Consider the following 126,424-nt stretch of genomic DNA (forward strand, 5'->3'; position numbering starts at 1 on the left):
TCCGTCGTACATATGCTGGCCAGAATTCCCTTCAGAGTTCAATTGTGCTTGTCGCACCCTTGCTCCTGGCTCCACCTCCGAAGTCCCCAGATATTTCTTGAACTGGACGCTATTGCATGTGGGCTTCCAGTATGGGCAGGTCCCCACGCGGGCCTTTTCCCTGTGAGCATTTATGTCCCGGGAGAGCGGGTCCCTTTGGGCTTTATCCGCTTACCGGAGCCCGGGAAGCAACGGGAAAAGAAGGAAGAGTCCAGCCGCTGCAGGCCTGGGGGGCAGGACAGGAGGCAGGGGGTAGCCCCACCCAGGAGGCCGCCCTCCCAGCAGCGAAGGGCTCCGGGGGCTCTCCGGGGCAGTCTGCAGGAAGCGCGGCGGCGCCGCTGCCCGGGGTGTGCGTGGGTGGGGTTCCCTGCCCAGCCCAGGCCGCGCCCTCCCGCTCGGGGCCCCCCTCCGGAAGGCGGAAGCCTTCAGCGCCTGCCCCAGGCTCCCGGGGGCGGGCGCAGGCTGGAGCAGGGCAGGATCTCCGCCGCTCTTCTGCCCCCGACGGCAGCGGCCTCTGACTGGGGAAGGCGGCACTGGACTCAGCGCTTTGGCGGCGCTCCGCGGGCCACTGGGAATTGCCGCAGCCCCTTGGCTGAGCCAACACTGCCCTCCAGAGGCCACAAGGAGCGCTGCGGCTCCCCCCCCCCCCCCGCTGCCCAAAAGGCCGGCCGGAGCCTCTTCTCGCTGCTCGCCACGGAGGGGGCCGCTGCAGCCAGGACGAGAGCAGGTCTTTTATTGGGGGTGGGGGAAAGGCTTCCTGGGAATCCCCCTCTCAACCTCCCCCCCCCTCCGTTTCCCTATAGATCCAAATAGCCCCACACACACACGCAGAGCTCTTGGGCGCAGATCCATTTTTAATGTTGTGTAGAAAGCATTTCCCCAAAGAGAAGCAGTTGAAATTGAAAAATAAATTAAAAGCGGTGCTGGGGGGTTTTCTTCCCTTCCCCTCTCTGCGTCTAAACCAGCCTCCCAACTTCTCACAGCCTAATTTAGGCGTCGCAGCCAAAAGCCGCTCAAAGGCCCATAGGCTGGTTGCCACCTCTGCGGGAGGAGACTCCTGGGCAGTTCGGCATGGAGGGGGGGGGAGCTCGAATGTCCTAGGGACTTCCGCCCATCCTCCACAGCAGCCACCCTTTTCTTCAGGGCAAACGGACGTGCTGCCTGGAGTACAGCTGCGATGGCAGGAAATCTCCCAGACTCGTCTGGAGCCCGGGAAAGGGTCCATCTTTACTCCTGCATCTCTTGCAGCCCCTCTAGGAAGGCACAGAGACCTCTGAACAGGCTTCAGCCACACCTTAAACCAGCACAGCACAAACAAGGAACCCAAAGCAAAAAGATCTCCCATCAAAGGAATATTTCTGGGACAACCAACAACTGTCAGCTCCGGGGCCCGGCTGGGCTTCTGATACACCCCCCAAGCCAGCCAGCCTGGAGCCCCCCAAAGAAACAGCTCCAGGCCCCCACTGCGCCCTTTCTCTTGCACCCACAACCCACCAATCAAGACTCTTCACCCATCGAACTGCAGCAGCATCTCCCCCCCCCCCCAGAATTTTGTAACACCATCAAAGGCCAAATAAAAGGGTTTTGCCCCCAACACTCAGAAGTCCAGAAGTTTTGTTGACACATGGGGGTGGCAAATGGCTGCCAGACAGGCTGTTGGCTCAACTCCAATGGTCACCACAACAGGGCACACCTCCCACTACACACCCACCCACCCGAATCAGCCCCCCGAGGTCCTGCTGCTTTCTCAGACTGGCAGCCGCTCTCCTCCTCGGGGGGTTCAGGAGGGTGGCCTCTCCAGCCCCTGCTGCCTGGGCCTTTCACTTCTGGGGCTGGACTGGGGACCTTTTGCAGGCCACGCCACTAACCCCCCCCCTCCCCTCTGTGTCTTGCAAACAAGCGGCACAGCCTGGATTTCAAATGAGGGGCTGCTAGAATCCGATGGGATCCTTCCGGCAAGCCCCCGTCCTCTTGGGAGATACAACCCAAAAAGGAGCACATCTGCAGAAATCACAAAAGTGAGCAAACAATGTCTGACTAGCACAACTACCCAGAGGTTCATCTACCTGTCCAGAATTGCCCTCCATGTTGCATGGGAAGCAGGCAGGTAAGTGACCGCAGCGTCTCTGGGCAGCCAAGTAATGCGATGCCCTCACCAGCCCCATGGAATGCAGGCAGCGTAGGTGGGGGGAAGAATGCAGGGGGAGCTGGAAAATGCATTCCATGAGTGCCAAGCAGACAACTCCTCAGGAAGTGCCAGTCCTGTTTCCACCACGGAAGCTGATCTGCAGCTCTCGTCCCGCTGCGACTGCTGCCGATTTGGCAGGAGAGCCAAATTATAGGCCGAGTGAGGCTGGATTCTGCAGCCACCCAACATTATTCAAGTCAAGCCAATTCATGCTTTCTTCTAGTTTGGGCTGTGATGAGGGGAAAGAACACTGCAGCTCCCGTCTCCCGCTTGTCTGCCGACTTCCCAGATTTCGGCAGATGCTCCCCAGCACATCTCACAGCCATAAGGTCATGAGCGTTAGCATGCTGAAGCCAGAAACCGAAACCATTTTTCCCAGGGAGGCACAACAGCACAAACATGGCTGGGCCTCTCCATTCACTCTCACACAGACACAAGCCAGAAGTTAATTAAAAGGCAGAATTCTTAAGCCCAGTTGAGGAACAAGAAATCAGCATGGCCTCTGAAAAAGGCAAACTTGCCTCAGCCTGATCTTGAGAGTGTTGAGTGGCCAAGAAGCATGTAGAGAATGATTCAGCAAACACCATGACTCCAGAGATTAAAAACGAGCTCAATGGCTGCCAGCGGAGAGTAGGAATGCCTGGGAGGCTGGCAGCAGGGCTCTCCAAGGCGCAGCAGTGGGACTGGGGCTTCATTTGTTCCAAGAGTTGAAACGGGGGAGCCACAAAGCGGCCATGTTTGCAGACGATACCAATTACTGAGGATGGTGAAAACGACGGCGCCTCTGAAGAGCTCCAGGAGGACCTCCACAAACCGGCCAAGCAAGAGTCAAGTCCAGCAACGCCTAAAAACCCCAAAAAGATTCCCCGGGTGGAAACTGCCAAGAGCCCAAGCTCTCCTCCTTGGATGCTGTCCCGAAGCTTCTCTCTACGGCTTGTCCCAGGCGGGCAGCCACAGGACAGACTCAGAGTCCAGCCAGACACCTTTAAGACCAACAGAAGTTGAACTGAGGTAGGAGCTTTCATGGGCGCACACTTTGCTGTTCACCTATGCAGTCATCTGCCTCTGTGTGTCTGAAACACCGGCTTCCAGCTCTCTGTGCCTGAAGAAGTGTGCCTCCACACAGCAGCTCATACCTTGGATAAACTTATTGGTCTTAAAGTGCCTGACTGGACTCAAACCCTTATCTGAATTGGGTGAGCAGACAACCCAGCAGGTGAAGTCCAACCTGTCAGGAGCAACACAAAACCTCAGCTGAAATCGATGCTGACGGTTTCCAATCTGGCTGAAATGGAGTTTGAAAGATCACAGCTAAAAGCTCGCTGGAAACGCTGGCCCAGAAGGGGGGGGGGGGCGTGGTGGCAGCAGCAGTGGGGAAAAGCCAACTCCACACAGAGGCTATCAGGAAAGGGAGTGAGAAGAAAAACCGGACTGGTTAGAGGGGGGCAGCCTCACGAGGTCACGGCTGAGCTACGAAAGGAAACCCTGCTGCCCCCCCCCCCCGGAGCCCTTCCCCTGCAGGGGAGAGCAGGCTAGAAATGCAAGGGAATGAAATAACCAAAAGGCTGCCTGAGGGGTTGAAAGACTGCGGAGGAGAGAGCTGACAAAACCACTAGCACCCGAGGGCCTCCGGGGGGCAGAAGGGAAAACTGCCAGAGGATGCGGTGATGGCCACAGGGCTGCGGAGGTGATGCTGGATCCGTGGCTGTTGCTGGCCCTGGGGACTGAGGGGAGGCAGCCAACCTCTGGATTCCAGAGCCAGCAAGCAACCCCTGGGAAGGAAGGAAGGCAGGCCCTGCCCTCTATGCTCTGCTCTGCTTGGCCATTGTGTGAGATGGAACTGGCCCCCTGCAAGGCTCCTCTCCTGTTCCGGGGAGGGGGGGAGGTCTTCAGCATCGCAGCCACCTGCAGTCACATTTCCGGGGCCCAGGCCGCAGGAGGGACAGCCTGAATTCAACATCCTCCCCCCGCCCCGTCCATCCTCTAAGACAACCCCCCCCCCAAAGAGGAAGGGAGCAGCACTCGGGTGCTGTTATTGGGGGAGGGGGAGCGCTGCATGTGGACAGGGTCAGCAGAGGAGAGGAGAGGAGAGGCCGGTGTCACTCTTTGCAGCGTCCAGCAGGAAGGCCGGACTCCACCCAGCAGAGAACAGCTCTCCTCCCCAGCAAAACGGAGCGCTGGAGGGGAAGTCTCAGCCACATGACCCAGGCCAGTGTTCTGCACTTCTAGAGAGAGATCGGAAGAAGGGCGCAGGGCCATCCTGGTGCCAGTCACAGGGGCTTCTGCTCAGCTCCTCTGCCACAGCCACACCCCTCCCTCCCCATCCCCGCCCTTGGCTTGCAGCGGGAGCAGTGGCTTCTTTGGAGGGCAAACAAAGGAGGATTTTGTACCAGACCCACCTGAAGTAATGTGGGAGCTGTGGATGTTCTTGACCAAAGCAAGCCCCCCCCCCAACGCACAAGCCATTCTGTGGTCCTGCCTCTCCCCCCTTGCCAAGCCGCTCGGAACCACTGATGCCCCCCCAAGCCTCAGGCATTTTGCTGAACCAGAGCAGAGCCCCCCCCTCCACTCTCCCCTCTCCAAAACCCAAACTGCAGGCGCTGGCAGGATCCAGCCCAAACTGGAGCTCAGCATGCGGCAGGGGCCTTTGGCAAGGCCAGGGGAAACCAGCCAACGAAGCCTTCCCTCCCACCATCCCGTTCTCACAAGCCTGCCCCCCCACAGCTCCAGCTCCCTGCAGCAAAGCAGGAGGGAGGGAGGGGAGGAGCTACAAGGCAAGCTCTTCTGGAGTCTTCCGGAGCACTGTGGGTTAGAGGCAGACCGGCCCACGTTTTGGAGGCCCTAGCTGGACGGAAGGCTGCCAAAGCCAGGCAAGGCTGCTCTGCAGAGGCAGGCTGTGGCCACCCCCTCCTGCCTGGAGAGCCTCCTGAGGTGGGATGCCGAGGGCCATGTGGGGCCTGAGAGCACCTGCTCCCTCGGAAGCAATCCCCCCCTCCCCCTGAGCCACAGAAGAGCGCAAAAGAGCCAAACGGATGCCCAGCAGGCAGATAGACAGACAGGCAGGCAGCGATCCCTGAGCCAGCTTGGGAGCAGCAAATCTGCAGGAGGAGGCGGCCCCAAAGCTCCTGTCAGGCTCCCTGGGCCACACGAAGGCACTTGGGTTCAGCAGGCAGCCCCTGGTGGGCCCCTTCCTGCCTCGATGGGTCAGGAGACAGCGGGTCCAAAGTCTTCCTCCTCCAGGGAGAAGAAGAGAGACGGCAGGATGATGCTGAACGGCAGCGGAGAACAGGCGGTGGGAGCCGCACCCTCTGGGAGGAGCCAAGGCCCCTTCCGCCTACGGACCACCAGTGGGGGGGCAGAGTAGCGGCAACAGATTTTCCCATCCTCCAACGACGTATCTCTGAGGCTACGAGGTCTGGCATTGAACGTTGTGACGCAGGGGGTCCTCACACTCATCCTCGTGGTAGGCCTCCCCCGTGAAGTGCCGCCCGCGCTCCAGGTGGGGAAAGTACTCCCGCAGTTCCACCTCCTCCGTGTCTTCCGTGGCCATCACCTCCTCGCGGCGTGGGAAAAAGGCCTGGAACTGGCGGAGCTGGTGGGTGGGCAGCCAGCCGGCCTCCGGGAACTTCACCTGGGCCAGAGGAAGGAGCACAAAGGGCCTTGAGGGGCCAGGGCCTCTGCCGCCTCCCTCCCTCCCGCTTCCCAGCCACCCCGCAGCAATCCCACCCCCTGGGTCAAGGAGGAAAGCAGATGGGCAGCCTGGGCTCGGCTCCTCTGCCAAACACGGCCTTTCAATACCTGGAACTGGATGATGAGCTTCCCCTTCTGGAGGGGCTCCGGTAAACCGGCATCCCTTCGTTGGGGATACACTTGACGTCCCCCGGCTTGATGATGGTCCCTGAGAGGGGCAGAGCACAGACAGGCGTGGAGGAGGAGCCCTGCGGCCTCTCGCCCCCCTCTCCCAGCACATGACCCCGAAGAGCTCCGCTCCAGCCACATGCGAGTGCAGAAGTCCCAGAGAGACCGGCAAGGCTTCCAGGCAGTCCCGACAAAGGCATCCTTGACTCTTAAAGCTCATATCCCCCCTCCCCCAACCTCTCTCCCAGGAAGAAGGCGGCGGCTGCAGATTTACACCCCGCCCTTCTCTCGGAATCAGAGACTCCGAGTGGCTTTGTTGTTGTTTCAGTCGCACAGTCGAGCCTGACCTCTTGCAACCCCATGGACAAAGTCACGCCAGGCCTCCTGCCCTCCAATCTCCTCTATCTTCTCCCCCACAACAGACACCCTGTGAGGTGGGTGGGGAAGAGGGCTCTCACAGCAGCTGCCCTTTCAAGGGACAACTCTGCCAGAGCTCTGGCTGACCCAAGGCCATTCCAGCGGGTGCAAGTGGAGGGAGGGGGGAATCAAACCCGCTTCTCCCAGCTAAGAGCCTGCGCACTTCACCACTACCCCAAAGTGGCTCTTGAATCTGGCTGCTCTGCCCACATGGCTGACATGGCAGCCCTCGGATGCTGTCTTCAAGAACTCCACTGCTGGCCGGCCAGCTCAGGGGCCTCTGCGTGGTGCGTCAAGGAAAGCCAATGTGCCGCTTCTCCAGAACACACTTGTGGAGGACATAAAGCTGCCCTCTGCCTTGTGAGACGGGTCCACCTCGCCAGCTTGGTCTGCACTGGCTGCCAGGGGCTCTCTCTGGGGGGGGGAGAGAGGGGGGGAGAGAGGAGGGAAGAGGGGGGGGAAAGAGGGGGGGAGAGAGGGGGAGGGGAGGGAGAAGGGGAGGAGAGAGAGAGGGGAGAGAGAGAGAGGGTGGGGGGAGAGGGGGAGAGAGAGGGTGGGGGAGAGAGGGGGAGAGAGGGTGGGGGAGAGAGGGGGGAGAGAGGGGGGTGAGAGAGGGGGGAGAGAGAGGGGGGAGAGAGGGGGGAGAGAGGGGGGAGAGAGGGGGGAGAGAGGGGGGAGAGAGGGGTGGGGGAGAGAGGGAGGGGGGAGAGAGGGGGTGGGGGAGAGAGAGGGGGGAGAGAGAGGGGGCGGGAGAGGGGGGGGAGGGGAGGAGAGGGAGAGAAGAAGGCCTGCCTTCCCCCCAGCATCTGCTTCCCCCGCAGAAGCTGCTACTCAGGTGCCCCTTGGACACCAGGCCCAGGCACCGGCCCCTCCCAAGCTCAGCCTGCTGCAAGGGGAGCCCCGCCCTTCCCTTCCCTCCTCACCTGGCCGGAGGTGATGAGCAGCCTCCTGTTGTCGACGGGTCTGGATGACCGTCTTGCAGCCGCAGAGGGCGTCTGCCAGGTCAATCTCCTTCTTGACAACCAGGTTGTTGCCACGGCGCTGGAAGACGGGATGCTCCTTCTGGTCCAGGACAATGACGATGTCTCCTGGCTCCAAGCCGGGCGCCTGGTCCCCCTCCTGGTGGAAGGTGATCTTCTGCCTGTCCTGTCATCCTGCGGAGGGGCCACACAACAGCTGGCTGCGGAGGGAGGCTGCCCACCCCACAGGGGCAAGCAGAGAGGAAGGCCCAAACTCTTCCCCCACCCGCCCACCCTCCAGCACCAGGATGCAACCTTCTGAGCAGGTGTGGAGAAGGACAAAGAAACGCTGCAAGAATTGGGGATGTTCAGCCTGGTGTAGAGGAGGTTGGGTGGGGGGGAAGGAGATGATGGCTCTCTTGGAGTCTCTGAAGGGGCGTGTGGAAAAGGCCTGGAACTGGCGGAGCTGGTGGGTGGAGGAGGGCAGGGTGCTGGGTGCCTGTGGCCGGGGGGGGGGGGGGAGAGGCGGACAGGACTTTCAATAGCAGCTTTGACGCACAGGTGGGGAGATATTGCGGGGGGGATAATAGGAGAACCTTTTAACAGAGAGGGCAGCTGAGTGGTGGAATCGGTCATGGGGGGTCTCCTCCTTGGAGGAGCTGAAGTGGAGACTGGACAATTATTTGTTAGGGGTGTGTGGGGCAGGGGGTTGGGCTGGATGGTCTTCAGGTCCCTTCTAACTTTCTTTTTTTTAAAAAAATCCACCACCTGGCTAACTCTGACACTGACGCTCTTTTTGTCTGGTGAAAGGGGGTCTTCAGGGGCTCTGAGTGGCCCCTTGGGGTCGTTTCTCCATTTCCTGCAGGCCTCTTGAGGTTCCCCCCACACGGAGGCTGCACTTGGTGGGCAAGCAGGCGGGAGCAGGAGAGAGGCGCAGGGCCACCACACAAGGGATTGGGGCAGTGGCTTTTGCGCAGCCGTCTCGATCCGATTTCTAAGAAAAGTGAGATGAAGCAGCTCGAGACTTAAAAGGAACCCGGGGGGGGGGGGGATAGGGTGGGATATAAATCCAAAAATTAAATCGAAAAGCTCCACCAAACCCAAGGACAACCAAGCCAGCTCTGCAGTGCCCCCTCCCCAGCCCCCAAAGGCAGCAGAAGCACAGCACCTTCTGAGCGAAAGAAAGACAGCGCCGTTCACATGAAAAGTTTACCCACAAGATGCTGGACGAGGTGAAGCACTGGCCCACTGCAGCAGGCCTCTTCTTATGTCCCAGCGGGGGCTGCCCCCCCTCCAAAACCAGCCTGCCGATGCTAGGCTGGCCACCAGGAGCACGTAGAAGCCGGAAGAGACTTCCTTGGGCTTGCCTCCCCCAGAGAGTGCCCTGCCCCCCTCCAAATGCTGGTTGTGGGGGGCAACACGAGAGGGGGGAGAACAAGCAACAAGGCTCTGCTGTGGGCATCTTGGCCGGAGGCTGGCGCAGGCGCAGAGGGGGCTTGCTCACCTTTGTCCAGGTGGACGCTGAGGACCTTCTTCTCGCGGATGACCTTCCTGCCGTTGCAGGCCAGGCAGCGGTCCAGCGGCCGCACCCCACTCCCCGTGGCCCTGGCACTGGGGGCACATCGTCTGGATGTGGTGCACCATGTTTGGGGTCAGCTGGTGAACGATGACCTCCACGCCGGAGCCGTGGCACTTGGAGCAGCGCGTGTCAAGCCCTTCCCTCCGCCGCGGCCTGAAAAAGACCCCGATGCATAGCAGAGGCCCTGAAAAGCCAAGCCCTGCCCTGGAGCATCTCTGGGGCACCTGCAACCAGCCCAGCAGCTCTGCAGCAGCAAGCCTCCTGGCCAGGCACAGGACAATGGCCGTGGGGTCTGCCTCTCTGCCAGGGCCGGGGGGAACAGAAGGCCGGCCAGAGCCGTGCGGGGGGGGGGAGGGGAGGGGTGGCCACTCCTCCTCGGGCCTCCTCGCTTACCGCCGCAGCTACGACAGATGACGTTCTTCTGCAGCGAGAGCTTCCGCGTGGCGCCATTGTACAAGTCCTCCAGGGTCAACAGGCAGCTGATGCACGTCGTCTTCCCTGAGAGGCGGCAAGAAGAAGAACTCAGCAGCGTCTTCCTGCCCTTTGCTAACGGACTCACCAGCTGCGAGAGCCCAGTTGCAGGTCCTGCTCAGGCCAGCAGCTCCCCAGCGGTCCGGCCCAGAGAAGGAATGTGCTGCTCCACTGAGCGTGACCCACTTTCCCAGTGCATTTTTATCCCGCCCTTATCCTGCTAAGCTGGCTCTCTTGACTTGCTCCCAACCACGCTCTGAAGTGGGTTCGGCTTTTGGAGTTCAGCTGCAAGGCCTGGAATCCAGCTCTGCCAGATCTCAGGCTGATAGGCTAACCACGGCCACCGGGCACCGCGTCTCCTCGCTCGCTCGCACTCCTTCTAAACAAGCAGAATCTCCGTGGCCATCAAAGTGTTTTAATTCCACAAAGCAAGAAGAGAGCAGTCCTGAAGTCATGAGCCTGAATCAGCGCCCCTCACTTCAGAGCACCCAGAGGGCCCAAAGCAGGCCAGCATTCTACACAGTGCCTAGTTGGCCCATCTGCTCAGCCGAGCCTACCTCAGAAGGCGCTGGGAGGACAAACGATACATTACAGAGGAACAGTGGGAAGGGCTGTAAAGGACACGAGTTGTAAAAAGCTGAAGGGTGGCTAGAAAAAGCACAAGACTCCTCCAAAGCTGTAAAACGAAAACCCACGGGGGGTCCCGGGAGTACTCAAGCTCAAGCAAAGGAAACCCCCAGTAAATAGTACACGACAGTCCTTCACTTTTACCACATATAAGAATATCAGACCCTCCCATGCAAATTCAAAATACACAGTGAGCAATGAACTTTCAATAGTACCATTAGAAATCACACACAACAAAATATACAACATACTCCCCAGTCCAAAATTCTGTTACAATTCTCAGGTAGCTACATGGAAAAGGTACCTGCTGTGCTACTCATGGAGACAAAAATATCCATTCAGCTGGACCGGAATCGATGCATTAAGGTCCAGTTTTGAAATTCTTGCTCCACACCTGAGCTTCTCTCCCAGAGCATCACTTCATACACAAGAGGAGAAAAAACCCTCCAAGAGTGGAGTGCTCAGGCCTCCAGCCCTTTTTGAATGCCCATCCTCCGTCTTTCGCAGCAGCTCGGAGTGCTCCATTAGTAAAGACTGTGAGGTGCTATTTACTGGGGGGGTTTCGTTTCCGCAAAGCATGGCTGAAGAGTGCGCCCACGTACCCCCTCAGTGGGAGGGAAAGATCGTCGTGGCAAGAAGGGCTCAGGGGAGAGAGCTGAAGGCAGGGGAGCCTTTGGACAAGCTCCCCCCACACACCGATCACAGGCAACCTTCCCCTCTAAGCAGGTGGAGTCTGGTGAGCAAAATTCTACTTTGGGAGCTACTGGCATAAAGTTGTGAGCTTCTGCATAAGTTTGTTTGCTCTGGGGCCATTTTTCCTGAGCTAAGACAAAAACGTGTGAGCTGGAGGCTAAAAAAACCTGTGAGCTTGCTCAGCTAACTCAGCTTAGAGGGAACACTGGTCATAGGCCACTACGTGAGACAGGAGGCTGGAACTAGATGGACCCTCCTGGTCTGACCCAGCAGGAATCTTTCTGAGGTTCTCCTCAGGGGAAGGCCTCAGCCTCTCTGCCCCGTTGTTGGCCCTCCAGAGGAACTGGTTGGCCCCTGTGTGAGACAGAAGGCTGGACTAGATGGACCCTCCCTGGTCTGACCCAGCAGGGCTCTTCTGAGGTTCTCTTCAGGGGAAGGCCTCGGGCCTCTCTGCCCTGTTGTGGCCCTCCAGAGAACTGGTTGGCCCCTGTGTGAGACAGAAGGCTGGACTAGATGACCCTCCCTGGTCTGACCAGCAGGGCTCTTCTGAAGTTCTTCTTGGGGGAAGGCCTCGGCCTCTCTGCCCTATTGCTAGCCCTCCAGAGGAACTGGCTGGCCTCTGTGTGAGACAGGAGGCTGGACTAGATGGACCCTCCCTGGTCTGACCCAGCAGGGCTCTTCTGATGTTCTTCTCAGGGGAAGGCCTCGGCCTCTCTGCCCTGTTGTTGGCCCTCCAGAGGAACTGGTTGGCCTGTGTGTGAGACAGGAGGCTGGACTAGATGGACCCTCCCTGGTCTGACCCAGCAGGGCTCTTCTGATGTTCTTCTCAGGGGAAGGCCTCGGCCTCTCTGCCCTGTTGCTGGCCCTCCAGAGGAACTGGCTGGCCACTGTGTGAGACAGGAGGCTGGACTAGATGGACCCTCCCTGGTCTGACCCAGCAGGGCTCTTCTGATGTTCTTCTCAGGGGAAGGCCTCGGCCTCTCTGCCCTGTTGTTGGCCCTCCAGAGGAACTGGCTGGCCACTGTGTGAGACAGGAGGCTGGATTGGATGGGACCCTCCCTGGTCTGACCCAGCAGGGGCTCTTCTGATGTTCTTCTCAGGGGAAGGCCTCGGCCTCTCTGCCCTGTTGCTGGCCCTCCAGAGGAACTGGCTGGCCACTGTGTGTGAGACAGGAGGCTGGACTAGATGGACCCTCCTGGTCTGACCCAGCAGGGCTCTTCTGATGTTTCTTCTCAGGGGGAAGGCCTCGGCCTCTCTGCCCTATTGTTGGCCCCTCCAGAGGAACTGGCTGGCCACTGTGTGAGACAGGAGGCTGGACTAGATGGACCCTCCCTGGTCTGACCCAGCAGGGCTCTTCTGATTGTTGTTTTCAGGGGAAGGCCTCAGGCCTCTCTGCCCTGTTGTTGGCCCTCCAGAGGAACTGGCTGGCCACTGTGTGAGACAGAAGACTGGACTAGATGGGACACTCCCTGGTCTGACCCAGCAGGGCTCTTCTGATGCTCTTCTCAGGGGAAGGCCTCGGCCTCTCTGCCCTGTGCTGGGCCCTCCAGAGGAACTGGCCTGGCCACTTGTGTGAGTCAGAAGACTGGACTAGATGGACACTCCCTGGTCTGACCCAGCAGGGCTCTTCTGATGCTCTTCTCAGGGGAAGGCCTCAGCCTCTCTGCCCTGTTGTTGGCCCTCCAGAGGAACTGGCTGGCCACTGCGTGAGACAGAAGACTGGACTAGATGGACACTCCCTGGTCTGACCCAGCAGGGCTCTTCTGATGCTCTTCTCAGGGGAAGGCCTCAGCCTCTCTGCCCTGTTGTTGGCCCTCCAGAGGAACTGGCTGGCCACTGCGTGAGACAGGAGGCTGGACTAGATGGACCCTCCCTGGTCTGACCCAGCAGGGCTCTTCCGATGTCATTTTGATACTGAAGAGCATCAGTTACGAGGAAGGATGGAAGGAAGGCAGGCCCACCCCTTCCTGCAAGCCCTACAGAAGCCACAAAGACACCTGTCCTCAGTCATCCAGGTGAGTTCCACAGGACAGAAGCAGCACGTGTGAGGCCTGGATGTGGAGTGGTGGGCGAGAAAGATCCAGGGAAACAGGAAGTAATTACGGCACTTGCAATTTGGGCAGGGCCCCCAAGGCCTCACCTTGGCTCTGAACCAAGCAGCGCAGCCTGCCCAGAGCCCCACCCGCTGGAGAACACGTTCCAGTCTCCTCCAGTACACAGAGCGGCCCTGCTTGACCTGGTTTTTGGGTTACTCTAGAATGGTGATGTCAGCACTTGTGAACACCCCTCCCTTCCCCCCCAGCCGCTGTCTGCAGCCCAGGAGGTGCCAGAGATGACTCAGCTGAAGACTGTAGTTATGAGGTGATGGAACTAGCCAGACACGCTTCCCTTCTGCCCCAGCAAGAGAGCAGGTGGAAGATCTCAAGGCAGAGGCTAGACCCTGCTCCCCCCACCCCCCCTTCAGCCCCAGCCCCCAGTACCTCTCCTCTCCACCCGGGGCCCGTGCATGCGGGGCCCCTCCGCCAAAGAACAGGTCGAAGATATCCATGGGGGGCCCAAAGCCTCCTCTTCCCCCCACGCCTCCTTCTTTCATGGCTCGCTCCCCGCCCCGGTCATACAGCGACCTCTTCTGGGGGTCCGACAGCACCTCGTAGGCCTGGGAGATCTGCTTGAACTGGGGGGGAAGGAGGCAGCCGTTAATGTGCAGCCCCAGAGGCAAGAAGGGCCCCCCGCCCCGCCCCCCCCCCGGCTGGGTACCTACTCGCTCCCCCTCGCTGGGGTTCTTGTCGGGATGGTACCTCAGTGCCAGCCGCCGGTAGGCTCGCTTGATTTCTTCTATGGTGGCACAGGGCTTGACGCCCAGCAAGTCATAGTAGCCCGTTTCCTTCACCATCTTCCCTGCTCAGCCAGTCCACTGCTGGGGGGGGGGAGGAGGAGAGAAGAGGCAGTTCACAGAGGAGTCATCTGGGGCTGGGAGCCTTGCCTCCCCCCGGCCCTCTTCCCAAAGCGCCCCCCCCCCCGAGGCTTCAACCTTCCACGCATTCGGGCTGGAGGAGTCCCCTTCCCCTGAAGGCACAACGGCCGACACTTTCAGAACAGCCACTACATTGGAGCCCACGGTCTGCTGGGGAAAAGGACCACAGCCGTGTCACTCCCACCTGAGGGGAAGCGCTCCTTCAGAGCCTCCTGCTACAAGGCAGAGGCCACAGAATCCTAGAGCTGGAAGGGACCTCCAGGGTCATCTAGTCCACCCCCTGCACAATGCAGGAAACTCACAAACACCTCCCCCTAAATTCACAGGATCTTCATTGCTGTCAGATGGCCATCTAGCCTCTGTTTAGAAATCTCCAAGGAAGGAGAGCCCACCACCTCCCAAGGAGGAAGCCTGTTAGAATCATAGAAGAGTTGGAAGGGACCTCTAGGACACTATACTTCTGTTGATACAGGCCAAAATTGCATTTGCCTTTTTAGCCACCGCATCACACTGCTGACTCACGTTCAGCGTATGATCCACTAAGACCCCTTGCAGAGAGTCCCTCTCGGAGGCCAACATCCCCCCCCCCACCTCCAGCCTTCCTCAGGTCTCGCACTGAAGGCAGCCGGGCAGAAACTGTGGAGCCCCCAAGGCCCCCGCCCGCCTAATTAGGAGCCTCGGAGTGGATTGGCGTCAGGCGCGTCTGCCAGGCCAGCAGAAGGGTGCGTCAGGCTGAGAGAGATGCTTATTACTCCAGCTGCCTCACAGGATGAGCATGTGTGCATGGCCTGGGAAGCCCTCCAGGGCACAGAGTGCGAGAGGCACAGGGTGGGGGCAACTGCCAGGGCAGAAGGCAAGCAGGCAGATCCAGGCTTCTCCTTGCCCTTTCATTGCTCTCTCCTCAAGCGCAGCAGCTTGCCCCTCTGCCCAGGGCAGCCTCCATCCTCACCCAACAGCACCACAGGCCAACAGTCCCTCCCTCCAGGGCTCTTCATTAGAGGCTCTCAGCAACTCATCTGGCCCCTCCACATCAGCCAGGGCCAGACCAGAAGCAGACTTGAGGCGCAACCTTTAGGCACCAGCAAGGCAGAATCCACACATCACCCAGCCTGGGGCAGCGAGCAAGGGAACAGAGCCCCAGGGGGAGAAGGGAGGCTGCACGTGGCCACGCAAAGCCCCCAATTTTCGGCAAGTTCTGTCCACAAGGAAGTCTGACGTCACCTCAGCCACCCCCACGTCCATCATATCCACGCTTGGGGGATGCGCAACAGATCTCAGGTGATGCATAAGTGGAGAAGCCACTGACAACAGTCATCGTGCTGCTCCATCAGCTGTTTTGCAAAGAGCAGGCCAGGGAGCCCAGAGAACTCCCCTGCAACAGCGCAACAGACAGGCTGAATGAAGGCAAAGAGCAGGCCTGGTCCTGCAAAGCACTCGACGCCCCCGGACTCCCAAGAAAGACGCTTGGCGGCTGGCAGGAAGTTTCAACTCACACGCAGCACAAAAGGATTTCAGACTCTCTCTCGGCTCCCAACTGGAAACGCTGCCACACGCTTCTCAATCCAGGCTCGCTTCTCTCAGGCAGCGACTGAAACCACCCAGCAGCAGCTGCCTTCCGATGTGAGAAAAAGCGCAAGCCGCAAACCTCCAACCCCAGCTGTGCTCTCCACACCCTGCCGGTGCCAAAGAGGAGGGACAGACTCGCAAGCAGCAGCAGCAGCTCCGAAAGCCACAGGAGGCTTGGGCTGGGCACCACAAGAAAGGCCCGCACCCCCCCCCCCCTTTGAGCCGGGTGGGGCTCCTGTCCCTGCTCAGAAACGAGGGCGAGCCCAGGCAGGCCCCAGCTCCTGCCCCGGTGGGCCTCCTTCCCCGCTGAGCAAGGGCAGGGAGCCCTTCTTCAGCACCACTCACCTGGCGGCCGCCTGAGTCACCTGCGACACACCTGGCAGGTGGTGCCAGCAGCATCCCTCCCCGCCCCTCCTCAAACCTAGGGTTGCCAGCCTCCAGGTGGGGGCTGGAGATCTCCCGGGCTCAGACGGGGGGTTGGGGTCGCTGCGGGAGGGGAGAAGAGCCCCGCCCCCGCCGCCTCTCACCGCAGCCCCGACCTGCCCGCCGCTTCCTCCGTCCGTCGCGCGACTCTCTCGCAGGCGGGGCCAATCCCCGCTCACTTCCGGGGAGCTGATGCTGCGGGGCGGGGCTCCACCAACGGCTCACTCGTCACCGGAAGCGCCTGCGGTTTGCCGCCCCCGCCCACGGGCGCTCGCCATTGGGCCTCCGCGCGCCACGGCCCTTTCTTATTGGCTGCTCCCACGTCCGGGCGCCGCGGCCGTTGGGCCAGCTCTGCGTCGGAGGGAATGGGAAGGCTGAGGCCCCGCCCCGCCCCGCCCTCCCGGATCTGCGGTTGCCAGCCTCCAGGCGGGGCCTGGAGACCTCCCGCTTTGACAACTCATCTCCAGATATCAGTTCCTGGAGAAAATGGCTGCTTCGGAGGGTGGACTCTAGGGCATTGCATCAGGGTTGTCAACCCCCAGGTTGGACCTGGAGATCTCCCTTCCAACTCTTCTAGGATTCTAACGGGCTTCCTCGGGAGGTGGTGCTCCCCTTCCTTGGAAGGTTTAAGCAGAGGCTGGATGGCCATCTGACAGCAATGCGGATCCTGTGGATTAGGGGGAGGGGTTTGTGGGTTTCCTGCATCGTGCAGGGGGTCGGACTAGATGACCCTGGAGGGCCCTTCCTCCTGGGGAGGTGGTGGGCTCTCCTTCCATGGAAGGTTTAAGCAGAGGCTAGATGGCCACCTGACAGCAATGAGCATCCTGTGAATTTAGGGGGAGGGGTTTGTGAGTTTCCTGCATTGTGCAGGGGGTTGGACTAGATGACCCTGGAGGTCCCTTCCAGTTCTATGATTCTATGACTGTTAAGAGCGGTTCCTCAGTGGAACAGGCTTCCTCCTCGGGAGGTGGTGGGCTCTCCTTGGGGGTTTTTAAACAGAGGCTGCATGGCCATCTGAGAGCAATGAAGATGCTGTGAATTTAGGGGGAGGGGTTTGTGAGTTTCCTGCCTTGTGCAGGGGGTTGGACTAGATGGCCCTCTAGGTCCCTTCCATATGATTCTGTGACAGGTTCCTCAGTGGAACAGGCTTCCTCCTCGGGAGGTGGTGGGCTCTCCTTCCTTGGAGGTTTTTCAACAGAGGCTAGATGACCATCTGACAGCAATGAGGATCCTGTGAATTGAGGGGGAGGTGCTTGTGAGTTTCCTGCATTGTGCAGGGGGTTGGACTAGATGACCCTGGAGGTCCCTTCCAACTCTAGGATTCTATGACTGTTAAGAGCGGTTCCTCAGTGGAACAGGCTTCCTCCTCGGGAGGTGGTGGGCTCTCCTTCTTTGGAGGTTTTAAACAGAGGCTAGATGGCCATCTGACAGCAATGAGGATCCTGTGAATTCAGGGGGAGGGGTTTGTGAGTTTCTTGCATTGTGCAGGGGGTGGACTAGATGACCCTGGAGGTCTCTTCCAACTCTATAATTCCTCACCCAGAGAGCAATTCCTCAGTGGAACAGGCTTCCTCAGGGGGCGGTGGGCTCTCCTTCCTTGGAGGTTTTTCAACAGAGGCTGGATGGCCATCTGACAGCAATGAAGATCCTGTGAATTTAGGGGGAGGGGTTTGTGAGTTTCCTGCATTGTGCAGGGTGTGCACTAGATGGCCCTGGAGGTCCCTTCCAACTCTAGGATTCTATGACTGTTAAGAGCGGTTCCTCAGTGGAACAGGCTTCCTCCTCGGGAGGTGGTGGGCTCTCCTTCCTTGGAGGTTTTTCAACAGCGGCTAGATGGCCATCTGACGGAAATGAGGATCGTGAGCATTTAGGGGGAGGTGTTTGTGAGTTTCCTGCCTTGTGCAGGGGGTTGGGCTAGATGATCCTGGAGGGCCCTTCCAACTCTAGGATTCTATGACTGTTAAGAGTGGTTCCTCAGTGGAACTGGCTTCCTCCTCGGGAGGTGGTGGGCTCTCCTTCCTTGGAAGGTTTAAACAGAGGCTAGATGGCCATCTGACAGCAATAAAGATCCTGTGAATTTAGGGGGAGGGGTTTGTGAGTTTCCTGCATTGTGCAGGGGGTTGGACTAGATGGCCCTGGAGGTCTCTTCCAATTCTATGATTCTATGACTGTTAAGAGCGGTTCCTCAGTGGAACAGGCTTCCTCCTCGGGAGGTGGTGGGCTCTCCTTCCTTGGAGGTTTTAAACAGAGGCTAGAGGGCCATCTGACAGCAATGAAGATCTTGTGAATTTAGTGGGAGGTGTTTGTGAGTTTCCTGCCTTGTGCAGGGGGTTGGATTAGATGATTCTAGAGGTCCCTTCCAATGAAGCTCCTGTGAATTCAGGGGGAGGGGTTTGTGAGTTTCCTGCATTGTGCAGGGGGTTGGGCTAGATGATCCTGGAGGGCCCTTCCAACTCTAGGATTCTATGACTGTTAAGAGTGGTTCCTCAGTGGAACTGGCTTCCTCCTCGGGAGGTGGTGGGCTCTCCTTCCTTGGAAGGTTTAAACAGAGGCTAGATGGCCATCTGACAGCAATAAAGATCCTGTGAATTTAGGGGGAGGTGTTTGTGAGTTTCCTGCCTTGTGCAGGGGGTTGGACTAGATGACCCTGGAGGACTCTTCCAATTTTTTGATTCTATGACTGTTAAGAGCGGTTCCTCAGTGGAGCAGGCTTCCTCGGGAGATGGTGGGCTCTCCTTCCTTGGAGGTTTTTCAGCGGAGGCTAGACGACCATCTGACAGCAGCAATGAAGATCCTGTGAATTTACTAGATGACCTGGAGGTCTCTTCCAACTGTATGATTCTATGGTGGGCTCTCCTTCCTTGGAGGTTTTTCAGCAGAGGCTGGATGGCCACCTGACAGCAATGAGGATCCTGTGAATGAGGCAGGTCATGAGCGGGAGGGCCGGAAGGGGGGCTGCATCGGGGCTGACTTCTCAGGGCCCTTTCTTCCACAGCAAGGGAAATGTTGATCCCCACATTGGGTTCAGGCAGCCATTTTTCTCCAGGCCACTTTGGCCAGGGATCCTGGAGGTTTTTTGCCGTCTTCTGGGCCTGGAGCCTGCAGGGGCCCTTGGGGGGGGGGCGGGTTGGACTGTTTATTATTTATTTATGTAATTTCTCTCCTGCCCTCCCCGCCAAGCAGGCTCAGGGCGGCTCACAACACAAGGGTCGGCAACAGCACATCCAACCATTTAACAGTAAATACAAAGAACATTAAATATAAAATTCTTAAAACATTTCAAACATCTGGTGCTAATTCGATGTATTCAGACAACAAGATATTAGTGGAGGTAATCAGACTGGTCGATTTTTAAACTCCTGGAGGTCCCAGACAACCCACTGGTGGTGTTTCTGGGCCCAATCCATAGCCGTAGATGTCATTATGAAAAAGCGTGGTGGAAGAGTGCCGTTTTGCAGGTCCTGTGGAACTGTGTGAGCTCTCGCTGGGCCCTCACCTCCTCCGGCAACTCATTCCACCAGCTAGGAGCACTCCTAAGCCTTTAACCTTGTGGCCGGCATAAACTGCGCCCCATCGAAGGTCGGTAAGCGGGCCTCCGGTCCCAGACCACGGTGACTTAGATACAAGACCTCCGTCTTTGTCAGACTTAATTTCAGTCCACTCAGCCTGAGCCACCCCGCTACAGCTTGTAATGCTGCGGACAGATATTCCATGGTGGACTCGGACTGGCCACCCATCAACAGGTAGAGCTGGGTGGCATCAGCGTACTGGTGACAACCCAGCCCATGCCTCTGCGCAACCTGGGCGAGGGGGTGCATGTAGATGTTAAATAACATTGGAGAAAGAACCGCTCCCTGCGGCACTCCACAAATAAGTGGATGTCGCTGGGATAGTTCTTCCCCTAGTGCCACCCTCTTTCCCCACCCTGGAGAAAGGAGGAAAGCCACTGCAAGGCTAACCCCTGGATTCCAGCACCAGCACCATGGAGCCCAAATATACTTTTTTGCATGGACACAAAATTCCATAAACGCACTTCTTTGTTGCACATGTGGTACTATCCCTTAGAAACACCCTACAGCCTGTACTGGGATGAACAAACTCAGAGATTTGTAGGCATAGGGCACAAGTGGAGCGAGCGCCGCATTTAAAGTGCCTGCCCGTTTTTTCCATCCCTGTTTGCAGTGCGCGAATATCAGATTTCAGTAAGTAGTCCCCAATATTTGTGGTTCTCCTAAAACCCATTCTGGGTATTTCTTGGCAGCCCGGCAGATCTTTAACTAAAAATCAAAATCTCTTAATGATATTACAAATAGGTTGAATCAATGGAGAAAACTGCATAGTGCTGGTTATTCTGTTGTTGGAGAGAGTAGTTCCTTGTGTGCCACCACTGCCATAATGTTATATAATAATGTATATCTCTTGAACCACAAAACAGATTTTAATAAAAGGGATTAATCTCAGGATTGCAAAAAAACTTTTTCTCCAGCAATAAATAGACATGCCAAGCTCGGTGAAAAGGGGCTCCCCATCGAGACCCCCTTTACTTGTTAGTAAAATTGTTCATCAAACCGGAAAAAAAACTGTGCTCAAGAATAATATCAATTAAATCCATCAAGAAATGCGTGGGCGGCTCCCAACAATCTCTGGAATCCAAAACATTTTGCAGCAGCAGTCTTGCCTCCTCATGCGGTATATTGGTGTAAAGGGACGAAATGTCCATAGACACCAAAACCGCTTCAGAGGGGACCTTTAAACCCTCAACGTGCCTAATACAATCTGAAGTGTCTTCAGTCACCTCGAGATTGGATTACTGTAACGCCCTCTACATGGGGCTGCCCTTGTGCCAAACCCGACGGCTGCAGCTGGTGCAGAACGTGGCGGCTAGGCTGTTGTTGGGACTCCCGAGATGGGAGCATATACAGCCGGGGCTGCGCGAACTGCACTGGCTGCCAGTGGTGTACCAGGTTCGTTACAAAGTGCTGGTCATTACCTTTAAAGCCCTATATGGCCGAGGACCTGCCTACCTGAGGGACCGTCTCTCCCCATATGAACCCCAGAGAGTGCTGAGGTCAGCTGGAAAGAACCAGTTGAATATCCCTGGGCCAAAGGAGGCCAGATTGAAGACTACCTGGGAACGGGCCTTCTCTGTTGCAGCTCCACTACTGTGGAACCAACTCCCGGAGGAAGTGCGGGCCCTGCGATGCTTGAACCAGTTCCGCAGGGCCTGCAAGACCATTCTATTCAAATTGGCCTTCACTTAATGCTGAGATAAGATAGATACGCTGAAGATGTTATTAGCCACTGAATGTCATAAGATCTATGTTATAGCACCTTAATGTTAATTTAATATAAGCGGTTTTAAATGATGGTTTTATCTAAATGTATTATTATGTATTATGGTTTTATTGTATACTGTATTTATGTGTTGTAAGCCACCCTGAGCCTGCTATGCGGGGAGGGCGGGATATAAATAAAAAGTTATTATATTATTATTATTTATATATGTGTCGATTTTTAATACATGAAGTTTTAAGTCATGGTCAACAAACTGGCCCAAGGGTTCCAGCAGAGACGCTGACGCTGAGACGATAGGGTGACCCGGCAGAGGAAACCTCGTCTTATGAATTTTTGGTAATATATAGATCACAGGGTCCTGGGGTGCGATTTTTGTAAGAAATTCTTAATATAGCCCAACTCACTGGCTTCTGTTACTGTAACCTCAATGATTCTTTCTCTCTTACTAGTTGGATCATTTGGGAGAATGTCAGTTGGGGCATAACTTCTGCTCCATAGTCCACCTTACCTAGGATGACAATTCCACCTCCCTTCTCCGCAGGTTTGATTATGATTTGATCCTTGTTCATTAACCTTTCTAATGCCTGCCTGTCCAATCGAGAAAAGTTGCACCAGCGAGAAGAGAAATCATGTTCCAAGCGGTCGATTTCTTTCAAGACCAGCCTTTCAAGGACAGGAATAACCCCACCAACAATGTGGGGGTATAAATGTGGATCTCATCTTAAAGGGATCATTCGGTATATTCACGTTATTGTCAGACCCCCCAAAAATCCCTAAGTTTAAGCTGTCTGGTCAGTTTGAAGAAGTCCGTTCTGGTCTGAAACGCGTCGTAACGGGGAGTTGGAACAAACCCAAGACCCAAGTTTAAGACACGACTCTCTTGTGGGGATATAGCATACGATGATAAATTAATAACTACATCCGTTTCCTGTCCCTCGATGTCGTGCATTTGGATAAAAAAGACCCCCTGGACCTTGTATTTCTCAAGAAGTATGGGCGTCCTGAAGGGCCCTCATCTCCCGATGACGTAACAGACTCTTCCCCTTCCGATGTCTCTTGTTCTGAGCAGCCGTCGGCCCAGCTGACTCCTTTTTTTAGAAGATGATATTGGATTTATATCCCGCCCTCCACTCCGAAGAGTCTCAGAGCGGCTCACAATCTCCTCTCCCTTCCTCCCCCACAACAGACACCCTGTGAGGTAGATGAAGATATTGGATTTATATCCCGCCCTCCACTCTGAAGAGTCTCAGAGCGGCTCACAATCTCCTCTCCCTTCCTCCCCCACAACAGACACCCTGTGAGGTAGATGAAGATATTGGATTTATATCCCGCCCTCCACTCCACTCAGTCTCAGAGCGGCTCACAATCTCCTTTCCCTTCCTCCCCCACAACAGACACCCTGTGAGGTAGATGAAGATATTGGATTTATATCCCGCCCTCCACTCCAAAGAGTCTCAGAGCGGCTCACAATCTCCTTTCCCTTCCCTCCCACACCAGACACCCTGTGAGGTAGATGAAGATATTGGATTTATATCCCGCCCTCCACTCCGAAGAGTCTCAGAGCGGCTCACAATCTCCTTTCCCTTCCTCCCCCACAACAGACACCCTGTGAGGTAGATGAAGATATTGGATTTATATCCCGCCCTCCACTCCGAAGAGTCTCAGAGCGGCTCACAATCTCCTTTCCCTTCCTCCCCCACAACAGACACCCTGTGAGGTGGGTGGGGCTAAAGAGGGCTCTCACAGCAGCTGCCCTTTCAAGGACAACCTCTGCCAGGGCTATGGCTGACCCAAGGCCATGCTAGCAAGTGGTGCAAGTGGAGGAGTGGGGAATCAAACCCGGTTCTCCCAGATAAGAGAGCTCTGGCTGACCCAAGGCCATGCTAGCAGGTGCAAGTGGAGGAGTGGGGAATCCAACCCAGTTCTCCCAGATAAGAGAGCTCTGGCTGACCCAAGGCCATGCTAGCAGGTGCAAGTGGAGGAGTGGGGAATCAAACCCGGTTCTCCCAGATAAGAGAGCTATGGCTGACCCAAGGCCATTCCAGCAGGTGCAAGTGGAGGAGTGGGGAATCAAACCCGGTTCTCCCAGATAAGAGTCTGCACACTTAACCACTACACTAAACTGGCTCTCCCCATTTTTAATTGACACGAAGCTGTTATTTTGTCCTTGGAGTCAGCAAAAGGGAACGAGAAAGACAAACACAGAGCTTCATGCATAAAAAATGGGCTGCATCCTTATTACAAAATAATTAAAAGGTTTACAAATTGATCATGTGGGCTGAAACAGGATCATGTGGCTGGGTGGTCACCTGGAGGGACAGTGGTACAAGGCCACATAGAAGTCAGTGGCTGAAGTCTGATTCACAACCCTTCCTACTTAGAAATAATTCTGCCTTCCTGCCACTCAGCTATTCCAGGTTGTCTTGTGCAGTCCTTTTAATAGCTTCATGTCAATTTTAATTGTTTGCCTTGACCACCAGACATAAACCTGAGGTTTCTCATAATCGCTTGTATCCCTCTTAAATTTTTTTACTTTAAACTCCTTCAGTTTGATTTCAAATTGTTTTACCTTTCCAACCAATTCTTGAAAGCTAAGGTCATATGTATTAGATGTCAAGGTCTCCTTAAGAGAAGCAATAGTCTTTTCTATTTCAATTTTAGTCTTTGCTGCCTCTGCAACTGACCACTTGATAATTAATAACATTAAATCAAGTGAGCATTTGTTCAACACTTCCGCTCATTGTGCCCTGAATTCTTCATCCTCCACAAACATAACCGGGGGCTTTTGCATGCGCAACCCTCGAGGAATCATTAGATTTACAATAGTCTCTGAGTGACACTGCATGCAAATTCATTCTGATGTCTTTTTTCATTAAATATTCCATATTAGACCATGTAATGTTGCCTACATCCTGTTGAACCTCTAAAGATGACACTACTGGAGCCAAAATCTCATTTTTGTCCAAGTCTGAGAAAGCGAAATAATCTTTCCATGAGGACATTCCCAAAGAAAATTGTGCAACCCAGAATAGAGAATCATGGCGTAATAGGCAGGGGAAACCAAGCAATTGCTGATGCGATGACCAGCCTCAAAAAGAAATATTAACCAAAGAAAACAAATGTATTAACTAACATCATGTATCCCCTGCCTTCCTCCCCCAAAAGGACACTGAAGTGGTTTGACACACTCTCCCCTTCTCTTTTATCCTCACAACGAACCTATGAGGCGGGTTAACTCAGAGTATATTACTGACCCAAGATTTCCCAGCAAGCTGCCAGGGCAGAGTGGGCATATGAATCCGGACCTCCCAGATCTGAGTTGGACACCCTAACCACCAGCTCCTACTAAACTATATTTTAATGCATTCTTTTTTCCTAACGGCAAACTAGAATGATGTTTATAATGTATGTTACACGTTCAAAAGTAAATGAGGTGGACAGGAGCACCTCTGGGAAAGGCATGTTCTCCGTTTAACCCAGATCTGCAAGCAGCAGAGCAATGAACAGCCCCCATTTATTGCCTTATGACACTCTCACCATCATTCTCCCATTCTGACATGTTACTATTTTGTTGGTTTCCTAAGCAAATGCTATCCAGACCAAATGTTCTTTCTGTTTGTTAATTTCAATATGAGGTTTTTTTTCTAAACTAAAACCTCAGTATTCAGGTTAAATTGCCGTGTTGGCACTTTGCAATAAATAAGTGGGTTTTGGGTTGCAGTTTGGGCACTCTAAAAGGTTTGCCATCACTGCTGTATACCTTGTGGCTCATAGCCACTCATGGGCCTCACTCCAGATCTCTCTCCAGTCCCCTCTTGAAGCTGCCTCTACTTGCGGCCGCCACCACCTCCTGTGGCAGTGAATTCCACGTGTTAATCACCCTTTGGGTGAAGAAGGACTTCCTTTGATGTGTTCTAAGCCTCCTGCTCATTCATTTCAGGGGGTGGATTTTACTATTCTTACACAGCAAAAATCCAGTTGCAAAGCACGTTATTTAGTGTGAATGAACACACCCATGAAGTGCCCACAAATTGTTGTATTGTGAGAAAGGGCGGCTTTTGTGTTCTTATGGCTTCATTTCCTTTCTACTTAGAAAGCTTGTCCGAGAATGGATTCATTTAAAGCAGTCTTCTTTCTCAGTCTTTTCATTTTGTTCTCATGGGTGAAGCTTGTTTTTAAACTGTGTTATGAGTTCTCAATGAGGTTGCAACAGTCTTCTGACCAGATGATTTAATCTGGAATGAACAGATGTGATTGTGTGATGGAACTCTGAGACTCAGGGAGCTACACAAGTGATTCAGAATGAATACATTTCTGCTACACCCATGAATTTGTAGGGAGTATTTATAGAATCATAGAGTTGGAAGGGGCCATGGAGGCCATCTAGTCCACCCTCTGGCACAAAGCAAGATCAGCCCAGAGCATCCCTGACAACAAGTGTTCATCCAGCCGCTGCTTAAAGGCTGTCCATGGGGGGGGGGGGTCACCACCTCCCTCAGGAGCTAATTCCACAGGAACAGCTCCCTGACCACCTGATTTAGTTATCTATTTACGTTATCTTTATATCCCGCCCATTCTGTACAGACTCAAGGCTGCTAACAGCATAAAACAGACAGTAAACAAAAACAATATGAAAACGATAAAACAATCAGATAAATGACAATGGTGCTGCTTCAGGTGGGTCATGCAATATTTTCTTTCTCACGCGCCCAGATCCTGGGCAGTTAGTAATGAAAACGCTATGGATCCAGATGGCGGCAGCCCTCTCCCATGAGATGTCCTATGCCATCCGAAACAGTTCAGTCTTGCAGGCCCTGCGGAACTGCGATAAATCCCGCAGGGCCCTGATGGCTTCTGGGGGGGTGTTCCAAAGTATTGGGGCCGCAACCGAGAAGGCTCTCGCTCTGGTGGAATTCAGCCTAGCCTCCTTTAGCTCAGGGACAGCCAGAAGATTTTGAGAGCTTGATCGCAGTGCTCTCTGGGGAACACGTGGGGCAAGGCGGTCCCGCAGACAGGTAGGTCCTAGGCCATATAGGGCTTTGAAGGTTAATACCAGGACCTTGAAACGGATTTGGTATGCAACAGGCCGCCAGTGCAGCGCTCTCAGCACAACCTGGCTCTGACAGCCTTTCAAAGACTTCAAGAGCGCCATCACGACCCCCCTCAGCCTCCTCTTCTGTAGACGGACCATTCCCGTCTCTCAGCCTTTCCTGCTGGGGCTTCTTGGTCCGCAGGCCCCTCATCATCTTTGCCATTCTGCCCACCCCCTTTTTGAAGTGAGGCCTCCAAAACTGCACACAATATGCTGGGTGTGGCCCGACCAACGCTGTGTACAGCAGGACCAGAACAGCTTGTGAGTTGGATGTGACGCCTCTGCTGCTGATACGCCCCAGATCGCACCAGCCTTTTTTGCTGCCGCCTCACAGACTGCCAGTGCTACTCAGAAGCGGTGTTTCCCGCATCCAGTATGTTGCTTCTCTGTTTGCTACTCAGATGCAGAGCTTGGCACTTATCCTTGTTGACCTGGCTGCATCTGATTCACATCTGCCCACTTTCCCAGAGTGTTTAGATTTTGTTGAATTCTCTCTCTGTCTTCCAGGGTGTTCCTCCCAATTCCCAGATTTAATGAGTAGTCAAGTCAAAAGGTTTATTGTTGTAGCCAGATAACCCCATAACACACAATGAGTGGTCCCTCAGCCCCTCCCCCAGGCCATTCATAAAATGTATGAAAATACCAAGTCTTTTGGCACCCACTGGATACCCCTCTCCAGTCAGATGAGATGCCACTGGCAACTACCCCTTGCGTGTGGTTCTCCACCTCGCTTTCCTAGAGCCCAGCCTGCAGTCCTCCGGTTTACCCATCAGAACACCATGGCGGAAGGGGGAAGCCTGTCGAAAGCTTTACTGGAATCCAGGTAAACGACATCATCAGCATTCCCTCAATGCAGTAAACTCATCATTCCATCCAAGAAGGAGAGGAGGCTGCTCTGGCAGGACCTGTTGAGGAAAACCCATGCTGCCTTCCCTTGTCCTTCAGGTGCGCACAGATGGATCCCTTTGAAATCTGCTCCAGGATCTTCCCTGAGATGGAGGCCAGACTGACCGGCCTGTCGTTTCCTGGGTCATGGAATCCTCGAGTGGGAGAGAGAGGCTTGCGTTTCTGCCCCCCAAATCCCCCCAATTTGGAAGGCTGGCGTCCACCTGTGCATCTCCCTGCTCCATGCCTCCGCCTTTCTCTGCAGTGCCAGCCCAGCCCTTCTTTGCTTGGGGGTCGCAGCTCCAGCGCCGGGGCGGGGGGGGGGGAGGCGATGCTGACCCTGGCAGAGACCACAGCACACTGCCCCCCCCCCCGCCGGCATGGAGCTCCTGGGAGGCTGCGGCCCAGCCTCGGCCCCCCCCCCCCCCCGCCAGCCGCACAGGCCAGGAAGATGCCGCTGCTGCCTCCACGGGAGAAGGGCGCTGCCCTCGGGCACTAGATGGCGCCCTCCCGCCTCCCTCGCCGCCTGGCCAGGGGCCCGCGCAGGGCTGCAGGGCACCTTCTCCTCCTCCTCGTGGGTGGCGCTGCCCAGGAGAGCCGCTCGGGGGGCGGGCGAGGCAGGGAGAGCAGCAGCCTCCGGGCCGGGCGTCGCGGGTGGTGCCAGCAGCTCCTCTCCAGCCTCAGCCTCAGCCCCGGCCCCCTCCCGCGGAGAAGAAGGCATTGCACCCGCCCTGCCGCCTGCCCTGGCCTCCCGGGCTCCACCCCCGAGGCTCCCCAGTCGGGAGGTGGCGACCTTCGCCGGAGGAAGGGAGGGGGGCCCCGATCCTCTCCTCCCGCCCGCCCCCCGCCGCCCAAGGCGGGAGCTCCGACCGGTGCAGATGCCGCCTGGCCTGGCGGGCTTCTTTCTGCGGGGCGGCGGCTCGGCTGCCCTGGAGTCTGGGGGCCCTCCCGGCCGGGAGAGGAGGCGCAGGCAGAAGGGCGCCGCCAGCCTCAGGCGCAGAAGGGGCCAGGGCTGCGGGGGGGGGGCCCTCTGGCAGCGGGGTGTGTGTGTGTGTGGGGGGCTCTTTGGTACATGCCCCTTCCAGACACGGGGGGGGGGGCAGAGGGTTCCCCTTTGGGCATGAGTCCAGCACCCACCTGGAGCCTGGCAGGAGCAACCCCCAAGAGCTGAGCCCAACTGCTCCCCCCCCCCCCGCCCCGAATCTCTCTTTCCTGACAGTCCCAGAAGTGAAACCCTGCCCGGCCAGACAGCTGGCAACTGGGGGGGTGGTGGTGTGGCGGGGGGGGGGGGGGGGGCTGGGCCAGCTGCACCACTTGCTCAGATTCCAGGCGAGCGTTTCTGCCATGAGCCCGTTCTTGCAGGGAGGCAGGTGTGCTGACTGGAAGGGCTCAGCCTCCCCCTCTCCTCCTCGGCGCGGGGGGGGGGGGGGAGCAAGGGCTGGGCCCCAGCAGGCAGGAGGCGTCAGCTGGGTCCCTCCTGGATGAAAACGTCCCCTGCCCAGAAGAAGGCTTCTGTGTGGCCTGTTGGGAAGGTGGGGGTGGGAAGGGCCTTCTCCATCTCCCAGGCAAGGAGGCCAGCCAGTGCCCTTGGGCAGCAGTCAGAGGCTGCCGGGGTCTTGAGGGTTTGGAACCCCAAATGTGCCCCTGGTCTTCGTCCCCAAGTGTGTCTGAGCTGTTGGGACCACAGCTGCACCAGCCCCTTCCCAGGAGACCTTGAGGCTGGCCCTGGCTGCCTGGCCACCACCTGTGTGGAGGAAGGAAGGGGGCAGGGGGGCTGCTTCCTCCCACACAGGATGGGGGTCACTTCCCCCCCCCCCCGCCCCAGGCTTCTCGGCAACGCATCACTTCCTTTGTGTTCAGGGGGGCCCTTGGCAGGCTGGGATCCAATCTGCTTAAACAGCTGGGTTGGGAAACAACCCCTCCCCCCCAAGAAGAATCTGGCCAGAGGCCCTGGGCCTTCCTGTCTTCAGCCACTGGAATGAAATAGACAAGTTTAAAGCACGGGGTGGCCAAGAAGAAGCCCTGTGGCTGCGACACTCGCCCTCTCATCGCCTGGATTCGAATTCTGCAGTGAGCTCTGCATGGGCCTGCCCTTGGAGACTGTCCAGGAGCTACAATTGGCCCGGAGTGCTGCAGCCAGAGAACGGGCTCCCTCCCTCCCTCCCAGGGGGCTGATCTAGGCCTCCAAAGCATACCCTAAAGAGCACGGACTCCTCTTCTCCCGTTGGAGCCCACCTGTCCGCTCTGGTTCTCTCCGGAGGCCCTGCTTCAGTTGCAGCCCAAGAAAGGACCCCCTTCCGTCTTGCCCCACCCGCACTGTGGAACTCTCCCAGCAGGGAGGCTTGTACCCAAATTGGTTTCTTCCCGCACCAGTAAAAAAACAGCAGGAGTCCAGCAGCCCCTTCAAGACAACCAGATTTGGAGCAGGCGAGAAGCTTTCCTCAGCCACTGCTCACTTCTTCAGAGAGCCAAGTTGGTGTGGTGAAACTCTTATTATCTGGGAGAAATGAGTTCGATTCCCCACTCCTCCACTTGCACCTGCTGGAATGCCCTTGGGTCAGCCATAGCTCTCACAGAGGTTGTCCTTGAAAGGGCAGCTTTTGTCAGAGCTCTCTCAGCCCCACCCACCTCAGAGGGTGTCTGTTGTGGAGGGAGAAGATATAGGAGATTGTGAGCCGCTCTGAGTCTCTGATTCAGAAAGAAGGGCTGGGTATAAATCTGCAGTCTTCTTATAAATCTGGAGAGCCAGTTTGGTGTCGTGGCTAAGTGTGTGGACTGTTATCTGGGAGAACCAGGTTTGATTCCCCACTCCTCCACTTGCACCTGCTGGGATGGCCTTGGGTCAACCTTAGCTCTTGCAGAATGTCCTTGAAAGGGCAGCTTTTGGGAGAGCTCTCTCAGCCCCCCCCCCCACCTCACAGGGTGTCTGTTGTGGGGGAGGAAGGGAAAGGAGATTGTGAGCTGCTCTGAGATTTGGAGTGGAGGGCGGGATAGAAATCCAATATCTTCTTCAAGTACAGCTAGATTGTTTCCATCCGTCCTATAAGAACATAAGAGAAGCCATGTTAGATCAGGCCAATGGCCCATCCAGTCCAACATTCTGTGTCACACAGCGGGCCAAATATATATATATATATATATATATATATATATATATATATATACATACACACACACACACACACACACACACACACACACTGTGGCTAATAGCCATTGATGGACCTGTGCTCCATATTTTTATCTAACCCCCTCTTGAAGGTGGCCATGCTTGTGGCCGCCACCACTCCTGTGGCAGTGAATTCCATATATTGGAAAGTGATTTTAAATGGCAAATGACAATAGCAAGTGTGATTGGATTAGGTGTGATATGCAGAGAGGCGTTCAGTGTAGAGAAATTGATAAGGAGACAGGAAACCGAGGGCCCCATTCAGACCATGTGGCTGCATCGTCTTGAGCTTCATTATCAGTTGTGATTCAACAGCCTCTCTTTCTGACCTCTTTCTAACCAGCTGTCTCTATTTCCAGCTGCTGGTGAAGACTTTTGGGTTTCATCTGTCATCCCCCCTCCCCCCCCAGTAATGGTTATATTGGCCCTCTTTCTCAGAGTTGTTCATGTGTTTTCAGTGGAATTATTTTAGTTGCTTCCATTTTTAATATTTCTTTTATCTTTGCCACCTGTAGGCCCCAATGGGATAATAATAATAATAATAAAAATAAAATTTTATTTATACCCCGCCCTCCCCGCCAAGGCAGGCTCAGGGCGGCTTACAGGCATGGCAAAGCCATTGAACAATAAAACAGTTATACAATTCAATAAAATTACAATTTACTATTAAATTTTTACATAATCTAAAACAATCTAAAAACAGTCTACATATCTCTATTCGGTGTTATCTCAGTTATTAATATTTGTGATGGCGTGATGATGTTTATTTCAAGCTCCATCTTGAAAGGCTAGCCGGAAGAGGGCGGTTTTACACGCCCTACGGAATTGACTAAGGTCCCGTAGGGCCCGCACCTCTTCCGGATGGAAAGGCACAGCATACAAATGCTTTCAAGCCCTATACGATCTGATCTGGGACCGAGATATCCACAGGGCTGTCTCTCCCGGGTGCCCCCCCCCCCAAAAAAGAGCACTCTGCTCAAAATCTGCAGGTGACCCTCTGGCCTGGAAAGTATCTGCTTAGCTTCCCCCAGAGGCAGGGCCTTCTCAGCGCTGGCCCCATTGTGGTGGGACTCTCCAAGGGAGATCCGGGCCCAGCTGCAGGACCTAGTGCAGTTCCGCAGAGCCTGCAAAATGGAGATGTTGCACCAGGTCTGGGGCGAGGCTGGATCCCCCCCCCCCGGGTCCTTCCTGTCTTTCTGTCCTGCCCACTCCGCTTCAGGTTCAGTATGGCTGATCCAGGCCGCACATGACCGGAACAGGGCTGGCCAAACTGTGGCTCTTTCTCACATATTGTGCGGCTCTTCAAGTTGCTTTCTTTTCACCTCTCCCCCCATCTGTTTCCCCTCCTTACTTCCAGCCCTCAAACATCTGACGTTTCTTCTGTGTGGCTCGTCTGCTAAGCAGCTTTGGCCACCTCTGACCTGGACCAAGTCAAAGTCTTGGCTGCCATAACTGATGGGATAAAGGGTTTTAATGGATTAATTCATATTTATTGTTTTAATGTTGTTGCCAAATCCTGACACTGTCCACCCTGCTGTGCATAGGCGGGGGGGGGGGGGCGGAAGGCTATAAATCAAAATCAAATGAATAAATAAATAATTTCCAGACAGGGGAAAAGTGGACTCCGCCCCCAAACCCTTCCCAGGACTGGAGGGGGTGTCGCCTGCTTGTGGGCGTGGGCCTGTCTGCAGAGGTGGTTGGCTCTTGACCCAAAGCTCCTCTTCCTCTGGGGGGGTATCTCCCCTGCCCCCCCGCCCAGCCCGGGAGAGAGGATGCCTGGCGAGCTGCAGGCACCTGCTTCCTCCCGCTGCGGCCCAGGCCCAGCCCTCCCTGCAGTCCAGGCATTCTGGGATGCCGGCTGCCATTCCAGCCTAATCTCCCCTTCCCCAGCTGCTCACTGACCCTCCCGGTGACCCCCTCCTCCCAGCCTCCAAGAACCATCCCACAGAAATAGCAACGGGGGGGGGGGGCACTGGGGTGCCACCCCTCGCAGCAGCTGTTGGGGGTCTCCTGCTCCAGGTTGGAGGGCATGGTCCCCTGAGCCCACAGGGTGGAGGGGAGGGAGGAAGACCCCCTTGCCTGCCTCCAGGTGGACTCTCTCCCCCCACCCCAGATACCCATGGAACAATTCTCTATTATACCCTATGGGAATCCAACCCCATAGGGTATATAGAGTCCCCAGCAAGCATTCCCCTCCCCTCCCCTCCCCACTTTCTGATGACCACGGGGTGGGGGGAGGGCCTCCAAGCTGGGACTGGCAACCCTAGAAATGCCAGAGGTTTGTAGAAAAATCTGATGTCTGAAAGAAACACTGGGGAGTTAAAAGCCCACCAAGCAGACTAATAGCTGCTGGCAGCTTTGATGAAGAACTGGCAGCCAGAGACCTCCTCAGTGTTGCCCGTGGAGCCTCCTGGGGGTCAGGGCAAGGGGAGGGGAGGGGCCTCTTTGGGCCTTGCTGGGGCTGGGGGCCCAGCTGCAGCGACCGACACCCCCTCCCCGGACTTTGCACGGCTCAGCCAGGCCTGGCTCTTTGCTGCGGTTCAGTGCGAAGGCTGGTGCCGTGTGACAGAGTTTCACACAGGGGAGACCCAGGTTCAAATCCCCCCTCTGCTGTGGAAGCTCTTTGGGTGACTTTTGGCCAGACTCTCAGCCTGACCTATCTCACAGGGTTGTTGTGTGGATAAAAGGAAAGGCTGCAGTGGAGAAAAGCAGGCTATGAATGAATAAATAATAAATGTAACTGACGATGGAGGTCGACTGTTGGGTGGGTGGGAAGGAAGGAAGGAAGCAGGAAAGGTGTGGCTGTGGGGGTTGACAGGGAGAGAAGGATGACGTTGTGTGAAGAGAGGGGCAAATGAGGGGCCCCTCACAAGTTCTGGTGGTCTCCCACCTTCACAGGAGTCAGGTGTGTCAGAAGTATGGCCCATTTTGGTTCCTAAAGCTTTGGAACAACTGAAACAGCAGGAGGTGTGAGAGGAGACCCCTTCTCCAGCCCCACACCTTCCAGCCTGGCATGGGGATGAAGAACAGCGGATGCTTCGGACTGGAGCAGCTCTCCCCACCCCCAGTCCCTGTGGAAGCAGCCCTCTTGCTTGCTCCCGGCCTCCCACCCCGCATTTCTTTGCCCCCGCTGATGGATGGCTCCCCCGCCCCCCACAGCTGATGGGCTTTCATCCATCTCCAGGGAGCCCAGTCAAAGGTGAAGGGGCCTCTTGTGAGCTTTGATTCCTGGGGGTGGGAGGCTTGCTCCAAATCCCAAATCCTTCGGATGCTTTCCTTGGGCCTTGCGCTGGGAACAGCTGCAGACGCCACTGGAAGAGTGGAACGCCCCTCCCCTGCTGGGGCCAGCCGGAGGGCTTATTATAGAGCGAAGGGTGAGCAAACCCTCCTTTTGTGGTGCTGCTGCCGCCTGCTGCTCTCCATTCTGAGATGTCACTCCGGACTGGCAGCCCACAGCAGACGCCGCCACTCAGCCCCTGCCCCCCCTCCACGTGCTTGTGAGTTGCCCTGGCTGGGGCTGGGAAGGCCCTCATCTCTGCCACGCAGAGAGCTCTCGCTCCACCAGCTGCGAGATGGGGACAGTTTGGCACCAGGACTTCTGTAGAAGGCTGCTCTGCTCTCCACCAGGCCTCCTCCCCGCAGCACTAGGCTGAGCCCCGCACAGAAGGGCTGCCTGGCACTCAGGAACGGTCCGAGCACAGATGAACATACATGAAGCTGCCTTCTGCTGAATCAGACCCCACTCAGACGGGCAGCGGCTCTTTCTCCAGGGTCTCAAGTTGGACCCTTTTGAGTTGGAGATGCCAGTGGGGATTGAACCTGGGACCTTCTGCTTAGCAAGCAGAGGCTCTGCCACTGAGCACCATCCAGACAGGATATATTTGGCCGAGGAAGAGGCTCAAAGCACTAAACATCCATGAGGGCAAACTCTAGACTGAAATGTCTTGTTGAAGAGGCACTCCAGTCAGGTGTGGGAGACCAGTCCAGTCCTGAGAGGTTTCTGGAAAGTCAAACCCAGGGCAGGACAAGGGCAGAGGACAGGAGCGGAAGGGAAGGGAAGGGAAGGGAAGGGAAGGCAGCTCTTGACCAGTGTCTAGAAAGAAGTCAGACGGAAGGGAGGGAGGGAGGGAGGGAGGCTGTGTGGGTGGGGGAGGAGAAGTATCCCCGGGAGACAGAATCTCTGAGCTTCAGGGTGGGAAAATGAGCACCAGGCATCTTAATCCCTCCCCCCACCCTTAAATCTGTGGGGCTACTCTGCACTTATCAGCATTCAAGGGAAGGCTGCTGCTTTTAGGGAGAGCACCTTTGCAAAAATGTGTGGCTGTGAAGTTGCAGCCCAGTTGTGGTGTGTGGCCCTCTCACGGGGCTTTCAAGGCAAGAGATGTTTAGAGGTGGTTGGCCCTTGCCAGCTTCTGCATACCAGCCCTGGGGTCCTCGCTGGTCTCCCCTCCAAGACTCACCAGGGCCCACCTGGCTTAGTTCTTTTGGCCCCTGCATGATGATGATGATATTGGATGTATATCCCGCCCTACCACTCCGAAGAGTCTCAGAGCGGCTCACAATCTCCTTTTCCTTCTTCCCCCACAACAGACACCCTGTGAGGTAGATGAAGATATTGGATTTATATCCCGCCCTCCACTCCGAAGAGTCCCAGAGCGGCTCACAATCTCCTTTCCCTTCCTCCCCCACAACAGACACCCTGTGAGGTAGATGAAGATATTGGATTTATATCCCGCCCTCCACTCCGAAGATTCTCAGAGCGGCTCACAATCTCCTTTACCTTCCTCCCCCACAACAGACACCCTGTGAGGTGGGTGGGGCTCAAGAGGGCTCTCCCAGCAGCTGCCCTTTCAAGGACAACCTCTGCCAAAGCTATGGCTGACCCAAGGCCACTCCAGCAGGTGCAAATGGAGGAGTGGGGAATGAAACCCGGTTCTCCCAGATAAGAGTGTGCGCACTTAACCACTACACCCAGATAAGAGAGCTATGGCCATTCCAGCAGGTGTGTATGGAGGAGTGGGGAATCAAACCCGGTTCTCCCAGATAAGAGTCCACACACTTAACCACTACACCAAACTGGATACTTTAGATGAGTGTTGGACTTCAAGGGCCATTGGCCTGATCCAACAGGGCTTCTCTTCTGTTCTTATGACAGGGGTGGCCAAACTGTGGCTCAGGAGTCACATATTGTGTGCTCCTGAAACCCCCACTGCCCTGTCGGCCAGTTTGGAGAAAGCATTTCTCAGTTTAAATCAAGCCAAGCCAGTCAGTGGCTTGGAGAATGCATTTGACGTTAACGTTGCTTTCTTTCCACCTCCTCCCTCCCTCTTGCGGCTCTCAGATATCTGACATTTATTCTGTGCGGCTCTTACGTTAAGCAAGTTTGGCCCCCCTGTCTTCTGAGGTCTGATGAGCCTGGGCGAGGCTGCCCCCCCCCCCGGGACAGGGCAAGGGATGAGCAGAGGTGGGTTGACCTGGCCTGCCTCTGAGTGGCTTCCCTGGGGGTTCCCACCCCCACCCCCAGCACTTGCGGCTCCAGCCCTGCTGAGCCTCCAAGATCTGACAAGATCCCAGGTCAGGCCTTTTCCAAATACTTTTTGCATTTGAGGGAATGCATAGCACACTACTCCAATGCAGGGTTGCCAGCCTCCAGCTGGGGCCTGGAGATCTCCCACTTTTACCATTGATCTCCAGCTGGCAGAGGTGAGCTCCCCTGGAGAAAAGGCTGCTTTGGAGGGTGGACTCTGTGGCAATGTCCCAGGCTGAGGCCCCTCCCCTCCCCAAACCCCGCCCTCACCCAGCTCCACCCCCAAAGTCTCCAGGCATCCTCCACCCAGACCTGGCCGCCCTATTTGTGTCCCAGAGCGCAACTCCCCCCCCCCTTGCAGTTTTATATATAACGTTTTGAAAGTGCAGCAGAGCATGTTGTGGTCTTTTTTTATCCCAATAAGAAGAACTCTTATTTTAGAGAGGAAGGACGACTGGTGGAGGCTGTGAGGGGTCTGCGGCCATCCGGGCTCTGCAGCAGAAGTGGCCATCAAGAAATCAGCTCTAAGTCCTGCTCCCGGGAGGAGTCGGGCCACGGAGATCTTTGCCTGGAGGCCGGCCGGCCGGCTACTCTAGGAGCAGCCCTAGCCCAGCCCCAGTCCCTGCCGTCCCCCTCCGCCATGCAGGGGATTATTTGGGGAAAGGAGTGACGACATCCTTCAGCACACACTTTTGTCACCAGCGAGCACTCTGGTTTCCTCCTCCTCTCTCTCTGTCTCTGGTGTGAAGGAATGTGCCCCACACATTCCATTGTAGTCAAGGGGCCTCCCGTGTTCTCTGGCCTGGCTGATGGTGGGGGGGGGGGGGGGGGGGCTGCCCTTCTCACAGACACACACCCTTCAAGGGGCAAGAACGGCAGCCAGGGAGATGTGAGACCCAAAGAAAACTCTCCATTCTAATATAGCTGAAAAGCCTTTTTTATGTTTCGCTTCCCCCTCCCCAGGAGCTGAGCTGGGCTTGCCTTGTGTTCTGGGCCTGTGAAGATGTCGGTGGAGGGGGCCTCCGCTGAGGTCATCTTCCTCCCCAGTGGCTTTGTGTGGCCTTGCCTGAGTCAGCCTGGAAGGAAAGAAAGGCGCTCTGCCCGCCCCCCCCCACTGGTCTGGGTCTGGGCCAAGGGCTGGCACAACAGAGGCCGGCTGCCCGCAGGGAGGAGGGGGAGGCCTGTCTTTGGGTGGGAGAGCAATGGGGGGGCCTGGGGAGTCTGTCCCCCCACCTCCCTCCTGTGAATCGCTCCACTTCGGTGGGTATTTGTGGCCAAAATTGGAAAGCGGAAGAGTCCTCCGGGCACATCTTTGGATTGCAGGACTGGGAAAACCAGCCCCCCCCCAACCCATTCCAATAAACTCTTGTGCTGTGTGGTTTGCACAGACACACACACCCTCTGAACGTTTAAATGCTGCTAGACAAGGTTGCAGGGAAACACTACCACCCACGGAAACATTTTTAAATTGTTAACTAATCCAGCCAAAATACTGCAGAGTGGTCACAATTACTATGTGTCACTCAATGGATGTGTGTGTGTGTGTGGGAGGGGGGGGGAAGTATTTGAGACTTTGCTGCATTGTACAGGGGTTGAACTAGACGACCCTGGAGGTCCCTTTCAATTCTGTCATTCCATGATTCTCTAGAGTGCCTCAGCAGGCTGAATGTTCAGTACAGAACCCAAAAAAGGAGGGAAGGATTCTAAGCCTTCAGGTGACATCGTGGAAAAACATCCCCCACCCTATTCCTAGTCTGCTATCTGCATTTGTAATCCAGCAGGAGGTTGTGTAACATATATATAAAAGAAATAAATATAAGAGCATCAGAGGAGCCCTGCTGGTTCAGGCAAGTGAGGGTCCATCTAGTCCGATGTCCTGCCTCACACAGTGGCCAGCCAGACCCTCTGGAGGGCCAAGAACAGGGCAGAGAGGCCGAGGCCTTCCCCTGAGAAGAACATCACAAGAGCCCTGCTGGGTCAGACCAGGGAGGGTCCACCTAATCCAGCCTCCTGTCTCACACAGGGGCCAGCCAGTTCTTCTGCAGGGCCAACAGCAGGGCAGAGAAGCTAAGGCCTTTCAATGAGAGGAACATCAGAATAGCCCTGCTGGATCAGACTTGGGAGTGTTCATCTAGTCCAACCTCCTGTCTCACACCAGAGCCAACCAATTCCTCTGGAGGGCTAACAACAGGGCAGAGAGGCCGAGGTCCTCCCCTGAGAAGAACATCACAAGAGCCCTGCTGGGTCAGACCAGGGAGGGTCCATCTAGTCCAGCCTCCTGCCTCACACAGTGGCCAGCCAGTTCCTCTGGAGGGCCAACAACAGGGCAGAGAGGCCGAGGCCTTCCCCTGAGAAGAACATCAGAAGAGCCCTGCTGGGGCTGACCAGGGAAGGACCATCTAGCCCGGCCTATCTCACTCAGGGCCAGCCAGTTCCTCCGGAGGGCCAACAACAGGGCAGAGAGGCCGAGGCCTTCCCCTGAGAAGAGCATCAGAAGAGCCCTGCTGGATCAGACTTGGGAGTGTTCATCTAGTCCAGCCTCCTGTCTCACCCAGGGGCCTGCCAGTTCCTCTGGAGGGCCAGCAACAGGGCAGAGAGGCCGAGGCCTTCGCCTGAGAAGAACCTCAGAAGAGCCCTGCTGGGTCAGACCAGGGAGGGTCCATCTAGTCCAGCCTCCTGTCTCACACAGTGGCCAGCCAGTTCCTCTGGAGGGCCAACAACAGGGCAGAGAGGCCGAGGCCTTCCCCTGAGAAGAGCATCAGAAGAGCCCTGCTGGGTCAGACCAGGGAGGGTCCATCTAGTCCAGCCTCCTGTCTCACACAGTGGCCAGCCAGTTCCTCTGGAGGGCCAACAACAGGGCAGAGAGGCCGAGGCCTTCCCCTGAGAAGAGCATCAGAAGAGCCCTGCTGGGGCTGACCAGGGAAGGACCATCTAGCCAGGCCTATCTCACTCAGGGCCAGCCAGTTCCTCCGGAGGGCCAACAACAGGGCAGAGAGGCCGAGGCCTTCCCCTGAGAAGAGCATCAGAAGAGCCCTGCTGGATCAGACCAGTGAGAGTCCATCTAGTCCAGCCTCCTGTCTCACCCAGGGGCCTGCCAGTTCCTCTGGAGGGCCAGCAACAGGGCAGAGAGGCCGAGGCCTTCGCCTGAGAAGAACCTCAGAAGAGCCCTTCTGGGTCAGACCAGGGAGGGTCCATCTAGTCCAGCCTCCTGTCTCACCCAGGGGCCAGCCAGTTCCTCTGGAGGGCCAACAACAGGGCAGAGAGGCCGAGGCCTTCCCCTGAGAAGAACCTCAGAAGAGCCCTGCTGGGTCAGACCAGGGAGGGTCCATCTAGTCCAGCCTCCTGTCTCACACAGTGGCCAGCCAGTTCCTCTGGAGGGCCAACAACAGGGCAGAGAGGCCGAGGCCTTCCCCTGAGAAGAGCATCAGAAGAGCCCTGCTGGGTCAGACCAGGGAGGGTCCATCTAGTCCAGCCTCCTGTCTCACACAGTGGCCAGCCAGTTCCTCTGGAGGGCCAACAACAGGGCAGAGAGGCCGAGGCCTTCCCCTGAGAAGAGCATCAGAAGAGCCCTGCTGGGTCAGACCAGGGAGGGTCTGTCTAGTCCAGCCTCCTGCCTCACACAGGGGCCAACCAGTTCCTCCGGAGGGCCAGCAAGAATAGGGCGGCAGCAGCAACATGTGGCCTGCTGGCTCTGGGGTCTCGTGGCTTCTGCCTCTGAACATGGAGTCTCCCAGAAGGCCCTGCAGTCCTTGTGGCCATTGACAGGCATCTCCTCCATGAATCTACCTGACCCCCTTTCCAAGCTGCTTCTTCCTGGGAGCATCAATGCAGCATCTGTCCACATTTTAAACATTCTCTGCATAAATAAATCTTTATTTTTGCCTTTCCTGAATCTGCTGCATATCCACTTCATTGGGTGCCCTTGAATTCTAGCCTTTTAGGAGAGGGAGAGAAATCCCCCTTTGTCAGCTCTCTGCAACCCAGACATCATTTTATAAAGCTCTTTCATGTTGCCACTCAGTATCCCAAATAAAAAACTGTGCCCCTGACTGGCTGCAGGGGATGTTGCGGGTTCGAGGGCGAGGAGGGAAACCAGACTTCCGAGAGGGAGCACAGGAGGAGTGGGGGGGGGGGTCAGGAGGAGCAGTCTGCTGGATGTGTGCACAGCACTACATGAGACACACAAATCTTCCTTGTGAGGCAAAAAGCAGCAGCGGTGCCTGTGTTGTGCTGGCCATCCCATCTTGCCTGGGAACCAGGAATCTCACTCAGCAGGTTCTGATATTTGGATTGCAAAGGGCTGCCTGTGTCAGTCTAAACCAGAAGTCCGCTGGCACCAAAAGGACCAAGAGCACACTTTCCTTTCCTCTCTTTCTTTTTCAGTATGTGCTTTCATTGGTGTAGCCAGTTTGGTGCAGTTGTGAAGTGCGCAGACTCTTATCTGGGAGAACTGGGTTTGATTCCCCACTCCTCCACTTGCACCTGCTGGAATGGCCTTGGGTCAGCCAGAGCTCTCTTATCTGGGAGAATCGGGTTGGATTCCCCCCTCCTCCACTTGCAGCTGCTGGAATGGCCTTGGGTCAGCCAGAGCTCTCTTATCTGGGAGAACCGGGTTTGATTCCCCACTCCTCCCCTTGCAGCTGCTGAAATGGCCTTGGGTCAGCCAGAGCTCTCTTATCTGGGAGAACCGGGCTTGATCCCCCACTCCTCCACTTGCAGCTGCTGGAATGGCCTTGGGTCAGCCAGAGCTCTCTTATCTGGGAGAATCGGGTTGGATTCCCCCCTCCTCCACTTGCAGCTGCTGGAATGGCCTTGGGTCAGCCAGAGCTCTCTTATCTGGGAGAACCGGGCTTGATCCCCCACTCCTCCACTTGCAGCTGCTGGAATGGCCTTGGGTCAGCCAGAGCTCTCTTATCTGGGAGAACCGGGTTTGATTCCCCACTCCTCCCCTTGCAGCTGCTGAAATGGCCTTGGGTCAGCCAGAGCTCTCTTATCTGGGAGAACCGGGTTGGATTCCCCACTCCTCCACTTGCAGCTGCTGGAATGGCCTTGGGTCAGCCAGAGCTCTCTTATCTGGAGAACCGGGCTTGATTCCCCACTCCTCCACTTGCAGCTGCTGGAATGGCCTTGGGTCAGCCATAGCTCTCTTATCTGGGAGAACCAGGTTTGATTCCCCACTCCTCCACTTGCAGCTGCTGGAATGGCCTTGAGTCAGCCATAGCTCTCTTCTCTGGGAGAACCAGGTTTGATTCCCCACTCCTCCACTTGCAGCTGCTGGAATGGCCTTGGGTCAGCCATAGCTCTGGCAAAGTTGTCTTTGAAGGGCAGCTGCTGGGAGAGCCCTCTCAGCCCCACCCACCTCACAGGGTGTCTGTTGTGGGGGAGGAAGGGAAAGGAGATTGTGAGCCGCTCTGAGACTCTGTCCTTGAAAGGGCAGCTGCTGGCAGAGCTCTCTCAGCCCCACCCACCTCACAGGGTGTCTGTTGTGGGGGGAGAAGATATAGGAGATTGTAAGCCGCTCTGAGTCTCTGATTCAGAGAGAAGGGTGGGGTATAAATCTGCAGTTTTCTTCTGCAGCCTTCTACTTGGTCGTGTGACTGGAATTGCACTGGGTGCTGAGGCTGGCAGCCTCTGAGGCCACCCATAGCCCAAGGGGGAGTTCTCTCTGGCCCACACCAGACACATCAAGCCCCAGATGTTGTGGGACCATCCAGGAGGTGTTTCATCTGGGGTCTTGTCCAGATTCGGGAACCAAAGGGAGGGTGTGCATTTCCAGTCCTGCTCTTTGTCCTTCTGGGCCTAGAGAATCCCAGCACGGTTCTCTTTGGCTCCTGCCTGCCTCCTGTTCCTTGGCCTGGAGTCATGTGGAAAGAAGCAGGCCAGGCAGAGAGCCCCAGGGCCCCAGCCAGGGAGGGGCCAGAGCACTCCAGGGGGGCCCCACTTCACTTCGGGGCCAGAGAGAAAGAGCTCTGCTCTGGGCACTCCCCTCCTCCTCACTCCTGTCCCCCTCCTGCTCCCAGCCACCTGCCCCTCCCCACCTCGTCTTGGCTCTGATTCCCTGCTAGGCATCATGATTCAGCAACTGGTTGGTTCCCCAAGGCCTGGATTGGCGTCTGCCCACGCAATGCCAGGGCCAGGCACGTGCCATGAAGCTGCTGCTGCTGTGGAACCCTGGGGGTGGGGTGGGGGGAGCCTGGCACCCGCCTTCCCCAGAATAGCCACACCCGAGGAGAGGGGCAGGTTCTCGGGGTGGGGGGGTGGCCTCTGTCTGCAGCTGCCTCTCCAAGGAACATTTCATGCCCTGAGTGAAGAGTATGAAATGTTCCTTGGTGAGGAACAACCAGTCAAAGTACAACAGGTAGCATCTCTTCCATGGACACAGACTGAATCCAGCGGCTAGTGGAGAGAGAAAATTCACCCTGTGGCCATGGAGGAGCTGATGCCAGATGTCCTATGAGCTGAAGTCTCATGTGAACAAAGTCAGAGTCCAGTGCACCTTTAAGACCAACAAAGTTTTATTCAGAACGTAAGCTTTTGTGTGCTCCAAACAAACTTCATCAGACAAAGCATCAGATACAGTGGGCAGAGCTACATACAGCTGGTGGGTTATATATACTCCTGCCACCCAGATCAAAGTTTTGCTCAATTTGTTAATTTTACTATTCTGTCATTGGATCTTAAATTTGTACCATTTTGCGTTCTAAACAACTGCCTACCAGCTATATGTAGCTCTGCCCACTGTATCTGATTCTTCATCTAATGAAGTTTGTTTGGAGCACACAAAAGCTTACGTTCTGAATAAAACTTTGCTGGTCTTAAAGATGAACTTGATTCTGACTTTGTTCTACTGCTTCAGACCAACAGGGCTGCTCACTTGAAGTCTCACATGGTTTACTCTGTGTGAAATGGAGTCGTGTGACGCTGAGTGGAAGGATCCCTGATGAAGGAGAACTTTCTTCCAAAACACATCTGATATCCAGAATGAGTGTAGATATTGTGCATTTTATTACATCGTTGGAATTCATATCATTCTTGGAGGACTGTCTTTGCTCAGTTGTACTGCTAGTAGTGGTTATTCAGTAGTGCTTCATAATCATAGAATCACAGAGTTGCAAGGGACCTCCAGGGTCATCTAGTCCAACCCCCTGCACAATGCAGGAAACTCACAAACACCTCCCCCTAAATTCACAGATCCTCATTGCTGTCAGATGGCCATCTAGCCTCTGTTTAAAAACCTCCAAGGAAGGAGAGCCCACCACCTCCCAAGGAGGAAGCCTGTTCCACTGAGGAACCGCTCTAACGGTCAGGAAGTTCTTCCTAATGTTGAGCCGGAAACTCTTTTGATTTCATTTCAACCCACTGGTTCTGGTCCTACCTTCTGGGGCCACAGAAAACAATTCCACACCATCCTCTATATGACAGCCCTTCAAGTCCTTGAAGATGGTGATCATATCACCTCTCAGCCGCCTCTTCTCCAGGCTAAACATCCCCAGTTCCTTCAACCTTTCCTCATAGGACTCGGTCTCCAGACCCCTCACCATCTTCGTCACCCTCCTCTGGACCTGTTCCAGCATGTCTATATCCTTCTTAAAATGCGGTGCCCAAAACTGAACACAATACTCCAGGTGAGGTCTTACCAGAGCAGAGTAAAGCGATACCATCACATCACATGATCTGGACATTATACTTCTGTTGATTCAGCCCAAAATTGCATTTGCCTTTTTAGCCACTGCATCACACTGTTGACTCATGTTCAGCGTATGAAGAAGAAGAAGAAGAAGATATTGGATTTATATCCCGCCCTCCACTCCGAAGAGTCTCAGAGCGGCTCACAATCTCCTTTACCTTCCTCCCCCACAACAGACACCCTGTGAGGTGGGTGGGGCTGGAGAGGGCTCTCCCAGCAGCTGCCCTTTCAAGGGCAACCTCTGCCAGAGCTATGGCTGACCCAAGGCCATGCTAGCAGGTGCAAGTGGAGGAGTGGGGAATCAAACCCGGTTCTCCCAGATAAGAGTCCGCACACTTAACCACTACACCAAACTGGCTCTCCACTAAGACCCTTAGATCCTGCTAAGACAAGTCTCCCCCATCCCATAACCATGCATTGGATTTTTCCTACCTAAATGCAGAACTTTACATTTATTCCTATTAAAATTCATTTTATTGATTTTAGCCCAGTTTTCCAGCCTGTCAAGGTCATCCTTTATCCTGTTTCTGTCTTCTTCTGTGTTTGCAACCCCTCCCAATTTAGTATCATCTGCAAATCTAGTAAGTGTTCCCTCTGTAGAGCCAGTTTGGTGTAGTGGTTAAGTGTGTGGACTCTTATCTGGGAGAACCGGGTTTGATTCCCCACTCCTCCACTTGCACCTGCTAGCATGGCCTTGGGTCAGCCATAGCTCTGGCAGAGGTTGTCCTTGAAAGGGCAGCTGCTGGGAGAGCCCTCTCCAGCCCCACCCACCTCACAGGGTGTTTGTTGTGGGGGAGGAAGGTAAAGGAGATTGTGAGCCGCTCTGAGACTCTTCGGAGTGGAGGGCGGGATATAAATCCAATATCTTCTTCTTCTTCATCCAAATCATTGATAAAGATGTTGAACAAGACAGGTCCCAGGACAGATCCTTGAGGCACTCCACTTGTCACTCCTCTCCAAGAGGATGAGGAACCATTCACAAGCACTCTTTGGGTGCGATCTGTCAACCAGTTACAGATCCACCTAACGGTAACAGGATTCAAACCACATTTTACCAACTTGTTGGTAAACACAGAGTGTTACTTTGATATTACTCGTTTTTACTGTGATTTTCCTTTGTTGTATTTGCCATTGTCTTAGTAATCCCAGCCATTCTTTCGAAATGCTCAAGGACCGACTGCTTGATGATTCGTTCTAAAATGTTGTAAAAAGCTGATGGGTCTGTAGTTACCTGGATCCTCCTTTTCCCCCTTCTTGAAGATGGGGACAACATCTGCCCACCTCCAGTCTTCTGGCCCCTCTCCTGTCCTCCAAGGACCCTCAAAAATAATGGCCAGAGGCTCAGAAATTATGTCCACAAATTCTTTTCCTACCTTTGGATGTGTTTCTTTGGACCCTAGGGTTGCCAATCCCCAGGTGGGGGCAGGAGATCCCCTGGTTTGGAGGCCCTCCCCCCCTTCATGGTCATCAGAAAGCAGGGAGGGAGGGGAGGGAAATGTCTGCTGGTCAGTCCATTATTCCCTATGGAGAACAATTCCCATAGGGGATAATGGAAAAGTAACCCTTTTTTGTTGTTTTTAGAATCTTTGGCTAGCTAAGCTCATACTGAGCTTTAGCTTTGCTAACTCTCCAAGCACTGGTGATTTGTTTATATTCATCCTTGGTTAGAAGACCCCTCCTACCATTTCCTAAAAGACTCCTTTTTTTAATTACTCAAGTCGTTAGAGAGCTGTCTATGGAGCCACTATGGTTTCTTTAGGCTCCTCCCATTTCTCTTTCTCATAGGAATCATCTGTGATTGGGCCTTCAATATTTCGCTTTTAAGGAATTCCCACCCAGTTGGGAGAGCCAGTTTGGTGTAGTGGTTAAGTGTGCGGACTCTTATCTGGGAGAACCGGGTTTGATTCCCCACTGCTCCACTTGCAGTTGCTGAGATGGCCTTGGGTCAGCCATAGCTCTGGCAGAGGTTGTCCTTGAAAGGGCAGCTTGTGGGAGAGCTCTCTCAGCCGCACCAACCTCACAGGGTGTCTGTTGTGGAGGAGGAAGGGAAAGGAGATTGTGAGCCGCTCTGAGACTCTTCGGAGTGGAGGGTGGGATATAAATCCAATATCTTCATCTACCTCACAGGGTGTCTGTTGTGGGGGAGGAAGGGAAAGGAGATTGTGAGCCGCTCTGAGACTCTTCGGAGTGGAGGACGGGATATAAATCCAATATCTTCATCTACCTCACAGGGTGTCTGTTGTGGGGGAGGAAGGGAAAGGAGATTGTGAGCCGCTCTGAGACTCTTCAGAGTGGAGGGCGGGATATAAATCCAATATCTTCATCTACCTCACAGGGTGTCTGTTGTGGGGAAGGAAGGTAAAGGAGATTGTGAGCCGCTCTGAGTCTCTTCGGAGTGGAGGGCGGGATATAAATCCAATATCTTCATCTACCTCACAGGGTGTCTGTTGTGGGGGAGGAAGGGAAAGGAGATTGTGAGCCGCCCTGAGACTCTTCGGAGTGGAGGGCGGGATATAAATCCAATATCTTCATCTACCTCACCGGGTGTCTGTTGTGGGGGAGGAAGGGAAAGGAGATTGTGAGCCGCTCTGAGACTCTTCGGAGTGGAGGGCGGGATATAAATCCAATATCTTCATCTACCTCACAGGGTGTCTGTTGTGGGGGAGGAAGGGAAAGGAGATTGTGAGCCGCTCTGAGACTCTTTGGAGTGGAGGGCGGGATATAAATCTAATATCTTCTTCTTCTACCCCTCTTGAAGCCCCTTCTCTTGAAGTATTTCTGACCATGGGATTTTACCCAGCATCACTATAAGTTTGTCAAAATTCGTTTTCCTGAAGTCCATCCGATGGGTCTGACTATGTCCAGCTTTTCTCTTCCCCAAGACTGTAAATTCCCAAATCCCCTGGTCCCCACTGCCCAGGGGCCCACAACTTCCACCTCATCCATCGGTTCTTCCCGGTTGGTGAGAATCAAGTCCAAGATAAGGAAGTTGTCAGCAAGACAAGTCAGGCTGAATCCTTCCCAGTGTTCCCTCTAAGCGGAGTTAGTGGGAGTGAGTTCAGCTCAGCCTCCAGTTCACACCTTTCTGTCTTCGCTCAGGAAAGACGCCCCAGAGCACACAAATTGACGCAGGAGCTCCCAACTTTAATGCCAGGAGCTCACAAAGTGGAATTTTTGCTCACCAGACTCTGCAGCTTGGGGGGAGGGAGCGAGGGGGGGGGGTCCTGACTGCTCGTTCTTCTCCCCCACCCGCACCCTGGGAGCCCTCACACACACCTTCTTATCTCTAACTGCAAGGGTGTTGGAGGGGAGCAGGAAACCATCACCCATCACCCTGCTGGCTTTGCAAGGAGGCACAGTGTGTGTGTTTGGGGGGGGGGGGGGGAGCAGCCAGCTGCTTGACTTGCCTGGCAGGCAGGCAGGGTGAGGAGAAGGGGAAGTTCTGCAGGAGGGAGGAGGGGTCCTTGGGAGCAGGGCCAGAACTCACAGCCCATTGCCTTCCAGAACCCCTCAGTCGCCTGCTCTCCCGGAGCTGCCATTTTTCACTCTCTTCTGCTGCGCAGGGGGTCCTGAGTCTAAATCAGATCTCAGTGGGTTTTTTCCCTTAAACGCACACAGGGTTGGATCCTGCAAATCCATTCTGTTCATGGTGGCACTTTCCCCTGCTGCAGGGGGGGGGGGGCGGGGGGGGGCAGCACGGAGGCTGGCCCTGATGGAAACCTCTTTGCACCAGAGGAAAGCACTCACCCCCTCCCCCCCCAGCTGGGATCCCAGGTTTTCAGTCTACAAAGTCCTTTCGACAACACTCCCATTCCCCAGCATGTGTTGCCTGCTCAGTGTGGACCTGGCTGCCTTCCCTTCCCTCCTGCTCTGGATGCTGGCATTTGAAGCGGGGGGGGGGAAGGGGGAGGTGGCCTCAGCACAGGCTTCATTGCTCCCCCCATCCCATGTCCCTCGCTCAGCCCTCCTGCCCTTGCACAATTGGCCCATGCCAGCCCCTGCTTACTGGCAGGGCAGAGGAAGGCACCTCAAGGGGGGGGGGGCTTCATGTCCCCTGGACCACTGACTTCATGGGGGGGGGGGAGCAGGGGCCACACCCCTCTGTTCAGCTGAAGGACGACTGAGGAGTTGGAGACAGCACAGCTCAGCAGCACACCTGGATGGGAGTCCCGAAGCCCCTGGCCAGTGCTGGATTAAGCCCTGTGGAGACCCCTAGGCAATCAAAATCTTGGGGCCCCTTTGCAAATTATCTCCGTCAGAGCCCCTGCCCCACCGCCTGTGGCCCCCGCTGCAGCCTGCAGGCCCCTTTGGCAAAGCTGCGGGGGGACTTGGTGACACCAAACAAGCAGGCAAAGAGCAGCTGTGTTGCTGGCTGGGAGGGCTGCAAGCAGGGGGGGGGCTGGCCTGGGGCCCCTGAAGGTGTGGGGCCGTCCATAGGCCAGTGCCTCCTTGGCCTCCTTGTTCTTCCGGCCCTGCCCCAGCCGAGTGGCCAGCAGGATTCCCAGAGGAGCAGCTGTGGAGCTTCCTCTCCCCCAAACTCTGGAAATCTTACAGCTCTGAACATCTTGCTGGGGCTGCTGGAGCCAAGCCCGGCTGTTCTAGTGCAGCCCTGAGGGGTGGGGCGGGAATGCTTCTGCAAAGGGTCTCTGGGAGGAGGCGGGGCTGGGGAGAAGAGGGGCTGCCTGCCTGCCAGCCAGGAGGCCGAGCTGGGATCCATCTGAGCTCCCTCTCTGTGGGCTTCCATGGGGAGATGAGTGGACCCCCCCTTGCCAAGTGGTGTGCAACAGGAGGGGAGAGGGGGCAGCAGTGGGAGGAAGGGCACCGCTCCTTCCTTCAGGGGTGCCGCTGGGTGCCTCACTCCATTCAGGCCGGCTGTCCTCTGGGACCTAAAGGGACGATGCCCCTCCCCGTTCCAAGACCCCGCTGCGGGCTCTGAGGCTGGAGTTGCCAACAGGGCAGGAGAAGTGGCCAGAAGGGCCTCAGGATTACTCTCCCCCGCCCCCAAAATCCCAAACAACACACAACCCCCCCCCCCGGCAGCATTGCACAGAGGCCTAGAGGTGCTTTTAAAAATGGTATGTATTTTGTAAAATGAGTACACACACACACACTCAGAGACAAAGAAAGAAAGAAGAGGATTAAGGCATTGGAGAAGTTTTCCTGAAAGGAGTCAGTGAAAAGGGAGATGGGGGGGGGGGGTGATTCGGGCCGAGGACTCCCCTCCTCCTCTGGAATCCCCCCATTCCCTGGCCAGGCCTGCCGGAGGACTCTGCCCCTCTGCTCAGCGGCTGCTGCTGCCTGCCTAGAAAGGATGGGGGCTGGCATGCCCAACTGATGCCCCCAAGAAGCCAAGGGCCCCAGGCACCCCTCAAAGGGGGCAGAGCGACCCTCCTCTCCCTTGGGCCGCCTCCTGCCCTTCACCCCTCCCCCAGTCCCAGAAGGCCCGGTTCCCCTTCTTTTTGGGGGTGCCCTCCCCCCAGGACGTGAGTGGGTGCCTGGAGGCCTGCTTGGTGCCCCTGCTGATGGGCCAGCCCCACCCCAGCATCCCCCCAGGACCTGGCCATACCAGAAGCTCTGCTCCGCTCGACTGGCAGGGAAGCCCCTCGGAGGCCCCAAAGGAAACAGGGCCTGTAGCCCCCCGCGGCCCTTCTGGCAGCACTGCGGGGGAAAGGGCTGAGTGGGGGCAGGAAGCACGCTGGCCCAGCTCCCCGACGGACGGATCCTGCCTCCTCCTCCCCCGGGCATCGCCAGCCCCAGAAGGGAAGGAGAGGCTTCTGTCCCAAAGGATGGGTCGCCACGAGGAAAAGGCACAAGCCCCAGTCCCTTCCTCCGGTGGTTGTTTTTCTAAGGCCCTGCCTTCAACGCTCACTTCAACTTGATTGCTGGTTTTTTGGCCTTGAAAGGGTGCCTCTCCTGCCTACTCAGAGTTGCCGATTGTCACCATGACTACCTGTTGCCCAGTTTCAGATGGGTGAAGGGAAGGGGGGAGGGGAGGGGAGGGGAAGAAATCAGGCCACGATGAAGCCACGTTTCAGTTGTCCTCTGGAGACCAGAATCCTTCTTGCTCTTCAGGACACAGCTTCAGGTGTTGTCTGGACTCCAAGGGGAGAATCTCTTCTCCGAAACGTGGTGGGACAGCAATGGCCCCCATCTCGACATCCTTTCCTTTCGCATGTGCCGACTGCCCTCTGTCAGCAAAGAGGCTCTTGCCAGCATCGCCCCCCTCCTGCCCTGTGTGCTGCAGGGAGCCGGCCTCTTCACTCGCTCGCGTCTGTGGCGGGGCCTCGTTCAGGGTCTGCAGTGGGGGGAACTCCTCCACCAGTTCTTCCCCGAAAGAGCCGACCTCGTAGGCCCTGTGGCCAGAGCAAAGCCCCCCCAGGCCATTCAGTAGCTCAGGGGTGAACTCTGCCAGGCGAGGATCCCGCTGCAGCCCGTTACTGTTGCTTTCGACCCACAGATGACTCGATCCCATTGGGTCTTTGGCATTTGGGGAAGGGGCATTGGGGGCCTCTGTAGGAACCTGGGATCTCCCTACATCAGGCCACGCAAGAGAGCAGCCCTTGCTGTCGGCCCCCTCTCCGTGGGCTGCCCACTTCTCTGCCTCCGCAGTCTGCTCAGCGGCCTTGATGACCTCTTGGTTAAACTCCAGGGCTTGTTCTACAATCTCCAGGATGTCGGAATCTCTCAAACTGTCCACAGGGAGACTTGCTTCCCTCTTGCCGGAAGGATCTGCAAATTCTGTCCCACTTGAGTTCAGCTCAGGCAAGTGTGTTTGTTCTCGGGTCGGCTCTTCTTGGCCGCAGCTCTCCAGGCCAGGCCCCTCCCGTCCATCCTGCTCGCACCCCAGGCCTTCCGACTCTGTGCCCTCTGGGGTCTGCTCTTCTTCCAACACAATTTCTCCCAGGTCGGCAACGCTGGTCAGAGGAGAGACCTTATGGGAGCCTTCAGACACGATATTATTGGGATCACTGAATCCCAAAGGGCTCTCAGTCCCTCCCCGGAAACCTTCCTGGAGATCCAGCTGATCTGGCTGAAAGACACTGTCTACTTCCGTCTCCCAAACAAAGCCTGTGCTCCCCATTTCCTCTTCATGGGTCGTGTCTCCACACGCAAGTTCTTCTCGTGCACCAGTGCCATCGGCCAAGACGCCCCCCGGCTGTTCATCACGTTCTGCATCCAACGGGGGGAAACCGTCTTCTGCACTTGGCATTTCAGCTTCCCCTCCCTCTTGCTCTCTGACGAGTTCCTCAGGCTTAGCTGCTTCTGGATCTTTTGAAAGAGGGAGTTCCCTTGAGTGGACAGCATCCTGTTGGGGATCAGATTCAGGGGAGCACCCTCTTTCCTCATCTCCCTCCAAGACTCTGGCGTCATCCTTTTCTGTCTGGGGACTAGACAGACATGCCGTTTCCTCCTCCTCCGCTTCTTCCAGGGCCTCCGCAGAAGGGGCACCGGCTTTGGTCAAAAGGGGCACCTCGGCTGCCTCTTCGTCCCTCCCAATCCCAGCCAACATCTGCTCATCATAGAGATGCAAGGGTGTTCTGTCTGGCAACGTCTCCTCCAGGTTAATACGCCGGCTGCTTTCCAGCTCCCCTTCAATCCCTTCTGCTTCACGGGTGGCGTTTGGGGAAACATCGAAGGACTCAAGGGAAACCTCAGACCCTGAATGGTCACTTTGCAACTGAGGGTCATTTTCAGAAGACACCCCTGTCTCCTCAAGGCCATGGCAGGACTTTGCTTCAGGCCCACTGGCAGCATTGGCCTGCCTTGCTGAGCCCCCAGAGCTGGCTTCCTGGCACAGGCTTGGCTCAAAGTGCAGCGGATGCTGGTTTGGGGAGGCTTCTTCTCTCTCAGCAGCAACAGGCTGTTCTTCTGTCTGCGGAGTGTCAGTCTTGGAGACTAGTTTGGCTTCAAGGCGCTCCTGCTCCTCACTCATGTTGACAAGACCCGCGGGTTCTGCCTTCTCCCCAAGGCCGGTCTTTGACTCTCTCTCCTCAGCCTCCATTGCTTCTGGCCCTGTTAACAAATCTTTCGTTTCCAGCAAATCACTCTCAGGGGAAGCCACGGCAAGATCTCCCTCCTCCACCTGCTGCTCCACGGAGAGGTCTCCTTGACACACCTCTATTGTCTCCTCTCCTTTGCTGGTGATCCCTTCTTCCTCCACCTGCTGCTGCATGGGCAGGTCTCCAAGGGATGCCTCTACTGTTTCTTCTCTTTTGCTGGTGATCTCTTCCATCTGCTGCTCCACAGACAGATCTCCATGACATGCCTCTACTATTTTCTCTCTATGATCATCCTTGCTGGTGATCTTGTCTTCCTCGACTTGCTGCTCCATGGGGAGGTCTCCTAGGCGTGCCTCTACTGCTTCTTCTCCTTTAATGGTGATCTCTTCATCTTCCACCTGCTGCTCCACAGATAGGTCTCCATGACATGCCTCTACTGTTTCTTCTTTTTTGCTGGTGATCTCTTCATCTTCCACCTGCTGCTCTATGGGCAGATCTCCTTGACATGCTTCTATTGTTTTCTCTTTGTGATCTTCTTTGGTGGCGATCTCTTCTTCCACCTGCTGCTCCATGGGGAGGTCTCCATGGCATGCCTCTACTATTTGTTCTCCTTTGCCAGTGATCTCTTCATCTTCCACCTGCTGCTCTACAGATAGGTCTCCTTGACACGCTTCTACTGTTTTCTCTCTGTGAACTTCTCTGGTGGTGATCTCTTCTTCCTCTTCTACCTGCTGCTCCATGGGCAGGTCTCCTTGACACGCCTCTGTTGTTTCTTCTCTTTTACTGGTGATCTCTTCTTCTACTCCCACCTGCTGCTCCACAGATAGGTCTCCTTGACATGCTTCTACTGTTTTCTCTCTGTGATCTTCTCTGGTGGTGATCTCTTCTTCCTCCACCTGCTGTTGCATGGGCAGGTCTCCATGACACACTTCTACTGTTTTCTCTCCATGATCTTCTTTGCTGGTGATCTCATCTTCCTCTTCCACCTGCTGCTGCATGGGTAGGTCTCCTTGACATGTGTCTATTGTTTCTTCTCTTTTACTGGTGATCTCTTCTTCCTCTTCCACCTGCTGCTCCACAGATAGGTCTCCTTGACTCGCTTCTACTGTTTTCTCTCTGTGATCTTCTCTGGTGGTGATTTCTTCTTCCTCTTCTACCTGCTGCTCCATGGACAGGTCTCCTTGACATGCTTCTACTGCATTATCTCCATGATCTTCTCTGGTGGTGATCTCTTCTTCCTCTGCCACCTGCTGCTCCATGGACAGGTCTCCTTGACATGCTTCTACTGCATTATCTCCATGATCTTCTCTGGTGGTGATCTCTTCTTCCTCTGCCACCTGCTGCTCCATGGACAGGTCTCCTTGACACGCTTCTACTGCATTATCTCCATGATCTTCTCTGGTGGTGATCTCTTCTTCCTCTGCCACCTGCTGCTCCATGGACAGGTCTCCTTGACATGCTTCTACTGCATTATCTCCATGATCTTCTCTGGTGGTGATCTCTTCTTCCTCTTCCACCTGCTGCTCCATGGACAGGTCTCCTTGACACGCTTCTACTGCTTTCTCTCCATGATCTTCTCTGGTGGTGATCTCTTCTTCCTCTTCCACCTGCTGCTCCATGGACAGGTCTCCTTGACACGCTTCTACTGCTTTCTCTCCATGATCTTCTCTGGGGGTGATCTCTTCTTCCTCTTCCGCCTGCTGCTCCATGGGCAGGTCTCCTTGACATGCCTCTCCTGTTTCCTCCCCTTGATCTCTCGTGGAGGCCCCCAGCCTCAGAACACCTCCCATGTTGTCCTGCTGTAAGGCATCTTGTTGCTCCCAGGTCCAATCTTGCAAGGTGGCCATGTCTTTCCTTTCCATTGTGTCTCCCTTGCCCAAAGCCTCCCCTTCCTCAAGGAGGACTTCATGTCCCAAAATATCCTTCTGTGGTTCCCAGTGGTGGTGATCCTGAGCGCCTGCTTCCTCCTCCTCCTCCTCTGTGGCCCTGGGCTCAGTGGACAGGGAATGCTGGGCTGAGTGTTCCTCTCTCAAGGCAGCCTCTTCAGCCCAGGAGGTCTCAGCATGCAAGTCCACCTCTCTCCCCTCCTCTTTTGGCAAGGTGGAATCTCTTTTGGGAAGTGATGTTTCTTCCTCAGGGGTTTCCTGCTCAATCCCAAGAAAGTGATGCTCTTGGTGACTTTCTGCAGAATAAAACAAGTGGTTTATGGGTGACAGTGTTTCGGCTGCAAATTCTTCTGCCTGAAGGAACTCCATTTCCAGCATCTCTGCCTGGAAATCACATTCTTCACTCTCCCTGGAAGGGCTCGAAAGGGCTCTTGGTTCCTCATCCTCTGAGAGATGCAGGGCCTCTGTGCTCACCACCTCAAGGTCTTCTGCCCCTCCGTCAGCCTCCTCCAACTCTGGTCCGATGGCACCGGCAGTATGGTCCCCAGGAGGATGGCTTGTGCCAGGCTGTGGGCTGTCCTGGCTGCCCCTCAAAATGGCCATTGCCTCTGTGTCCAGTTGACTTGCTGGCTCTGTCCGCTTGAAACCTTCTTCCCACTCATCCCTCTCAAGAATGCACTGGACGTCACGGGGCTGCTCATTGCCACTCTCAGACTGCTCTGACGCGCACGTTCTGTTGCAGCAGTCAATGTTGTCAGCGACTGGAATGTCAAATACAATTCCCTCTTTGTTGGGCTGGGTGGAAGGACTTCTCTCTTCCTTCAGCAACTGTGTTCCTTGTAGAGAGGGTGGTTCTGCCTGCCAAGACACCCACATGCCGGCTTCTTCTTGCTGCTGCTCAGGACAGACTTCCGAGCCACCGTTGGCCTCCCCGGAGTCTTCAGAGCCTTCTACACCCTCCAGGAACCCTACTTCCCTCTGGCTTTTGTGTAGCTCTGGCGAGTCCTCCTCAAATGCTGCTGCGCTTGGAGAAATGGCTGCCCCATTTTCCTCTTCCATGGATGAAAAGTCCACAGACGGGATGCCGTTGAGGGCTTCAGCTGCCTCAAGCAAGCCAGCTTCAAGGCAGGCCTCCCCCACCGGCACTTCCTGCAGTGCCATTTCTAGGGCTTCCATGACCAGCTGGGAGGGAAAAGGCACCTCATGCCCAGTGGTCTTCTCTTCCGCCTCCACTTCCTCATGGAGCTCTGCTTTCTTCCCCAACTCCCCCGTGGCCAGTTGGACTGAAATGTCATCTCCATCTTCTTCTCCTGGTGGGCAACTGTGCTCGGCATTTGAGCTGGGCTCTCCCAAGCCATTTGGAACGAGAGGCCCGTTGGAGTTGAAGAGCAGGAGCGATTCATGGATGAAGGACTGGGAAACTGTCCCAGCTCTGCTGGCTGTGGCCAACTCATTTTGTTGGGAGGAGCCTAACTGCAAAGCAGTGGAGTCAACGAAAGATGGGCCGACGTCCTCCGCCTCCAAAGCTGTGGTCGACTGGGGCTGCAGGGCGGAGTTGGCTTTCTGGAACTCCCAGCCCCCTACGGGGCTTCTCTTCCTCTTGGGGAGCCCAGAGGCCGTGCTGAGTCTGAAGGGGCCACTCTGGCTCTTGGGCAACGGAGGCGTCACACCTGCCTTCAGGAAGGTCGTGGGGCTCGGCCAGGGGTCTCGGGACCCCAGAGAGGCTGCTTGGCGCTTGGTCTTACTTGCTGCTTCCCATTTGCTCTCTGTGGAAGGAACAAAGCAGAAGGGTCAGTCAGCACAGCAAGTGTTCCCACCTCAGAAATCTGGCTTCAGAGCACGCTTGGCCAACGTCACGAAGGAGCCAGGCACGCAACTGCAACCTCCGCTTTTGGGGGAGCGCTAGTCTGCACGGGTTTAGCAGTCAGGTTAGAACGGATAAAAGGAGGTACTTCTTCACCCAAAGGGTGATTAACATGTGGAATTCACTGCCACAGGAGGTGGCGCGGCTACATGCATAGACAGCTTCAAGAGGGGTTTGGATAGAGATACGGAGCAGAGGTCCATCAGTGGCTATTAGCCACAGAGTGTTGGACTGGAGGGGCCACTGGCCTGATCCAACAGGGCTTGTCTGATGTTCTTAAGAAGAGACCTTTCCTATGCAGGCCGTTTCCTTGGCCGCATATCGCCGTATGTTGTGGCCGGTTGGCAGCAGCCTGGGCAGGAGGGTGCAAGGGAGGGCAGGTGGCAGCCCCCAGGCTGTGGGTCACCTGCTTCGCACCCCCATCTCAGAAGGCAGGGGGAACCGCAACACCGCCCCCTTTTCTCAGGACTGGAACCCCAAACCTGCTGGCCCCTTAAGAACCCCCCGCCTCTGGGGAGCGAGTTCTGCTCAGGAAAGCTCACACTTCCTGGGATGACTGCAGCTACGGTAGTTGTTGGGCAGGTGTGGCTGGACTCCTGTTTCCTTCTGCTGCAACAGACGGATGTGCCCCCTCTCCCCCCAGGAAGACCCCGCTGCCCCCTCCCCTCTGCCTGGGAGCTTACCTGGGGGGCTGAGGGCCACTTGGGGGGCTGCTGGCATCTGCAGCCGTGTGCTCTCTGCTTCCAAGAGAGTCCTGAAAGGCAGAAGGGGAGGGGGGGAGAGGGGTGAGCACAGAGGAAGCCCCAGGCCCTCAAGGCCCCCCCGTCTTGTCCACTCAGGCGGGCAGCTGCTCTCTCGGGGGGGGGGGGTCTTTCCTACCCCCTCCTGCCTGGTCCTTTCCATCAGAGGAGGGAACCAGAGTGGGCCAAGCAGAGGCCCCTCCCTCCCTCCGCAGGGTGAGCAGCAGTCGTGCCTTCTTCTTTCACCCTGTCCAGGCCGACCGGGGAATTCGGAGTCCCACAGAGCCAGACTTTCCAGCAGCAGGCGAGGACTGGAGACAGGCAGCCCCCCAAGAAGGGGAGTGGGTGGGGGGGGGTAAGGACCAAGCCTCGAGGAGCGCCTGCTTGAGGTGAAAGCAGCAGGAGCAGAGAGCCCCCCCCCAGAGGGGTCTGCCCCCTCAGCCTGCAGAGGCCATGGCCCTCCTGCTGGGGAAGGGAAGGGAAGGGAAGCTGTTGGGTGGCGGCGGGGACAGGAAGGGCCGCTGCTGCTTGCTGGGACCAGCCCATGGCCTCTGCTGCTTCTGCCCCCCCCCCCCCCCGGAGAACCCTCCCTCCCCCCTGAGGAGGAGCCCAGGCCCTCTGCCCCCCTCCCCTCCCCTGGTGGAGGATGACATCATGGCCAGCCAGGCCGGCAGGGCCTCCATTGGCATGCTAATGGGGGGGGGGGCGGCGGCTTCCCCTCTGCTTTTGTCTGAGCCATCTGGAGAGGAGGGAGGGAGGAGGGGGGCGGTGGGAAAGCGGGAGGTTCCCGTGGGAGGATGCTCTGCTGGGGGGGGGAGTGGGAGAGGAGGAGAGGAAGCGGGAGAGTCCCCATCAGACTTGCCTGCCCCCCCTTTGCTCTGAAGTTGTGCAAACTGCAGCCCCTTTCAGGAAAGACAGAGCGAGACATCCCCCCCCCCTCTGGTGGGCAGAAGAGGTTTCGTGACCCTCCTGCTCTGGGGGGGCCGAAGGGCAGACAGAGCTCTGGGACCTCTTGGCTTGGGCAGGGGGTCCAGTGCTGCTGGGCTGGGGAGTGGTCCGGCCCCAAGCCTCCCCCCTCCCCCGCCTCCCTCGCTCCCTCACCTGTAGGTGGCCACCTCCAGGCTGAGCGACATCTTCAGGTGCATCAGCTGGCGCTGCTCTTCCAGCACCTGGGCGATGCGGAGGGCCAGGCCCTGCTTCTCCTCCTCCAGCCCCTCCACGGCCAGCTGCAGGGGGGCAGAGACCACCCGTCAGTGGGGGGGGGGACAGCTGAGTGTTCACCTCTCTGGCAATGGGGTGGGGGGGAAGGCTGGCTGCAGCCCATCCCTAGGCTTCTTTGGGGCCAGCTGCCTCCGTTGATGCCCATGGGGGACCAAAGACAACATTTCCACTCCACTCCCATTTCTGTTCTAGGGGACGGCTGGGCTGAGAGATCCCCCTTGCCAGTCAGAAGGGCTCCGGGGAAGCTGGGCAGGAGTCCAGCCTGGGGTGGTGGGGCTGGCAGGCTGCTAAGGAAAGCAGGCATGATTCATTCCGCAGGCTGTGGGGGCTTGGTCGCCATCCTCCCTTGAGGGCAGGCAGAGGCCAGTTCTCTTCTGTGGGGGACCCCCCCCCCCCAATTCTATTCTCTGTACTGCCTGGAGGAGAACTCCTCCCTGGTTGGGGATCAGGCTGCCCTCAAGGTGCTGGTGAGGCCCTGAACTGGTGCCTGCCAGGCTGCTCCACTCCCATGGCCAAGAGTGAGCAAGTGGATTGCGAAGCCTGACATATGAGAGAGAGAGACAGAGACAGAGAGAGACAAAGACAGACAGACAGAGAGAGGGAGGGAGAGAGAGAGACACAGACAGACATAGAAAGACAAAGAGGGACAGAGACAGAGACATAGAAAGAGAGACAGAGAGAGAGAGAGGCAGGGAGAGAGAAACAAACAGAGACAGACAAACACAGAGAGACAGAGAGAAAGACAAAGAGAGAGACAGAGACAGACAGAGAGAGACAGAGACAGACACAGAGAGAGAGACAGAAAGACAGAGACACAGACAGACACACAGAGAGAGGGAGGGAAAGAGATACAGACGGAGAGAGGGAGAGAGACACAGAGAGAGAGAGAGAGAGAAGGGGCCAGGTGGGAAGGCGGAGGTCTTGAAGGGTGTTGCCCTCCCCACTTTTGAGGGGGTCCCACTGATCATCACTGACTGGGGGTCCTTCTGGATCCAGCCTGGTTGCCAGAGAAGGAAGGTGCCAACAACCCGTCCTTCCAGCTCCTGAGGCTGAAGAGAGCCCTCTGCCTTGCCTTCCCTTGGCTCTCCTGGCCTGGCGAGTCCATCATGCGGTCATCTGCCCTATGCTGAGCAGGGGTTTGCCGTTCAAGTCCACTTGGTACAGCTGACTGATTCTCTGTAGCTGCAGAGGAGTGTGCCTATTGCCCCCCTTCTGCAGGGACTCATGAGTTGCTGGGCTTCATTCAAGGCTGTGGTTACTAAAGACCTCGGACCCTCTTCGCTGCCACTCTTGGCCACAACAGCCCTTGGAGCATGCCATCCCTCCCCCTGCAGCTGCCTGTCGGTGCATCCTCGGTGGTGGCCCCTGCCCTCTTGGACAACCTGCCTGCGGAGGTCAGGAAATCCCCCCCATTCCATTACTCAGCAGAATGTCCAAAGCAGAAATTTTAAAAGGGATCTGGGCTGTAACAGATGGGAGCAGTCCCCTGCGGGGGAAGGGCCCTCCAGGGTCATCTAGTCCAACCCCCTGCGCAATGCAGGACACTCACAAACCCCTCCTCCCCAGTGAGCCCTGCAGGCTCCAGGCTCACAAGATGGCCAAACCCTCCTGGAGCCCTGGCCAAACTGGCCTGGAAGGAAATTGCTTCTGACCCCCAAGTGGTGATCAGCTCTTCCCCAGGTGTGTCAGGAAGGGCCATGAGGACTCAGCCCTGAGGCAGCCCCCCTCCTGCCCTCCCTCTCAGGTGGCCATCCCGCCTCTGCTGCCAAACCTCCACCCCCCACCTCCCCGCTGAGGAAAGGCTGAAATGGTCAGGAAGTTATCAAAGATTTCAGGTTTTCACGGCTGGTAACATCATTAGGGTTTGTAGAATCTTTCGGGATCAAGTGCCGTGTTCTACTGGAGAAAGTTTTCCTTCCAGACGTTTCGTTCTCAGCTGCGGAGAACATCCTCAGTGGCGTTGCAGCCGGAGCTCAGCGCCTGCTCCGGCTGCAACGCCACTGAGGATGTTCTCCGCAGCTGAGAACGAAACGTCTGGAAGGAAAACTTTCTCCAGTAGAACACGGCACTTGAGCCCGAAAGATTCTACAAACCCTAATGGTCAGGAAGTTCTTCCTCATGTCGAGCGGGAAACTTTGCCCTCTGCGTGGCAGCCTGTAGGGCTTGTCTGGCCTGAGAGGGTTTTCCGCTTGTAATGCTGCCCTGTCCTGGAAGCCTCCTGCTATGGAATAGCTTCTGGAGCCATCTGCTTGAGAGTGAAGAAACCCCGCTGGATAATCCGCCGGGAGGAAGGCAGCAGGGGGGGCCTGGGGAAGAGCGGAGGCGCCAGGAGCCCACGCGGGGCTCACAGGGACATGCCTTCCTTCCCGCTGGGCCCCACTGGGACTGGCTCTTCCCGAGAACGAGCGCAGCCGCGGGACTTGAGACCTGTATCCCGGGCGGGGGGGGGGCCGCCGAGAGAGCAGGAGCACCTTCAAGACTAACCGACTTTGCAGCGGGGGAGGCGCTTTCGTGGGTCCCTTGGGAAGCCACTGCCTCGCGTGGAAGGTGCCCCGGCCTCTTCTCGAGTGCTGCAAGCAGCCTAGCAGGGCTTTTTGTCTGGAAGAAGAAGAGGCGCCAGAGCTCTCCAGAGGGAGAAACGCACAGGTGCCCTTCATGGGATTGGAAACATTTTCGGGAGAACTGGGGTTCCACAAAGAGGTTCCAGAACTCCATTCCGCCGCCTTCCCCCAGAAGGAAGGCCGCTGAAGTCAGCACCGCTTAAGTTAGAAACCTGCGGAATCCTCCCGCATCGCTGTGGGCATCTGCCCGGCACCAGAATTAATGCGGGGGGGGGGGGGGGATGCACGTGCTGGAGACTGGGCGGGGGGGGCGGTGGAGAGAGAGGTCTACATTTTGCAACACGGAGAGGCACCAGCTGGCCCCTGTGCGCACGACAAGGCCTGTCTTTGGGCACGAAGTGACTCAAAGCGTCCGTCTGGGCCCCTGCTTGATGCTCCCGAGGCCCCCCCCGCAAGGTAGGTGCGGCTGAGCGGGAGTGGCGCAGGTTTCCCAGGGAGCAGCCGGGACCCACGGCGGGGATTTGAGCCTGGCTCGCCCCCCCCCCCCCCCCCGAGCAGCCCTCTGGCCACGATGCCGCCCCGGCCAGAGCGCAGAACGAGGCGGCCCCGCGGCTACCTGCAGCTTGTGGGCTTCTCCTTGCTGGTGCTGCCACTGGTGGGCCAGGCGCTGGCGCAGCGTCTCCTTGCGGCCCTGGAGGGCGGCCAGCTCCTTTTCCAGCTGCTGCAGCTGCAGGTGGCTGTGCCGGTTGCGCTCGGCGGCCTCGCAGAGGTTCTCCTTGGCCTGGCGCAGGGAGGCCTGCAGCTGCGAGACCTCCGCCTGGTAGGTGTCCACGGCGCCCCGCCACAGCTCGGAGAGCCGCCGCGAGTAGTCCTCCAGCTCCCCCGCCGGGAAAGGCGGCCCAGGGGGGCGGCAGCTCTCCAGGCGCCAGGGCCCGCCGGCGGCGCCGTCGTGCTCCAGGCGCGCGCGCTCCTCCAGGTGCGCCTGGGCCGCGGCGTGCAGCTCCTTCTGCAGCTGGCCCGCCCGCTCCTGCAGCCACAGGTGGCCGCGCTTCTCCTCCTCCAGCTGCTGCTTGCTGGCGGCCAGCAGCCTCTTGGCCTCTTCGCGGGCCGCGCGCTCCTTCTGGCACCGGCTCTGCAGCCGCTGCAGCTCCTGCGCCACGCCGGCCCGGGCCAGCTCCGCCGCGCTCTTCTGGCGGAAGGCCTCGTCCAGCTCGGCGCGCCGGGCGCCCACCTCCTCCTCGCACCGGGCCCGCCACCAAGAGCCCGCCTGCTCGCCCGCCGGCCCCGGGCTGCCCCGCAGGCGCTGCAGCTCCCACGCCAGGCCCTCGTTCTCCTCCTCCAGCGCCTTCACCCGCGCCAGGTAGGCCTCCAGCCGCTTGTTGAGCTCCCACATCTGGAGCGAGGCCTCCCCCAAGGGCCGCCCCGCCGCCTCCAGCAAAGTGCTCTCCAGCATCCTGCTCTCTCGCGCTCGCTCTCTGGCCGCAGCCGGCGCGTCGAACCCGAATCCGGCAGAGGCTGGCCTTGCGCGGGCGAAGCAGCAGCAGCAGCCAGCCACGAGGAGGGAGCGAGGGAGGGAGCGAGTGAGGCCCCCCTCGCGGGCCAGGCCGGGTCTATTCGGGGAGGGGAGGGGAGGGGAGGGGTGGCTCTTCCCCCGGGCAGCTGCACTTAACCCTTTGCTCGACCAGAAGCGGGCAGGAGAGCGCTGCAGCCCCCCCCCCCCCCAGGCAGGGCCCTCAGCCTCCGCTGCCCCCTCCCTCCCCAGGCTGAGAGCGGCGACTTGGCAAAAGAGGCCACTTTGCGCCTGGGACACACCGCTGGAGTGCAGGTGGGAAGGTCTCGGCCCCACAGGTAGGAGCGTCTGTGTGCGCGCGCACTCCCTCGGGGAACAAAGCGGAGTCTAGCGGCGCCTTGCAGACCCACCAAGTTTTATTCCGAATCAAAGCTGGTGCGTCTTAAAGATGCTGCTGGACTCGGCTTTGCTCCGCTGCCCCCCCCCCCCCCGCCCTTCCTCTGGGGACATGCGCTGCCGGGCTTGCACCCAAACGCTCCCGCCCCCCTCTACTGCTTGGGGCCACCCCTTTGGAGGGGCATTCGAGAGGGCACAAGGGAAGCTGCCCCCCTGGAGTTCGCCAGCACCCCCCCGGCTCCTTTATGAGGGCGAAGTGACCCCGCCTGGTCTCCCCCCCCCCCGCCTTTGGGTCAGGAGCCACACTGGGAGGAACTGCAGTCACCCCCCCCCCCAACACGAAGCTCCGTCTGGCGGAGAAGAGGGAGGGGCTGCAGGAAGAGGAGGCCGCCCCCGGACCCTAGTCCTAACCCCCCGCCCGCCCCACCTCCCGGGCTGAAGGGCTCCAAGGCGAGCCAAGGGCCCCCTCTGGCGGGCAGCAGAGCGAGTGGCCGGCTGCGCAGCAAGTGGAGGGAGCGGCCGCCGCCGCCCGAGTCTGTCTCTCGCACTAGGAAAGCGCACGAGCCCCGCAGGGGACGCGGGGACTGGGGGAGGGGGGCACTGCGGGGGGGGCCCTGGTAGCCAGCGGCAGGCTCGGGCCTGAGGAGCTCCTCCCCCCCCCCCATCTGGGGAGTCCTGAAGCTTCTCCTGCACGCCGCGCAGCCACCTGCGGCTCTTGCACACATTCCGCATGGTCGCTTTGCTTCTCTTTAAACCAGCGCCCCCCAACCGTTTGGGCGTCAGGGACCGGTTTTGCGGAAGACAATTTTTCCATGCACAGGGGGCGGGGTGGGGGAATGGTTTCCAGATGGTACAGTTGTGCACTTTATTTTGTTGTGGTGGTTAATTAAGCGTGCGGACTCTTACTCCTCCATTTGCACCTGCTGGAATGGCCTTCTTGGGTCAGCCATGGCTCTGGCAGAGGTTGTCCTTGAAAGGGCAGCTTCTGGAAGAGCTCTCTCCGCCAGCCTACCTCACAGGGTGTCTGTTGTGGGAGAGGAAGGGAAAGGAGATTGTGAGCCGCTCTGAGACTCTGATTCAGAGAGAAGGGTGGGGTATAAATCTGCCGTTCTCATTATTAAAGTTATTTTCTTTCCACCTCTCCATCCGTTTGCAGCTCTCCAACCTCTGACGTTTCTCCTTTGTGGCTCTTATGTGAAGCAAGTGTGGCCTCCTTGGTGTCTTTTGTATCCTGGGTCTGAATCTCTGTGCTGAGGAAGAGTCAGCAGCAGGGCCTCTTGGCCCACCCGTGGCAGAAAGACAAAAGGCGAGCTGCTGGGGACCTTCTGCAGCAAGACCCCCACTGGGGAGCGGCTGCAGAAACAGATCACGGGGGTGGGGGGGGGGCGACCCTCCACTTCCACCACTGAGCAGTCTCCTTCCACTGCAGGAGTGCTCCTGGATTTCTGAAGAGCTGCCCCAAAAGTTCCTGCTGGAGATGCCAGGCAAACTGAGGGGTGGCGGTGCTGGGGGTTGCCATCTGGGATTCCTAAAGCCATCATCAGATGGGGTCATTGGGCACAGCTGGATCCCCTCGCAGGGCCCAGAAGCCTCAAGAGAGGGGCTAGAAGGAGGCCTTGGACACCAGGTGACCTCCCCTTCTATCCCCCTTGGAGGGGTCCCGCTGCAGCAGGCTGCGTTGGGGAGCGAGGTGGAGGGGGCTCTGGGCAGCAGGCACGGAGGAGGAGATTAGATTTATAGCCCACCCTATACTCTGAATCTCAGCTGCTCTTCCAAGGACAGAGTCTCAGAGCGGCTCACAATCTCCCTTTACCTCCTCCCGCACAACAGACACCCTGTGAGGTGGGTGGGGCTGAGAGAGCCCTGACAGTAGCTGCTCTTCCAAGGACAACTCCTAGGAGAGCTATGACCTTCCCCCACCCCCAGTCACCTGCCTCGTATCAGCCTGCTGTGTCCTTTGCTGGGACCAACTCGTCTTCTCTCGCCCCTCTTCTAGCAAAAAGCAGATCTTGGCCAGAATCTCGCCTCTTTTTTCCCACAGCAGCATTCCTAAGGAGGTGGGTGGAATTCCAGCTTGTTCACCGGCTGGACGGGAAGAGCTCAGAGGGTGGCACTGTCTGACTGGCCAGGCAGCCAGAGCCCCAGACATGGGCACTGATGCTCCCCTAGAGAGCTTGTTTGGCCCCATCACGCTCATCTTCAGCCTCCCCGCCCCCACGGGCAGGGGGCTCCTCTAGAAGCCCAGCTCTTCTGCCTCAACCACAGGCTTGGGCGGAGCTTCAGCTGCTTTCAAAGTAACTTCCTTTCCCTTGTGACAACAAAGGGGGGGGGGAACCACCTAAAAACGTCTGGGTGGAAAAGCTCGTTTCTGTGACTCCATGAAGCCTGGTTCTTTCAGGACGTCTGGGGCACATCAGGCACATAACTGGGGGCACGGGTGGGATCAGATCTGAGCCTGGAGACTCTGTGTCCAGAGACCCTTCCCCTGGCACAGCCGCACGCCTTGAGTCATGGGGCCTGGGTCTGTGGGGCAGAAGACAAAGACTGCCTGCTGGAGCCCTGCCCTGGGGGACAGCCCAGCCACAAGCCGGGCCGGGGGCTGCTTGGAGCAGTCAGCCAGCCCACCCTGCCAAGGACCTAGGTGGGAGACCTCCAAAGGAAGACCAGCAGTTGGGGGGGGCAGGCAAACACCAAACCACTCTCTGTCCGCCCTTGCGCCCCAGCACCACTAGGGGTCGCCAGAGCCAGCCATGCCTGCAGGAGGGGGAGGGGGGTCCTGGGGGGGGGCTTCTTCCGCCTGAGCCCCTTGCAGGGGGGGGAGTCTCCTCCAGCTCACCTAACCTAGGAGGGGGAAGGCTCCGTGGCAGAAGAGCCTGCATGCCCTGGAATGGGCCAAGGAACCAGACTTATTGGAGGCTTTCTCCTATTCACCTGCCCAGAGGCATCAGGCTACACCAATGAGGACACTGCCCCCCCCCCAAAGCTGGGCCAGCAGAAAGGAGGCATTGGGGGCAGGGCAGTGATGCCCTTTGGCCTGGGGGGGGGGGAAGAAGCCAAAAGTGCCTCCCCTGGGAGGGGGGAGAACTTCCCCAAGGGCTGGTCAAGCGCGCCCCCCTCCCTGCCCCCTTTGAGTAGAGTTTGGGAGGAATGGGATGCTAGAAAGTCTCCAGATGGGTGGGTGGAGCCCCTGGGAGTAGAGGGGGAGGGAGCTAGAGGAGTCTGTCCTATTTTAACATCCAAGAGGGCCTGTGTAGAGAAAGGGACAGAGGACTCGCATTTCCCCCCCCTTCCTCAGCTAAAAGTATGTTCAAGAGCATCCTTTGGAGGGTGGGAGGAGTTCTCTGTACCACACAGACCTGCTATTTTAAAAGGGGAGCTGGAGGGGAAGGCAGGCAGTGGGCAAGCGGCCAGTCCTCCAGGGGTGCAGCTGCTGCAATGACCTTCCCCCGTGGGGAGCAGGTGCTGGGCGACGGCCCCATCCCTCCCCATGGGCAACTCCTTGCCTCAAGGCCAGGGGGTGGAAGAACAGCCTCTGTGGGTGTGCAGGACCACCTAGGAGGGCAGGGTGGAGTGAGGGCCTGCAGGCCACAAGAGCTGCTGGTCTTTAAGGTGCTCCCTGGCTGTTGCTCTTCTCTGCTGCTACAGACAGCGGCTACCCATCTTGAAGCTGGCGCTTTTTGTCTCCATGTGCACCACCTTGCATTTACCGATACTGGACTCAGTTTCCCACTCACCCTCCTGGAGCTCTTCACAGCCAGCCTTGGCTTCTGACACCCTACAGAATTCTGGCCCAAATATCCCGCGGCTCTCCTCCCTCCACTGTGGGAACTGCCCTTCCCCCGCTTGCCATCCGGCAGAGGAGCTGTCCCCTATCAAGGCCTTCTCTTGCCACCTTCTCCTGACAGAACAACCCGACTGCTGCTATGGGAGAAACAAACACCCGCAATTTCGAAGGGCCTCTTTCAGCCGCCCCCAACCCAGAGGCCAGGGCCAACCTGGTGGCGTGAAGGTTTCATCTGCAGGAGACTGGAGCAGGGCCAATGCTTTGGGGAGGGGGAAGGGGGGACTTCCGGCCACCCAACGCAGACGGGCGAGGTCTGGGCACATTGCAGTCCGGGCTCTGGGTTCCAGGGGAGCAGTGCAGCCACACCTCCCCTGAAGACTCAGAGGGCCACCGAAGGGCCCTGCAGGCCTCTTTTTCACCCCCCCACCCCCTGCCCTGCAGGGGAATCCTCCCACTTGCCCCACACCTGCGTGCGGAGGGGGAGGGAGGAGAGCAGAGAGGCATCCTGGCTGCGAAGCTGGTTTGACCCCTGTCTGTCACAGAGATGGCACCTGAGCTTTTGGATGTGAAGAGCACGAAAGCCTCCAGCACGGCCATGGGTGTGAATGGGCCGCAGGGCCTTCTTCTCCCTGGCCCAGAGAAACCAGCACATCAATCCTGACTGGGCACGGGGCTGTCACCTTTGGGTGCGTGCCGAGGGTCTGCACCCTCCCCAGACTTCCAGCACAGAGCAACACAGAGGCAGGCACGCAGCAGAAGGGTTTTTCTAAAAAGGCATTCAGTCGCTTTTATTTCAAAGTGGCGAATCAGCAATCCCAACCCCCTAGAAATTTCTAACTCAAGCACAAGGGCCCCGCCAAACGGCCAGGCGAGACGCAGGTCAGCTTGGGGGGGGGGGGGCATCTATTTGTTGTCCAAAAGTGGATCTCGACTCCCTTCCCCCCACTGCAGAGACGACAAGCCGATGGGGACACAAGCGGGCTCTTAGCACCAAGGAAACCCTGCGGAGGTGGAGGTCAGGCCAGAAGAGCAGTGGGGCGGCCAGCTACGGGCTGCTGCGGGAAACAGACCAGAGGAAGAAAAGGCATTAATGTCTGCCCCCCCATCTCTTCACGCCTCTGCAGAGATCACCAGTTCATGAGGGAAAGCAGCAGCGGCCTCTCCCAGCTGAGGGGAGAAGCCGAATCCTTGTCTTTTATTGTCAGGAAAGTTCTGCTATCACACATCATCTCAGCACATCTGTGTCTGATTTTGCGGAGCCACCTTGTGCACCAACCACCTAGCTCTAGAGCCACCCCCTTTCTATGGAGGTTTTGAAGCAGAGGCTTGAGGGCCATCTGACAGCAGTGCTGATTCTGGGAATGCAGGCCCATCATGAGGGCGAAGCTGCCCTAGGAAGTCCCTGCAGGGGGTTGGACTAGATGACCGTGGAAGTCCCTTCCCACTCTGAGCCTAGGGACCTTTGCCTGTCAAAAGTGCCCCCACACCCAGGTGCCTCTGTGGGGACGGGCAAAGAACACATGTGAGATTCCACCCCCCCCCTCTCTGTGCAGCTGCTGCACTTCTTAGCTTTCCGAAGCATTCAAGGAGAGTCATCTGACTACTTTAAAGCTCCTAACTGAAAAAGGTTGATGTTCGCTGCAGGCAGGCAGCGTTTCAGGGGCTGCAGGGTTCACCAGCTTTGGTATGATCCTGTCTAATTAAGACAGCTGGGTCTCTTTCCAAGGACAATAATTAACCTGCTGAAGAAGTTTTCTGCTGGGAGGTTAAAGGCAGAGCTCCCTTCCAAGTCCTGCACGAGCACAGGTGAAGTGGGCCCTTTCCTGGCTCTTGTTGAAGTCCCTTTGGTGAGGCCGACTCTCACAGGACGAGTGGCTCAGCCCTTTGAGCAGGATGCAGGGACCCCCCCCCCCCGGCTCTCCTGAAAGCAGAACGGGCAAGTGAGCCAAGCTGGGCAGCTGGCTCGGGACAGGCCAGAGAAGTGGGCGGGGACTCCAGAGGGCCAAGATGCAGCCAATCCCCACCCCCTGCTGCCCAGCAGAGCGAGGTCCAGCCTTCCCCCCTCCCGGCCCCCCCCACCCGCTCTACCTCTCCGGGTGATCTCTGAGCTCCTCCTCCTCCTCGCCCTCTCCTTCCTCCTTGGCCCCTGGCACGCCAGAGGGGTCGCTGTTCTGATCCTGCCCCCCCCCTTCAGGGAGGCCGCTCTTCTGCTTCTCCGCTGCCTCTTTCGGGGCATCTTCGCTTTCTGCCTTCTCCTCCGCTCCATCCTCGTCCTCCACCATCTCCTTGGTGCGCTTTGAGGAGGAGCCCTGTTGGGAAGTGGGGTCAGAGGGCTCTAGGCCCACCCACAAGCACATCTCCTCCAATTGGGGAATCCGGGGCCGCGGCAGGGAAAGAGTCACAGCCAAACGCACCCCCCCCCCCACAAATGCACTCCTGGTCGTTTTCAACAGAGCAGGAAAGATGCTCAATGCCAGCAGGACAACTGCTGGATATTCCACACCTGAGCTTGGAGGCAGCCCGTTCTGAGCTGCTTTTGGCAACAGAATGAAGGAGCCTGGAGTTCAGATGCTGGGCCTTGCAGGTGCCCCCCCCACCTCTCCAGCTTCCGTAAGGACATCAGAAAAGCCCTGCGGAGTCACAGCAGTGGTCCCTCCAGCCCAGCAATAAGGCCCAGATGCCCCCCCAGCCCCTGGCTCTGGGGTTCAGTCACCAGGGCTGGCAGCCAGACAGATCTCTCCTCCATTGATCTGACTTCTCACGACACCCTCGGGCAGTGGGCTGCACCGTTCAACTGCTCACTCAGTCCAGACCCGTTTCCAGTTTGCCCCATCACTTCAGTTGGACTCAAACCACCAGGCAGCTGCCCCCCCCCCCCGTTTCTTTCCTGTCCCTGAGACGCTTGAGAAGCACCTCTGGAGGCTCTGAGCAGCCGGCTGCCCTGTTTCTCTTCTCTGGCTGGGCCCTGAGATTCCTTCTGCCCCGTGCCCTCCTCTGACTTGGGCTGTTAACGGGCACCCCTCCCCTTACGGCCTGCCTGCGCCTGGCGAGGAGAGAAAAGGACCAAGTGCTGTACAGCCCCCCCCCTCACCTCCTCCTCCTCCTCCGCTTTCCTCTTGCGGCCCCCCGCTGCTGCCGCCTTCTCGCTGTTCTTCTCCTTGGCCTGCTCGTCAATCACGAGGGCTCCCTCCTCCTCTTCCTCATCGCTGCTCCTTGCCAGGCTGCCCTTCTTCTCCCTGCGGCCTCCTGCCTCCTCCGCCTCCTCTGGGGGCCGCTTCTTCGGGGTGGGCTGCAGAGGAGACCAACGGGAGGGGTGTGTGGCAGTCTTGCCTCAGTTTCCCCACGGGAAGGCACTGCCAGGGCGCTGGACGTGGGGTGGGGGGGACTGAAGCCCTCCCCGCGTGGTAGGCTCCGCCCCCAGGGAGGATGGGGCTTGGGTAGGTGGGAGGGAGGTGGGGCACTTTTAGGAGAGAGATGCAAGGAGACTAATGGAGGGGCCTGAGCTGAGCCCCCAAAGGCAGTGTGGCCACTCACCGCCACCCCATGGTCTCCTGCAGGGAAAGGGGGCTTCTGAGGGCAGGCGTCTTGGTCAGCAGCAGAATCGCCACTGGGTCTGACTCCAGGGTCCAGCCCAGTCACCAGCCTTACAGTTGTGCCAGATCTTGGAAGTGCAGGAAGGACTTGGAGGGGAGACCTCCCTGGAATACCAGAGCCGGGAGGCAGAGGCAAGCTGGATCCAGCCACTTCTCTGAATGTTCTCCATGCCCCAGCTGGGGTCGCATGACTTCCAGCACAGGCAACAAAGGCAGCCCCTCCAGAAATGCACTGGAAACCCCTCCCTTCTTCCCTCCAGCCTCTGACACAGCCTGTCAGCCCCAAGCCCGCCTGCCTTCTCTCTGGGGCTCGTGGCCTTGGGCTGGCTCTCTGCAGAAGGAGCAGGTCCCGGGTGCAGGAAGCTCACCTGGTAGCCTGAGGCCTTGACCGTCGGGTTGTTCTCGATTTCCCAAAGGCCTTCGCTGAAGCCCTTCCGCTTGTTGGCCTTGCCGAATTTCACCTTGCACTCCTCATAGGGGAACAGGTCCTTGGGCCCCAAGAACGCCCTGCAGGAGGGAGGAGGAGAAAAGAGCCACACGTGAGAGACCCAAACAGGGCTCCCTCCCTCCACCCCCCACGAGGCTGTGGCACAGGCCTGTCCTGGAGTTAAGGGCATCACTTTTGTGATGGCTGGAGAATGGATCCTCCATGGAAGAGGCAACAGGGCGTGTGCGTGTGTGAACTAATTCCTCTGGAAGCACAGCATTTCTTGTGCTTTGGCTATGCAGCTGGGAAGAAGAGGATACTGGACTTACATCTTGCCCTATACTGTGAGTCTCACAGTGGCTCCCCATCTCCTTTATCTTCCTCCCCCACAGCAGACACCCTGTGAGCAATGTCCCCTCTAAGCTGTGGAGTCTGGTGAGCAAAGATTCTCCTTTGTGAGCTCCTGGCAATCAAGGTGTGACCTCCTGCATCAATTAGTCTGCTCTGAGGCCATCCAGCCTGAGCTAAGACAGCTGGAGGCTAAAAACCTGTGAGCTAGCTCACACTAACTCAACTTAGAGGGAACATTGACTGTGAGGTGGGTGGGGCTGGGAGAGCTCAAGGAAAACTCCTATGAGAGCTATGGCTGACCCAAGGCCATTCCCACAGCTGCAAGTGGAGGGGGGAATCAAACCCGGTTCTCCCCGATAAGAGTCCTTTTACCTTCCTCCCCCACAACAGACACCCTGTGAGGTGGGTGGGGCTGAGAGGGCTCTCCCAGCAGCTACCCTTTCAAGCACAACCTCTGCCAGAGCTATGGCTGACCCAAGGCCATTCCAGCAGCTTCAAGTGGAGGAGGGGGGAATCAAACCCGGTTCTCCCAGATAAGAGAGCTTTGGCTGACCCAAGGCCATTCCAGCAGCTGCAAGTGGAGGAGTGGGGAATCAAACCCGGTTCTCCCAGATAAGAGAGCTCTGGCTGACCCAAGGCCATTCCAGCAGGTGCAAGTGGAGGAGTGGGGGCATCAAACCCGGTTCTCCCAGATAAGAGAGCTCTGGCTGACCCAAGGCCATTTCAGCAGCTGCAAGTGGAGGAGTGGGGAATCAAGCCCGGTTCTCCCAGATAAGAGAGCTCTGGCTGACCCAAGGCCATTCCAGCAGGTGCAAGGAGAGGAGGGGGGAATCAAACCCGGTTCTCCCAGATAAGAGTCCGCACACTTCACCACTACACATGGAAGCAGAATTCGCCCTCAGACTGGCCAAGCCATTTCCCACCTGGCACAAATGAATGAGGGGCTGTGGGGAAGATCCCCTGCCCCGTTGGCACCAGCTGCCGCCCCTGGCAGAGAACGAGCTGCTGCTCTCAAAACCCCATGGCCACTGCTGCTGGCACAACCCCGCCCCCCCAGACATTCTGCACTCTAGAAAATGCAGGCTGGAATCCTGTGAAGCTCCCGCGCACCCAGGCTGAGGGGAGAACAGCTGCTTCTCTGTGCAGGGGGAGGGGGCACCTGGGCTCTCCACCCTGGGGGAAGGATGCATGGCGGCACATGGATCTTGTCAGTCCATCCTGCTGGAAGGCCAGAACACCAGGCATTAACCCCACCCCAATTTCACTTTTACAGCCAGCCAGGCTGAGGGCAAAGGATCCTGAGGAAGGTCTCTTCTCTTATCTGACCTCCCCAGGCCAGGTCCAGCATACCAGGCCCCCCTGTCCCCGATCCCCCCTCCACAGGTAGCTGGAGACGGATGGCAGCAGCCCCGCCCGCCCGTACTTACGTCTCGTGAGTCCCAAAGAAAAAGACTTGGTATTTGTTGGAGGTGGACTTCACAGCCGATTCCGGCATCTCGTCAATCTGCAGAAGAGACGAAGAACAGCAGCGTGTCCCAGTGTGGCCAGGCATGACTTCTGTGGGAGACCCGCCCGAGGGCCCTTCTCATAGCCCTCCGCACAGGTGCATCGTGGGCCATTCCAGTGGCCAAGCAGAGACACCCATGCAGCAAGAGTGGAGGCTCTGCCCGGATTCCTTTTTTTTTGGGGGGGGGGGGCTCCTGCACACATAAAGGCGGGCCCTCCTGGCCTGCAACCCCTCCCCCAAGAAGGGCCAGAGAACATAAGAACATAAGAACATAAGAGAAGCCATGTTGGATCAGGCCAACGGCCCATCAAGTCCAACACTCTGTGTCACACAGTGGCAAAAAATGTTATATACACACATACACTGTGGCTAATAGCCACTGATGGACCTGTGCTCCATACACTGTGGCTATTAGCCACTGATGGACCTGTGCTCCATACACTGTGGCTAATAGCCACTGATGGACCTGTGCTCCATATTTTTATCTAAACCCCTCTTGAAGGTGGCTATACTTGTGGCCGCCACCACCTCCTGTGGCAGTGAATTCCACATGTTAATCACCCTTTGGGTGAAGAAGTACTTCCTTTTATCCGTCTTAACCTGTCTGCTCAGCAATTTCATCGAGAGAGAACAAGGCCAGGGACCCACTCCCCCCCACAAACCAGAGTCCCAGCTAGCTATGGCGAGGGGGGCACAGCATGGCCCCCACCACACTCCAATCCACAAGCCTAAGCAGCAAATGAAACTGTCATCCCTCTGCCCCCCGCCCCCCTTGCCTACAGGAATCCTGGTTGGGTGGGGCACCTGCCAGCCTGTCCAGCTACGTCTGGCTCAAAACTTTCAGGGAGCCCAGCTGCCAGTCAACCCCCCCCACCCTCCCCCCTGGGTTTGCCCCTCCAGCCCAGACACATCACCCAAGAAGCCCCCTTCCCTTCTGCCCGCCCCCAGCACGTAACAGGAGCATCAGAGTCCCCAATGCCCATGAGAAATGAACCACCAACCCCTTTGTTTGGTCTTCTGTCCACTTCTCAAAAACCAGCCCTGGAGAAGGCTAGTGCAGCACTCTTGTGCTTCCTGATCGCCCTCTCCAGGCCATGGGGTAGAGACCGTGCTGGGGGGCTTAGGCAAGGCCCTCTGTCCTCAACGCAGACCGGGACTGTGCCCCCCCACCAAAAGCCTTCAAGCCGGTGCCCCCCTGGGGGTGGAGACGTTCAAGGGCAGAGGTCGGGACGAAGGGATGCAGTTGCAAACAGTTGAGACCAGTCCTCGTGGGCAGGAGGACTCCAGTGGGACCCCCCGCCCCAGACACACACCAGTTGTGGGGTTCCAAAGGGCTCAGTGCAGCCCACGATCTCTGCACAGCCCTCAGGGAAAAGCCATCTGTTGCCTCAGAGTTGGCCACAGTCCATCTGCAGAAGGCACCCAGCTAGATCTCCCTTGCCTTGTCATCGTGAGCTGCTGCTGGGGATGGCAGTTAAACGGCCACGCTAGAGGGAGGGAGGGAGGGAGGCCCTGCTGGTTAGAAAGTCTGGCATCCTGCCCTAGCCAAGGCTCACTCCCCGCTTTGGATGGGGTGTGGGAGGCGGCCCTGGAGAACTCTGCAGCGCTTACTCCACACACCCCCAGCGCTCTCGCCCGCCCCTTTGCCCTCAGCGCAAGATCTCCCTCTTTGCCTGGCGGAGGGAGGGAGGGGGGTTTCCTCCTGCACTGACTGCGTTGCTGTCTTGGAAGGTTTGGGGCTAGTCTTGTTTCCCACCTCTTCAGCCCTGGCCCACGGCTACGCTGTGCTCTCTGCTTGTGCTCCTTTGTCATCTTTGTGCCGCCTGCCTTGGGAGTCTCACGGAGAAGAGAAGCTACAGTTGAAATCCATAAAGAGCACAGACGAAGCTGCCTTCTACTGAATCAGCCCCCCCACCCCCCGGGCCCAACCAGGTCAGTGTTGCCTCCTCAGGCCGCCAGGCACTAGGGACCTTGGCCATGCGGAGGGAGAAAGACAGTCTTTGCCAGTGTCCATCCTTATGAGCTTCTCTGGGGACTGGAGGAGCGTGGCAACAAACAGCGGAAGCAAGATCAGCCCCCAGAGGTCTGCTGGGGGGGGGGGGGGGAGGGACACACAAGGAAATGGTTCCAGCTCTTCTAAAGGCTTGGCCAATGCGGGGCCCTCTTCTGCAGGGATGGGGCCCAGCTCAGGAGCCGCACAGCACAAGCCACCCAGTGCCCCCCCCCCACGGCTGCCGCTTCTGCTGGAGTCTCTGGGCCTTCCCTCTCCAGGGAATTCTTTCTGCCCTGCAGGTGATCCGAGGAGCGTGTCTTCTCCATCCAGCAGGGCGGTGGGTCTTGCTCAGAAGCTGCTGCCAGGCGGGGAGATGCCTGGACTCACCCGTGAGAATCGCACTTTGGATTGCCTCCTGCGGAATCTGCCCTGCTCAGAGGGGGTGGAACTGACCTCTGACCCAGGAAGAAGAAGATATTGGATTTATATCCCGCCTTCCACTCCAAAGAGTCTCAGAGCGGCTCACAATCTCCTTTCCCTTCCTCCCCCACAACAGACACCCTGTGAGGTAGAAGATATTGGATTTATATCTCACCCTCCACTCTGAAGAGTATCAGAGTGGCTCACAATCTCCTTTCCCTTCCTCCCCCACAACAGACACCCTGTGAGGTAGATGAAGATATTGGATTTATATCCCACCCTCCACTCCGAAGAGTCTCAGAGCGGCTCACCATCTCCTTTCCCTTCCTCCCCCACAACAGACACCCTGTGAGGTAGATGAAGATATTGGATTTATATCCCGCCCTCCACTCCGAAGAGTCTCAGAGCGGCTCACCATCTCCTTTCCCTTCCTCCCCCACAACAGACAGCCTGTGGGGTAGATGAAGATATTGGATTTATATCCCGCCCTCCACTCCGAAGAGTCTCAGAGCGGCTCACCATCTCCTTTCCCTTCCTCCCCCACAACAGACAGCCTGTGGGGTAGATGAAGATATTGGATTTATATCCCGCCCTCCACTCCAAAGAGTCTCAGAGCGGCTCACAATCTCCTTTCCCTTCCTCCCCCACAACAGACACCCTGTGAGATAGATGAAGATACTGGATTTATATCCCACCCTCCACTCCGAAGAGTCTCAGAGCAGCTCACAATCTCCTTTCCCTTCCTCCCCCACAACAGACACCCTGTGAGGTAGATGAAGATATTAGATTTATATCCCGCCCTCCACTCTGAAGAGTCTCAGAGTGGCCTACAATCTCCTTTACCTTCCTCCCCCACAACAGACACCCTGTGAGGCGGGTGGGGCTGAGAGAGCTCTCCCAGCAGCTGCCCTTTCAAGGACAACCTCTGCCAGGGCTATGGCTGACCCAAGGCCATGCTAGCAGGTGCAAGTGGAGGAGTGGGGAATCGAACCCAGCTCTCCCAGATAAGTCTGCACACTTCACCGCTACACCAAACTGGCTCTCCAAGAGAGACAGGGAATCCAGTCCACAGAGTGTGGCCAGACCTTTGAGACTGAGCCCCCGGCTGGTTTGCAAGAGATGTTGCTGGAAGCCGGCTGAGGTGGCCCTGGGACCAAAGGGCACCCCCCTCCCGCTCAGGGGAGAAGGGCAGGAAGGAGGCACTTCAAGCAACGATCCAGCATACAGCCCGGCCTGCGTGCAGCATTATCGCCTTCCTTTGGCTGGGGCTCTGCTTCTGACAGGTGCCCCACAGAGTTTTGCAAAGTCATTCTTGAGCCCCACGTGGGAAAACCAGGCCATTGGCTTGCAGCAGCCTCTTCCCTCCCTCCCACCAAGGGCTGCTGCCTTCCTTTAGGCTGACTTAGTGGCGGCGGTGGCAGCCGCAGCAACAGCCAGGCCTGCTGGCGATGAGTCATTGCTGATGAGGCTCAGATTTCCCTGCAGAAGCAGGCAGGCGGCTGGCCTCACACAAAGCATTAAAAGCGGAGGGAAGGCCAGGCCGGGAGGGAGAGGGGGCACCCGCCTGGCCTTTGTCCTGCTGGGGCCATCAGCTTGGGGACTGGCCTTGAGGGAGCCACTCCCTTCACCTGCTGCCAATCACCCGTGGGAGGAGGAAGAAGGCGGCCTCTTGCCCTCCCTCCTTCTTTGGGAGTGCCCAGAATGGAGCCACCTCTCCAAAGAAGCAGGCTGGGCCTCACAGAAGCTGGGCTGGGTGCAGATGCCAGTCTTCAAGGTGTCCCTTCAGGGTGGCAGAAACCCAGCCCTGCCCGCTCAATTGAGCTCCACACACACACACACACACCCGCCTTGGGGCTCAGAGCAGAGGGAAGCAGGTGGGGGGAGGCTGAAATGCAGCAATGAAAACCAGCAGCACACCCTCCCCCAGCCTGGCATCTGCCCTGTCGCCGCATTAAGCTACGCATGCCAGGGCTGTTGCGACCGCCCTCAGCAGGCCTCAGTGAAGCCCAGTCCTCTCCCTTCCTCTGGCTCCGTGGCCAGGAATCCCGGGGCCTGCCCTCTCACCCCAAGGGGACTCCCCCTCCCCACTCCTTCCCCGTGTCTTCTAACTAGCGCCCAGGACAAGCACACGGGGGAAGCTGGGCTCCCTGGGCTGGCACAGAAGAGGAATGAGGGTGACGGAAGGACCCTTTGAAGCAGCTGCCGCAGCCTCTCTGGGGGCACAAAGGCCACCGCTGTACAGAGAAGGAAGGCTTGGGGCTCTGTGAGGAGCACAGGAAGAAGCGTGGCTGGCTGGGATACATCCAGGAGGGAGGGGCAGAGGGCGGGTCAGGGGCTCAGGGCCACATTCTCCGTGGGTCTGAATCAGCCGTGGCATGCAGGCTGCCCACTTGCTGGGCCAGCAGTGCCACGAGGCCTCTTTACCCCCCTGCCAGGGAGGCGTCATCACTGTGCGTGTTCCCAGAACTTGGCTGGCAGGGCTCCTTATCCGGCTGCCACACCCTTCCTGCCACACATTCACCCTTTGGAATTGGGTTTGTCCAGTTATCTGCCATCTTGGTGAGCAAGAGCCGCAGAAAGAAGCGCCCCCTCTCCTCAGGCCTCTTCCCCCGAGTGTTGATGGAGACACGTTGAAGGGGGGAGGGGGGAAGGAGAAGGGCACTGAGCGGGAGGCAGGGCAGGTGGGGCTCCAAGCCCAAAGGAGACTGGGAAGCACCCTCCTCCACCCCCAGTCTGGATTTTGGATTGCACCTGGCGGGATGCCCCCTCGCTGAGCTCTAGGTGCTGCTGGACTTGAACCCTGCTCCTCTTCTGCAAATCAGCACAAACAGAGACACCTTCCTTGCAGCAACCCTCTTCCACTCTCTCTGCGCACCAAGGAGACTCCTGCCTGGCAGGAGCAGAGGGGGCAGCTGGGATGCCCTGAAATTGGAGACACCCCTGGGGGGGAGGGGTCCATCTGGCAGAGCCCATCCCTCCTTCCCCCCCCAGAGAACAAGCTGGCCTCCGTGTAAGCAGAACCTGGAGCCTTTGTGTGTGGGGAGGAAAGGGAGGAGGAAGCCACAAAGCTCTTTTGCTCCGCTGGGGACAGGCCTCCCCCTCCCCCTCAGGTTTAGGCCACAGCTGGAAACCCAAGGGGGGGGGCTCCGGAGAGAGCCACAGCAGGAAACCTCCCAGCCTGACCAGACAGTTTCACTGCCCCCCCTCTTTTGCACCTGACTGGTCTGAAAAGACAAAGCAACCCCACTGGGTGGCAGACAGCCCCATCCAAAAGAAAGGGTTGAGGAGCAGAGGACCCCCCCACACCCTGCTTGGCTGCAGAGCCCCCCACCTGGACCCCCCTCTGCCCTGGTGGCTCATCCCTCCCCCCACAGCAGCGAGCAGGGCCTGGCACGAATGGAGCAGCCTCCCCTCCTTTGCCTGTTGCAGGGCAGGCAGGGGCTGCTGCCCCGGAGGAGGCCTGGCTCAAACCCCGCCCCGCCCCCGGAACTGGCTGCTCTTGAGCCCCGTCACAGCGGCCTGCTTCTGGAACCTCCTGGGTGCCACCAGAGCAATCCTAGGCAGGCCCACCACAGCCTACCCCCCCCCCCTCACTGGCTGTTCACAGCAGGGCAGAGGTGGGGGGGCCAATGTCCCTTGGCTCCGGCCTCCTCCTTCAGAGCAGGGACCCTCTTCAGGGGCTTACAGTGCTGTGAGGCTCCACAGGACACATGCGAGCCAGCCTCTATCCCTTAACAGGAAACCTTCACAGTTTTGGGAGCGCATGCCATCGATGCACCCAGCTCTCTCTCGCCCTGTCCAAACCTCCCAGCAAGATGGCAGAACGAAGAAACGGAAACTGTCAAGACGGAGGCAATGCTGGCTGGGCAGGCAGAGGTCTTGCGGGAGGAGACTGCGCTCCGCCCCTTTGGTGGGGTTCAGCTGACGCTTCCTGACTTGATCAAGAGCCACAGGACTCAGCCACCTGGGCCAGTGCCACGCTAGCAGCAAAGTTAGACTACCACGGGCCGCTCTACGTGGGTCTTTCCTTGGAGTCAACCTGCAAATGCCAGTCAATCAGAACGCTGCAGCTCAGGGGTCACTAGGCTCCTGGCAGAGCACATATCCCACCTCCCCACTCTGAAGTCATCCCCCTACTGCCTGCCCAGCAGTCATGCGGCTCAATTTCAGGCACTGCCTGTGGCATACAAAGGCCTCCACGGCTTTGGCCCTCAGACTGACAGGACCGCCTCTCTCCCTATGCGTCACTGCCACCCTGCAAATGGGCAAACTCAAAACCAGCCTGTCAACCTATCAGAAAAGCCCTGTTGAATTAGGCCAATGGCCCACCCAGTCCAACATTCTGTGTCACAGAAGAACATAAGAGAAGCCATGTTGGATCAGGCCAGTGGCCCCTCCAGTCCAACACTCTGTGTCACATAAGAACATAAGAGAAGCCATGTTGGATCAGGCCAATGGCCCCTCCAGTCCAACACTCTGTGCCACACAATGGCAAAAAAAAACAGGTGACATCAGTGGGACCAGGAGACTAGAAGCCCTTCTACTGTGCCCCCCAAGCACCAAGAATACAGAGCATCACTGCCCCAGACATAAGAACGTTAAGAGAAGCCATGTTGGATCAGGCCAGTGGCCCATCCAGTCCAACACTCTGTGTCACATAAGAACATAAGAGAAGCCTTGTGGGATGAGGGCAATGGCCCATCCAGTCCAACACTCTGTGTCACAGAAGAACATAAGAGAAGCCCTGTTGGATGAGGCCAGTGGCCCATCCAGTCCAACACTCTGTGTCACATAAGAACATAAGAGAAGCCATGTTGGATCAGGCCAATGGCCCCTCCAGTCCAACACTCTGTGCCACACAATGGCAAAAAAAAACAGGTGACATCAGTGGGACCAGGAGACTAGAAGCCCTTCTACTGTGCCCCCCAAGCACCAAGAATACAGAGCATCACTGCCCCAGACATAAGAACGTTAAGAGAAGCCATGTTGGATCAGGCCAGTGGCCCATCCAGTCCAACACTCTGTGTCACATAAGAACATAAGAGAAGCCTTGTGGGATGAGGGCAATGGCCCATCCAGTCCAACACTCTGTGTCACAGAAGAACATAAGAGAAGCCCTGTTGGATGAGGCCAGTGGCCCATCCAGTCCAACACTCTGTGTCACATAAGAACAGAAGAGAAGCCCTGTTGGATCAGGCCAGTGGCCCATCCAGTCCAACACTCTGTGTCACATAAGAACAGAAGAGACGCCATGTTTGATCAGGCCAGTGGCCCCTCCAGTCCAACACTCTGTGTCACATAAGAACATAAGAGAAGCCCTGTTGGATCAGGCCAATGGCCCCTCCAGTCCAGCACTCTGTGTCACATAAGAACATAAGAGAAGCCCTGTTGGATCAGGCCAATGGCCCCTCCAGTCCAGCACTCTGTGTCACATAAGAACATAAGAGAAGCCCTGTTGGATCAGGCCAGTGGCCCCTCCAGTCCAACACTCTGTGTCACATAAGAACATAAGAGAAGCCCTGTTGGATCAGGCCAATGGCCCCTCCAGTCCAACACTCTGTGTCTCATAAGAACATAAGAGAAGCCCTGTTGGATCAGGCCAATGGCCCATCCAGTCCAACATTCTGTGTCACACAAGAACATAAGAGAAGCCTTGTGGGATGAGGCCAATGGCCCCTCCAGTCCAACACTCTTTGTCACATAAGAGAAGCCCTGTTGGATCAGGCCAAAGGCCCATCCAGTCCAACACTCTGTGTCACATAAGAACATAAGAGAAGCCATGTTGGATCAGGCCAGTGGCCCCTCCAGTCCAACACTCTGTGTCACATAAGAACATAAGAGAAGCCCTGTTGGATCAGGCCAGTGGCCCATCCAGTCCAACACTCTGTGTCACATAAGAACATAGGAGAAGCCCTGTTGGATCAGGCCAATGGCCCCTCCAGTCCAACACTCTTTGTCACATAAGAACATAAGAGAAGCCCTGTTGGATCAGGCCAAAGGCCCATCCAGTCCAACACTCTGTGTCACATAAGAACATAAGAGAAGCCCTGTTGGATCAGGCCAATGGCCCCTCCAGTCCAACACTCTTTGTCACATAAGAGAAGCCATGTTGAAGCAGGCCAATGGCCCATCCAGTCCAACACTCTGTGTCACATAAGAACATAAGAGAAGCCCTGTTGGATCAGGCCAGTGGCCCATCCAGTCCAACACTCTGTGTCACATAAGAACATCAGAGAAGCCATGTTGAAGCAGGCCAATGGCCCATCCAGTCCAACACTCTGTGTCACATAAGAACAGAAGGGAAGCCATGTTGGATCAGGCCAATGGCCCATTCAGTCCAACACTCTGTGCCGCATAAGAACATAAGAGAAGCCATGTTGGATCAGGCCAGTGGCCCCTCCAGTCCAACACTCTGTGTCTCATAAGAACATCAGAGAAGCCATGTTGGATCAGGCCAATGGCCCATCCAGTCCAACACTCTGTGTCTCATAAGTACAGAAGAGAAGCCATGTTGGATCAGGCCAATGGCCCATTCAGTCCAACACTCTGTGCCACATAAGAACATAAGAGAAGCCATGTTGGATCAGGCCAATGGCCCATCCAGTCCTGTTGGATCACGCCAATGTTGGATCAGGCCAGTGGCCCATTCAGTCCAACACTCTGTGTCACATAAGAACATTAGAGAAGCCCTGTTGGATCACGCCAATGGCCCATCCAGTCCAACACTCTGTGTCTCATAAGAACATCGGAGAAGCCATGCTGGATCAGGGAGTGAGCAGTGAAGTGGCCAAGTTTGCGGATGACACTAAATTGTTCAGGGTGGTGAGAACCAGAGAGGATTGTGAGGAACTCCAAAGGGATCTGTTGAGGCTGGGTGAGTGGGCGTCAACGTGGCAGATGCGGTTCAATGTGGCCAAGTGCAAAGTAATGCACATTGGGGCCAAGAATCCCAGCTACAAATACAAGTTGATGGGGTGTGAACTGGCAGAGACTGACCAAGAGAGAGATCTTGGGGTCGTGGTAGATAACTCACTAAAAATGTCAAGTGTGCGTTTGCAATAAAAAAGGCCAACACCATGCTGGGAATTATTAGGAAGGGAATTGAAAACAAATCAGCCAGTATCATAATGCCCCTGTATAAATCGATGGTGCGGTCTCATTTGGAGTACTGTGTGCAGTTCTGGTCGCTGCACTTCAAAAAGGATATTATAGCATTGGAGAAAGTCCAGAGAAGGGCAACAAGAATGATTAAAGGGCTGGAGCACTTTCCCTATGAAGAAAGGTTGAAACGCTTGGGACTCTTTAGCTTGGAGAAACGTCGACTGCGGGGTGACATGATAGAGGTTTACAAGATAATGCATGGGATGGAGAAAGAAAAGAAGTACTTTTCTCCCTTTCTCACAATACAAGAACTCGTGGGCATTCGATGAAATTGCTGAGCAGCCAGGTTAAAACGGATAAAAGGAAGTACTTCTTCACCCAAAGGGTGATTAACATGTGGAATTCACTGGCACAGGAGGTGGTGGCGGCCACAAGTATAGCCACCTTCAAGAGGGGTTTAGATAAAAATATGGAGCACAGGTCCATCAGTGGCTATTAGCCACAGTGTATGTGTGTATATAAAATTTTTTGCCACTGTGTGACACAGAGTGTTGGACTTGATGGGCCGTTGGCCTGATCCAACATGGCTTCTCTTATGTTCTTATGTCCAACACTCTGTGTCTCATAAGAACATCAGAGAAGCCATGTTGGATCAGGCCAATGCCCCATCCAGTCCAACACTCTGTGTCTCATAAGTACAGAAGGGAAGCCATGTTGGATCAGGCCAATGGCCCATTCAGTCCAGCACTCTGTGTCACATAAGAACATAAGAGAAGCCCTGTTGGATCACGCCAATGGCCCATCCAGTCCAACACTCTGTGTCTCATAAGAACATCAGAGAAGCCATGCTGGATCAGGCCAATGGCCCATCCAGTCCAACACTCTGTCTCATAAGAACATCAGAGAAGCCATGTTGGATCAGGCCAATGGCCCATCCAGTCCAACACTCTGTGTCACAGAAGAACATAAGACAAGCCCTGTTGGATCAGGCCAATGGCCCATCCAGTCCAACACTCTGCATCACATAAGAATATAAGATAAGCCAAAGTGCCAGCAAGAAGTCCATCAGTGGGGCCAGGACTCTAGAAGCCCTCCCACTGTGTCCCCCAAGCACCAAGAATACAGAGCATCACTGCCCCAGAAAGAGTTTCAACAATACACTGTGTCTAATCGCCACTCATGGACCTCTGCTCCGTATGTTTATCCATTCCCCTCTTGAAGCTGGCTATGCTTGTCGCTATCAGCACCTCCTGTGGCAGTGAATTCCATATGTTAATCACCCTTTGGGTGAAGAAGGACTTCCTTTTATCTGTCCTAACTCGACTGCTCAGCAATTTCATTGAATGCGCACGAGTTCTCGTATTGTGAGACAGGGAGAAAAGTACTTCTTTCTCTACTTTCTCCATCCCATGCATAATCTTGTAAACCTCTATCATGTCACCTCGCAGTCGATGTTTCTGCAAGCTAAAGAGCCCCAAGCGTTTCAACCTTTCTTCATAGGGAAAGTGTTCCAACCCTTTAATCATTCTAGTTGCCCTTTTCTGCACTTTTTCCAATGCTATAATGTCCTTTTTGAGGTGCGGTGACCAGAATTGTACACAGTACTTCAAATGAGACCGCACCATCACTTTATACAGGGGCATTATGATACTGGCTGATATGTTTTTATTTCCCTTCCTAATAATTCCCAGCATGGCGTTGGGCTTTTTTATTGCAATCGCACACGGTCTTGACATTTTCAGTGAGTTATCTACCACGACCCCAAGATCTCTCTCTTGGTCAGTCTCTGCCAGTTCACAACCCATCAACTTGTATTTTAGCCCCAATGTGCATTACTTTGTACTGGGTCATGTTGAACCTCATTTGCCACGTTGACGCCCGCTCGCCCAGCCTCAACAGATCCTCTGCTTTGCCCCCCCCCCCCCATTTCGCTGAACGGCTGGCCGGAGGCGCTCAGGATGCCTCCCACACTCCCCAATCCAATCCCCCTTGCCAGCCTTGCTAACGCAGTCGCATGTCTCCTACTTAGGTTTGCTGCTGTCCTTCTCTTATCTTGGTTCCTCATTAGACGTCTCATCCCAGTGACTGCACCAAGCTCCCCTTTTAACCCCAACCTGAATCTCAGTGAGAGAAGCAGACAATACGTAACGCAAACCAACAATAAACGTGAAAATGTCATCTGTGTATACTTGCCAAGGCTGCTGCAATGTCAGTTGGACTAAGTGTGGAATACGCAGCGTGGTAAACCCTGAGGCTTCCACATAGGCCACTTGCCATCTTCTGCTATCCCCCTTGCTGCTGCTGTTCAGCTGCACAGTTGAGTCTGACTCTCCGCAACCTGATGGAGCTCATCACGCCAGGCTCTTCTATCTTCTACTGTCCTAAGTTCACCCAAATGCCCCCACTTCCCTTAATACGATTAATATAATGTGATTTATTTAAATCCGAATTGGAAAACCTTCCCATTCAATTTTCCTCAGAAGGCCCACATCACTTATGCCTGTACAGCCAAGCAAAACTGCTGCTCTGTTTCACTCTGGCTCCCCGACACAGAGCAATTCAGCAGCGAGAAGCGACCGTCAGAGGGGTGGCCAGCAAAAAAACCTCCACTGATACACAAAGCAACCTATTCCGCTAGGAGAGCAGCAAGTTGCATTTACTCCTGGCTACTAAAGGAATCTTATCCACAAGCAAAGGGAAAGTTTGATGTAAATCTACCCCTTTTCTAGGTGATCTGAAAAAGCCCCCTCCTCCACTTTCTTGTTCAGCCAACGTGTGTGATGGGCCCCAGCACAAGGTCACAGCGGTCTCTGCCCCAGATCCACACTGCCTGGGCACCAGTACCCCCTGGCCAGAGGGCCCCAGGTGTGTGGTGCTTACTCGCAGCCCCTTCTGGAATTCCCAGGACAGGAATGGGGCAAAATGGCAGCCACGCTGGGAAGGGTCCTCTGAGCACGGAGGCAGCTGCCGGCTGAATGGGCATTCCAGGCAGCCACACAGACAATCTCTGCCCAGCCCTCCAGTGGGGGAGGGGGCACTTTTGAGATGGGCACCACAAAGGTGTGTGTATGGGGGAGGACTTGGCTGCAGCTCACCCCAAGTGCAACCAGATGTGGCAGCTGGCACCAGAGATGACCAAGAAGTGAGTGTGAGATGTGATGTCTCAAGGGATGGGCCAGGAAAGCACAAGGGTGGGGGTGTCTCCGGCATTATCCTCCAGGGCAGGTGTGTGAAGCCAACGCTCTCTGCCTGGATGGCCCAGGCACAGCACCTGTTGCCTTTTGGCCTTTCTTTCTCGGTGCTGAAGCCCAAGCAGCTTATAAACCCTTGTTTAAAAGCAGTTCGCAAACACCGCTTTTAAAATCTGCCTGGCAGCCCTGCGGTTCAGCAGAGGCCCCTGGTCATTGCGGCCTCCAGAGAGGAAAAAGCGTGGAAGAGCTCAGATGCTGGAGCCTTTGAGCAGACCTCCCCTGCAGACGAGGCGGCCTTCACGGCCATGCCGAGCCCACGACCACTTCTGCTAGCCTCGCCCGCCCGTGGAATTGGAAGCGGGGGGGGGGCTGAAGGCCAAGGAGCATGCGCCGACATCCCCGCTGTGCGCGAGAGAAGAGCCCCCCGCAGAGGCCGGGGAGAAGAGGGGGAGGCAGGGAGCGCTGCGAACTCCCGCTCTGCCTCCCAAAGGGCCGGGCCTTCCCTGCCTCTCTGGCCCGCCCACCCCCGCTGCAGGCCGGAGCCTCGCAAGGCGGGAGGGAGGCTGCGGGGCCGGGCGGAGAAGGCGCTGCGGACTCACCCGGGCGGGCCAGTGCGGGTAGCCCTTCATCTTGGCGAAGACCAGGTCGCCGCACTTGTACTCGCGCTGCCGGTTGGAGCGGGACATGGCCGGGCTCCTCGCTCGCTCTCCGCCCCGAAGGAAGGAAGGAAGGAAGAGCCCGCCGCCGCCGAGCGACGTCACAGCGCGCGCCGAGGGAGGTGGGCGGGGCTCCGGGCCTCGCGAGGACGGGGGGGCGGAAGGGCCCCTCCGCGCGGGAAAACTCGGCCTGAACTTTCGCGGCCCGCCAACATCCGGGGCTCTGGCGGCGCCGTGACGTCCTGCGAGGAGCGAGGAGGCGGGGCTGGCCTCCCCTCCGGCCACGCCCCCCTCCGGCGGCCATTTTAAGAGCTGCCCTAGGAAAGGCGCGCGCAAGGGCTGCCGGGAGCGGACTCGGATTCCCGGCGGGCGCCGCGCGGCCCAATGGCGGCATCCGGCGCGGCGCCCTCTGGGAGCGCGAGGTCCCTCCTTCCGCGGCCGCTGTGCAGGGCGGGAGGAGGACGGGGCGGCAGCCATTACTGGGAGCCCGAGCCAGGCCCGGCGGCGGAGCCCCTGCGGGCGGGCGGGCGGCGTTGCCATGGTGACCCCCGCGGCCTAGCGGCGCCATGTCCCTCGTGGCCTACGCCAGCAGCGAGGAGGAGGAGGGCGAGGAGGCGGCGCCCCCCAAGAAGCGCCCGCAGCCCGTCAGGATCGCCGCCCCGCACCTGCGCGCGCCCGGGGTGAGGCCTGCCTGCCGCCGGAGGGTGGGCTGGATGCCCCGGAGGCCCTTCCGCACTCACGCCCTTTCCTTCCTTCCTTCCTTCTCTTTCAGTCCGACTCCGAGGAGGAAGACGATGAGCCGGCCAAGAAGCAGCAGCCGCCCTTCCAGGTGCCTCCACCGGCCCTTCCCTGCCCTGCAAACAAGGGCAGCAGTTCTCATTCATTCACTCAGCCTTTCCCAGATGTCTGCCAAGGGAATCCATCCCTCAAAGGTCGCACGGCTGGTAACATCATTAGGGTTTGTGGAGTCTTTCGGGCTCAACTGGAGAAAGTTTCTCTTCCAGACGTTTCGTTCTCAGCTGCTGAGAACATCCTCAGGCGCTCTGACCTTCTTGGCTGCTGTGCATTGAGTCAGCTGCTCCGGCTGCAACGCCACTGAGGATGTTCTCCGCAGCTGAGAACGAAACGTCTGGAAGGGAAACTTTCTCCAGTTGAGCCCGAAAGATTCCACAAACCCTAAATCCATCCCTTCCTGGAAAAGCAGCCTTACTGAGTGGGAGGAGCTGCAGGATGGGGCTGCACGAAGTTGCCCAGTTCTTTGTCCAGGGCTTAGGTCCAGCTGTGGGGAGGGGGGTGGCTGAGTGGAAAGAAGAAGATGATGATACTGGATTTATACCCTGCCCTCCACTCCAAAGAGTCTCAGAGCAGCTCACAATCTCCCTTACCTTCTTCCCCCACAACAGACACCCTGTGAGGTAGATGAAGATATTGGATTTATATCCTGCCCTCCACTCCGAAGAGTCTCAGAGCGGCTCACAATCTCCTTTCCCTTCCTCCCCCACAACAGGCACCCTGTGAGGTAGATGAAGATATTGGATTTATATCCCGCCCTCCACTCCGAAGAGTCTCAGAGCGGCTCACAATCTCCTTTACCTTCTTCCCCCACAACAGACACCCTGTGAGGTAGATGAAGATATTGGATTTATATCCTGCCCTCCACTCCGAAGAGTCTCAGAGCGGCTCACAATCTCCTTTCCCTTCCTCCCCCACAACAGGCACCCTGTGAGGTAGATGAAGATATTGGATTTATATCCCGCCCTCCACTCCGAAGAGTCTCAGAGAGCCTCACAATCTCCTTTCCCTTCCTCCCCCACAACAGACACCCTGTGAGGTAGATGAAGATATTGGATTTATATCCCGCCCTCCACTCCAAAGAGTCTCAGAGCGGCTCGCAATCTCCTTTCCCTTCCTCCCCCACAACAGACACCCTGTGAGGTAGATGACGATATTGGATTTATATCCCGCCCTCCACTCCGAAGAGTCTCAGAGCGGCTCACAATCTCCCTTACCTTCTTCCCCCACAACAGACACCCTGTGAGGTAGATGAAGATATTGGATTTATATCCTGCCCTCCACTCCGAAGCGTCTCAGAGCAGCTCACAATCTCCCTTACCTTCTTCCCCCACAACAGACACCCTGTGAGCAGTGTTCCCTCTAAGCTGAGTTAGTGTGAACTAGCTCACAGATTTTTTAGCTCACACATTTTTGTCTTACCTCAGGAAGGATGACCCCAGAACACACTAATTTAATGCCAGTAGCTCACAAAGTAGGATTTTTGCTCACAAGACTCTGCAGCGTAGAGGGAACATTGCCTGTGAGATAGGTGGGACTGAGAGAGTTCTCCCAGAAGCTGCCCTTTCTGATCCAAGGCCATTTCAGCAGCTGCAAGTGGAGGAGCGGGAAATCAAACCTGGTTCTCCCAGATAAGAGTCTGCACGCTTAACCACTACACCAAACAGGGATGCCTCACCCTGTCTTTTGGTCTTCTTTTCAGGGCCACAGTGAGGGATCTGGCTTGTCCGCGTTGCTTCCTCAGCCCAAAAACATGACGGTGAAGGAGACAAACCGGGTGCTTCTACCGTACGTTTTCTCAAAGAAAGCATCCGAGAGCCCCCCACAGGAGCAGGAGCCCAAACTGGCCAAAGTCCCAGGGTCTTCTTCCAGGCCCCCAAAGGCAGCCTCTGCTGTGGCCACGACAACTCCCTCTCCGTCCGCCATCAAGGCAGCAGCCAAGAGCGCCGCCCTGCAGGTGACCAAGCAGATCACCCAGGAGGAAAACGACAGCGACGAGGAGGTGGCTCCTGAGAACTACTTCTCCTTGTCGGAGCCCCCCACCCTCAGCCCGGAGCCTTTCACTTACCCAGGGGGCATCTTGCCGGATGACCTGCCCCCTGGGACGGAGCCATGCCTGGAGCCAGAGGGCCAGGATGCTGCGGCCAATGCCCCCCTGGAATTTAAGACTGGGCCAGGAGCCAGCCTGCAAGCTGCCCATGGGTGGGCACCGAAGCCTGGAGAAGACTACAGCAGCCAGCCGTATAGCCAGTATCCCGGCATCCCCAGCGGTTACTATCAGGTGAGAGCGCCACCGGTGGGCAGCAGCGTCTGGCATCCCCAGAGCCCGTCCTGAGAGGGCCTGCAGTCATCTGGGGGGGGGGAGGGGAGGATTAGCTTTTGGGAGCCAGTCCCCCTTCCAGCAGCTACCCAAAGAGTGCAGTCAGCTGGCAATTTCATACATGTGTGCATACATGTCTACCAAAAAAGCCCAACAGGAACTCATTTGCATATTAGGCCACACCCTCTGACATCACTAATGTGTTTTCTACAAAAAGCCCAGCATGAAGTTATTTGCATATTTGGCCACACCCCCTGACACCAAGCCAGCCAAAACTGTTCCTGCTCAAAAAAAAGCCCGGGATGTGGCTACAAACAAATATTGGTGGGGGAGGGGTGTGTGAGAAAAAGAGCGACTGTGAGAAGTGGTTACAAAAAGAGACTAGAACGGGGTAGCCAAACTTAATGTAAGAGCCGCATAGAATAAATGTCAGATGTTTGAGAGCTGCAAGGCATGAATGTCAGATGCTTGAGAGACACAAGACAGGAAGGAAGGGAAACAGATGGGGGAGAGGTGGAAAGAAACCAACTTTAAATTTAATGTATTTTGCATTCCACCTCCAGGCTTGACATGGAGAAGTGAATTAAAGAGAGAAACGCCTTCTCCAAGCTGCCCTTGGGGTGGTCGAGGCTTCCAGAGCCCTCCAGTATGTGTGAAAGAGCCACACGTGGCTCCCGAGCTGCAGTTTGGCCCCTCCTGGCCTAGCAGGTCAAGCGATTCTGTGTGTTGCACCAGAAAGCCCTGGTTAGCAGCAGGGCGGGTTTTCCAAAGAGTGAACAGAACGGGTGAGGGAAATCCCTTCCAGGTGGGACTGGTTTTAAGGGAGATTCAGGTGGGCTGCCATGTTGGGCTGGAGCCGGAACAAAAAAGCGGCAGTCCCCTTCGGTCGGTCTGGAGCAGCAGGACAAAGCTGGAGTCTAATCAGGCGCCCTTAAAACATGCACATTTTTATTCAAGGTTATGCTTTTGTATGTGTAGAAAAGCTTAGACTCAAAATTAAACTTTGTCCGTCTTCAAGCTGCTGCTGGACTCAAACTCCAAGATGGCCTACACGAGTGGGGTGGTGGAAAGTAACAGTGGCGGGGAGGCACCCCTTCAGGAAGGAAAAGGGGAAGGAGGCGGAACCACTGGCTTTGGGAGAGTTGCTCAGGTTTTTAGGGGCTCCTCCTTTTTGTCTTCTGCCAACAGGATTACTACAGTAGTGGCTACTATCCGGAATCTGGTGACCCAGCTGTGGAGGCCCCCCCGGAAGTGAGCAGCGACGTCTCCTCTTTCATGGACGATGAAGCGGTGAGTGGGGCTGGGCTGGGCTGGCTGCTAGAGCGAGGCTTGTCATCTTTCGCACCAGGGCCAGCTGCAGTCATGTCGCCTGCCTGGAATCTTGACTGGCTGGCCAAGGATCGCTGTTTTTGCTCCAACTTAAATTAACTGTCTTGATGGTCCTTAATAGAGTAATGTTTAAAATGTTCCCACTACATTTGTTTTCCCTACACAGCCATTTTCTAAGCAGTGATATTGCTAACTGATGGATCACCTGGATGCGTCAGGGCCCAGGAATAAAAAGAAAACGGAGGGGGAAACTCCCCCCCTCCACCCACTTTTCCCTAAGGACTCCCCTCCCCCATTTTTGAGCAAGCCTGAAGGGGGGAAAACCCTCTGAGATCCTGAGAAGGGGGGCAGGAAGGGCTGCATCAGTGCCGAGTTCTCGTGACTCCTGAGGGAGCTAGATTGTCCTTTACGGGACATCATAAATAGATCCCTCTTGGAGGGGCGCTTTCCATCATCCCTGAAAGAGGCTTTGGTCCGACCCCTCTTGAAAAAAAGTACAGCAGACCCGGCCGAATTGGCAAACTACTGACCGGTCTCTAATTTACCGTTTTTAGGTAAAATAATAGAGAGGGCAGTGGCGTCGCAGTTGCAGAGCTTTCTGGATGACGCTTCCATCCTAGACCTTTGCCAGTCCGGCTTTCGCCCGGGCTATGGGACGGAGACAGTACTGGTCGCCCTGGTAGATGATCTCCAACGGCACCTGGATCGGGGCGGTGTGGCGGTGCTGATGTTGCTAGATCTGTCGGCCGCGTTCGACACGGTCGACCTTCAGCTACTGACTCGCCGACATAGGGGTGAGGGGGTCTGCCTTACAGTGGCTCTCCTCCTTCCTCGAGAATCGGGGACAAAGGGTGGCTATTGGGGGCGAGCGGTCCCGGAGGCGCACACTGGACTGTGGAGTGCCCCAGGGGGCAGTTCTGTCACCAATGTTATTCAATATCTATATGCGCCCTCTTGCCCAGATTGCCAGGAGATATGGACTTGGGTGCCATCAATATGCAGATGACACCCAACTCTATCTACTGATGGACGGCCGGCCTGACTGCGTCCCTGAGAATTTAGACCGGGCCTTGCAGGATATGGCAACTTGGTTGAGGGGGAGTGGGCTGAAATTGAATCCAGCGAAGACAGTAGTCCTTTGTCTGGGTCGGGGCGCTCGGGAAGGGGAAATACCTTTTCCGGTCTTCGACGGGGCGCCGCTGAAAGCGGCGCACCGGGTTAGGAGTCTGGGAGTTTTACTGGAGCCTTCATTATCAATGGAGGCCCAGATTGCAGCCACTGCCAAGTCAGCCTTTTTCCACCTAAGGCGGGCAAGGCAGTTGGCTCCCTTCCTAGAGCGCCAAGATCTGGCAACGGTACTTCACGCAACGGTCACCTCGAGACTGGATTACTGTAATGCCCTTTACATGGGGCTGCCTCTGTACCGAACCCGGAAGCTGCAGCTGGTGCAGAATGCAGCGGCTAGACTGTTGCTGGGGCTTCCTAAATGGGAGCACATACAGCCTGGACTGTGCGAGCTGCACTGGCTGCCAGTTATATATCGGGTTCGTTACAAAGTGCTGGTCATTACCTTTAAAGCCCTGTATGGTCGAGGACCTGTCTACCTTAGGGACCGTCTCTCCCCATATGAACCCCAGAGAGCACTGAGGTCAGCCGGAAAAAACTTGTTGACTACTCCGGGACCAAGAGAGGTGAAGCTGCAATGCACCCGCAACCGGGCCTTCTCCTCTGTAGCCCCGAGCCTATGGAACCAACTCCCAGAGGAAATGCGGGCCCTGCGGGATCTTGAAGAATTCCGCAGGGCCTGCAAGACCTTCCTCCTCAGACTGGCTTTCGCTGACGAGGAAAGAAATTGCTAATGATAACCGCCATCATAAAAGAACAATAGTATTAGCACTTTTATTAACTTAATTAACTAATTTTTAAACTTAATCAGAATTTTAATGTTTAAATGTAATTTTGTTTTCTTTTGCTTTCCTTGTATAATTGAAATTTGTATGATGTTGTTAGCCGCCCTGAGCCTGCTCCAGCGGGGAGGGCGGGATACAAATAAAATTATCTATCTATCTATCTATCTATCTATCTATCTATCTATCTATCTATCTATCTATCTATCTATCTATCTATCTATCTATCATCTATCTACCTACCTACCTACCTACCTACCTTCTTAATCTGGAGTAGCTGGAAGTCTCAGACCAGGAAGGGCTTTCGATTTGCAGGGTATTTGAGAGCCAGCTATTCCTCCAGGGCAGGGGGTGCTGCATGTCAAAGGAGGATTGGAGGAACCTTAGAACGAGAGAGCTATCTGCATCGCTTAGCCTTGGCATCTGCATGGAGCTTCCCTATGCAGGGAGGGGCAGCGTGCTGTCTGTCAGCTGCTGGTTTCCTGGGGCACGAGGAGGAGGAGGGCCTTCTGTGGTGTGAAGAAGCTGGCTGCTGGGGGAGACGGGCCCTCTTGGTCTCATCCAGCAGGGCTCTCCGGAGGTTTGGGCGGAGGGGTTTGTCCCACCCTCACCGGAGCAGGAGCTGGAAGCTTCAGGACTAGCTGGGCTTCTCGCTGGGGGGCTGGAGGGGAGAGCAGTTGGGCTTCGCCCCAGGGCTGTGGGTGGGTGTTGCAGTGAGGGAGGCAGAGCTTTTCTGAGGTGGTCTCTGGGGCAGCCCTCGCTTCTGGAAGGCTGGTTGCCCTGCTTCAGTTGGGCATCTTGCCCTCTAGCCTGGGCCTTTCCCCCCTGCTGTGGTTCCTCCCAGCTCTTGGGGGCAGAGAAACGGAGTTGGGAAAGCGACTGGGGCAGCTGTTTCCGGAGGGGCTGTTTTGCCCTGTGCTGCTTCTGCTGCGCCCTCTGCCAGCTGCCCCTGGCTCGGGAGGATCAGAGGTTCCAGCTGGCCCGCTGGGCTTCTTTTCTCGGGTGCCATCCCTCCAGGGGCAAAGGGGAGGGCTGTGGCCGCTTGGGCCTGCGGGGGAGGGGCGGCTCTTGACCGAGGGCAGTGCTGACTGTTCCTTTCTCCCCGGCGCAGTTCAAGCGCCTGCAGGGCAAACGGAACCGTGGGCGGGAAGAGATCAACTTTGTGGAGATCAAGGGGGACGACCAGCTGAGCGGAGCACAGCAGTGGCTGACCAAGTCCTTGACAGAGGAGCAGAACATGAAATCCTTCAGCAAGGTCAGCGGCAGCCAGCCCCGGCAAGGGTCAAACCTCCCGTGCTCCCCAGGAACGAATCTCCAAGGAGCTGGGGGTGGCTTCTGGCAGGCCTCTCTGCAGAGGAGCCCTCCCTCGCTCACCTCCCTTCCTTCCTTCTGCTCTAGAAAAAAGGTGAGCAGCCCACCGGGCAGCAGCGCAGGAAGCATCAGATCACGTACCTGATTCACCAGGTGAGGCTCTGCCACCCACTTCAGCTGCTTCCCCTGGGCCTGAGCGCAGCCTCTTGAGGGACTGGAGCCCTGCTGCTGGCGGGGGGTGGGAGGTGGAGCTGCAGAGGGAGGGGGCCATGGCTGAGCGGATGCCCAGTTCCCTCCATTGGCCAAAACGGGCGGGGCTCGCATAGGAAGGGCAGGGCGGTTACTGGCCTGTGCCCGCCTCCTGCTCGGCCTGCCCCCTTGCTTGCGGCTGGAGGGGCTGTGTGGGCTGCTAGAGAAGAAGCCCTGTGGGGTCATGTGGAGAAATGCCATTTTGGGCCTGTGTTTGTCTGGGAGTTGGCTGGAGGAGTCTGTCAAACTGGGGTCAGGCTTCGGCCTAGTCTCTCCCTCCTCCCTTCCTGTCTGGAACCAGCAATTCTGGGGGGAGCCTCCTAGAGAGACAGGAAGTCCTTGAGGCCTGCCTCCCAGAATGATGCAAGAGGCAAACCAGTTCCTGGGCGGGAACTGGATTTTATACTGGAGATTTGGGGCAGGAAAAGAGACAGTTAAAAGCTGGCCGGCAGCTCAGCCTGGGAGTTCAGTGAGTGGAGGAGCTCTGGCCAGGCTGGCAGCAGTCGAAGTGATGGTCGGACAAGCATTACTGGTTTCTTCTGCTCCTTATTTTAAAATGCCTGTACGGAGTTAAACCAAGGAGGTTTTATTCAGAACGTCAGCTTTCATGTGCTCTCTAAGCACACTTCATCAGAAGTGACTATACCCGATCCCCTCGTCTGGTGAAGTGTGCTTAGAGAGCACATGAAAGCTGACATTCGGCATAACGCTTGGTTGGTCTTAAAGGTGGACCTTGACGCCTGCTTTGTTCAACTGCTTCAGACCAACACGGCTGCTGCCCGCTTGGATCTAGTTACAGCCTGTAAATAGATATTGTGTCTGGTTAAATTGGAGACCCTCTGTGCCCCCTAGTTCCCCCGACCACTTGGAATGCTAGGAATGGGTTGGGGAGTCCCTAGGATGGAGAGAAGTGGCACGGTGGCTGCTTGCCAAGTCTCCAGGGGAGCCCCAATAAGGGGCCCGAGTGCGTCTAGAGGGAGGTGAGGAGGCCGTCCCGCCTAACCAGAGCCCAGAGAGGGACAGTGGTGGCAACGACGACCCTGAGGCAGCAAAGGGGAACTGCGCTTTCAGGTTGGTGTACCGGGAAGGGCTGGGGCCAGCTAGCAGATCAGGTCAGGCCAGCAGCCCTTCCACTCCCCCTCACGCAGTGGCCAGCAGAGTCTAAAGGTGGGGGCTGCTGCTGTGTGTACGTTGCCCCGTGGAAGTTGTGTATCCGACCCCCGTCCCTCTTTTCCTGGGCAGGCCAAAGAGCGAGAGCTGGAGCTGAAGAACACATGGGCAGAGAACAAGCTCAGCAGGCGCCAGACCCAGGCCAAGTACGGCTTCTAGGCTGCCCTGCCTGTGCCCAGCGGGGCCCGGAGCCGCTCCTGAGGCTGAGGAGGGCGCTGGCGGTCGGCAGGCTGGAGGTGGCAGATGTCCATCGCCCGGGCGGCCTGCTTTCTCCACGGCCGGGGGGCTCCGGAAGGGCGTCTCTGCAGGGACTGTGGCGCGGCACAGCCGGCCTTGGGGTTTGAACTGTGGCGCGTGCTGTGCCGGCTGCCTGGCTTCCAGCTCCAAGTGGCCATCGGAACAGAAGAGGACTGGCCAGAGTGGAGGCCCCCCTGCCCCAGGGGTCTCTGGGAGGAGCGGTGGAGATGTGAGGCACTTGGCTCCCCTCCCCGCCCCCCCCCCCAAAAAGTGTTTTTGGGTTCACGTTCCAGGCCAAGCATCCCGCTTTGAGGAACAGTCTTGTTTTTGTAGAATAGCAGACAGCAGCTTAACTCTCATTTCAGTTTTGGACACTTTTCTGACACCCTCCCGGTCCTCCATTTCGAGGTGGCAGCGTTGCTCTCGGAGGTGAATTCCCCCCAAAGCCATAGGACACAGCACTGGACAGAGGAGCAGCGGAGCCAGACTCTCCTTGCAGTGCATCCAGCGACTTGAGCACGCTCCCTCGCCTCTTCATTGGCCCTTCCTCCTCCCCCAAAGTACGCATCTGGGAGAAGGGGCCCTGGTTTCCTCACCTGCTGCTCCCCACCATGGTCAGGTGGGAGGGCCCCAGGTGCAGCCCGGGCCAGCAGCGGATAGGTGTGTGCCCACATGCTCTGCCTCCCTGTGCTGCTCTCCTGGCTGTGGTCTTCTTTGGGGGAGGGGGCATCACTCTTTGTGTCTCTCCAAGAAGGCTGCCCCCCTCCATTGTAGAGTTCCCGGGGGAGGGGGGCATGTTTTTTTTAAACAGCCAATTTCTAGTTTACTCCCGGACATTTTAGTGGGGAAAAATTTGTTTTTGAATATTCCAAAAATAAAGTGCTCATTCAATTATTTATTTGTATCCTATAGAAATGTCTGAATTTTTCTATAAAGGAGCAAAACTTCTACCTGAAGGCCACCTCCTTCTTTCACCCTCTCCAAGACCGCTGGGGGTTGTGGGGGGGGGGCAGGCTGGCTGCTGCAGAGACTGAGGAAGGGGCTTCCCTCTTCCTTGGCTTCCTCCTGTCACTTCCTGCCCCTTGCAAGGCCAGGTTTTGCCTCCCCTCCCTGCCAAAAGGGCTCTCTGCTTGGGGCTTCCTGGCTGAGCAGCATGTGGGGGTGGTGGGGTGAGGTGGAGGCCTCGCTGTGACGACTTCTCTGGCAGAAGCCCTGCAAAACCTCCCTCTTCCTTGTGGAATCAGTGCGGGGGGTGGGGGGTAGATGGAAGCAGCAGCAGCAGCAGCATCGCCTTGGAGTTCTCCTTTGGCAGCAGGGCTGGGGCTGGGCGCTCCTGCAGGGCTCCAGACAGCAACTGATACCAGCGCTTTGACTGCAGGCCTCCTGCCCCGGGGCCACCACCCAGGCCCCTTCTGGTTCCAATTATGCCAAAGTGTTGCCCATGTGGGGCCACTCCCCCCAGGTGGGGGTCAGGGGCCCATAGCGAAGGCCTAAGGGTCAAGGCCCCCGGAGGGCGATGCGTCTTGGCGGTGGGGCCCTTAGTGCCCATGTGGGGGCCACTCCCCCAGGTGGGGGTCGGGCCCATAGCAAAGGCCTACGGGTCAAGGCCCCCAGAGAGCTCTCCGTGCACTGGGAAATGCCCCTTAGGAGACAGACAACATGCCCCATGAAGCTGCTGCTTCTTTGGGCAGCCAAGGCCTGTCTGAAGGCTGGCTGGGGCTCTGGAGGGTCTCGGTCTTCCTCCTCGCCTCTTCGATGGCGCTTCTCTTATGTTCTTATTAACATGTGGAATTCACTGCCACAGGAGGTGGTGGCGGCCACAAGTATAGCCACCTTCAAGAGGGGTTTAGATAAAAATATGGAGCACAGGTCCATCAGTGGCTATTAGCCAGAGTGTATGTGTGTATATAAAATTTTTTGCCACTGTGTGACACAGAGTGTTGGACTTGATGGGCCGTTGGCCTGATCCAACATGGCTTCTCTTATGTTCTTATGTTCTTGAGCTGGAGGTGGCCGGGATTGAACCTGGGGCCTTTTGCACACTGACCAGATGCTCTGCTGCTGAGCTGCCTGTCCATCTTGATCCGCTGAGGGCAAGGAAGGCAGCATTTGGTTGAGGACAACAGCTGTGTTTCACCTGGCTGCCACTCCCACCCCCCACGAAACAGTGGCATATTCTGGCAGTTTCACTGCCATCTTATTTATTCATCCCCCCCCCCGAAACTGGAGTTATTTGGTCTTTGCAGCCACTGAAAATCCTGATGCTTTGCCTAAAGTGAAACTATTTGGTTGAAGAGGAGTGGACTACAGCATATGACCCTTGGAAAAACCAAGTTTTCGATGCAACCCACTTTCCCTGGGGCTAAATGTCTCTGCAGCGGTCTAGAAAAGACCAAAACATCCCGCTGGCTCCAAGTTTCCTGCTCAGGCTCTCTGTTAATCTCAGTTCCGCAGTCTTCTCCACCCGGCTGGCCGCCTCTCTTCAGCCCAGGTGGCAAAGTCTCTGGTGCAGACGTCCCTGGTTGTGGAACTGCTGGCACCGTGGGCGTTCTGACCCAGGCGGCTCTGCATACAGGTCTAATAGGAACTCTAAGCAGCTCAGACAAGATGGCCTGTTCCACAGGAAGACTTCTCATCGGAGCAGACAGCCGGAAGTCCTCCTGGGCAGTGGCAGTCACTCCCACAAGTTAACTACTCTTTGGGTGAAAAGTGCTTTCTCCGATTGGCAAGGGATCCCGGAGGTTTTGACATCTGAGCATGGAGCAGGGGGGTCACTGGGGATGGATGTACTTGTGAGTTTCCTGCATTGGGCAGGGGGTTGGGCTAGATGACCCTGGAGGTCCCTTCCAACTCTAGGATTGCTGACTTAGCATAGCAAATCACAGGACCTGGCACACTAATGGAATTTAGACGTATAAATGCCTTCGTTATGTATTAGGAAAGCCCTGGAGGCTGCCCGGAGGCCACATGTCTGGCTTCTTTTGCAAGCTGAAAGGGCGCGGGCGGGGATGAAAGGCATGCAGATGTCGGGCTAAGCCCAGGAATGCAGGCCCAGCCAGGCGAGGCGCGGCAGGCGGCTCTTCCGCGTTGTGAGGCCAAAAGCCCCGAGCTCTCCGAGGCGGCCTGGGCGTCAGACCGAAGACAGCTCTAGGCCTCCCCGCTGCTCTTCGGGGCGCCCGGGGAGTGGAGCCAGGGAGGTGAGGGGCTGTGGGCATCCCCCCGTCGGGGAAGAGGAGGCGGCGGCAAGGCCGAGGGGCCCCGCCTCGCTCCTGGGGGCGGGGGCGGCTCTCCGCAGATGCCCCAACCGGAGAAGGAGCCCCGCGACGGCGGCCCCGGCTCTCCCGCCCCTGCCCCCCCTCCGGGCTGCAGGCAGGCGCGCCTCCCGAGGGCTGCGACGTGCTGAAGGGCCCCGGGGTGGGCGGCTGCCAGGCAGCTCCGACGGGGGGCCTCCAACACAACGCAGCCCCCCCCCCCCCTCCTCTCCTTGCAGGTTTCCCCACGGGGGCTGGCTGGCCCTCTGGCAGCAATGGGGAGCCGCGGAACGTCGGGGGAGGGGCCTCGGGCAGGGGGTTGGACTAGATGACCCCGGAGGCTCCTTCCCACTCCGTGGCTCTAGGATTCTCCCCCCACCCTCCTGCTGCTGCTGCTGCTTTCGGTCCGAGGGGACGGGCGGGGGCGCTGCCCGGGCCCCGCATGCCTCGTGGCGCGCGCGGCCTTTGCGCGGGAGAGCCGCCCGTCGGGGCTGCGTGCAGGAAGCGGGCGGGGCTGGCCGGCCCGCGGGAGGGAAGGAAGGAAGGCAGGCCCCGCCCGGCTCCTGCAGGGGCTGCGCTTCCCTTCCCTTCCCGCTCTCCCTCCCTCCCTGCAGGCCCCGCTGCGCCTGCCCGCCCGCCCGCCCGCCCGCCCCGGGGGGAGCCATGCAGGAGGCCCGGGAAGAGGCGGACGAGGAAGAGGAGGACGAGGTCTTCGCGGCCCCCGGCGGGGAAGGCGCCGCCGCCGCTTCCCGCCCCTGCAGCGTGGAGGAGCTCTACGTGCTGCTGGACACGCTGGGCAGGTGAGGCTCGCGGCGGCGGGGGGGGGGGGGGCTGGGGGGGGAGGGGGGCTGCCGCCTGCGCCCTCCCCCACGCGGCTCTCTCTCTCTCTCTCTCTCTCCCCCGCCGGCAGCGGGCACTTCGGGGTGGTGAAGCGGTGCCAGGAGCGCAGCACGCTCGCCTTCTACGCCGCCAAGTGCGTCAAGGTGCGCAAGCGCAGGGGCAGCCGCCTGGGCGTGGACCGCGAGCAGGTGGAGCGGGAGGTCTGCATCCTGCAGCGGCTGGAGCACCCCGCCATCATGCGCCTCCACGACACCTTCGCCAGCAAGACCGAGATGGTCCTCATCCTCGAGCTGTGAGTGGGCGGGGGTCGCTCAGCCACCCTGGCGCCAGGAGGCCCTGCTGCATTGGGGGGGGGAGGCCCCCCACCCTGGGGCCACAATGCTGTTTTCATTCCCTCCATTGGCCAAAGCAGCACAGGCCTGGCTCCTGAGGAGCTGGGGGTGGCACAGGCTAAGCCATGCAGCAGCAGGCCACCCGCCCACCAGTGAGGACCCTCCCTCCTGCACAGCATCCAGGGCGGGGAGCTCTTTGACTTCATTGCGGAGAAGGAGGTCCTGACGGAGGCCGAAGCCATCGAGTTCTTGCAGCAGATCCTCCAGGGGGTGAGCTACATGCACTCCTGCCACATTGCGCACTTCGACCTGAAGGTACCTGCCCTGGCCACTGCAGGGGCGGCAGGGGGGGGGGGAGGCAAGGCCCCCACAGTGGGGGTGCTCGGGAGGCTGGCGTGAGGGCAGCGCAGGCCACCCGTTTGAGAGGCAGGGAACCAGCGTCCAGCAACCAGCACCCAGCAGGGTAGGCAGCTGGTGGGCGGCTGGAAAAACATATGGAGCAATGGTCCTAGAGGGAAGGGACGCTCTGTATCCTTGGTGCTTGCAGTGGTGGCAAGAGCGGGAGAGCTCCCGCTTTTCTGGTTCCATTGCAGGACTCTGTTTTGGCCCCTGTGTGACACCAAGGGTTGGGCTGGATGCGCCATTGACCTGACCCACCATGGCTTCCCTGATGTCTGAGGGTGGCTGGAGGGCTCTGCTGGCCCAGGAGTGGAAGCCCTGAGAAGACACCCCCTCCCCGCCTCCCAGGAGGGGGCTCCCAAGGGCACAGCTCCTCCTTTCGTCCCCCCTCCCTCGCAGCAGCAGCTGCTTCTCTCGTGCTGGGCTGTGGTGCTCTGAGTGCCCCTCTGCCCATGGATCCTGGGAAGAGCAGAGCCCGCACATGTGGCTGCCGCCTGAGAGCCCCAGGTGGAGAGGGCAGCCCCCACAGCCCTTCTTTGGCTTGTCCTGGGACGGCACTTTTTCCTGGCTGCAGGGAGGCAAGTTTGGACCCGCATCTGTTGTTTTTGGTTCCAGCCTGGCAAGGACAAGTGTGTGTGTGTGTGTGTGTGTCTGTGGGTTGCTGTGCTACAGAAGGACAAACCTGCTGGGCTAAGTGGGACAGCCGTGGGGAGGGGCAGTCTGCCTGTGCATGCCAGTAGCCTGGGCCTGCCCCCATCTCCTGCACCGCATGTTGGTGAGCTGTCCAAGGAGGGGGCATCTGGAAACGGGGGGCTGGCTGACCAGAGGGCTCTTTCAGCTGACCTGCCCGTGGGGCTGCTTTCTATCTTGGCTCAAGGAAGCAAAGCTGCCTTCCCAGTCGAGACGGTGTCCAGAACCCACTTCTTCTGGGGCTCCGAGCAGCTGTGCCTCTCCTCCCCCCAAGGTGGCCAGGTCCCCACTGGGCTCGGCTGCTCAGCGCAGGCCCTGGCAGGAGGTGCTGCTGAGGCTGAGGCCCTGCCTCTTCTGGCCTGGTCCTTGGCGGTCAAGCAAAGGGATGCCAAGCAAACTCGAGCAGAGTCTGCCCCCCGGGGGGTGGCAGGGGGCGGGAGCTCTGAATCTTTGGCCCCAAACTGATCCTCGAGGGGTGCTGCGTTCGAGTGTTCTGTGAGCAGAGGAACAAGGCTGCAGTGAAAAAGAAGATGTATTGAATAGCCCCCAGAGCTAGGCCCGGTCCCCCCAGCTCCCCTGTGGGGCAGGCATGTCAGGGGGACTTGGGGAGTGGGGGGCAGGGGCAGGGTGTATTTGCCTTCGCTGGGGACAGTTCAGGCCTTCCCGCTCTTCAAAATGCTTCTGAACTGGGCAGAAGTTTCCTTTTGGTGTCCGGTGGTTGAGGGCCTCTGTCTTTCTGGCAGCCGGAAAACGTCATGCTGCTTGAGAAGGCCATCCCCAGCCCCAGGATCAAGATCATCGACTTCGGCTTGGCCCAGCATCTGCGGGAAGGGGCCACCTTCAAGAGCCTGTGTGGGACCCCACAGTACGTGGGTAAGGGCCGAGCCAGCCACCCTCCCCTCCTGCACCCCCCCGACCCATAACTGGTGGAGGGGGTGCTGCAAGTCAGAGTGGTCCTCTGAGTTGCGGGGCGGGGGAGGGGATGGTATGCAGGAGATGAGTAAAGCAGTTGCTGCATGGTCTTTTCTGCATTTGTTCCCAAAGAAGCTTCCAGAGGAAATGAGGAGAGCTTTGGGTAGTGTCTAGTCTTGGGATGGGTTAGGTCCCAGGGATCTGTCTGCCAGTGGCAGAACTCCACCCCCCACCCCCCTTTCAGCAGAAAAAATTCCCAGGATCCAGTGGAGGTGAGCAGAGAAGACCTCGGCTCCCCAGAATTTCATTTGGTCTTTGAGCTCCTGAAGAGGCTCCACGGAAGCAGCTCTTCTCCCTCTCCTGGAAATTTGGAATCTGTAGGGCAGGAAGGGGTTCCCCTCCCCCGCATTGAGAGGGCTTTCAGATTTAAACTTGGCTTCCTAATTTAACAACACAAAATGCCTCATTTAACGTTGTACCGTTTGGCATATTGATGGACTTCGGAAGCAGAAGTGTCCTCTTTTTCTGCAAGGAAACACTGAACATTTAATAATGTATTTACATTAAATATGTGAGAGCATAATTATATTATAGGTGTTTCCAAACTTTGTTTAAACAAGAAACATTTAAATGTGCGTACATAGGAATTATCTGTGTACATAGGAATTACCAGTCTCTACTACTGTAGATGGTCTTACACAAAAGAAAAACTTTCTCCAGTAGAACACGGCACTTGAGCCCAAAAGATTCTACAAACTCTAATGATGTTACCAGCCGTGAAAACCTGAAATCTTTGACAAAAGTTCTGCACTGCACGTTTTAAGTTGCATTTTGTTTTGCATCACACGCCTTCCAAAAGGGAAAGAGTAGCATTTTTTCCCCAGTTTCCTCCCAAATTTCTCAGTTTTACTATTGGAAAAAATGCAAAAGTCTTTTTTGGTGCTATGCATTTGGGGCAAGTGGGAGGTTTTGGGGCCTTTCCAGCTCTGTTATTTTGCTTGGCTCCTGACTGACTCCCAAGCATTGGATCAGGAGCTGGGAGTGAGTGCCCCCCCACCTTGTGGGTGTCACAGTTCAGGAGTCCTGCAGAGGCCCCGCCTTCCCCTGGATAGGGCCCCTCCCCCAGTGACACCGCTTGCACATTCCTCCTCCCCCCCCCCCCCCGCGTCTTCTTGCTGCCGCCTGCTCACCAAGTGACTGAAGGGTTTTGTTTCAATCACGCTTGCAATTTTTTTCCAATCCTGTTGAGAAAGGTGGGCTGTCAATGGAACCAACAACAACAACCGCAATAATTTTTCCTCAGCTCCAGAAGTGATCAACTTTGAGGCGCTGAGCTGTGCGACAGACATGTGGTAAGAGTCACGGTCGGTCGGATGGTGTTTCTCCCGCACGTGTGTATGCATCCATGGTGCTCGAGGGTGAAAGCCTGGCTGCCCACTGCCTATTTCAGGAAATAAAGCCACACCAGCTAATCCATATGCTGTGCCTTCATTTCTTTTTATTAGGTAGAGGGTGGGGTGGATGGGCTTTCAGGGTATTTCATTTTCCCCTGTATCCCCCTGCACGCCCCTCTCCCGCTATTCCCTCTTTTCCTTCACTGGCAGTCCTCATAGCCTCTCACCTTTCCCTGCTTCTTTTTCTCCTTCCCATCATCCATTAGGCCCACCCCCTGCCTTTAGGGATTTATTTTAAAGGGGTCTGTGTCTCCTTCCTCCCACCACCCTGTCTTCAGCTTTCCCTCCCTCCCCTCCCCTCTCTGGAGAAGTTGCCCAGCGGTGCCCTGACTGAGTTGTGCCCAGGGTGAGGCTGCGGGGGGGGGGGGGGTCTGGCCTGTCCCTGGCAAGAACTCCTCCATGAGGAATGGGGGAGGGGCTTTTTCCTGCAATTGGAAAGGCAAGGCAAGATTTTTGTGGTTGGCTAGCATCCACCAGGATCTCACAACGTTATCTCATGGTGGAATCTTTTCTTAAAGCTACAGGTGTTGTTTGTGTAATTTAGGGGAGTTTTAATCAACCAATGTTTTTTTTTTTAGATATTTTTGCAAACCTGGGGCTTCCTTCAGGTTTGTAGAGAAACCTCCTGTCTGTCTTCCTCCATCTTGCCGGTTTTTGATGCACCCTCTCTGGCATGGCTTGAAATTAGATGTATTACATTTGTATGTCGTTTTTCTCTTTTGCCTTCAGATGGCACATAGCACATTGTTGTGGTTTTTTTTAGAGAGTCACCCAGGATTGTAGGCGCTCCCCTGTCTTTCCTGTCTCCCTTTGGCATGATCCCAGCTAGCTTTGAGCTTCTTCAGCAAGCGGTGTTGGGTGGGCTCTCTGTCCGCCCTGCATTCCCTGAGGGTGTCTCTCTCTCTCTCTCTCCCTTTCAGGAGCATTGGCGTGATTACGTACATCTTGTAAGTACCCCAACAGGATTCTCTTCCAACTGTGATGGGGCATGCTGGGATCTCGATAGGACTTGTGTGCTGCTGTGTTGCAGCTCTCGGGAAGAGTCACAGCAGGCGGTGTGTGAAAGGAAACTTGGTGCTGCCCCCCCCCCCCCCCGGAAGATGGCCATCTTGGTGGGGCTGCTGCTGCTGCAGGGGGCGTGTGCTGGAGCAGGGAACTCTTTCCTTCCTTCCTGTGTGCTTTGCGGCCCTTTCAGACCCTGGGGGAGGGGGAGCATGGAGGACAGTTGCTTTGGAGCACCTTGGAGCTGGTCCCATCAGCAGTGGTGCAAATAAGTTTGGGTTTGCTTCTAATAGTGAGTCTTGAGTTGTCTGAAATTGCACCCCCCTCAAATGGGGCCCCACTGATGGGTTCCTTCTCTGTGCAGGCTGAGTGGCATGTCTCCGTTCCAGGGGGAGACAGACTCCGAGACTCTCTCCAATGTCGTTTCTGGCTCCTATGAGTTTGAGGACAAGTATTTTGGCCAAACCTCGGAGCTGGCAAAGGACTTCATTCGACAGCTTCTGGTGAAGGATCCCGGGTGAGGTTTCCCTGGCCCTTCTGGGGGATGGGGGGGGGGGTGTCTTCCCCTGAGCCATCTGTTTCTTTGCTGGGTCTCCAGTGGCTTGGGAGAGAGTGGGCATGGCCCTGGCAGGATGAAAACCTGTGGGAGTGTGGTGGGGAGGGGTCTTTCTGCCCTGGAGCCTGCCTGCTGCTTGTTGAGGAGCAGGAGAGCCATGCCCAGGGGCACAACAGGAAACCTCCTTTTCTGTGTTTCAGGAGCCGAATGACAGCCGAAGAATGCCTCATCCACCCCTGGATCAAGGTGAGGGCCCAGAAGGCGATGGGGACTCTCTCTGACATCCAGCCCACCCCCTTCCCTCCTAAGATGGAAAGAGGACATTTATCTGGCAGCAGCAGCCCTGTGGGGCGAGGGGCAGGCTCCTTCCAGGCCACCACCTTAAAGGCCATTTTTATGGAAAGCAGGGAGAGCTCGAGGCCTGGGGGCAGGGAGAGAACAGTTTTCCCCAAGGATTCTCCCCCCCTCCCCCAATTTCTATAATGGGGGAAAAATTAGGAGTCTCGGGGGAAAATACCTCTTAAATTTTTTTCTCTTCTGGAATGAGTTAAATGCTTCTTACAGCAAGGTTTCCTGTGGCATGCATATATATATATTTGTTTGCAAAAGGAACAAAGTTATCCGCAGGTGCAGCAGTACTAGACGCTAGCAATTTTGCTTATAGAAAATGGGGTCATTTGTACCTCAAAAGTCCATAAAAACACTAGATAATAACTAAGTTATAGAGGATGCATTTCATGTTAGAACAGTAACGTAAGCTTAGGTTTTGAGGTGAAAGTCGTGGGCACCCTGGGTAGTAGTGACCATGTAATTTTGGAATTTTTCAATCTTGGGGAAGGGAAAATTTGTATGTAGTCAGACATATATATGTTGGGCTTCAGGAAAGCGAATTTTGACAAACGTAAAGTGATGCTGGGTAGAGTCCCCTGGGAAGGAGTTCCAGAGGAGTGGGAATTCCATAAAGGCAGAATATGACAAATGATTCCTGTGAGAAGGGAAGAAAACGGGAGGAGCCCAGAGGAGCGCCATAAACAGCTCTCTGAAGACTTGAGAAAATAAGAAAAGACTCATTTAGGAAATGGAAGGAGGGCCGTATAACCAGGGATGAAAACAAACCTATGAATATAAGCCGGTGCTTGTAGAGAGAGAGGCAGGGAAGCCAAAGCTCAGAATGAGAGGAGGAGTGAGGGGAGGGGCAGCAAGGGCTGCATCAGGCCTTAGTTCTCATGGCCCGAGAGAAATGCTGTTCTCTACTTCAGGGTCTGGCGGCAGTTTTTCTCCAGGCCAGTTTGGCCAGGGATTCTGGAAGACTTTTGCCATCTTCAGGGCTTGGAGCAAGGGTCACTGTGTGGAGGGGGGCAGGTGTTTGTGAATTTCCTGCATTGTGCAGGGGTTGGACTAGATGACCCTGGAGGTCCCTTCCGACTCTGTGATTCTATGATAGGAGAATATGTGTTGCACATATTACAATCCCCCCTCCATTCTGAAACACAGCCCTGTTTTCGTCTGTGGTGTCTGGGAATTCTGTGCCTTTGGTGGCCAGGGCCTGCCCCCTCCCTCCCTCCCTCCCTCCAGAGGACTCAGCTGAGGCTCACAAATACTGCAGGACCTTCTGGCCAGCAGTCAGTCGTGGTGGGCTCCCTGTCCTGGCCAGCAGCTCCCTTTCCTGCAGGTGGGGGGCAGGGAGAGCAGGGCTTGCCCCCTCCCTCCCTCCGGAGGACTCAGCTGAGGCTCGCAAGTGCTGCAGAATCTCCATGGCCGAGGAGGGGGACCTTCTGGCCAGCAGTCAGGTATAGTGGGCTCCCTGTCCTGGCCAGCAGCTCCCCCTTTCCTGCAAGTGGGGGGCAGGGAGAGCAGGGCTTGCCCCCTCCCTCCCTCCGGAGGACTCAGCTGAGGCTCGCAAGTGCTGCAGAATCTCCATGGCCGAGGAGGGGGACCTTCTGGCCAGCAGTCAGGTATAGTGGGCTCCCTGTCCTGGCCAGCAGCTCCCCCTTTCCTGCAAGTGGGGGGCAGGGAGAGCAGGGCTTGCCCCCTCCCTCCCTCCGGAGGACTCAGCTGAGGCTCGCAAGTGCTGCAGAATCTCCATGGCCGAGGAGGGGGACCTTCTGGCCAGCAGTCAGGTATAGTGGGCTCCCTGTCCTGGCCAGCAGCTCCCCCTTTCCTGCAAGTGGGGGGCAGGGAGAGCAGGGCTTGCCCCCTCCCTCCCTCCGGAGGACTCAGCTGAGGCTCGCAAGTGCTGCAGAATCTCTATGGCCGAGGAGGGGGACCTTCTGGCCAGCAGTCAGTCGTGGTGGGCTCCCTGTCCTGGCCAGCAGCTCCCTTTCCTGCAGGTGGGGGGCAGGGAGAGCAGGGCTTGCCCCCTCCCTCCCTCCGGAGGACTCAGCTGAGGCTCGCAAGTGCTGCAGAATCTCTATGGCCGAGGAGGGGGACCTTCTGGCCAGCAGTCAGTCGTGGTGGGCTCCCTGTCCTGGCCAGCAGCTCCCTTTCCTGCAGGTGGGGGGCAGGGAGAGCAGGGCTTGCCCCCTCCCTCCCTCCCTCCGGAGGACTCAGCTGAGGCTCGCAAGTGCTGCAGAATCTCCATGGCCGAGGAGGGGGACCTTCTGGCCAGCAGTCAGGTATAGTGGGCTCCCTGTCCTGGCCAGCAGCTTCCCCTTTCCTGTTGGGGGGTGGGGAGGGGGAGCAGTGTCTGTGGGAAGCCCTGCCTGATGCTGTGGGTGTTCCTGCAGCCCCTCAACCGGAAGCAGGCCGTCAGCCGGAGCCGCTCCTCAATTAACATGAAGAACTTCCGCCGGTTCAACGCTCGGAGGAAGTGGAAGGTAAGGCCAACTGGGTGAAGTTGATCCCTTAAACTGCCACCTGTGTAAGGGGGGCGAAGGAGGGGCTCCCCAATGCTCCGTTGAGGTCAGAGGTTGGGCTGGGGTAGAATTCAGTTGTATATAGAAATCCATGCCTGCCATTTTTAAAATGTGAAGTATCCGTCTCCTGCTGCGAAGGCAGAAGACTCCCCCTCCCCACCTGAGATGCTTCCAGGCATGCCACGAATCAAGCCCCCTCCCCCACTGTGGTTGGTCACAGTTTCAGGCAGTGCAGGAAGCCCTCCTGGGGGCAGGCCAAGCTCTCTGGCACAAGGCTGCCCGACTGGCCCCGGCCTGGCAAGGGAGGGCAGCTGCCCCCTGCCGGCCATTCAGAACAGATGAGAAGCGATGTTGGATCAGGCCAATGGCTCATCTAGCCCAACACTCTGTACACGCAGGGGCCAAAAAACCCCAGCTGCCATCAGGAGGTGCACCTGTGAGGCCGAGCACTAGAAGCCCTCCCACTGTGCCCCCCAAGCACCAAGAAGACAGAGCATCACTGCCCCAGACACAAAAACATAAGAGAAGCCATGTTGGATCAGGCCAGTGGCCCCTCCAGTCCAACACTCTGTGTCACACAGTGGCCAAAAAACTAGGTGCCTTCAGGAGGTCCACCAGTGGGGTCAGGACACTAGAAGCCCCTCCACTGTGGCCTCTCCCAAGCACCAAGAATACAGAGCATCACTTCCCCATACATAAGAACATAAGAGAAGCCATGTTGGATCAGGCCAGTGGCCCCTCCAGTCCAACACTCTGTGTCGCACAGTGGCCAAAGAAACCAGGCGCCTTCAGGAGGTCCATCAGTGGGGCCAGGACACTCGAAGCCCTCCCACTGTGCCCCCTCCCAAGCACCAAGAATACAGAGCATCCCTGCTCCAGACATAAGAACAAAAGAGAAGCCATGTTGGATCAGGCCAGTGGCCCATCCAGTCCAACACTCTCACACAGTGGCCAAAGAAACCAGGTGGTCCATCAGTGGGGCCAGGACACCAGAAGCCCTCATTCCCTGATGGGGGCGGGGCTAGGGGACCAGACCCTGCTGTCCTGGTGGAGGGTGTGATGTGGGGTACTGCTGGGGTTCTGTTGTGCGGCTTCCAACCCGGAAGGGCTTTCCTGGACAAAGGCAGAACCCAAACTCGGGTCTAGAAACAGACTGGCAGCCACAGGAGAGCAGGGTCCATCTGTTGGGACGTCTGCCTTGAAGAGAAGCCCCCCCGTGTGCATGGGCCGTGTGCGGCTCCCCCTCCTCCCGCCGCGCCAGAGTCGCCTCTCTCTTTTCTCCATTAGCTCTCCTACAACATGGTGTCCGCGTGCCACCGGCTGTGCCGCATGCAGCTCATGTGCCGCCAGAAGAAGGAGGACGAGAGCCTGGTGGGTGCTGCGGGGTGGGGGGCTTCCCCGGCACCTGCTGCCTGAGCCTGGGAACTGGAGGGGCTGCTGGGGACAGAACCCGGGGGCTGCTGCATGCCTCTCATTGCAGCTTCAATCCTGGGTGGGCCCTCGTCGGCCTCTTTCTCCTCCTGGCTCACCTGTGCCCTTTTCTGCCCCAACCAGCGAGACTGCGAGAGCGACCAAGAAGACGACAGCCGGAGTCCGGCGGCTTTGCTGCGCAGGAGGAGAAGCAGCTGCTCTTGAGCCTGGCCCTGCCCCTCTCCTGCCCGCCTGCTTTGCACCCGCTGCCACAGAAGAAGCAGAGGCCCTCTGGCCAAAGCCTTTAAGAACATAAGAGAAGCCATGTTGGATCAGGCCAGTGGCCCCTCCAGTCCAACACTCTGTGTCACACAGTGGCAAAAAATTTATATATATATAAATATATATATATACACACACACACACACAGTGGCTAATAGCCACTGATGAACCTCTGCTCCATATTTTTATCTAACCCCCTCTTGAAGCTGGTAATGCTTGTAGCTGCCACCACCTCCTGTGGCAGTGAATTCCACATGTTAATCACCCTTTGGGTGAAGAAATACCTCCTTTTATCCATTCTAACCTGATTGCTCAGCAATTTCATCGAATGCCCATGAGTTCTTGTATTGTGAGAAAGGGAGAAAAGGACTTCTTTCTCTACCTTCTCCATCCCATGCATAATCTTGTAAGCCTCTATCATATCATCCCGCAGTCCACGTTTCTCCAAGCTAAAGAGCCCCAAGTGTTTTAACCTTTCTTCATAGGGGAAGTGTTCCAAACCTGTAATCATTCTAGTTGCCCTTTTCTGCACTTTTTCCAGTGGTATGATATCCTTTTTGAGGTGCGGTGACCTGGCAAGGGGCATGGGGGTGCCAGCACTGTCCAGCATGTGGGGCTTCCGTCACAGGCAGCCTCTGGATCTGGGATCCCCTCGGCTACCGAGAAGGCCCTTGGGGGTGGGGTGGGGGGCTGAGGGCTGGAAAGGGCTTGGGTGAGGGGTCTGCACTGGCTAACTTTTATTTTCCAAAGCAACGCAATAAAGTGGGCAGAGGATTGCCCCCCCCCTCTTGCATGGCCTCTGTTTGAGTGGAGTTGGGAACTTCTGCGGGAGCCCCTGGCCCAGCCTCCCCCCATCCTGGCAGCTCCGTTCAATACTAGGAGGCCCAGGGCTGCTCTGCGGGGGCGGGGAGCCTTGAAAGCCCTTGGGGTGGGGTTTCTGTAAATCGGCTGTGGCTTGACACAGAGTCGGCTGACAGTGGGGGGGGGGGGCAGGTATGAGGCAGAGGGAGGCCTGGGCCCCCCCTTCCAGTTAGGGTTCTGCTGAATTCCCCAGGGGCAGGGGGTGCTGCAGCTGCCTCAGTCCTCCCCAAGTGGGGGGGGGGATAAGAACCCCAACCTCCGGTGGTTGCTCAAGAGCAAGTACGGAAGTCCTGCAGTCCGGGGGCGGGGTTTGCCCAGGCCCACCCCTCCCTTGAGCCCCCTGCAGCTCTGCAATATGATCCCCTCCACAAGTGGCCAGACTGGCCATCTTGGGCTCAGCAGCTCCCCCCTTTCCATGGGTCATCCTTGGGGAGCAGAAACTGCTCCTGGCCCCCAGTGGCCCCCCCTTCCAGCTCTGCCCCAAACCTAGGAGCTCAGAGTGTGCCCCCTCCTGCTTCCTGGTGGAGGGGGGTCTCTCAGCGGGCCTGGCTGACCTGCTAAGCTCTGGGGGGGGGGGGGGGGGCTCTCCGCCAACAGGTCCCCTGGGGGGAGGGGGGTTTGTCCTGGCTGCCTGTGGAGTTCTCTGGGCCCCGGGAGAGGCTGGAGCTGGAGCAGCCGGGTGGAGGTGGGGTGGGGGCGGCCTGTGTCTTCGTCCCTGCAGAGCTTGGCCCCAGCCGTCTAGCGCCCACGGGGTGGGGGAGGGCGGGTGCCACGAGAGGCTGGACTGCTGCAGTGCCTCTTCAGTGGGGCCAGCCCTGGTGGCTGCCTCCTGCGGGGAGGGGGTGGGGGCCTGGCTTTGGAACCAGGCCCAGAGAGTCACTGGCCCCAGAGGGCAGTAGCTGGCCCCCAGGCACCTTGGAAGGGAGCAGGGCTGCTGGGGGGGGGGGGCTGGGCCTCCTCAGAAGAAAGCCAGTGCCCCAGGCAGAGCTGTGGGGAGGGGGGGCTGTTGCCAGTCTGGCTGGGGCTGAGAGAGAGGGAGGAGGGTCCAGGCTGACTCACCCCCACCCCCGGCTGGCACGTGGAGGGCATGGCACCTCCGTCCTGTGGCGGAAGTCACGGGTGCTCCTGCCACAGCCCTTTTGAGGGAGAAGGGTGCTGCTGGAGAGCCAGACCCAGAGAGCCCCACGGCATGGGGCCAGAAGGCAACTCTCCCCCCACTCTGTGTCCAGCGTTGGTGGGTGGCCCAGATCCCAGACCCACAGCTGCAAGTAGCCACAGGAACTCCTCTGGGGAGGAAGGGGGAGTGGTCCAGGGACACCAGACAGCCCTAAAACAGGCACTGCCCTTTGCCCACGTGTGCTGTGACTCCTGAAGAAGCAAGGCTGCCAGGACTGTGCCTTCAGCCCTTTTGGGATATCCGCTGAGCTGGAATCGGGGGAAGGAGCAGCAGCCGCCTGCGGGAGGGGTGCTTTTGGGGTCAGGATAAGGCAGCAGGTGCTGGGCCCCCAGGTCCTCATGCCATTCCCGGTCACAGAAGCACCCCTGTGGCACTCACCAGGCAGAGGTTGGCCTCCTTCCCTACCTGGACGAGGGTTAGCTGGAGGCCCCGCTCCGTATAGCACACCCAGTGGCTGGCTGGGGCTCCCTTCCTGCCTTGCAGGCTATCTCTCCCTCCCTCCCCCCCCCCGCCCATCCAGTCGGTGAGCGGCCCTGTTCCCTCCCGTCCCCTCTCTTATTTCCCCAACAAGGAGGGAAGCCGGGCCTTGCAGCTGCCCCCGTCTTGTTTCAGTTGTCAGGCTAAATATTTTGCATGTCCCATTTGTCAACAGTGGCGGGCAGCAGGCCAGCTCCCCACAGCAGCGAGGCCCACAGCTGGCTGGCGCACCGTCTCTTCCCCGGCCCCCTCCCTGAGTGCTGCTCCGTCAATAGCAATAGCGGGGAAGACTCCCGGCTCCACCCCTGGGCTCCTGCTCCACCTGGGGCCAGAATAGGCTGAGGCCGGGGCTGCCTCCCCTCTACCTGCACAGGTGAGCTGCTGCCTGGGTGCCTGTTGCGGAGGCAGCCAGCCTAGCTGGTCTTCCCGCTGGGCAATGAGAAAGGAGCCCTTGGGGGAGCTTCTGGCTGAGCCCAGCAACCCTCAGCTCTCTCCCCCAGCCTGCTGACAGAAGACTTCCTGCCCGGGGGGCCTCTTCCCCTCCTCTGGATCCTTTGCCCTCATGGCCCCGAAGAAGGGGCAGCAGTGGGGCCCGGGGACCTGGGGATTTCTGCATCTTGGGCGACCTCTTCTGCTCCTCAGCCTCTTCTGCCTGGCCCCGGTGCCAGGGGCACCTGAAAGTAAGTGCATGGGGTGGGGAGGGAGAGCAGGCCTGCCTTGGCCCAGGGGCATCCCAAAGTCAGCCCGAGGCAACCATGACTCCAGCCCAGCCAGAAAAGGGAACTCTGGCCCCGGGCGGGAGGAGGCAGGCTCTCTGGGGGCCATATTCAGGAGAGGGGCTGTGGTGGGGCGGGCAGCAGCAAACAGACTGAAACACCCATGGCAGGAGTTTGAAGAAGCCTGTTGAGCTCCTGAAAACGCAGATCTTGCCAAAAATGGTGCCATATTCAATTCAGTGATATTACCAGTATTAGGAAACCACAGTACATCAAGACAGAACCATACAGCACTAAATGGATTAGCAGGGCAATACCTTGCTTATTTACTACCGTTATTTATGAGAAACGATTCCACAATGTGTGATGAGAAATAATAATTCTACAAAACAGTTCTGAAGTATTGAAACTGTTCTACGATGTATTGAAACTGTTTTCCGATGCTTGAATTTTGATGTCTGTTTTTACTGCTGTAAGCTGCCCTGAGCCTGCTTTTGGAATAGGGTGGGGTATTAATCAGAAAATTAGATTAAAACCAAAGTGGTGTCAATCTCAGTTCACCCTTTGGTCTTAAGGTCATTCCTTCAATGTCGTCTGCAAGTCGGATCTTACTTTCCCCTGGAAGTCTCCCCCCACCCGCCCCTCCCCACACAGAGTGCCTGTGGAAACTCAGCAGATGCACAAGGGAACCTGTTTGGATCCATTGATCTTCAGCTCCTGGTTTCACAGCTAAAAGGACAAAATGCTCATTCAGCCCTCTCAAGCTCACATCGAGTTATACTACAAGCAGATTAAATCAAGCCACTCGCCCAAAATTCAAAAGGGTGATTCCTGTTGTCTGTAGAATTGTTATTTAACTCTTGTTACACGCTCTGGAATTGTCGTGGCAATTCGGGAAGGCCTTGTCCTGCCAGTCCACTTAGTGCTGCGTGGTTCTGTCTTGCTGTGGAGCTCTGGAGCCATCCGTAGCAGCAACCGGAAGCTGGGGTGTCCACAGCACAGGGGCACTTGGATGGGGCTTCGCTGTTGTGCCCCAGGCCAGATGCCTCCCGTAGCTGCAGCGTGCGGGGGGGGGGGCAGAAATCTGGGGCAAGAGCAGCTGCTGCCCCCCCCCCCCGAACTCCAGTCTGCTGCCTCAGCCATGTGAGGAAAGGGAGAAGGGGGCACCGGCCTCCGAGAGCTGCCAGGGGGGAAGCCAAGACTGTTGCACTCCGGAGCAACCAGGGACAATGCTTGTGGGGGGGGGGGGGAAGGAACTCAGAGGGCAGCACAGCCAAAGCACCAGAAGTCAGCTTTGATGGTGGTCACAATTTGACATAGAAGACGCTGTGCAAGTACGTCTGGGGGACTCCTCTCGGCTGCTGCTGCTGCTGCTCCAGGTTGCCTTGCATGTGAGTTGGGGGTCTGTGACTTCTGGGCTGTGCAGGAGCCATGCGTGGTGGTGACTCTGTCTCCCTCTGGGGGAACCCCTTGCAGGGGAGGGCTCTGCGAGAGGCTTCCTTCCGGCAGAGTTAGGGCAGCTGCCTGCCTGCCGGGCAGGGACGTTCCCCGCACTGAGCGAGTCCTGGGGGTGGGGCTGGGGCTGGGTTTTGGGAGGGCAGGAACAGAGAGCGCTCATGGGACCCCTACCCTCCTTTGCCCACCAGCCCCCCCCCCACCTGCCTGCTTTCGGCCCCTCCTGTGGCTCCCTCCCATGGCCCCTTCCTCTGCCCTCTCCTTCCTGGCACAGGGCGATTGGTGTTGCTGGGCGTGCAGCTGCTGTGCCTGCCCAGAGCACTACTGGCACCCCCTGGGCAGCCGGGAGTGGAGGAGGTGGGGGGCTCACAAGGGAAGGGGCACAGGCAGTGGCAAAGGTGGCAGGGGGGGGTCAGTGGCAGAGGCCAGCCCTGCAGGAAGAAAAGGCAGCCACGTGAGCCAACCTGGCTCCCTTTCCCTTGCGGGGTCAGACGAGTGAGGGTCCATCTAGTCCAGCCTCCTGTCTCACACAGTGACCAGCCAGTTCCTCTGGAGAGCCAACAACAGGCAGAGAGGCCGAGGCCTTCCCCTGAGAAGAGCATCAGAAGAGCCCTGCTGGACCAGACCAGGGAGGGTCCATCTAGTCCAGCCTCCTGTCTCACGCTGTGGCCAGCCAGTTACTCTGGAGGGCCAACAACAGGGCAGAGAGGTTGAGGCCTTCCCCTGAGAAGAGCATCAGAAGAGCCCTGCTGGGTCAGACCAGGGAGGGTCCAGCTAGTCCAGCCTCCTGTCTCACGCAGTGGCCACCCAGTTCCTCTGGAGGGCCAACAGCAGGGCAGAGAGGTCGAAGCCTTCCCCTGAGAAGAACATCAGAAGAGCCCTGCTGGGTCAGACCAGGGAAGGACCATCTAGTCCAGCCTCCTGTCTCACACAGGAGCCAGCCAGTTCCTCTGGAGGGCGAACAACAGGGCAGAGAGGTCAAGGCCTTCCCCTGAGAAGAGCATCAGAAGAGCCCTGCTGGGTCAGACCAGGGAGGTTCCATCTAGTCCAGCCTCCTGTCTCACACAGTGGCCAGCCAGTTCCTCTGGATGGCCAACAACAGGGCAGAGAGGCTGAGACCTTCCCCTGAGAAGAACCTCAGAAGAGCCCTGCTGGATCAGACCAGTGAGGGTTCATCTAGTCCAGCCTCCTGTCTCACACAATGGCCAACCAGTTCCTTTGGAGGGCCAACAACAGGGCAGAGAGGCCGAGGCTTTCCCCTGAGAAGAACATCAAAAGAGCCTTGCTGGGTCAGACCAGTGTGGGTCCATCTAGTCCAGCCTCCTGCCTCACACAGTGGCTATCCAGTTCCTCTGGAGGGCCAACAACAGGGCAGAGAGGCCGAGGCCTTCCCCTGAGAAGAACATCAGAAGAGCCCTGCTGGATCAGACCAGTGAAGGTCCATCTAGTCCAACATCCTCTCTCACAGTAGCCAACCAGTTCATCTGGAAGGCCAACAACAGGGCAGAAATGCTGAGGCCTTCCTCTGAGAAGAACACCAGAAGACCCCTGCTGGGTCAGACCAGTGAGGGTCCACCTAGTCCAGCCTGCTGTCTCACACAGTGGCCAATCAGTTCCTCTAGAGGGCCAATAACAGGGCAGAGAGGCCGAGGCCTTCACAAGAACATCAGAAGAGCCCTGCTGGATTAGACCATTGAAGGTCCATCCAGTCCAGACTCCTGTCTCACACAGTGGCCAGCCAGTTCTTCTGGAGAGCCAACAACAGGGCAGAGAGGCTTTCATAACAACATCAGAAGAGCCCTGCTGGGTCAAACCAGTGAGGGTTCATCTAGTCCATCTTCCTGTAGTATGTGTGGAAAGGATCTTCGGGTCTTAGTGGATCATACGCTGAACATGAGTCAACAGTGTGATGTGATTAAAAAGGCAAATGGAATTTTGAGCTGTATCAACAGAAGTATAGTGTCCATATCACGTGATGTGATGGTGTCGCTTTACTCTGCTCTAGTAAGACCTCACCTGGACTATTGTGTTCAGCTTTGGGCACCACATTTTAAGAAGGATCTAGACAAGCTGAAATGGATCCAGAGGAGGGCGACAAAGATGGTGAAGGGTCTGGAGACAAAGTCCTATGAGGAAAGGTTGAAAGAGCTGGGGATGATTAGCCTGGAGAGGAGGCGGCTGAGAGGTGATAGGATCACCATCTTCAAGTCTTTGAAGGGCTGTCAGAGAGAGGATGGTGCAGAATTGTTTTCTGTGACCCCAGAAGGTAGGACCAGAACCAACGGGTTGAAATTAAAGTAAAAGAATTTTCGGCTCAACATTAGGAAGAACTTCCTGACCATCAGAGCGGTTCCTCAGTGGAACAGGCTTCCTCCTGGGGAGGTGGTGGGCTCTCCTTCCTTGGAGGTTTTTCAACAGAGGCTAGATGGCCATCTGACAGCAATGAAGAACCTGTGAATTTAGAGTGAGGTATTTGTGAGTTTCCTGCATTGCGCAGGGGGTTGGACTAGATGACCTTGGAGGTCTCTATGATTCCAGGGGCCAACCAGTTCCTCCGGAGGGTCAACAACAGGGCAGAGAGGCCGAGGTCTTCCCCTGAGAAGAACCTCAGAAGAGCCCTGCTGGGTCAGACTAGGGAGGGTCCATCCATTCCAGCCTCCTGTCTCACTCAGTGGCCAGCCAGTTCCTCTGGAGGGCCAATAACAGGGCAGAGAGGCCGAGGCCTTCCCCTGAGGAGAACCTCAGAAGAGCCCTGCTGGGTCAGACCATGGAGGGTCCACCTATTGCAGCAACCTGCATGACACAGTAGGCAGCCAGTTCCTCTTAACAGCCAGCAACAGGGCAGAGAGGCCTTCATGGGATTCACAGGTTTAGTGCCTCTGACTGGAGGTTCTCCTCAGCCGCCAAGGCTTGCAGCCACTGATAGACCTCTCTGTCATGGTGAGTCTTAGGAAGATGCTTCTCAGAGCAGAGGTTCAGCTGGCCTAGTTAGGGGGCCAGGAGGGCCCAGCTGTGGGGTGCCCCTGTGGCTGCCCTTTTGGGCTCTGCTCTTTTTTCTGGGGAGGGACTGTGGCTCAATGGTGGAGCATCCGTTTGTCAGGGGAAAGGTCAGGTCATGGGTGATGTGAAAGCCCTTTTTCTGCTGGGAAGCAGAGGCAACCTCTGGTGCGCTTCTCATTGAGAGAGCCAGTTTAACATAGTTATGAAGTGGGTGGACTCTTATCTGGGAGAACCGAGTTTGATCCCCCACTCCTCCACTTGCAGCTGCTGGAATGGCATTGGATCAGCCAGACCTCTCTTTTCTGGGAGAACCGGGTTGGATTCCCCACTCCTCCACTTGCACCTGCTGGAATGGCCTTGGGTCAGCCATGGCTCTGGCGAGGTTGTCCTTGAAAGGGCAGCTGCTGTGAGAGCCCTCTCAGCTCCACCCACCTCACAGGGTGTCTGTTGTGTGTGTTGTGGGGAGAGGTAAAGGAGATTGTGACCGCTCTGAAACTCTGAGATTCAGAGTATAGGGCGGGGTATAAATCCCATATCGTCTTCCTCTTGGAGAGCCAGTTTGGTGTAGTGGCTAAGGTTGCGGACTCTTATCTGGGAGAACCAGGTTTGATTCCCCACTCCTCCACTTGCAGCTGCTGGAATGGCCTTGGGTCAGCCAGAGCTCTCTTATCTGGGAGAACCGGGTTTGATCCCCCCTCCTCCACTTGCAGCTGCTGGAATGGCCTTGGGTCAGCCAGAGCTCTCTTATCTGGGAGAACCGGGTTTGATCCCCCCTCCTCCACTTGCACCTGCTGGAAGGGCCTTGGGTCAGCCAGAGCTCTCTTATCTGGGAGAACCGGGTTTGATCCCCCCCTCCTCCACTTGCACCTGCTGGAAGGCCCTTGGGTCAGCCAGAGCTCTCTTATCTGGGAGAACCGGGTTTGATCCCCCCTCCTCCACTTGCACCTGCTGGAAGGGCCTTGGGTCAGCCAGAGCTCTCTTATCTGGGAGAACCGGGTTTGATCCCCCCTCCTCCACTTGCACCTGCTGGAAGGGCCTTGGGTCAGCCAGAGCTCTCTTATCTGGGAGAACCGGGTTTGATCCCCCCTCCTCCACTTGCACCTGCTGGAAGGGCCTTGGGTCAGCCAGAGCTCTCTTATCTGGGAGAACCGGGTTTGATCCCCCCTCCTCCACTTGCACCTGCTGGAAGGCCCTTGGGTCAGCCAGAGCTCTCTTATCTGGGAGAACCGGGTTTGATCCCCCCTCCTCCACTTGCACCTGCTGGAAGGGCCTTGGGTCAGCCAGAGCTCTCTTATCTGGGAGAACCGGGTTTGATCCCCCCTCCTCCACTTGCACCTGCTGGAAGGGCCTTGGGTCAGCCAGAGCTCTCTTATCTGGGAGAACCGGGCTTGATCCCCCCTCCTCCACTTGCACCTGCTGGAAGGGCCTTGGGTCAGCCAGAGCTCTCTTATCTGGGAGAACCGGGTTTGATCCCCCCTCCTCCACTTGCACCTGCTGGAAGGGCCTTGGGTCAGCCAGAGCTCTCTTATCTGGGAGAACCGGGTTTGATCCCCCCTCCTCCACTTGCACCTGCTGGAAGGGCCTTGGGTCAGCCAGAGCCCTCTTATCTGGGAGAACCGGGTTTGATTCCCCACTCCTCCACTTGCACCTGCTGGAATGGCCTTGGGTCAGCCAGAGCTCTCTTATCTGGGAGAACCGGGTTTGATCCCCCCTCCTCCACTTGCACCTGCTGGAAGGGCCTTGGGTCAGCCAGAGCCCTCTTATCTGGGAGAACCGGGTTTGATTCCCCACTCCTCCACTTGCAGCTGCTGGAATGGCCTTGGGTCAGCCAGAGCTCTCTTATCTGGGAGAACCGGGCTTGATTCCCCACTCCTCCACTTGCAGCTGCTGGAATGGCCTTGGGTCAGCCAGAGCTCTCTTATCTGGGAGAACCGGGCTTGATTCCCCACTCCTCCACTTGCAGCTGCTGGAATGGCCTTGGGTCAGCCAGAGCTCTCTTATCTGGGAGAACCGGGCTTGATTCCCCACTCCTCCACTTGCAGCTGCTGGAATGGCCTTGGGTCAGCCAGAGCTCTCTTATCTTGGAGAACCGGGTTTGATTCCCCACTCCTCCCCTTGCAGCTGCTGGAATGGCCTTGGGTCAGCCAGAGCTCTCTTATCTGGGAGAACCGGGTTTGGTACCCCACTCCTCCACTTGCAGCTGCTGGAATGGCCTTGGGTCAGCCATAGCTCTTGAAAGGGCAGCTGCTGTGAGAGTCCTCTCGGCCCCACCCACCTCACAGAAGGTGTCTGTTGTGTGTGTGTGTGTGGGGGGGGGGTGGAAGCTAAAGGAGGTAGTGACTGCTCTGAGTCTGAGATTCAGTGTATAGGAAGGGATATAAATCCAAATTCAGTGTCTTGTGTGTCCCTTGCCTGGGCTGGTGGCTGGTGCTGCTCTCTGGAAGGGCCTGGCGGACTTTGCCTGCTGGGAGGTGGAGTGTTTGGGGTTTGCAGAGTTCAGCCCTGCCATGTTTATAGTAAATGGCACTTTGGGCCCCAGGCAGGCCAGGGAACGGCCCCCCAAGTGATACTTTGGCTTCAGGTTTCAGTCCTACCTGCACAAGAGGGGAGCCCCCCCCCCCGCTGAGGCAGTGTTGCTGGGCTGCAGTGCGGGGTGGGGTGGGCAGCCAATGCTTCCGCAGCCTCCAGGAAGAGGTGGCTGGAGTGGAGAGGCCTCCACTTCTGTGTGGGCTGCCTGGGTTTTAGGCAGGAGAGGATCTCCAAGGTGGGACCTTTGGGCTGGTTGAGGAGGAGGCTGTCTCTGAGCATGTGGAAAGTGTGTGTCCCTTCCCACTTCGAAAGCACAGCTCCCACCCCTCTTGGCATCCAGGGTTGCAGCTGCCAGACTCACACGATGCTGCTGAAGCCCTGTGCCACCTGGGGGGGGGGGAGGGAGGGAGGGGTCTTCCTGTGACTCTCCGGTTCCCTGCAGCCTCCCCCAGGTCATAGAGAGCAGGCCATGCCCTTTGGGGCTGGTTGTATCCAGCTGGGCTGGGTTGGTTGAGGGAGGCCAGGAGGCAACAAGGACCCATCTGGGAGGCAGGGTATGGCTGCGGTTGCCAAGGTGGGGCCTGGAGGTATCCTGGAATTACAGCTCATCTCCAGCCAGCAAAGATCAGTTCCCCTGGAGGAAAGAATGGCTACTGTGGAGGCTGGGCTCCAGGCAGAGGACTTCGGTGAGATGCTCTTACAGCAGACTGCAAAGTTCTCCAAGAGAAGGGACACAGTGATCATGGGAGATTTCAATTACCTGGACATCTGTTAAGAACATAAGAGAAGCCCTCTTGGATCAGGCCAATGACCCATCCAGTCCAACACTCTGTCACATAAGAACACAGGAGAAGCCCTGTTGGATCAGGCCAGTGGCTCCTCCAGTCCAGCACTCTGTGTCACATAAGAACATAAGAGAAGCCCTGTTGGATCAGGCCAATGGCCCCTCCAGTCCAACACTCTGTGTCACATAAGAACATAAGAGAAGCCCTGTTGGATCAGGCCAGTGGCCCCTCCAGTCCAGCACTCTGTGTCACATAAGAACATAAGAGAAGCCCTGTTGGATCAGGCCAATGGCCCCTCCAGTCCAACACTCTGTGTCACAGAAGAACATAAGAGGAGCCATGTTGGATCAGGCCAAAGGCCCCTCCAGTCCAACACTCTGTGTCACATAAGAACATAAGAGAAGCCCTGTTGGATCAGGCCAGTGGCCCCTCCAGTCCAACACTCTGTGTCACATAAGAACATAAGAGAAGCCCTGTTGGATCAGGCCAATGGCCCCTCCAGTCCAACACTCTGTGTCACATAAGAACATAAGAGAAGCCCTGTTGGATCAGGCCAGTGGCCCATCCAGGCCAACACTCTGTGTCACACAGTGGCCAAAAAAACCAAGTGTCATCAAGAAGTCCACCAGTGGGGCTAGAAGCCCTTCCACTTTGCCCCTCCTCCCCAAACACCAAGAATACAGAGCATCACTGCCCCAGACAGTTCCAATAATATACTGTGGCTAATACCACTAATGGACCTCTGCTCCATATTTTTATCTAATCCCCTCTTAAACCTGGCTATGCTTGTAGCCACCACCTCCTGTGGCAGTGAATTCCACATGTTAATCACCCGTTGGGTGAAGAAGGACTTCCTTTTATCCGTTTTAACCTGACCGCTCAGCAATTTCATTGAATGCCCACGAGTTCTTGTATTGTGAGTAGGGGAAAAAAGGACTTCTTTCTCTGTTTTCTCCATCCCATGCATAATCTTGTAAACCTCTATTATGTCACCCCAAGCTAAAGAGCCCCAAGCGTTTTAACCTTTCTTCATAGGGAAAGTGTTCCAAACCTTTAATCATTCTAGTTGCCCTTTTCTGGTCTTTTTCCAATGCTATAATATCCTTTTTGAGGTGTGGTGACCAGAATTGTATACAGTATTCCAACTGGAAGTCCAGCTCTGCTCAAAACGAAAGGTCAAATAGATTCCTGACTTGTCTTGCTGACAACTTCCTCTTCTGGAAAGTGGAGAAGGAAACAAGGGGATCTGCTATCTTGGATTTGATTCTCACCAACTGGGAAGAACTGGAGGATGAGGTGGAAGTTGTGGGCCTTTGGCAGTGGGGACCAGGTGATTTTGGAATTTACAGTCTTGGGGAAGGGAAAAGCTGTATGTAGACAGACCCATAGGCTGGACTTCAGTTAAGCAAACTTTGACAAACTTAGAGTGATGCTGGGTAAAATCCCATGGTCAGAAATACTTAAGGAGAAGGGAGTTCAAGAGAGGTGGGCATTCATGAAAAGTGAAATATTGAAGGCCCAATCACAGACGATTCCATGCTGTCCTTCCTTCCTGTTTGCCTTCCCTCCCTGGGGCTCCAGCAGCAGCTTCTGGGCTTTGCCAGTGGCCATTGCTAAGGTGTGGCTGCTCTGCTGCCAGGTCTACAAGGGAGTAGAGGCCAACCAGGCAGTGCTGCACTGCTCTGGAGCAGCAGGCGGGTGGCTTCTTCCCCCCTGCCTGAACGTGGGAAGTTTCCGGCGGAGTACTTTGCCTGGGAAAGGCGCCTCACATTTGAAGCGTGCCGGGTGAAGGCAGGCAGCCCAGGCGGCTCTGCCTTTTGTCTCTTTGACAAGACACAGGCCTTTTCGCTGATGCTCTGGCTGGAGCTGGGCAGGTCAGCCATCCACCAAATCTGAAAGAAGAAAAATGCAGAAGCATTGCCATGTCTTGCCTCTTGGTAGGAGGAGCCCCTTGGCTGTGTGTTCTGCTCTCCTTCAAGTCAGGTCTCTCAAATGCGGGCTGGAATCAGACACTGAATAGCATTGGCAAGCTGATGGCGCTCTGCTTTCAACGGGGCTGTTTTGGTTAAGAATACTGGGCTAGTAGCGGGGAGAGACCCAGATTCAAATCCCCCTCTGCTGTGGCAGCTTGCTGGGTGACTTTGGGCCAGCCGCAGTCTCTCGGCCTAGCCTGCCCCACAGGGTCATTGTGAGGATAAAACAAAGAAGAGGAGAATGAGGGAAGCCCAATGAGGACCCAAATAAAGTAAAGCAATTGAATAAATTGAACCTGATGGAGCTTGACGGGGCTGCATTCCAAGTGAGCAGGTGCCGGTCTGGCCGCCCTGAACATGCTGGCTAGGAAGTAACCCCCCCTTCACCACACAGACCCCGCCAAGTATGCAGACGGCTGCATCCAACCACTGCATGGTACTCCCAGTCTGCCCTCCCCTCAGCCAGATGTCAGTGCTGTGAAACTTTGCAATAAAGATGGAAATAGAATCTTTCCTTTTAAGAAGTGGTGGCTTAATAGCGGAAGCGTCCTGAAATGAATCGGTTTGGCAATATGCACAAGCTAAGGCCAGTTTCCTGGGAGTAAGCCCCATTGACTAATGTGGGGCTTGCTTCTGAGTAGACCTGCTTAGGATGGCATCCCCAGTCTGGCAGGGAGGTTGCCCGTATGGTGCAGGTTGCTCAGGAAGTTGTGGTTGGCTGAAGGGGTTTCAGGTGTGGCTCTTAGCTGCAGCCCTTGGAGTGATTTTGGGAGTCTAATCACCGCACAGGGGGGGAAATCTGCCCCCCACTGTGGCTCAAGCCCAGGTGCCATCCATGGTGCCAGAACTACAGAGCCCCCCCCCCCCAGGTTTAAAGACCAGCAAGATCTTTAGGGTATGAGCTTTTGTGACTCTTGTAAGCTTAGACCCTGGGAATCTTGTCCAGGTGTTAACGGCCCAGCAGGGCTCCTCTCTGAAAATATTTCTAAAAGTCAACCAGACAATCTACACGGTGGGAAAAAAAATAATACTGGCCTTCCTCATAGGGCTGCTTTAGGGGTCACTGTGAAAATGTACATGAAGGACTTAAAAGAGCTGTATAATTAAAAGCTAATATCAGCATTAACCAAAGGAACACTGTTGAGCCCAGTGGCACCTTTAAGACCAACAAAAGTGACTTTCCGGATACATTCAGGGTGTGTGTGTGTGGGGGGGGGGGGTCTGCAGCAGAAGAGTCCAGTCCAGCAGCACCTCAGAGACCCACAGAATTGTTGGGATCTAAGAATTCAAGAGTAAAAAAAAACAAAGCCCTTTCTCATCTTTGGCTACCCAGATTTGAAGGCAGGCAGTGGACTGGTGGGTTGACTGTTGCTTGTGGGGTGTGTGTACCTGCCTAAATGGTTTTTAATGTGCTCTCCCCCTTGCAAGTGGCATCTAGTGTGGGAGTAGAGAACATTGCTTACAAAAATATTTCACTTTCAAGGCAAAATGCAGGAAATAAAAAAGAGGTTGTGCCAGCAGCTCAAGGCTGCTTTTATTTTTGCCTGATGCTCATTCTGAGATTCTTACAAGGTTATGGTCACAGTTATGTTTATATTTTGTGCCTGTACGTTTTGTTTCCTCCTAAACCTCTGGTGACTGACCTCTTCTGGGGGCCTGGAGGATATTCAGAGAGGGGGCTGATGAGCCTGCCCTCCCGACTTTGTTATTCCAAGGAGGTCTCCCCTCCAAATACTCGCCAGAGTGGGCCCTGCTCAGCTTCTGAGATCTGACAAGATCAGGCTTGCCAAGGCTATCCAGGGCGGGGAGCCAGTTCAAGTCTTGTGCTTTTCATTTTCCCCACAGTTCATCAGTTTTTGAAAACTGGCTATCAGTACAGGGGTGGGGGGTGCAAGTAGCTAGTCTTGCCAAACAGTCTAGGTTTAGCCCTGATCTCAGTATGAGCCGAGGCTAGCGAGAGATGCTAAAAACAACCAAAAAGAGTTCTTTTCTTACGTTCAAGGTAAGAAAAAGGGCAAGGACATGATATGCCCCTTGCAGAGACAGGGGTGTGAAATTGTAACAGGTGGTGAAGAGAGGGCAGAACTGCTCAGTTCCTGCTTTCCCTCAGCCTTCTCTTGTGAGGGAAAGGTGCTCCACATGGCAGAACCAGGAACGCCCCACGAGGGAGGGAGGGAGGGCGGGTGGGAGGATGGGCGAGGGAGGCGTCTCCAATGTGCAGAGGGCGCCCAGCTCTTTACCAGCGGAGGCAGGTGGGCCTGTGGAAGTTCGGAAGGGCTGCTGGGGCCCAGGGAACTGAGGCTCAGTGCAGACCAGCTCAGTCAGTGCCTGTCTTGGAGGTGGGGTGGGGGTGGCACCCCCCCCCCCCGGTTTTTGCTGCTGGATCCTGGGCTGCAGCTGATCAGAAGTCCTCTATCTGTGGCACTTCATGCCCTTTATCAGCTTTGGCCATTCCCCCAAAGGCGGGATCCACAGCGGCCCAGGCACCGATGGCTTCCAGGTTAGATTACTGTAATGGGCTTTACATGGGGCTGCCTTTGTATAATATAGTGGGTTCTACGTAGTGAGCACAGCTCTTCAAGAGCAGACGTTCCTGACAGCACGACACAGCAGAGTGCAGGGCTGCCTCAAAAGACTGGAGACTGGGCCAACAGGGCCAACTATATAGACACACAAAGTTCCCGCGCTAGCATGCGATTGGACCATTCAAATCAGCCAGGGACTCATGATTGGAGCAGGGCAGCAGGAATTTGGATCCTACTCCCTATTGTGCCTGAGTCCCTAAGCGCGGTTCTACAAGCCCAATGAGCCAGACAAGAACTCGGTATCATTGATACAATTCCAACCACATATACAACATAGAATCCTAGAATTGGAAGGGACCTCCAGGGTCATCTAGTCCAACCCCTGCACAGTGCAGGAAACTCACCAACACCTCCCCCTAAATTCACAGGATCTTCATCGCTGTCAGATGGCCATCCAGCCTCTGTTGAAAAACCTCCAAGGAAGGAGAGCCCACCACCTCCCAAGGAAGGAGGAATTGCTCTAATGGTCAGGAAGTTCTTCCAAATGTTGAGCCGGAAGCTCTTTTGATTTAATTTCAACCCATTGGTTCTGGTCCTACCTTCTGGGGCCACAGAAAACAATTCCACACCCTCCCCTATAGGACAGCCCTTCAAGTCCTTGAAGATGGTGATCCTATCACCTCTCAGCCGCCTCCTCTCCAGGCTAAACATCCCCAGCTCCTTCAACCTTTCCTCATAGAACTTGGTCTCCAGACCCCTCATCATCTTCGTCGCCCTCCTCTGAACCAGTTCCAGCTTATCTAGATCCTTCTTAAAATGCGTTGACCAAAACTGAACACAAGACTCCAGGTGAAGTCTTACCAGAGCAGAGTAAAGCGACACCATCACATCACGTGATCTGGACACTATACTTCTGTTGATACAGCCCAAAATCGCATTGGCCTTTTTAGCCACCACATCACACTGTTGACTCATATTCAGCGTATGATCCACTAAGACCCCTAGATCCTTTTCCCACATTCTGCTGCTAAGACAAATCTCCCCCATCCTATAACCATGCATTGGATTTTTCCTACCAAAATGCAGAACTTTACATTTATCCCTGTTAAAATTAATTTTATTGGTTTTAGCCCTGAAACAACACTTTGGAAACAGCCTGGAAAGCTCAGGCCCCACAGGGTGCTGCAGCCCGGCTCTTGCCAGGGGTAGGGGGAGGCAGGGATCGCATCCCCCAGGGCTAAGAGCTGGCCTGGCTGCCCACTTGCTTCCGGGTCAAGTTACAGCACTGGTTCTTATCTTGAGTGCTGAAATTGGGGGGCAGCCAAGATACCTGAAGAACTGTCTGCTCGCCCCATCCTGTGAAGCGTGCCAGTCAAGAACATCAGAGCAGCCATTTTGGATCAGGCCAACACTCTGTGGCCCATCCAGTCCAACACTCTGTGGCCAAAAAAACCCAGGAGCCATCAGGAGCTCCACCAGTGGGGCCAGGACACTAGAAGCCCTCCCACTGTTGCCCCCTCCCAAGCACCCAGAATACAGAGCATCCCTGCCCCAGACAGAGTATACCCTGTGGCTTTGAGTCACTGATGGACCTCTGCTCCAGACGTTCATCCAATCCCCTCTTGAAAGGTGTCTGTGCTTGCAGCCGCCACCCTTTCCTGGGGCAGTGAATTCCACGTGTTAATCCCCCTTTGGGGGAAGAAGGACCTCCTTTGAAGCCTTGTTCTCCTCACTTCAGAGGGGCTGCATGAGGCCCACCCCAGCGCATGCCTGCCCAAAGACCCCCCTTGTCTGACCTCTCTGTGCCCCACCCCCCCTCCGGCTTGCAGAGGGAAAGTGAGTGGCAACCAGGGACGGGGCTTTTTCAGTGGTGGCACCTTATCTCTGGAATGCTCTTTCTCCTTGAGGCTTGCCTGGCACTTACTCTTTCTTTCAGGTGCCGGCCAGAACATTTCTCTTTACCCAGGCCTTTCATTAATTGGCTGACCTTCTAGCACTCCCTTTTCCACGTGCTTTTAGGTTGAAAACTTAAATTATCGAACTCATCCTAGGCTTTAATTCACAGCTTCTGATATTTTATTTTGCAAACCACCGTGGGTGCAGTGGGGAGGCAGTATAAGAATGCCCTGAATAACCAGCGGAGAGGTGGTGCCTTCCACAGGAAGGGGAAGCCTTGCAGCAGCAGCTGCCAGCTGGGGTAGTGCGTGGGGCTGCCGGGCAAGTGGGGCTTTGGGCAGGCACGCCCGGGGGTGGCTCTCGTGCAGCCGCACCCTCCTCGGGGAGCCTGTGAGGCGGAGCAAGTGAGGCCAGCCGTCTTTGCACGGTGAAGCAGCTCCTTTGCTCTTGAAGACCATCTTTCCTGGGGGGGGGAGGGGTGTGTGCATCCCCTTGGCTGCTGCAGCAAGCAAGAGGGCTCAGCCCCCCTCCCTCTCCGCCTGCTGTGCATCTCGCTGCGATCCTTAGCAACCACTGGACTATCTAAACCGCAAGCAAATATTTTCAAGGGCCATTCAGACGCAGCAGAACAGGCAGGACGCTGTTTAAACAGTTGGCCAAACAAACCTTTTCTCTGGCTTTCCTTCCGTCTTTGATGACATTTTCTGCTAATTGGCTTGTATTTCCTGGTTTCCCTCTGGATCCCTTGGAAAAACTGGTGTCACATTTGCTGCTCTCCAGTCTTCTGGTACAGCAGTTAAATTTAGTGACAGGTGACGTAGACGGGGTTAGTAGATCAACTACCTCACATCTGAGTTCCTTAAAAGAAGTCCCTTTCTCCCTTTCTCACAATACAAGAACTCATGGGCATTCAATGAAATTGCTGAGCAGTCAGGTTAGAACTGATAAAAGGAAGTCCTTCTTCACCCAAAGGGTGATTAACATGTGGAATTCACTGCCACAGGAGATGGCAGCGGCTACAAGCATAGTCAGCTTCAAGAGGGGATTAGATAAAAATATGGAGCAGAGGTCCATCAGTGGCT

At 56.7% G+C, this 126,424-nt stretch overlaps 4 protein-coding genes and 1 pseudogene across 4 annotated transcripts; 2 read left to right on the plus strand and 3 right to left on the minus strand.

Moving 5' to 3' along the window:
- Window positions 1–5,630: 5,630 nt before the first annotated feature.
- On the minus strand, window positions 5,631–13,749 carry LOC132588979 (dnaJ homolog subfamily A member 1-like; annotated as a pseudogene).
- Window positions 13,750–49,480: 35,731 nt separating this feature from the next.
- On the minus strand, window positions 49,481–61,174 carry NES (nestin). Its single transcript, XM_060260993.1, has 4 exons — window positions 60,338–61,174; window positions 57,041–57,165; window positions 55,883–55,953; window positions 49,481–55,101 (listed from the first exon to the last, which is right to left on the minus strand). Exons 1-4 carry the CDS (start codon window positions 61,172–61,174, stop codon window positions 49,481–49,483), a joined length of 6,654 nt encoding a protein of 2,217 aa, XP_060116976.1.
- Window positions 61,175–66,171: 4,997 nt separating this feature from the next.
- Window positions 66,172–84,682, minus strand: HDGF (heparin binding growth factor). The gene is made up of 6 exons (XM_060256725.1): window positions 84,594–84,682; window positions 71,210–71,286; window positions 69,373–69,511; window positions 68,503–68,700; window positions 67,500–67,720; window positions 66,172–66,466 (listed from the first exon to the last, which is right to left on the minus strand). Exons 1-6 carry the CDS (start codon window positions 84,678–84,680, stop codon window positions 66,457–66,459), a joined length of 732 nt encoding a protein of 243 aa, XP_060112708.1. The 5' UTR covers window positions 84,681–84,682; the 3' UTR covers window positions 66,172–66,456.
- A 534-nt stretch (window positions 84,683–85,216) lies between these two features.
- On the plus strand, window positions 85,217–94,859 carry PRCC (proline rich mitotic checkpoint control factor). The gene is made up of 7 exons (XM_060261060.1): window positions 85,217–85,330; window positions 85,423–85,479; window positions 87,145–87,723; window positions 88,951–89,052; window positions 92,110–92,253; window positions 92,397–92,462; window positions 93,801–94,859. Exons 1-7 carry the CDS (start codon window positions 85,217–85,219, stop codon window positions 93,885–93,887), a joined length of 1,149 nt encoding a protein of 382 aa, XP_060117043.1. The 3' UTR covers window positions 93,888–94,859.
- A 3,020-nt stretch (window positions 94,860–97,879) lies between these two features.
- On the plus strand, window positions 97,880–107,905 carry LOC132588744 (death-associated protein kinase 2-like). The gene is made up of 11 exons (XM_060261185.1): window positions 97,880–98,016; window positions 98,127–98,348; window positions 98,565–98,703; window positions 100,221–100,350; window positions 101,693–101,741; window positions 102,764–102,790; window positions 103,210–103,362; window positions 103,602–103,647; window positions 106,128–106,217; window positions 107,544–107,627; window positions 107,811–107,905. Exons 1-11 carry the CDS (start codon window positions 97,880–97,882, stop codon window positions 107,889–107,891), a joined length of 1,158 nt encoding a protein of 385 aa, XP_060117168.1. The 3' UTR covers window positions 107,892–107,905.
- The last annotated feature ends 18,519 nt before the right edge of the window (window positions 107,906–126,424 follow it).

This window comes from Heteronotia binoei, chromosome 1 (assembly GCF_032191835.1).
Source record: "Heteronotia binoei isolate CCM8104 ecotype False Entrance Well chromosome 1, APGP_CSIRO_Hbin_v1, whole genome shotgun sequence".
Lineage (NCBI taxonomy): Eukaryota > Metazoa > Chordata > Lepidosauria > Squamata > Gekkonidae > Heteronotia > Heteronotia binoei.

Bases quoted from the DNA above. Each gene is read 5' to 3' on its own strand.
- NES (XM_060260993.1), bottom strand. From the start codon at position 61,174: ATGCTGGAGAGCACTTTGCTGGAGGCGGCGGGGCGGCCCTTGGGGGAG. The intron at 55,954-57,040 runs GTGAGGGAGCGA...TCTGCCTTTCAG, and splicing joins CTGGAGGTGGCCACCTACAG to GACTCTCTTGGAAGCAGAGA. The intron at 55,102-55,882 runs GTAAGCTCCCAG...TTCCTTCCACAG, and splicing joins AGTGGCCCTCAGCCCCCCAG to AGAGCAAATGGGAAGCAGCA.
- HDGF (XM_060256725.1), bottom strand. From the start codon at position 84,680: ATGTCCCGCTCCAACCGGCAGCGCGAGTACAAGTGCGGCGACCTGGTC. The intron at 68,701-69,372 runs GTGAGCTTCCTG...TCTCCTCTGCAG, and splicing joins TCAAGGCCTCAGGCTACCAG to CCCACCCCGAAGAAGCGGCC. The intron at 67,721-68,502 runs GTGAGGGGGGGG...ACTTCCCAACAG, and splicing joins AAGCGGAGGAGGAGGAGGAG to GGCTCCTCCTCAAAGCGCAC.
- PRCC (XM_060261060.1), top strand. From the start codon at position 85,217: ATGTCCCTCGTGGCCTACGCCAGCAGCGAGGAGGAGGAGGGCGAGGAG. The intron at 87,724-88,950 runs GTGAGAGCGCCA...TTCTGCCAACAG, and splicing joins TCCCCAGCGGTTACTATCAG to GATTACTACAGTAGTGGCTA. The intron at 92,254-92,396 runs GTCAGCGGCAGC...CTTCTGCTCTAG, and splicing joins ACATGAAATCCTTCAGCAAG to AAAAAAGGTGAGCAGCCCAC.
- LOC132588744 (XM_060261185.1), top strand. From the start codon at position 97,880: ATGCAGGAGGCCCGGGAAGAGGCGGACGAGGAAGAGGAGGACGAGGTC. The intron at 101,742-102,763 runs GTAAGAGTCACG...TCTCCCTTTCAG, and splicing joins AGCTGTGCGACAGACATGTG to GAGCATTGGCGTGATTACGT. The intron at 103,363-103,601 runs GTGAGGTTTCCC...TCTGTGTTTCAG, and splicing joins CTTCTGGTGAAGGATCCCGG to GAGCCGAATGACAGCCGAAG.